Source organism: Phalacrocorax aristotelis, chromosome 9 (genome assembly GCF_949628215.1).
Source record: "Phalacrocorax aristotelis chromosome 9, bGulAri2.1, whole genome shotgun sequence".
NCBI classification, from domain to species: Eukaryota; Metazoa; Chordata; class Aves; order Suliformes; family Phalacrocoracidae; genus Phalacrocorax; species Phalacrocorax aristotelis.
In genome coordinates this window covers 32,914,928-33,058,217 of record NC_134284.1, presented here as the reverse complement: position 1 = coordinate 33,058,217, position 143,290 = coordinate 32,914,928, and the positions used below count along the sequence as shown (strand labels likewise).

The window sequence follows — 143,290 nt, the reverse complement described above, 5'->3', positions numbered from 1 at the left end:
AGCTGTATAACCCCTAAAAACTCCCACTGAGGCATAATGTATTACCTAAGCAGCAGCTGTCCAGTCTATCCTCAACTTTTCCTTCCCACACTTCTCCCTGCCTACATCAAATCAATTCCTTTAGGGTGCTCCACACTCTGGCCAGTTAAACCAAGGAGAAAGATCTCCTCCTCTACCTCCTTTCTTTTGACATTTCTTGTGCTGGAGATCACTTTGGAGACAGTGATATCCTCTCCAGACTCACTCCCAAAAGCATGGAGATTAAAAGAAGCAATGTGACTTAGCCCCAGCAATAAAATTAGTCCTGCCCCTGGCCTTCACATGTATTTAGATCAATACACTATAGAAGGATAGAGGCTCCTTCTGATGTCCTAGACTGAATCTGTACCTGAGGCCTAAAGAGAAGAGTAGCCTTGCTGATCGTCTCCTGCTCAGGAATGAGCAGCTGGATGATACAGATGAGCATGCCCCTAGGACTCCCCAGTCCTAGCTCTCAAAAGAAGAGCTCGCAGCTACTCCCCAAGGATGCTTCGTGCCCTGTCTCCCATCACACAGGTTGCACTTTTGCTCCAGAAAGCTTCGTAATACGAGTCCTTCTTAATGTGAGTCAGGGCTCAATTCATTGACCTGAACATCATCATCTGGTGTCATTTAGGATGCCATGGGGCATCTGAGAAAACTGCAGAGCACTGTCAGGTACAAGAGAGGATCTAAGGGGATGGTACGTTTTTGCGCTGGCAGCTGGAGGCCATGAAGTGTTTCACAGCACATCCCAAATGGCTCTGAAGTTTAGTGTGAATCAAGTCCTGAGTGTCACCACTAAATAATTGTGTGACTTGACTTGGAAAATAAAAAGTAATCCTGATGCTTCTAAAAGCAGGGATGTTTCATCCTGAGCCATGTATACTTCCAGGAGGCAGAAGAGCAGGCTGTTGCGTTGTCCCAAGGCTGACAGATTTGCTGACTGCATGCTTTGAGTTATCTGAACTGCACCTGGGAGGGTGTAGGGCAGCACAACTCAACAGAGGCCAATGGCAAGCGCTCAGATCAGCTGAGTGAGTGTGTGCATGTGTGTGTGTGTATGTGCCTTCTCCCTTCAAAACATGCTGGCCAGTCAGAAGGATAAATTATGTGGAGAAAGCAAGGCCTCCCAGGCTTGGGACAGTACTTTTAGCTGTGCTCTGCTTTCCCTGCTAGCCTCAGGAGGCTGGGTACATCACCCTTTGGAGGAGTACAGCTGCAAGCTGAGCCTTTTTCCTTTTGGGAATGAGGTTTTTATGGCGTGAACTGCCTGTGAAGGTGAAGTTGATTTTTATCCTTTTCTTTCCATCTGTTTACCACGCTGGGCTAAGTCAAGCAGGTTGCGATTGGTCTTCGCTGCCCAGCCTCAGCATGCTGACTTTGTTATATCGCCAAGCAGCGTTGACATCCCTGACCCCTCTCCAGAAGGACCTCATGAATTCAGATTCCCTGGATTTCCTCCAGTCGGATTTGTCACGTTTCTGCACCTTCATTGTGTGACAGATCTGGCTGGAGCTCCACGCATCCCGCCTCTTTGGGCTCATACCTGCCACATTTGTAGCCCAGCGCTGTGAACTCTTTTCTGCCCCACAAGTGGATGCACAGGACTTGTGATCTGCTGCCGGTGCTGCATATGTGGTCCCAAAGAGCCTGCTGAAGGAGCCCAGGCGCCTTCCCCCAACGAAGGCAATGAACTTGACCCAGCCTCCTTATCCAGGTCTCATCACGTATTGCTGCCCCATTACCCAGGGTGTTCGGCCCTGTTTCTGTCATATGCCTCAAATCTGGGATCTCTTGTGACAAGACATTCCAAACAAAACTGAAAGGGTCTGGCCAGTACCCTAAAAACATTGTAAGCTTTTTCCATAATATTTGCTGCAATGCATATTTGGAGACTTTATTTTTCTGTCTTTGCAGCTACTTCATAGCCATGAGAGAAAACTTATATCAACTAAATCTTTATCTAAAGGCTCAGTGGGTGAAGTCTGGTTTTTAACATCTGGTTTCTCTCTGGAATCTCCATGGGTTAGATACATATGTAGGAAAAAGAAATCTGGTGTCCCGCTCCCTCTGCTGGTACAATTTTCAGCCATTACTTTGTACCAAAGGCAAAGCTGTTCAAGTGCTCTGTTTTCCAACACATAACCTGGTTCTGCTACTTGGAGATCTATCACTGTGTCCAAGGAGAAACCTTGGGAGGGACAGCAGATCTCTTTTGCAAACAGTTTTCTGATTAAATCCAGGTCGTTCCCAGATGGTACTGCAGGTTTTCTGGCTGCCACTGAACTTTCTGCTTGAGCTCTGCTATTTGGAGATTTATTTCTGTGTCCATAGAGAGACCTGCTGCTACCCAAACTTTTCTGCTGATATTTTTTTCCTACTTTCATAAGCATTTCAAAATTCACATGTATCTCTTCCTTCAAGATCACCTAGCCTGCTGCTTGTTTTAGTGCTTCAGCCATTAGAGGTAGGATCCCAGGGTACACATCTCATTCTCCCCTTCTCATTGACATCATATTTAAAGAGCTTTCCAGATTGCTAACAAGCACTGGGCAATTATTTCAGTCTGATATTCTTATTTATAATAAAGCCTCTTATCCCATGGTTGTCAAATGCCGCACATCTGTTTAAAATTGGGTGGAAAATGAGGTATGTTGCCTGTTACCACTAAGCACAATTGGGATGTCTCTTACAGAGACGTGGACCAGGTATGCATCTCCAGATACTAGTGTGCCAGAAGGTTACTCCTGTCCTCAAGAGCCCCAGGGATCACAAAACCGTTGAAAGCTCCACCTGAAACAGCGTTTCAAGAGGTCATCGCAGCCAGGTCTTCCTCCCGCGTTGGACAATCATCTCTAACTGTAGTCACTCTGTACCTAAAAAGACTCCCACAACAGAGAGTCCATCCAAGCTGAGAGCACCAGGGAATCAGTTCTAGGTGCTGTGTTGTTAAAAAATAATTTCCTTTCTCCCTCTTTATCACAATACCCCCTTTCAATTCTAGTTACTTCAGGTTTATTATGCAGATATAATCAAATGTGACCTATAGGGCCAGAAGGAAAACGGCAATATGGTTCTTCCTTTAACAATCCCACATATCGCATTGAAGTAATTTAAATATGGTCTTTGGTGTTTACATGATCAGAGTTTGGCTTGTGTATTTAATGGGGCTTGTCAAATATCAGCACAGACCAACATATTCTGCAGCCAGAGCAAGCTGTCATATTGAAATACTGACCCAGATAACATCAAAACTATTTGCTATTCATCACATAAATTATTAAATCTTTCATCAGGAACAGAGCCAGCTGTTAATATCTTTAGCTAAATATATTCTTTTTAAGTTGTAGTACTTCTTTCTGTTTTCCAAAGTACAGCAACTTCCCATGAACGACGTTTTCAGTGTCTGGTGGTGATTAATTTTCTGCTGCTCCCACTTGCACTATGTGAAGCTTTATCTTTATGAGGTGCCAGTATTTTTCTTTACTCAAAGAAAATATGCTCAATTCATATCAAACACTGCTGGCAGCATCAGTTTTTAATGACAAAAATGGTACTTGGTGTGGCACTGAGATCTACTTGAAAGAGTGCCACAGAGCACTGGCTCTGTAGAAGGAGGTCTTTTTATTTTTATTTTTTTTTAATATGATAGCCCAATGGTATTTGGCAGAAGTCATCCTACAGGGCAGAAAACCTTCACCTCTCAAAGCCAAGGTGGTGCTGGGTTTCTGTTTGAAGTGTAACGTAGAACCAACACATTCGCTAGCATAATCTCTAAAAGAAATACATTTACTAATCCCAGGGCTGTGCCTATTATATTATAGAAATTTAGAGCAGTAATAACAATTTCCTACCATTTGGTGTAAAGAATAAGGCGTTCCAGTAATTTTCCTTTGTTTGTAATAAATTACCTCCCTGCTAGCTATTTGATTATGGTATAAATCAAATGTTTCCAATTCAAGGAGATGTGATGTGCATCTGAAACTTCTGTAGCTACCTCTCAATTTATTATGCTGAGAACAGAGACCATTAATATTAAGGTTACAAAGTCAAGCACTGAAATGTTTAGAAATGCCAGACTAAACGGTGTCTATGCCATCAGGGCTATGCTGGATGGGTTTTAACCATCTGTTATAATCATGCCCCATACCCAAACTGGCTGTTGCAAAGTGGCTCTGGCAAGCCCCCTTGTCCCCTTCTCTGTACAGCTGCTCCGCTTCCAAAAGCAATATTATTTATGCCTAGTTCAAAGGTTGGCTTTTCCTCCTCCTCCTCTCCTTACCCCTTGATGTGGACACAGAGCCAGCCCCATTCCTGGTCTTACCACACACATCCCCTCTCACATCTCTAGGACTTAGTAAGTAGCACACCTCAGAGCTAACTTCTCCCGCCCTGAATTTAAGTCCATATTCCATGACACTATTTTTCCTGCAAGACTCTTACCTCCTGGAGGTGCTGACACAGTGGGGACAAGACACCAAGTCACTACTTTTCCACACTCATTAGCCTGTGTGAGATCTGAGCCCCTGTTTTCCGCACAGCACCAAACCTCTGCGCTGAATAGGGCATGAATAATTCCCTGTTGGACTTTTCTGGGACACTCGTCACAGGAGAAACTGGGAGTTTTGAAAACAAAGTGCAAAAGTCACTTTTTTGACTTCATCTTCACAACACACTGCTAACATCAAAAGGCCTCGCTGCCCTCATTTTACACACAGGGAAGTAGGTGCAGAGAAAAAGGCACCAATTTTCCAGTTATTTAACTGTGTTTTAGCACTTTATGTGTTCAATGTACAGCTCCCAGTGGCTTCAGTTGTAGCTTGGAGAGCTCAAGCCACCTCCAAATCAGGCCCAGCAGATGAAGAGTGGAGTCACAATATAAATCACTGATAATCGCTAACCACATGGAAAACGTGAGATAAACTTGCCCATCATTCCTCCACGTCCTTTGGTTGCCTTGCCATGGCACACTTGGCAATGAAACACTAACAAAGGTTTTGCTTTCTTAGAGCAAATCTCAATCTCCTTAACAGAATTGCAGCCCACTGCTTAGTGCACATATTCACCTGAGAGAGAGCATTTGCTCCCCGGCAGCATTGCTCAGTGAGATCCAGGAGGAAAACCAGAGGCAAAATGTTGTACTACAGGCAAAGACACATCCTGACTGTGTTTAAAAAAAAAAAAAAGCCACAAATCAGGCAACCACTTTGGCAAGAAGCCTCCAAACGTGACTTTTGTAATCAAGAGATTACAAAAGCATCAAAACGAACCCAGTTGAACCAGTAATACACAGAATTACAGCTGAGGGAACACTCATGGCTTTCAGCACTTATAGCTCCCTTTCAGCATAAGCTATGACAGATGCCGGTTGCTGAGGTCTTGCCAGCTGTGTACCAAAGGCCTGGGCCGTCTCTCCTCCTCTCCCCTTGTGCACTCTGAGCCACCCTGTCTTGCTCCAGTCCCTTCCGGGTCCGCTTCGTTTCAGGACGCTGACTGCTGTTCCTGTGCTTTTCCAGCACTGAGCCAGAGAAGTTGGCTTTTTGCTGACTTGATCACAAGTTGGGGTCATCGCCTTGTACCTGAAAGAATTTATCTTCCTACAAGTTTTGTGCAAGTCAGTTCCAAGGAGAACTTGTCAGAAAGGGTGAGAAGAATTATCACACCTTGCTTTAGCTGTCCAAAATGAACACATCTAGCATAAACTGAACCTTTACGTTCCTGCTGTAATCAATGGAGAAAGATAACCAGTTCCAGAGGCTGCTTCATCCTATCCTAGTCCAAATGCCTCAGGCAGGTGGCATGATATTTTTCCATGAGATTGCTAAGCTGTGTCTAAAAGGACTTTTTTCCCCTGATTTTTCTGAATGTAGGCTTTTCTCTAAACAATGTCTTACAACAAGTTCCTCCCATTAAATTGCATATTGTGAAAGGAAATATGTTATGTTAAAACCTCCCACTTGACCACTCGTTAGTGCCCCGTAGTCTCTTCGTTATGAGAAACAACGTTTAACTGCTCCCTTAAATCTTCACCCTACTTCTGCTTTTACAAACCTCCATCATATTCTCTCCCTGTTAATCTCTGTTCCAAGCTGAAGAGTCTTATTTATTTCACTTTTCCTTGTACAAAAGTCGTTCCATACCACTGGCCATCTCTGGTGTCCTTCACTGAGCCTTTCTGTAGTTCTGCCTGTCCTTTTTAAGATGGGGGAGCAGCACCGCACACAACATAACCGCAGACACACTGCGGATCTGCAGAAAAAGCCAAGTGATCCTTTCTGATTAGTTATTTATTCCTGCCTCATAATCCCTCCCATGCTGTTTTTCTTTTTGAGCACTGCTGAGTCTGGAAGTGTTTTCAAAGATGTTGCCACAGTTTGAAGATCTCTTTTCTGCATGACAGCAGCTAACTTAGAGCTTGTCTTTATGAATGTTTTGTAACAACATATTCCTCCATATTTGCTGCTTTTGAATGTCTTCTAACATTTTACCACCTCATTAGTATCTAAAGATCCTTTATTTACCATTTGTACTTGCTGTGCATTTTTACCACCCCAAAGAGAAGGAGCCTTGATGACACCCTTAATAGATGCCTACCTTTTAGGACCATATCTTAATAGGCACTTGAAGGAAGATCAAACAAAAAACTTTCCAAACAAAAATCTCTGAAAATAACACAACAATTTCCATGACTCATCACTCAGGGGAAACATCTTGCTGCCAGCATGACTCTGGGCCAAATTTCAACTCCTTTTCACAGAATCACAGAATCACAGAATGGCAGGGGTTGGAAGGGACCTCCTGTGATCACCTCATCCATCCCCAAACCCCACGTCCAGGCAGGGTGTGAATGTCTCCAGGGAAGGGACCCCACAGCCTCTCTGGGCAGCCTGTACCCCTGCTCGGGCACCCGCACAGGGAAGGGGTTTGTCCTCATGTTCAGGTGGAAATTCCCGTGTTCCAGCTTGTGTCCTTTGCCCCTTGTCCTGTCATTGGGGACCACTGAAAGGAGTCTGGTCCCATCCTCTTGACACCCACCCTTTAGATATTTATAAGCATTGATGAGATCCCCCTCAGTCGTCTCTTCTCCAGGCTGAACAAACCCAGGCCTCTTAGCCTTTCCTCCTAAAATAGATGCTGCTTTCCCCTGATCATCTTCATAGCTCTCTGCCAGACTCTTTCTAGTAGTTCCTCATATTTCTTGAACTGGGGAGCCCAGAACTGGACGCAGCACTCCAGATGTGGCCTCACTGGGGCAGAGCAGAGGGGGAGGAGAACCTCCCTCGCCCTGCTGGCCACACGCCTTTTCATGCACCCCAGGACACCGCTGGCCTCCTTGGCCCCAAGGGCCCAGTGCTGGCTCAGGGTCACCTCGCTGCCCCCCAGCACCCCCAGGGCCTTCTCAGCAGAGCAGCTCTCCAGCAGGTCAAACCCCAACCTGCACTGGTGCATGGGGTTGTTCCTCCCCAGGTGCACTTGCTTTTGTTGAATTTTGTGAGGTTCCCCTCGGCCCAGCTCTCCAGCCTTCTGGTGTATCAGCCACTCCTCCCAGCTATGTACCATCAGCGAACTTGCCTCAGGCTTCCTCAGCTGTAGAACAAAGATGCATTGATAATCCGTGGCAGAGGCCAGAAAACTCCCCCTCGCCATTTCCACCTTCAGCCTCACAGGCTGCCAGAGCTCATGCATGTTCTGAGGACAATACCCTGTCTCCCTAAGATGTCTCCTGATACGGAATACCAGAGTGACTTGTCCAGACAGGTACTCCCACTGTGAAAAAAATAATATCTTTATATAAAGTCTGAGTTTATTAAACTCCCTTAAAAGTTTATTCTCCTTTGTAAGTAGCTCGTAGGTCTGCAAATCCTTTTAAATGGTCAGCAGCATGGCACAGCAAAGGTTAATCAGCTTTCGTTGTAGGCAAATACTCCCTCCAGCCTGATCCCCAATGTGTTACAGGTAATACAAGTACAAGGCATCACAGCTACCTACCTGTAAAAAAGACATTCTGCATTTCCTCTATAAACATGTCTAGTATTTTTTATCCAGAGCCTCTTCAAGAGGCATCCCAACATTTGTGAACCTTCTGTTCATAGCCCAGTCCTAAATAAAGGGAGGCAGACACTCCAGCCCACTACATTCAGAAGTGTTTAGTTTGGGCTGTGTAGAAGGCAGATACTGCCAGCAGCATGGGCAGAGAATGATTTATATTCATTATAGGTTTTAATTTCAGACCTCCAAGGAATAAGCTATCTACTCCAGCAGCCTGGGCAGCAAAGAGAGATGCTACACAAACAGGGGATGTGAAGGCAGGAGAGACCACTGGATCTCCAGGCCAGCTCCAGCAAGGATCCTTGCCTAGCTGACACTTCGTATTGTCCAAGAAGAAATTTGCCTGTGCCAGCCACCACCGAGGCTCCTAGCAGCCGACCCATGAAGCAGCATTAACATCAGCAGCCAGTGACTGTCAGTTCCAGTCTGCTGGCCACAGGATGTGCCCCGCGAGCGGTAGATGAACAGCAGCATAAGGTGATCAAAACCAACAGCCGAAGGCAAAACAGCCTCAGCTACTAGACAGCCACAGCCCTGGTGAAGACAGCACCTCTGCACAAGGGGAGGAGAAGGGGCCTTTGAGCTCCATTTTAACCCTGATTTTGTCTGAGTGATCAAAGCTTCCTTGTCATACTGCAAGCAGAAGCTGCTCTCTGTTTTGTCAGGTGATACACAGACAGCGAGGCATGGATGTGAGGCTGTGCTTCTTACCTGAAAGATGGCGTGACAAGAAGAGGGAAGATCACAGGATCATGCCAGAGAATGGCACCCAGAGAGCTGTGACACAGCCAGACAGTTTTCTTTGCTACAGCCAGCAAGTCTTGCCTCTGCTTCAGCAGCTCCCTGGACTGACTGTGGGGGCTGGATCCTCAAAGACTCATTGGTACCTCACTCCTAGCCACACTGCCACCACACAAAATCCTCTTTACAGTGCAGAGCTCCAAGGGTCACCACACAGTGTATAGGGAGAGCTGATGCTGAGAGGTGGGATGCTCAGAACTGGATGTACGATGCAAGGCTGTGCAGAGTTGGAGTGATCTTGGGTCTCGGAAGCAGGACAGACACATTAGTTCAGTACTTTGCCCACCCTGATTAGCCCAACATCATACAGCTGCATCCATGATCTGAGCATGCCTCTGCAGTACACTTCATGTATGGTCAAATCAAAGGTCCTCCACTGGTCAGAAGAGAAAAGGGAAAGAAGGGGTTGAATTAAAGGGATTAAGCAACTGGTCTGGTCAAAGACAAACCACAGTCCATGTAGGACATTAGGACATGACCTTTCTCTGCCTGGGTTTTATCTGTTGCTCCCAGCATAGAATAAACTCCATACCAAAAGTAGGCAACAGGCTAGTTAATTGGGCTTGGACATGGAAATCACCTCCCTGATGTGGTGTGGGGACTTACGCTTCCATGTCCCCTGTCCAAAGCAGTGCACCCTGGCCACCAGGACAGTGATATGACTCTTGGCCAGCCTCTTCTCTTGGAGCTCTTAGGTACAAATTAGTAAATCTTTACAGGACCCCAGCTTTGGTGTGTTTCTGATCTGAACAAAAATACTTTATCTAGAAACTGTTTATGAATAGATGTAAAAATGGCAACTACTTCTTTTAAGGGCAGGGAAGAGTAATTCCATACAGAGGGTGGCCAGCACCAGTTTACTGCTCCTCTTGCTTCTCTCACAGTGGCTGTGCCAAATGAAATCCACCACAGAGACTGTCTGTGCAGAGTTAAAGAATTTAGTGTATAACCAAAAGAAAACATCCCAGCACTGTTTGGGGAATGATGGAAAACTTAAGTAATAAGAAAGGAAAGAGCCATATTATAGCAAAGTGTGTGGAGGGAGCTTGTGAGTCTTCCTGCGCTCAGCATCAAAATTTCTACTGGCACAAGAAAACAAACTTACACTGAAACCATTAGTCATAGTTGAATGCAGTACTTAAGGTGGCAGCCTGGGCACCTCAGACAGGACCCCAACACGCTCTTCTTACCCAGCAATTGTGCACTCTTCGCTATGCCAGGGAGCGGCGTAGGTACGCCTTCATCAGAGCAAATGGGTCACAGCATACGTACTGGGTGTTGCTTGTGTACCAGGAGCGCTTGGTATAAATATGCCATTGATGTTGCGAATAATATGCTCAGACATTCTGAAACGTGAAAAAAAAAAAGCATTGCAGACAGTAATAGAGGCCTAAAAATAAAAATTAAAAAAAAATTCAAGAAGTCTCACACTTATTCCTATGCCATGCATCGCAGTTCGACAAAGCCAATCTTTCTAAGCCTTTGTTTCAAGATTCACTTGCACCAAGGGAGCTTTGGGACCAATTAGAGTGGCTTTCCCAAACTAGTAATTTTTATATTTACAGTTCAGATACTGATAGTAAATATGACAAAAGGGCACTAAACTTTTAAGTAACTCAGAATATTGCTGTGCTCAGAGTAAGGCAAACTGAAAGAGAAGCCAGAAGAATACTTAATGCAGACCATGTTATCAAACATTTAAGGAGACTGCATTTGTAAAGAAAATTCTTACAGTCAGTTATTAGCCAATAAGTGGAGCAGTTCATTGGCAAAGACACAGTAATACACAGCAGGCAGCTGGAGCTCTTAGGGAAAATACAATTAACTTGGTAACAAAATTAAATATAGTAGATCTATAATAAGTGTGAACAGCTTATAGTAAACCCAAAGGGAGTATTAAGAATTCAATCCATCAATCATCACAGCACGTAGCCACCCCTGTACGATGTTTCTAAAAACCTGTTTGTAATTTTATGTCTGTTCCAGTTACTGTATGAATAAAGTTGGTCTTTGACTGATTTTAACTGCTATGGCTCCTTGAATTCCAGTACAGAAATACCACTTCACATTAGTTTGTCGTTCTGATATTCTTGATCTTTATAAAGTAATTAACTGTTGCAGTGTTGTAGCTAGACCACTGGACTATTTCCATGTCTGCCAAATCATCTTTGACAAGATTTTCACCAAAATGTGACTCACTTTCTCCATCTATAAAATGTGGATAATGACATTACTTTCCATTATGAATTGACTGGAGACCTAAGGCTGCCTAATGGAAACGTGTTGGTAATGCTGCAGCCAACTCTGCTTTTACCTAACCTAAAGTCATCGTAAGTAATGCTACAAACTTGGTGAAGTTATTACGGTAAAATTCCAGCACAAGAAAAAGCTGCATCTCCAATCATTTTAAAGAAAAAAGCATCAAGAATATTGTTGCAGCTTACAGAAAACAATCCTGCTTAAAAAATTGCTGCCTGCTCTGTCTTACCATGATAATCAAGTTTAGGCTCCGGAGTGGTGATTTGAAATAACGACACATTCACGCAATAACTTGTCATTCTTTGCAGCCTCCCTTCTCCATCACAGGGACAGAAAAGCACGCCCTGTCTCGGCCCCGCCAGGAGGACCCTGCTCCCGGCACACCTCCAACCATGACAGCAACCTCAAGGCAATCTCAAAATACAGTTCAACTAATTTAACTGCTCTCACAGCCACGGCCCAATTTGCTTGTCTCACCCTGGATGAAGCTCAACACTGGCAAGGGTGCTGGTACACAACCACTCTGGTACTCCTGCCAGCCCAACCATTCACAACCCTGGCTAAACTGAATTTTTCCATAAGTTCCTCTGGAAAAAATAAACCTCTCTTCTTTCTGTTCAGGATCACATTATCCCAGGTAGTCAGAAGTGTCTTTAAGTGGAAATCTCAAACTCTATTTCCCAAAAATACTGAGACACTGGCAATTATTCATAAGATCACCTTGCACACAGTGGCACAGGCTGCCCAGGGAGGGTGTGGAGACATTCCCTGCAGACATTCACACTCCGCCTGGACGCGGTCCTGTGCCCCTGCTCTGGGTGTGCCTGCTCACGCAGCGGGTTGGATGGGATGAGCTCCAGAGGGCCCTTCCAACCCCCACCATTCTGTGATTCTGTACTTCCAAAGCCCTCCTGGGGTGTGTAGCTCTGGCATGTGCCGGCTCCTTTGCCCCAAAGAAACCTGGAGAAACTGCAGCTCCCAGGAATTCACACAAGGGCAGGGAGACTTGTTATGAGCCAGGAGCTGCAAAACTGCAGAACACAAGAGTCTACACTGAAAGCTGAGGAGCACTGGTTTAAGGGACCAGCCAGTGAAACACCTGGTGCAAGCCTTGTCTGAAAAACTGCCACTGTCTGCCTCCCCAGCAAAAATAAATGCTACCTCCAGCTGGAGTGAAATCAGTGCTGGTGGATGCAGGAAGGGCGGGCAAGGACTATCTGTCACATGTAGGTCTTTGAAGCAGCTCATTGTTCCCCATGAAAGGTAGACAAGCAGCAGCCCTTGTTATGGGCTGAAGCCAAGAGAGTGTATGCTGAGGGCAACACTGCCGTCTCCCTGGCAGCTTCCTAGGTCCTCTCTGCGAGCTGCCTCTCTGTCGCAGGGAGCAGCGATCTGTCTGACACGGAGCGAGAGGAGACTCTGAGGACAAGGATGCAGCAGCCTCTCGCTATGCCCAGGGCAGGGCTGGTGAGGGCTGGGATGAGCCCCTGCCACACAGCCACCCCTGCGAGGCAGCTGCAGTCTGAGAGAGCGGGTTTGGACATTTTTTCAGACCCATCTCCATTCATAAATCAGGGAAAAGGTGAAAATTCCCACAGTAGGAGCATTTTAAACTCAGACAGTCTCCACGCAAGGCAATTACAGAGAGGAGCTGTTAATCACCGAGCAGACAGGGTAACCTTTGAGAACTGTGTGATGAGAATTTGAGGAGCTGGAGTGAAAGTGTTTGCCTGAGATGTTTAGATTCCAGCACTGCATTTTCTTTGGAAGTATCGATCAAAGGTCCACCTCCTCTCAGTTTCCTCTCTAGGTCTATTCAGCAATCATCCAGATAAAAAAGAAAAAACAATCGCCACAGCCCACTAACCATTGGCACTGTGAAACCTTATTCAGAGAGAAAGTCTGCACCGGTTGCTTTTCTAGAGATGAACAAAATGGTTCCAGACTCCATGCCCGGTGCGTTTGGAAAACGCGCACGTTGAGGGAGCTCTCAGTGCAAAACAGAGCTATCGTTTCGCCCACGGAGAGCAGGGGCTGCTCGTGCCCCGGACCAGGGCACACAGGGCGCAGAGCTGCTATGGGTGACCCTCCAACAAACACTCCCAGCACCAGGAGCATAGCGCAGACCAGTGGTGAGAGCAATAGGGGAAGGTGTGGACCTCAAATAAGAAGTATGTTTACAGTCCACCGGACAGTGATCCAACCTGGGCAATGCAGAGCATCCTTCAGGACAGCCCAGAGTAGTTCTTATTCACCTGAATTGTCCTGTGGAATTACTCTAAGGGCTTGAGCAGACCCTCCACCTTTTCTCTCTCCATTTATACTGCTCAAGGTGCCATGAGCTTGCTTCCCTTAGCAGAACCAAACCTTATCTTCCTATTTTTTACCCCCTTTCCTCCTGTCATCAGCATTAACACTCTATCCAAGGATTAGCAATAGATCCAAGGGAAGGGAAAAATGTACAAGCCCAGTTCTCCCAGGTTGGTTGATGGCTTATTTCATATGCAGATAATTCCCTAATCCAAACGCACAGCAGGGGAGGGTCCATTGCCGCCATTTGAGGCACTCCAACAGAGACTGGAGGTGGTGTTGGAAATGCTCCTCTGTAACCGGGAGAAAACAGACCCTGGAGGCTGTGCAGATGATATAAAACCTGGACCAAAATGGGTTGATTCATTCCCAAGGACGACAGACCTTCCTTGATCCCAGGCTGTCCATTGCAGCGATGACCATGGAGACGTTCACTAGGGGATTGATCACACCAAGGAAGGTCTATGTCAAAGGCACTATTAACTTCAGAAAACAGGGAATCGACTTTGTTTTGCTGCCACTCTATTCAAAGGGGCAGGCAGGGTGGATTGGCACATTTGCCATGAACAGCAATGGCAAGAGGATGGCTAATAATGCAGATCCTACTTACACCAAGTGAAACAGAAGTTTGTCAACTGAGACTGTTTTTCATAGTGCAGCTCAGGAAAAATCTTTAGGTAGTGCAGTCTTTAATGTTTAATAGCAATAGTATCTTAATCACCAAGGAGCCTCTGGGCCTTACACGAGACATTCTGATTTAAGCTGCATTAAGTGAGTGTTGTATCCAGCTACCGAGATTTATAGATGACTTTCTCTTGCTGCTGGTCATAAACGCTTGAATCAACAGCCACTTGGAAGAGATAACAGGGATGACTCGTGTCCATGTGAGAGTGGGGTTACACTGATTCAAATAGTTGTTGTATCATCCCTTAAACACACCTACTTAAGCTAGCTATTTTATTAGATCACTGTGCCAGCACATGCATGTATGGATCTTGACAGCTTAGGAGAAGGATATTAATTTTTGATGCAGAGCTGCAGCTTCATTGATGGAGTGCCATCTGTAATATTTAGCAGTGCTGCCATGCCACAATTCCCCCAGTAACATATCACCAGCTACCACCTCTCAGATTAGGAACTGACTACATGTTCAGTGAATTATTCATTTCACTGCAGAGCAGCGCCAGCAGCCTGGGAAGCGGCAGCCAAGGGCTTTGAGTAAATATGGAAGGAGCTGAGACCAACAACAACTTGCCTTCTCATGTGTTATTGCTCTTTCCATTGTTCATTGCTGGCAAGTTTGCATGTGCCTAGTGCAAAATTCTCAGTCCTATACTGGTTTAGGGGACATGGTAGTGTTGGGTTGATCGATGGACTTGATGATCTTATAGGTCTTTTCCAGCCTTAATGATTCTATGAAATGAAAATTAAAAGGAGGGAGGAAAGATTTTTATTAATTACTACTAAGCCAGGGAGTCCTTTCATAGCCTGGCAATTGTTGCCTTCAATGTTTGTCCCACTTATCATCTAGCGGCTGCCCCAGGATTCCCTGAAAATTATGGAAAGCTGCGTGGATCCTCTTTGGCACAAAGATGTTTCATAGACACATCTAAATAAAGTAATGAAACATTGCTACTTACTGGCTTCAGAGGAAGCCTGCGCCACTGCTCCGAGTATTGCGGTGACTCTCCCGATACTTGGCAGGCTTCTGAGAGCAGCCGCTCCTGCCGTCCTGAGGACTTTGTCTGGTTTCGGTGTCTTCTCAGAGACGTCTCTTGTGTTTGCTGAAGAGCTTGAACTTACGACAGGAGGGAGCACAAGCTCAAAAGATGCTCTGCTGCGTTTATCAACAGAGCGGTGCCATAGCTCAAGGCATCGCCACCACTTACTCACGTGTGGCTGTTGCGTGAGCTGCGCAATGCAGCCTCCTTCGCCCAGGTGCTGCGTGTGCTGCTCTGCCACGGTGCGGATCCAGAGGCGCGTAGGGTTCGTACACACCACACGCAGCATGGAGCACCTCCAGGCTCCCGGCCAACAGCAAGGCTTTTGTGAGGCAGCGTTTGTATTTTAAATACAAAGGCAAGCTCCCGTTACAACCCGTCCCTCACCCAGGATGCAGTGGAGTTGCTGCTAGGACAGGTCTCCTCTCAGGGCACAGCTGCCATCACATCTTTGTTTTCTTTTTTCCCCCTTCGGTTCCAGCCCTGCTCTGTAACCAAGATGGAACAGAGCTGTATTTATTTTTTGCCAGGCTTGAGATAAAGAGATTGGTTTGTGAAGAGCTTACCACAGGCTTACAAAAGGGACTTAATAAAAATCTCCCTCTATTTTTTTCTGGAAACTAAGAGTTCAGCTATACTCCTCTTCATGGAGGAACACACACTGGCTGTGTTAGCCAGGAATTCATGCACTTTAAGCACCCTTTCACTTAACCAAGCACTGTTGGGACTCTACTATAGGAAGCTCTCACCATCCATGAACCCATCTGTGGCAGAAGAGATCGGTAGCGGTATATGGACCAACTTGTGCTCCTCTAACCCAACCCAGACACCACCTTCCTGCACAAATAGCTCAGCTGAAAGTAAATAAAGTACTCAGAGGGTAGTGGGCCTGCTGGCATGAAGGCAGAACAGTCTGCCCATAAGGCAGTTGGGACAATAATACCTACCTCAATCTTTGCTAGTGTGAAATGGGTCAGCTCCATCGCAGCTGTGCTGTTTAATAAGGTGTGAAGGTATTGAGAAGTCTTAGTTGTGAACTTTGTGGTTTTTTTTCTAAGGGACAATGCCTCTGGGATTGGCTGCAGCTAGACATGTGTGCTGGAGGGTACCAAAGCTGCCATCAGCTCGTGTCCATTTGACTTTTCATAGCCAGACATGGAAATGACCTGAGGGTATGGGAAAAGGCCGTGCACTGCCACTGCTGCGAGTGCTCTCTTGGGAAGTGGGAATGGGCAGGACAGGAGGGCCCTACGGTAAATCCATGCATTCTTCTGGCTGGGTTGCTGTCAGCATCTCCCCCAGCTAAAGCCGTGATGCCAGGAATCAGAGGGGACACCAGTGACAGCCCAGCACTTGGGAATCATGGACAAGAACCTAGGGCTGCTGGATAAATGGCAACAGATTCATGGTCATGGAGCAAACAGCTAATGTGCAAATCATCCTTCATCCTGCTCAGGCTGCAGGCAACATACAGCCCTGTCTCTGGCTCACGCCACTGCTGGCAGCCAGTTCTGCAAAGTGCATCATCCCTACCATCCACATGGCGCCTCATAGGTTACACACATCCTGCAAGGAGTTACAGGCGCAGAACATCTTACTTGTGTCAAAGCCAATGGCAAAAAATCCAATCACTTCAGAGAAGGCACAACCATATTTATTTTTAAAAATTAATATGCATGTTCTACGGGGAATGTTCAGCTGCCAGAGCAGAGTAGGTCACAGCAGCATTTGATCTATAGACTCTAAAGCTACTGGTGAACGTCATGTTCTTTATGGGCAGTTATGTGCCTCTCTTCATCTGTATCAAGCAGATTATTACACTTGCAGCCGTTTTTTTTTTTAAGGACTCTATGCTTTTAAATAAACCATTAAAATAATGATTCAGGCTCCAGCCTCACCAAGAGCTGCCACAAATGGACAGATGTGGCTGCAAGGACAGTGTGAACGGGGTCTGTGGTTGCCCAGAGCCACAACAGCATTTGGTGACCTCCTGCTGCAGCGTCCCCATCCCAAATCAGAGCCTCTCTGGGAGAGCAACAAGAGCATTGCTCATTTAGACAAGCTGCCCCCAGCTCCTCAGTGGCATTTTCTGATCTGTATTTAGAACCAGGGTGTTTTCTGTGCCCTGAAACATGCTGGGATCCAGCAATCATGGCCTCAATAACATTAAAGGTCTCCAAGTCCACAGCTGAAGCTCGTGTGTGCTGTCATAGCATCATACTGTAGAGAAGAAAAAACAATTTTGGGAGGGTTTTGAGCACTGAGTAATGCTGATTTAGGGCACATTTGTTTATGTACCATCCAGGAGCAGAGGGGAGCTGAGGCAAAAGCAGAAAATGCCCTGGGACACGTACCAGCAGCTGCAGGAGACAGGAGATGTGGGCTACACCTGGACACAAAATGCTGTTGATCTATGTATGTAAGGAGTTAAGGGAACAGTATATTTATCCCAGTCCCCGAATGAAGTTCTTCCATTCAGCCATCTTTAAGAGATGAATTAAATTATTTGGAGGCAAAATTGCTCAAAGAAACTCAAATACATTTTTTTCTTCTACCAAAGAGGGGGACATCCCCTTATAATTGATATGCCAAATGCGTTAGACCAGACTGGGCCTACCCCCTTTTCTCTGGGGACCTTTCTCCTTCCCTGCATCCTCCAGATGGTCTCAAGCCTCACTCAAGGCGAAACCATCACATTCTAGTTATGATCGTCAATTGAACATGTTGGAGTGACTAGAGCGCCCATCCTCCTTTGAAGGCCAATGGCTGCAGCAGATGCTGGCCTGAGCAGTTTGGCCCTTGGTAGTTTTGAGCCTGAGAAGGCTTTTGAAGGAGGATGGAAATCAATTGACTGACCAGCTCCCATGTGCTGGCCAAAGGACCTGATTTCAGGGGTGCCTCCCTGTTGGGTGGTGGTTACCAGCCAAATGGTCCAAAACGGGTGGCAGCTGATGGGCTGCAACCGAATGGTGGAACTGAGCCAACTGAGGCTTAATTAGTCTTCTGAGTCTGGTGGATTTATCCACCAATTTACCCACCCAAATCTAGATGGTTTTCCCCTGCATTCAGCCAAGACCTCTTCAGTTTCTCCTCCCCCACGATGTGCCCCGGGGGATACCACGTCACCACCCAAAGCTGTCATGAAGGGAATCTACCAAGCAGCTGTGGCTACACCACCACTGCCTCGACACCACAGTGGATCCCAGATCGGCCACATGAGCCAGGTGGCAAAGCAAGAGGCAGATCTGCTCTCCCCGCTCTGTACGTGAGATTTGGCAAGTCTGTGACTTGCACTTCCAAGACGCTGCTGAGCAAAGAAAGGGGTCTTGCTTGCCTTGAAGCGGTGGGAGTTTGGGTTACATATAGCCTCTCTTTTTCTCTTGAAAAGCATCTGTTAATAGAGAGGAGTTGGAGGGGAGCATCAGACAAAGAGACATCACAAGCACGATCCTCCCTGTCAGTGGAACTGCCGCTTACCAGGAGGGTTTCTCATGCAGCCTACGTCTGTGATGTGCTATTATGTTTTATGAAAAGAAGTGAGAATGTCAAGTTTAGAACGGCTTGGCTATTTCCAGAGGCTTAATGCTATTATGGCTCTGAGATGACAGGCAGTGGAGACCACTGCCTGCTCCCAAGCAGCAATTTGGGGGCCAGCTCTTTGAGAAGGCATCTGAGCCAAAACGAAACTGATCCCAGACTACGGCAGAAGCTCCCCACTGGGCTCATTTTGTCCATCAGGACTCCTCAGATCTCACTTTGAAATGCCAGTTGTTGATCAGGGCACACACTGGGCTGTATGGACCAGGAGGGGATGGTGAAGGGCTCTGATCTCATGTGATAGTTCCCAACCTCCGGCATCCCAAACACAATATGCCACAGGGCAGCCTCCTCCTCTGTGACCCGAGCAGCTCCCGCTGAAATCCCAGGGAGCCCTTTCAGCAAGAGGATTCTGACAGCAGGCTCTGCTCGCCCAGGCTGCCTGTACGGTGCCGTATCTTGGGTGAGTGCATTTGATCATCGAGCTGCTGTGCATGCAGCCCCTTCCCTGGGTGGTTGCTCCCATGGCTTCACTGCAACTCAACACAGGCTACTGAATTTGTTCTCCTTTATTGAACCTTTCATTTTTCTGTTGCAGCTGCAGCAACACAAAGAACTGAAGCCTCATCTCCTGTGTCCCAGGTCAGTCCTCAGCTACTGAATCATTATCCCTCCTTTAAAGGAGCTTTAAAAAGATCCATTAAACCGTTTGCTTTGTGGTCCTTTATTAGACACTCCAAGTTTACAGTTCAGCATCCAATTTCTCAGGACACCAGCACTGCAATGACTCCCTTCTCATTGGGGATATTATTTTAAAGGGCAGAATAATCTAATGTCACACACAGTTTTCCTTGCAGCATTTGAAAAGAAAGGCCCTTTAATCTGAGATATGACACATCCTGATCGGGTATGGGGAGGGGGAAAACCCAGATGAGAGAGATTTTTCTTTTATGTGGCTACAAGATAAATCATTGTCCAGTGCAATGTGTAGTAATTGTAACTCCCCTTTGAGTTTTACAGTACATCAGAGGCCTGTGAGGGCTGAGATTGCTCGATGGCTACCGTGCCTTCCAGGTTCCAATTACCCTCCTCGCTGCTTTCAGTATTGGTTTCTTCACGCTAAACACTCCACCGAGTGCAGCCAGATGGGCAAAGGAACGTGGAGAAATTATTGCAGGCTCTGCTGTGCCCAGGTCTCATCTATTTCTTTTAGCTCCTTCCAGAGGAGGAAGCGCTGTACGGAACGTGTGGGACTGACGGTGCTGCTTTCTGCACCTCGCGCTCTCCTTGATGAGCTGGCTATTAGCTTTAGGCAAAAAAAAAAAAATAAAATTAATCTGTGCTCAATTTGTTGATTGGACACTTCAATATATCAGAGAGGAAGAACCAAACTGCAGAGAAAAACCTTTTTGTCTTCTGACACTGCACTTCCACTTAGGAAAAACACTTGGCCCTGCAACAGCGACTGTCATCGGCAGATGGCCATGCACATTTCAGTGGAGCCATTTGTTCTCTTAGAAAGGGGAAAACAAAGCTGATAAAATTAACTTGGTAGTGGATTACCCAGCAACCTTGCGGCATGTGAACTTCAGTCACTGGTGTCCCAGCTTGGCCTCGGTCTGCCACACCCTGATGCTCTCCCAGAAGCAGAAACATCCCTTTGCCAACTCTCCACCCTGCAATGGGCTTCTCTCCTCCCGTGCAGCACAGCGCCTGCCAGGATGCTCAGCCATCAAGAGAATCACTGTCAGGTGCTTGTACTATCAAGGATGTGCCCTTCTTATCTATTAAATCAACACACAATGAATTTGGGCACAAGCTAAGTGTCAGCTCCACCACACACTTGTGGCCATGCAATAGCAGGCTGCTACGTTGTGTTGGGCTTCAAGCACCTCAAACCTGTAGTGCCCCTTGTAGTTACGTGGTCATGCAAATGTTTCCTCTATCACTGTTTCCTTCATCACTGCCTAAAATGCTGCAGGTCCAGCCAGCATCATTACGATGTCCTGGGTTTTTCTGGATGCAACTTGAATTAATCAGTGGGATTGGCAGTATTACTTTCCAGTGCTTAGGTACACTTGCAAAATCTAGGCTGTCTACTGCACTTCTCCACTGTACCAACCCTTGATAACATATATACTTATTTACTGTTTACTAGACCCAAATTTTTATATATATATACATCTATTGCTTCAAGTTTGTCTTACAAGCAGTGGCCATAGTTGTGTCACCTCAAGAAGAGTCAGGCAAGCAAGCAAGAGCCCTTCCTTCAACCTCACCGTTCTTCAGATCAAACATTCAGTCCATCCAATAGCACTAACATTTTACTTTCATAATCCTGGCTGAGATCCCTTTTCTGCAGCAAATTCCACAATGGTGGTTCTCCCATGTGCCGCTCTGTGAGCACCAGTGTAAGGGCTCGGGGTTTGCTATGGCAGTGGAGCTCACAAGCAATTCCCTCTAGGATTTTAGCTCCACATTTCTGCCAGACTGGGGTATCTAGAAGACCATCTCTGTGCAGAATCTCAGGCTCTAATAATACTTGACCCATAAGAATTTCCCGAACCACACATGCTTAAAGGCCGCTCTGGACCATGGCACATTTGCAGATTTGGCCCTACACTTTAAGGGGCCTGAGCCATTGCATGCCTCTGGATGTCATCCTGCAAGGAAGCCCCAGCACGGCACTTTGCTTTGTTATAAGGTAAATGTTAAATAATAAGATGTTTTTCTTGTTTCCTGTCTCCTCAAAGTCTGTACTCTGCCATCCAAAAAAAGAAAAAAAGGCTTATTTTCTGGATTAGTGTTTCCATAGCCTTGACTCCTTTCTACACCCAGGTGTGATCATCTAAAGGTTTCAGGGCAATAGCATGCATTTTTAAGCCCAGAAGGATGACTGAAAAACAAATATCCAATTAAATACTCATTTTAATAGATGCTGTACAGCTTGCATGCAGCCAAATCCCTTTATTAGCCTGTTATTTTTCATGCTATTAAACCATATTCTTTAGTTTCAATTTTAAAGGAATGTCTTCTCTAGCATGTACTTGCCAGTTCATTCACTGCTATTGCGCCTTTAACAATTCACTGCCCTCTCCCCTGCTTTGCTGGAAATAAGGATGGACTTGGGTTATTTCTGTTAGCTTTTTTTACAGATGACAAATTCAATTATAAATTATAAAAGTCACCTTTGTCTTAGAGCTAGACGTGCAAAGTCACCCCTGCACATCCCAGAGTTATATTATCAAACCATCTGGAGAAGTTGAAAGCACAGCAACCTCTGTGCCGCTAAGAAGACGTGGTCTCCACGCATGAGCCAGCCTCCGTCCACGCAGCATCAGGGCCACCACCAGGTCCCCCACTCAAAGACCTCACTGATGCTTCACTGCCAATTTTATGAAGGTCACAGGGATGATGAAGGTGATGCTCGTGTGATGACGCCTCCCAGGGCCTCGCCATAGACAAATCCAGCTTTCTCCTCTACCCCATGAGCTCAGCCCAAAGGTCCCTGTGCAGAGATCAGGTAGTCGGTGCATCGCCCCAGCGTTATGTGGGGAGCACATCTCATTCACCAACCTACCGAAGTGTCTGACACGAAAGCATATGGATGTGTCATCCCTGTAATTTCTTCTCACTTACGGCACCCTGGAGCTGTAAAGCAGCCACGTCCAGGAACTCATTTAGCACCGAAGTACATTACCCCCTGTGGAGGAGATTAAATGTCATCCTTTGGATTAAGTTTGACATTAAGAACAATTACTTTTGGCACCGCAGGTTAAGAAGTGCTTTTGTCCCGCACTGACACACAGCTGATAAAACCACGCAGGGAGTTTGGTGAGCGATGGGCATTGCCATCAGCCGGCGGCTACCTTTGGTACCTTCACCTCCCCACGCTCAGAGACAGATGGCCCCAGCACTCCAGGGGGACGAGGTCCCATGGGACCTACTTAGCATTTGCTGAGCTCAGTGTCAAATATAACAGACGTATTTCCCAGCAAGGGCTGCTTTGTGTGATCCGTGGAAACTTGACAGAACAGGTGCTTCCCAATCAGACCGGGATGCTCAGCAGCATCAGATATTAGGGGGGAGATCCATCAGCAAAGCTTCTCTTGCCTCTTATGAATAGAAGTGTCTTCCATAAAGACACTGCCAAATAGCAGCAGCAAAGGCCATATGAGATTGGGGTGAGCAGACCCAACTGTGTCAAAAACCCAGCCAAAATGTGTGCAATAAATCAGGGCTCCTTGTGGCTGGTGCTGGCCCCAGGCTGCTGAGTGGCAGCAGAGCTGGCAGGGGGGAGACACCACAGCCGGGGGCAGGTCACTGGCGAAGGGGTGCACAGCATCCCCTTCCTCCAGCCCCATGGCAGCGACCTCCTGCCTAATGGCCAGATCCTGTAAGTGACGGTAGTTTTGGAAACTCTTTTGTCACTTACAGCAAGAACAAAACACCTCAACAAATCTTCGCCACCATTTCTGATGCAATCCACCTACAGGCACGGTCCAGAGAAGCCAGAGACCGGACACCCTCCTGCCCATAAATAACTTCCACGTGCCCAGCACTAACGAACACTGCAGCTTTCTCTCATTCCAGCCCTGATTCAATGATGCATTTTACTACCTCCCTTCTTTTCATTTTAAACCCAAGACCAGATTATTTTTTATGTAGGTCTCCTTGGCCATGGTTGTGCCTTGGACACAATATCGATCTTCTCCCTAGTTAGCTCTTCATGCCCGACTGTGCTAAAGTGCTGGCAGCTCTGGTCTCCCCTGGGACGCAGGGACCAAGGTTGCCGGTGTGTTATTTAGTCTCACAGACCATGACCCCACAGCCCCTTGTGCCTGTAGACAAGGGTTTGTCACCACAAACAGGTCCTGAATGTTTTTGTACAGTGGCAAAGCTCCCACCCGCAGCGGCCCCGCTTCTGCTCTTGTAACAAAAATCCAATTTCCAGGTATTTCAGTTGAATTTCAGACTGCATCCAAGTGAGATTTAACCAGGCTGCAGTGTAATGCAAAAACCAATCAGCCAGTGGATTGGAAGGATGTTACTTGCTATTTTTTAATATTAAAAATGCAAAATGCAAATAATTGGGAACAAATATATCAGAAGGCCTGAAGTTGCTTAAATAAGTGCATGTAAATGCAAAGTAAGTTATGACAAGAAAAAAGCACAACTCTATGGGCAGACAGTCTCCAGAGGCAAAGCAATAAGTTTTAAAGGGTATATTGACCAGTAAGAATGAACCTTGGGGAAACAGCTAAAAATGAAAAAATAGCTAGTCAATCAATTACTTAAAATAAGGATTTTCAGCTTCCTGATATAAAGTATGAGTAAACCCAGTGATTTAAATATTTTGACTGCAAAACCCCAGGTCAAATTACAGCCTGATGCTGGCAAATGGTTTCATTATCTAGACCTCAGTTGTGTAAGAGCAGACGCTTTAATTTTCCTGTAGAAATTCTTTCTTTATTTCTGAATATCCTTTTATATGAGTACAGTTGCATTTTTGCAGGGATTTTCTTTTCTCTTTTTTTACATTACCATTTTATTCCCCATTGAAAAAAAAAAAGATTAAAACTGAAGTGCAGTGAACCTCTGTTAACATCAGCCTTTTCCTCGTCACCCAGTTCCATTTCCTCTGCTTCAGATGAAAATTAATTCATTAGTGAAGAACCTTGATGACTGCAGTTTATCCTTTGGGTCATTTCATATGTACAATTTGGAGAATTCATCTTGCTTGAGCGAACTCCTGCTGGTCCGTGTGCTGCTTGCTCATGCCCTGCAGCAGTAGCACCTTGCCAGGCACTGCTGGTCCCATCCCAACCCACTGCTGCAGATTTATTTCCTGCCAAACCCCTGGGCTTCACGATGAGGATGCTGTGAGCAAGAGCTGGAAACACCCGTGCAACAGAGCTTGTCACACCAGGCTGGATGTGGCATCCTTCCCCAGGAGTCAGGTTTGGCCCCCGAGCACTGAATTTGGAGCAAAACTTTTACCGCTTTCCCTCCAGTGCCTTCATTATCCATCATGCTGAAATAAATACTTTGCCAGGAGCCCCTGGAAACCTCCAGGAAGGGTGGGTAAGCCTCCACTCCCAAATGCTGGCCCCAACACAGAGGTTAACTTTTGTTGTATATTGTGCAAGACCCAGGACCTTTCTGGGGACATTTTTGGAAAGGGACACTCAAGAGCTGCTATTCAACTCCATCCATGTCCCTCCACAGACTCCTGTGTTGAAGCTGCATCAGTGACTGGGCAATGCCAGCGGTTGCTTAGGTGTCTGGCAACCTTTTAGTCTCAGAGTCATTTCATCTGGGCATGGATTTGGCCAAAACGCACTTGCCAACACAAGGTATGGACCTGCCCATGAATATTCCTGCCTGGACATCAAGGATCTGCCGAATGTGGCCTTTCAGCCCAGGAATGAAATTACAGGTGTCAGCCAAAGGCAGCACCTGGGTCCACCAACTCCTACCAAGATGTGGAGCAGGTCTCACACCTTGTCTCTTCCAGGGCTGTCCCCAACAAGGACTAACGCACCTGTGAGCCATGCAGAACTCCCCCACCTCCCACACCCATGCCGCTGGCCCCCTCCCCTCCAGGCAGGAGCCCGGCTCGGTGCTGCAGGGAAGCCTCACGGCTCCATATGTGAAGGCAGTGCTGAAGCATCCTACAGGTGATGCAGGCAGGAACAGCTGAGCCGTCACGGCTAACCTGCCAAGAGGGTTTGTGTGTACCTCTTACTGTATTGATGGTAAAAGCAGGAACACCAAAACTGTAACTCAGCCTATTCCTACAAGAAGCCTGGGGAAATTTTCCTCACCATGCAGATGCTAAGAAGCCTTTTGCTGGACAGGAAGCGAGCATGGCACATCTCCACCACTCTGGGAAGAGATCTTCAATGTTTAGCATCCTCCCTTTGGCTTCTGCTTTGGAGGTGTTGCCCCCGGAGCCCTGTCAAGAGCCAGTCACAGCCTCCCCTTCCTTCTCCAGCACTTTATCTTCTCCTCTAATTGCAAATTTCAGCCAGTGCCTGTTTTGGATCCCTCTTGTATCTCCTTCAGCAGATTTCTGCAGGCAATAAGCTTTACATTAGACACGGGGTAAATCTGCAAGAAATCAGGCTGAGAAAAGACACAAAGTCGAAGAGACTTAGAGTAAATCAGAAGAAACCACTGTGCCTGGCAGGTGGAAAATCTGTGTTGCAAATACCATGCAGTTCTGTGTACACATAACCCACTGGTTAAACTTCTATGTGTGCATATATCTTAGTATACATGCATGCCAGTAATGTCATGTGCTCACATATAGATGTTTGGTCATCAATACAGTGGAGCAAAGCGCGCCTGGCATTTTCGGTTAAGAAGGGAGTCACTGGTGAAAACGTTTCTGCTGGGAAATGCCACCATCACCTCTACTGACTCTGTGCTCCTGGCTGAGACCCAGACCCTTTCCTTGCAGGCAGGGGCTGTCCTGCTCCTAAGCCCTCAGGAGAGCATCACTGTTGGGGGAAAAAAGAGGGAAAAATGCTGTGTGCATTGCTGCAAGCCTTGAGAAGCCGAGAGTCAACGTCCTTGTGCACTGATTTTTTGCCCTTTGAGGTCCAACTTTAAAGCACTTACGAGCCCCATATGCTCTGGGGGTTGCACAGGTGGAGGGTGAGACTTGCCCCAAAGTAAAGGAGCTTTTTGTGCCTGGCCCCAGGCCCTCAACCAGAGCACAGACCCTGGTGGGCTCAGGCGTAGCAGCAGCGACCACCCACAGGCAGCTTTACCACCAGAGCAAGCAGGGAATGTTTTTTGGTTTGTCCTTCCAAAATACATTGACAAAAACAAGCCCAAGCTGGGCTGTCTGCGCTGCTCTGCACGGCTCCGTGCCTCGCGGCTGATGGCGTGCTTGTAACTGAATTAGGCTGAGCCTTGTGCCAGAGTGACCTCGTGCTTTGCTCACCCCCAGGGAACCGGCACAGGGCAGCGACCCCGAAGGGAGCCTGGGACATCCAGTTCATCCTCTCCATCAGGGCACATATAACCTTCTTTGCTTGTGCAGGTTTTCTGCGGCCTCAGAATGGCTCCACACATGCTTTTCTTGTGGGGGTTTTAATATGATCTCTCTCCTCTCCCATTTTCACAAACCCACGGCTTGGCTGGCAGTCAGGGGCACTGGGAGGAGAGAGGCTGATGGACAGAGGCTCACAGCTAGTCAGAGTGATCACAAAGAGTTATTTCCTTAGGAAAGAAACCGATGGGGAAAAAAACACGTTATCGTTGTTTATCTTCCTTCAGCAGGTTTTGTTTTTTCACTGGAAAAAGTCAGCAATGCAGCAAATAGCTTCATGAATATACAGATTGGTTTTGGCAACTACCAATTAGCAAAGAATGTGTTTGTGCAATCCCCAAACAGCTATTTCCCAGGGAATTTCTTGTTTTGAACAAGCCATTTTTCATTAGAGAAGATCCACACACTTGGACAAGCAGTTCTTGCTGGCTCTTATTCCTAGAGGGTGCCTGGAGAGGGGCAGGCAGCCACGGGCACGGGCCGGCTCTGTGTCCCGCCGGCTCACATTCCCACCCTGTGGCCTCCACCTACACACAATACAGCAAAAGGACGCATACGCTTCAAGCTGTGTCAGGGGAGGTTTAGATTCGATATTAGGAAAAATTTCTTTACTGCAAGAGTGGTCCGGCATTGGAACAGGCTGCCCGGAGGGGTGGGGGAGTCCCCACCCCTGGGGGTATTTAAAAGAGATGTAGACGTGGCACTTCAGGGCATGGTTTAGGAGACATGGTAGTGTTGGGCTGACGGTTGGACTTGATCCTCGAGGTCTTTTCCAACCTTAATGATTCTATGATTCTATTCTGTGAATCTATACCCAGCCCATGTACTTGCACGCAATAACACAATGCATGCAAGGACATCTGCAAACAGGACTGGGGAGGCAATTACAAACCCAGCCTGTACACCCCTTACTCACTCTCAAGTCTTTCTGATTCTTCTGCTTGAATCACAGGCCCATCGAGGTGTGTGCGATGATATTCACCTGCAATAAGGCTGCCCTTTGATGAAATATTTGCAGCCCCTACAGCTGAGACTAAAGGTTCACCAGTGCCATATTACTGGGGTCTTGAAAGATTTGGGTGCCGATCCTTGCTGAGGGGGCAAAACGGAAAGGACAAATGTCCTGGTATGCACAAAGAGACACCTGGCTATACGTAAAGATCATGGTGTAAACATATCAGTGTTGGGGCTCATTACAACTACTGGAAACCCAGCTGAGGGAATTTGGGGTGTTCCTCATCACAGCCCATGGCTGACACCTACCTCCGGCTAAATCCTACCCAAAAAGTCCCAAGCCGAGGCTCCCCACTGCTTCCATCACCCCTGCAAGCCCAGCATGAGCCTTGTACCGATCATGCAGCACAGAGAAAGAAATGCAACATTTGAGCCTTCCAAGCAATCATTTCACAGCTTTACCTGAGAGACAGCGAATGCCATGAACCACAGATGAGGGAGACGAGGCGCTTGAAGTAAGATATGATGGACAGCTTTTTATTTCCCAATGTTTTAATTTAACAAAGTGCTACATTCCATAGTTACAGTATGAGGAGTTGTTCTTGTCTGAAATAGAAAACCACAAGAAAACACAAGGACTGCTAATATCACTCTATGGAAGCAGTGCAGTCCAGAGAAACCTCACCTAGGGTGAACATCTGGCATAGGAGACACCTTAAAAAATCAGCAGCTGTAGAGTACAGGTGCATTTCAGAAGGGCAAGGGCTGCACATCAGGCAGGCTGGTTCCTCTCGTTGGAAATGGGGCTGTAGATGCTGAAGTGGTTGTGTGATGCCTACGATAAACTCTGGCTTGTGCTATCAGGAAAGCCCAAAAACAGAGGCGAACGACTCATCTTGTGCTGAGTCAAGAGATTATTATTGCTGCAGCGAAGTCGCCATCGCAGCTGTGCCTTTGCATGGGGCCAAGGCTGCGTTAGCAGTGTCACAACAACTCACCTTTACATTCAGCGCCTTGCAATTCACCTAGCATGGAGGACGAGCAGGGCACTTCTTGGCTGCTTTTCGTGTCCTGTCTCTTTGAAAAGAATCTGCTTGTTTGGCAACGCAGAGGTATAGATTAAATGAGTAGAGTGTTGGGAGACTGGAGGCTTCAGCTCCCACCTGAAACCCTCCTCCCTCCCTGAAATCTGATAATTTCAAGCAAATGAATCAAACTCCAGGAGCTGTATAGAGAATACTTTTAAGAGCCCAATCCAAAGTCTACTGGCCTTGGATGAGAAGGGAAAGAGCCGAAGGATGCTTGTGCTTTAAGGACCTGCAGAAATTGCACTGACATCAGGGGCACTGCAGAAAACCCTGTCTGTGCTCGAAATGCTCCTACACCCTTCACTGGGACCCGAGGCTGGTTTTGACTCCCCCTTGCCTCCACCCCAAGAAGAATTAAGCTGAAGACATGGGGAGCCTCCAGGCTCTGAGGCAGGTGCCTAACCAAAACCAACTAGTCAACAAACATCTCCACTTCAAATGGACATCACTTGGGATCTCTCTGCACTGCTGAGTGGCTCAGAAAGTTGGCCAACAGTAGTCTTCTGCCAACCACCAGCTTCCAGCCAAGACACCTTGGTTGGTGGTGTTGAGAGCCAGAGACAGGCCTGGGAGTGAAGCTGGACCACAAACAAAATCTTTGGGCAGCCCTGCTCACCCACAAGTCTGGCTCCAGCACAGACCAGAGAGCCAACACTGAACTGTGCACTCAGCTGGGCCTCCCTTTTAGCTACAACCCTCCTGCTTGCCCAGTTTGTCCCACCATTCTTGCTGTGTAACGGCTCTGATATTGCAACCATTTGTCAGCCCCACTTTCAGCATCGCTGGTTTCCAGCATCCCAGCTGCCCACGCCATGTCCTCACCGAGTGAAGCCTGGTTCTTGAGGACACCAGGGCACCCAGCCGATGCACTAAAACACCGCCTTCATCATTCTGACTGGTGGCATTGCCTTTAAGTTCATTATGTTGGGGAGGGAGAAAAGAGACAGTGAAGCTGATTGCCACTGTAGAAAGTCAGTGCTTCCCAAACTGTGGATTTATTAGCACAAGGGAAGGCCACAGCACCTCCCCACCAGCCTTTCCAATCCAAGAAATTGACAACCCATCCATAAAGCTCTTTCCGCGCTGCTGGAGCCAAGGTACTTGCACTCAGACCAGCAGCCTCGCCCAGCCATCCCTCCACCTCCCGACTGGCCAGGAGCTCTGCGTTTTATCGGTTACTTAACGCAACTTGTGCCGTTGCCACACACGGCACAGGCACAGTACCATTCACAGGAAAGCAAGAGGAGCCTGTCCTTCGCAGGCTGTTATTGCACAAAACCCTGCTGATCCCCAGCTGTTTGGGTCTTGCTGGTACATCTGCTCTGTTCTGCAGCATCACTGACAGCTCCTCTTTTCCAGTGTTATCTCGGGTCTCTCTTTCAGGCTACAGTTGCGTGCAAAGGACCCAGTCAGCCCAGCTACTGTCCTTTCTGCTCCAGCACAGACTCCCTCTTGCAGAGAGGCCAATGCCATGCCTCCCTGGCTGGATCAGGGTAAAGCATTTCAAGAACATCTTGCACCTGCCTATGTAGTCTTGTTCCCAGCCTGTCTGGTGCTGTACTTAACAAGACAAGCCTTTCTGGAGATGATCTCAAGCAAACTGGAATGGAGGAGAGAAGTCATTCAACCTTGCAACCCTCATCAAGCCTTGCCAGGAACAAATTATCAACAAGCCCAAGGGACAAAATTTCCTGATTCCCAAAACTGCAAGACAGCCAATAACGCTCAACTGGACTGTTAACACCTCCCGACCGCCTCCAAGCTCCAAGAGACTTAGGAATGAGATGGAAATAGGGAGAGATCAGTGCAGGAGGAAAAGTTCTTCTTAGCTTGGACTGATCATTTGTTATGGAAGAAAGAGGCTTTTATTTGGGGTAGGGGCACCTGGACTTAACAGTGAGCTGCCAGTCAGTGCCTGTTAAAGATGTGGGTCTGCTTTTAGCAAGGCAGAATTCCCCTGGTCAGCGTTTCAGGAGTGAAAAGGGAGGGATGCAAGCACTGTGGAGCCCTGGCTGGGAAAGCCTGTCCTAGAAGGATTAGGGTATGAAGACTCCCTAATATGTTGATGGACCAGGTTTTACTGTGCCTCCCCCAACCTGCTTCCCACGCACTCAGTGGGATGAATGTGTGAGGGACCATGCACAGCTTTTCGGCTGGAAGACTAGCATCAGTAGCAGCATTTTGAATACAGGTCGTCCCACCTGTCCTTCTCTAGGTGACTTGGTAGGTGTGTGGGTAAGGCCTACAAGAAAGCACTTGGGCTCTGAAGAACACTGCTTGTTCAGAGCTGAACATCACATCTGATGACTTAATGTCCGGAGGAGGCCCTGACCCTCTCAAGAGAGAACTGAGCTTCAGGCAGGTCTTCCGAATGTTGCAAACTCACTCACATGCCCATGAGACATTTGCTTACCATCATCTACATCTACACGTCACAACCTGAGAGGCCTTTTCACCTTTACAAGGTGAAGGAATGAAATCCTGCATCTGCCCCTCCTCAAACTCTCCTCCTACTTCTTCACAGACTCAGTGGGATTTAATCTCAGTAGATATGTGGTCTGGCCTTACTTGTCTAATCAGGTCTCCTCCAGCAAGAGTTGCTGTTGCTTGAATGAAGGATGAGTCCCCACAGAACAGTGATTCCCACCTCAGAAACATGGATATTTTGCATAAATGTCAGATTGAAGTAATTTCACAACCGGAAGAAGAGATAAAGTAATGCAGCCCTTTTTCTAGATATTTTGACAGCACTTCTGTGCAAAGCAACATTAATTTCCCTTGCTCAGTTCCAGTAACATCTCAGACACTGGCTGTCTCCCTCTGCAACCTGGTGCTAGCAGCCCAGGCAGCATGGCAGCTTGCCCTCACCCATTGTCACCCTTGGGCTTCACCGCCGCAACCCTTGCAGCCATCTGTCACAGCTTCAGATTTTCCCCCATGGCCAAGGGCTCCCCAGCACGACCATTTCACCTCCCCATAGCAGATATCTCTACAGCTGTGGCTGTTGCTGCTTTCCAACTATTACCCACAAATCCCTCAACACCGACAGCCACCTGCTCCGCAAACTGTGGTGCCTTCCTGCATTCAGCAGTGTGGAGACAAGACCCATCCAGATCCCCCAAAGGTGCTGCCATTCACGCAGCTTTCTGGGAGTGGCAAATGTAGTTTCCAGGGCATAGAGGAGACAGATGCTCTGCTTTCATCTCTATATGAACACAGCCTTGTGAAACAGATAAACTAGTGTCCTTCAAACACAGGCAGAAGCTGAAGAAACCCCTGACTTGCCTCTTCTCTTACCTACTTGCACCCTGAACAAAAGCTGAGAGATCCATGCAAGACTATCCATCAGTAGGTGAGCGCTGGTATTTATTGTGCTGTAACAGGCAGTGCTGGTTGAAAATGGGACTATGATTTCTGCTGTGAAGCAAGTGTTGAGCCCATTCCCATGTGTCTCTAAGAAGAGTGGAGCAGAGCTGAAGGAAGAAAAAAGGGCTGAGAGTTGGGGAACCGAGTGCAGAAATGTGCTTCAAACTGTATCAACAACACTGTACTTGGGCACTTCTCAGGTGGCAAGGGATACACTTCAAGTGTATAACTCATTAATTAAGCAGAGCAGCTAATATTAGCACTAATGAACTCTAGCTCAGGTAATGTAACATTTAAAATTAACAAGTTGGACAGAAGTCCCATTCCCGGGTTAGGTGAGATCTATTGTTATGATTAGATTACTGCCAGCCAGGACCAAAACAGTACAACAGTATAATAGGAAAATAATCATCCATATGTATCAGCTCCAGCTGTAACAAGACGCGCTGTGGATCTGAATGAGGCGCCGGGTGCGAATGTGGAATCTCACTACTGTATCAAAACAAACATCACCGCATGGTACACGTAGAGCATAGCATGCCGTTTCGCCCGAGTGGTACCAACCACTGCTCGGTGGCTCTGGGCGGCGGAGAGCAGCGATGCAGCAGAAAGCCACTTGTTCTTTTTCTCCCCCTCCCTCCTTTAAAAGTCACAGGCTATCACAAGGGCACTGCAGTTCAATTCAATTCAAAATTCATCTTCGGAGCTGTCAGCTAAGAGCATGACTCGGTCTTGCATGCTGTTAAATTCCCTCTGCTAGGGGAAGAAAAGGAATATTGAAGAGCTCCACATGCAAAAAGGAAGTGATGAGCATTTGGATCCCCCCCATATGCTAACCAAGAGGTCCCGGGCACTTCAACCCAGGCAAACCGTAACCATAACCAGGCTGCACTTGCTTTACAGCCAAAATGGTTACAGGAGAGTGGGTGGGAACAGAGGAGTGGTTTTCCTTTGCAGTTGCCATACCTTTCTTTTATGTCTCTTTGAGCCATTTCTCCTTCGGCGATTCATAATCTTAATGCTGTAGAGTGCTCCGAGGATAAAGAGGGCGCCGGCTATTCCAACTCCTACAGGAACCAGCATCCCTGACATGTATCCTGCCTATGCAGAAAAGAGAGAAGCAGAGCAGCACTCACAAAACCATCCTTTCAGAGTCATCTCCCACCAGTCTAGGACTGTGACATATCCCCACACTGCTTTTATCAGAGTTTATTGCATTTGAGTCTCTATCACCTGCCTGCATACGATGAGCCTGGCATCCAGGATCACCAAGCAAGCCCCCAACCAGCCCCACTCCAGGACCAAGCTGGTAACCACCACGGCTCACTCACCATCAGCTTTTGCTAACAGATACTGCCTTGTGACAGCTGAGACACTGCAATATTTGCCTGTCTTTAGGAGAAGAAACAACTTCAGTGCAGGGTTGCAAGTGCTGGTGTCAAGTGTCTGTTAATCCGGGTGCACGTGTGAATGAAAACCCCGACCTCCAAGGGCAGGCAATCTCAAGCCACAACAAAGACCTGTAACCACCCAAACAGCTTCACTACATGCTGTGTAAAGTAGGCTGAGTGCTGCTCCGAGCTCCCCAGGTACCGCCAGCATAAAGCAAGGCACAGGTGTATGTCTGGCCGTGCTCAACAGAGCTCATGCGGAGAGTCGAGAGCTGCCGCTACTCTTTTGGCATGACTCTGGCATGGCACTGAGTGGAGTGGTGACAGGTGCCTCGGCACCGTGCTGCCCACAGCTCTCTGCACCGCCCCGCAGCCCTCGGGGCGGCAGGAGCCGGCGGAGGAGAGCACGGCCCAGGCAGAGGAGCCAGGGTGTACGAGCCATCAGGCAAGGTGGCAGGCACCAGCCGGGGAGTGGGCAGAAGGGGCGAGGAGCTGTTCTGGGAGAAAGGCTGCACTGCGAAGCAGGGGTGCTGACCTCCGTCATGGGATGTGGATGGGAAAGGGACTCAACATCCTCCTGGCCAGCTCTGGTTGCTGGGGTGTGTCTTGCTATGGCCAAACTGCTAAATACACCTCCAGTAAAGAGTATTCCACAGCTCCCACGCTTCCCCGAGACACACTGGCATGGGAAAGCAAGTGTCCCGGGACACTAGTTTCATATCTCAGCATGGGGACAGCAGAAGCTGCCCTCAACACCCGCAGCTGGTTCTCTGAAGGTGCTGAAGTGCAAAGCCAGGCTGTGCTCACATCTCGCAGGAAGAAGAACCAGTTTGCCCTCGCCCTGCCCAGCCCAGCCTGAGCATCCTCAGCTTTGTACTCAAAATCTTTGAAGGAAATGCTTTTGCCTTGCATGGGAAGGGGCCACTTGCATGAGCATGACGGTGATGTAGAGGGAGGGCCTGCACACCTTCAGCTGGCCTTAAGGGTAGCATAGCAAATGTAAATCAGCTCTAATTCAATTGCTATCATCCATATGTTTGCATTGCCCATTAAAAAAAAATCTGACTGATTTAAAATTACGGTTTTAAACATGTAAAATCCTTTGGAAAATACTCCCAATTGCTTGTTATTTTATATGTTTGAAATGAAAATTAACCCAAATTTTAAAGTGGCAAACTGCTTCAGCATCCTCTTCAGCATCCTCACCTAATTCAGGCTGGGGGCGTCAATGGAGTGAGCCTGGAGTACAGCCTGGCTCCCTCCCTCATTAGCGCTGCCTTCTTTCACACTACAGCAACAGTGTCTGCTGTACCTTTCACCACCCACACTCCCCAAATTGGATTTTACACCTGCCAAGGGACACATGCATGATTCAGAGGACTATCAGACACCTCTTCGCAAGCCTCAGTCCATTGCTTACAACCATTCATCTTCATCTGCATTCCCAAACTGCAACCCAACTTACAACACATGCTTACGACGTTATTGCTTCTCCTCCATAATCCACTGGGGGGTGGGGGGGAAGCTATTCAGTGTGCACTGCCCTGGCTTCGTACGCTTACCTGGACAATGAAAATAACTGCTTTCATCCAGGGCAGATACAATGCTCACAAGAGCTGTTTTGCTCTCCCAGGTCCTGCTCAGTGCTTTAAACAGTAACAACTTTGTGTCTGGATCCTAAGGCTTGAGGCATCTTCAGCTGCATCGTGCAGTTCCCTGAATGCCCTCCCAGAAAACCCAGGCCGCTCAGCACATGTGCTTGGAGGGGGGCTGCGTGCCTGCATCCCAGTTCTCAAAAAAGGAGGTTAGTGAGAACACAGCCAAAAGACGATCTCTGCGAGGCAATTAAGGTGCCTTAATTGGGTGACCTAATTAGTGCAACATGGGTTTTTCTATTTATAGAACTTTGCTCCTGGCATGGGTGGTGGCAGGAGACTTGAAAAGGTTTTGTAGCTGCTGCCCAGATAAGTTTCCATGTCAGAAATCACTGTTTTTAATACTGTGAACTCTAGCCAGTCTGCGAGCCTTTACCATGCCTGGCCAGCCCATGCCCTTTTACAGGCTTCCCCCAACAGCTGCGCCAACAGTTTCTACCCCAAAAGCCCGCAGTGTGAAGCAGATCCAGGACCTGTTCTCCCAGTCCTTCTGTGTCACACAGCCCAGCTCCTGAGGGTTTCTGCACTTCCCCGATAGGCAACCCCATTTCACAGGCAACTCCGAAGCCAGTTTTCTACCCTTTGCCCATGGGGAAGATGCAGCTTCTTTACCGATCTGATGGATGCTTTTAATACACCCAATCCATGACCATGACCTTCTTGGCTCCACCGGACTTTGAGATAACAGCAACAGAGGACTTCAGAGGAACCTCATGTCAATTATTCAGCATACCAAATGCAACATTTGCACAGTGTTTGCAGGAGACTGTACGCTGACCCGTGCTCCTGGTCCCATGCTCCCCACACCATTCCCTCTCCCAGCAGGGCAGCCCTGACGGACACAGGAGGACACAACTGTCAGGAATGGGGCTGTCATGTGCCAGGACACTCTTTTGGATGGCAGGATTGTAAAATAGAGAGGACAGGGCTCTGCCAACAGCAAATGAGAGGGGCACATATTAAGACTGGTGCTGATAAACTCAACAAGGAAGAGGAGGCAACCGGGTGACCAGGTTTATTTGGGAGTGATTTGCTTCACCAGCATTTAGTTGGGGGTGGGGGAGTGGTTTTTGTTGGGCTTTTCTAAGGTAAAATGCAAGCAAGGTGGTGAAAGATCTGCCTCTACAAATCTGCCGTTCCCCAAAGGAGGGAGACAGCTCAGGGCGGAGTCTCTCTTTTAAGTGGACACTAGCAGACCCCCAGTTACGCCAATGCTTGTGCTGGGCATTGCCATGCAGTCCAACATCTACCTGCAAGAGATTCAGACCCTAAACAGTAACCCTCTTGGAGACCGGACCATGCACCCTTCGGCCCTGCAATGGGGAAGGACAGAGGCACCAACAAGGTACCAAGAGGAAAGAAGTGAAAGCTACGGCTTCAGTGAGAAGACACCTGGATGTCCCCGAGCTTGTGTTGTGCGGCTGGGGTAGGTCTGGCATGAGCCGGTGACCCCTGCATGCTACATTCACTCCAGGCACTCAACCAGTCTTGGTGTCTGCTTTTTACCTTCGTCGGGAAAACCATTCTCTGTCCTTTCAGCATTCGCTCTGGCTGAATCCCAGGCCAAGGTGCTCTGCTATGAGCATAGATCACACTAGACATGCCTCCTTCCTATTGTAGGCAGAAAAGCAACTCAGCAAGGGCTGGGCAAGAACCCACCTTAACCCTTCCACTCCCCAGCGCTGGAAAACAGATACCCAGACCCTGTCTCTCTGTTCAGACTTGATGGTAAGGTGCTGCTGAAATTTGGTGGGGATCATGTGGGAAGGCTGGGCTCGTTCGGTGACAGTCTGCTCAAGCTTAGAGATGTATTTTCAGGGGCTGGAGCTTGGTCTCTAACTGTCATCCTGTTCAAGAATTTCCAAGCCCTATTGAGTCACAAAATGTTCTTGTCTTAAAACACTACTCATCTTAAAACACTACCTCATTTCTAGCTTCATGGCTTTGCTGTCATCAACATATTTGGAAGGTTTCACAACCATTTCAAGATGTTAATATTTGCCCTATGGCAATAGAGCCTAAAAAGCTATCACTGCCTGTGGCTGCCACAACTCTTGATTTCAGGTACCACCACCCTGTAACACCAGGGAGAAAGAATCAGGGTCTGTTATCTTTTCAGTCTTCCTGTGTTTGTTCTTCTTCCTTCCAGGAATTTGCAGCTCTTCTTGCATGTGGAGGCAGGAAAGGCCTCGTGCAGAGGCAGTGGCGTGGCACACAGCCTCTCACCGGGGAGGATCACCAGATCCTCTTGGCTTGGATGTAGAACCAATCATAGGACTTCGAGAAAAGGAATGGATGTAAGTTACAGGGCAATACAAAAAAGCAACTCGGGTAGTCTGAAGAGAAGGTGATCTTCTAGTGCAGGGAAGTCTCTCAAATGCCCCTGTTCCTCCTTCTGCTCTTAGTTACTGCTTATCAGGGATGTACTATGGATTTACACCACTATATACAACAGCAGCATCTGGTTCATTTGCCTCCCAAAGAAAAATTTAAGTCCTTTCTCCATTGTCTTTGTAAAGATAATGAACTGTACTGACAAGCATTTATTTATTCCTGCAAGTAAAACTGTTTTCCCTTTTAAAGTAATTGAAACACTGAGCCTCCTACCTTATCTTTCAGTTTCTCCATCCAGCTTCTCACTGTAAAATAAGACAAAAAAGCTGTAATCATGTTACTTATGTTATATTAATTAGTAATTAATGATAATGACAGTATTAAAATAGATACTAATTAACTTGACAAGCTGATAACAATTTTCATTAGATTTCCTCTCATCCCATTCACGAAAAAGAGCAAATGTAGCAAATCAACACGAGAAACTCTTCAAGCGAGTTGGCAGGCAAGAAGCTTGCTTTTGCCTGTGCAATTCACATCTTCAGAGTGATTAAAAAAGGAAGATGAAAAGCAGTATTTCAGGTTCTGGGTTTTTAACCAGCACTTCTCATACACACAGTCGGATGAAAACCTTACAGCATGGCTATCCCCTTCCACTGGCCTCCTCCACATAGACATTCTTCCCTCTATTTGGCATAGCCTGTAACAATGCCTAAAAAAGTATTATTCCCTGTCTTTTATTCCCCTGATTTTCTGGAAGCAGCCACTGCCTGCTCTGGGAAGTCACCAGATAATATCTGAGGATTGGGATAACACTGGAAGTGCTAAATTACTAAACCAAGTAAATTTGTACTGCCATCACAGAGACTTTAATTTCCTAACAGTTAATATAAGTCCTATGAAATATGATACCCGAGAATTAAAAGTCTTTAATGGCATGTACTTTGGGATGAAATATTCAGCTAATCTCAAAGAACTGCAAGCGCTTAGCAGCGGGTGCACAACTCATTAACTCCACCGGCGACTGGATTTGTCTACACTGCACCGCAGACAAAACGCTCCGCCTTTGAGAGATCAGCTAATACTTTAACGAATTCCTACCCGTAGGTAAGAGGCAAGAAAACAGTTAAATGTTGGGTTTTTTCAGGGTTCTGCAACTGTGTTTTAAGCCCTGGTCAAGGATCCCCATTTCTCCAGAAGGACAATGCTCCGGGCACAAGGGGACTCTAGGATGTGCCAACGTCCTTCTGAGGGATATTTCTCCCAGGATGCATTAGATCGCAAATGTTACGCACCATTTATGGAGTGAGACCCTATTTCCAAGCCTGCTTTCTTATAGAAGCTCCCTTCAAAGCTTGCATGAGCAGCATTAGAGCCTGCCTGTTGGGCACATGCATGCACACCACTCAGGGTAACCGTCCTACTGAAACGAGAGCCTTACTGTGAGTGGGGAGGGTGCAGCAGTAGGGGCATCAGTTAATGGCCTTTTTATGTCTCAGATACGATACGGAGAAGCACAGCAGCTAGGAAGTAATAAGACTCAGCCCAGACATCAGCATCGCTGAATTGAACTGCATCATTTTAACAAGTTTGAAGTGATTTGGCAGTGATAGGTTAGCGGTTGGACTTGATGATCTTAAGGGTCTTTTCCAAACTTAACGATTCTATGATTCTATGATTTGAATACTCCCTTTTTAACTATTAGTAATACAACACTTTCCAAATGTAAGGATCCCGAATTGCCTAGAGGTGAAAAAAGTGTGAAGCAGGCACAGTAACGTACATGCAAACTCACCTATCTCTGACAGGTAGCTAAGAAAAAAAATCAGTTATCCAGGAGACGTACTCAGACACCCACAGCACTAGGAGATGACAAGGTGTCTACTTTTATCAACTTTTCCTGCCATTAGTCCTGACCTGCATGGACTAAGCCATAGTAAACTCAGTTGATGAAGGTGCCATCACCATCATCCTCTGCTAGTCTGCATACCTCGAATTTCTAGTATTTCACTCCCAGGGGAACACCAGCGAGGAAGGAAACACATGACTCCCCTGGGGCTAGGCTTCTTGGCTGGGTTTCTAGGTGTACCACAAAAACACTGGGTGTAAACACAGACTTTCAGGGAGACCCTACACCACTGCCTGGCTGACAGGCACGGGAGAGACCAAACACCCGGAAAGTTCTGCTTAAAACCACAAATATTGCAAACCAAAGGAATTAATCCCAAAATTCTTGCCAAAGACCCTTCTCATGACTCTCATGTTTAACGATGCTATTGTGTTTTACTCCAGGCTGCCAGGAGGAGCGGCGATGGTGACTCACAGTCACACAGTAACAGCCACAGCTTCAAACCACAGTGCACGCCTTGAAGCTTTGGACTGATGTCCTCCATGGACATCCAGACAGCTACACGCATACACACAGCGCGTGTGCACAGCCAGCTAAAGCCCCTCTGATGCTCGGTTGGCCCCAACTCAAGCTAAGCACAAAGCCTGTTTTTACATGTCTTTCACAATAATTATATGGGATTGGTGATCTCGTCAATAGTCAACCCACTTTCTTGTAGCTGGATAACAGTGGTGCCTCTAAAGCAGCAACTAACAACTCCAGAGTATTTCTGACAAGTCGTAGGCAGGGGCTGATCTAATAATATTCTACTACACGCTTCCAACAAACACAAATTCTGGCTTCGTTCCCCTCTGCTCCACAAAACGACAGCAGCACGTCCGTTGGGACCCCAAGCACTACCATATAAATCTTTATTTGCTAATTATACAATTGCTTATTATTAAACCAGACCTTGTTTTCAGCCATGTAAAGCACATGTCAGACACCTTCATAAATCAGCCCAAGCCACAGGAGAAACAACACAGCATGATTTCTCCCAGACTGGGCGCCTCTCCGAGAGACGCTCTAATGCACCCACAAGCTGGCTGGCGGGGTGAAAGCCTCTGACCTGTGCTAGGGGAAAATAATGGTCCCAAATTCAGCATCATTACACATCATTATCCATAATTAATATTCTGCACTTGGTCTTGGAAGAGGAACATTGTGGATGGCACCTACTCATAAAAATACAATGCTCTGCGAGAACACTAGGTGACTCGCCCATGAGGCCAAGCAAATAATTAGTAACAAATACCCTAGTCCATGTATTTTTCATCATCCCCTTTTGTTTTCCTTCCCTGATCACTGAACGTCCTGAACAAACGGGAACAGTCTCTGGGTGTGAAATTACTAACAAGGGTCTGCAGTGCTGGCTCCCCTTCCGTGGCATTTTAAGGGTGGTGACTAGTCCAAACTCTCTGCTTCGGCTTAATTTTGATCACCTGGTTTCATGGGGAGCTGAGTTAGGTGAGTGTGGAGCACTTCTGAAAATTACATACATAAGCTGACATTTCCTCAGTGATTTATATAATGCCTGCATCTCTGCAAATTGATTTTAAATAACATATAGCTTAAGATTAAGCAGTCCAGGAGCACAGAGGAGGAGCACGCTTATCTGGCATTGGCGTCAGGGCAGCCCAGGATGAATTCAGACAGTTACAAATGCACTGTGCTATTTTTAGTCATTTTCAGCCAGCTTTCCCCTCGAAAATGTGCAGCCAGCTATCAAGAAGCCATGGGGCCAGTTAAAGAAGTTAGGCTAATTTGCAGAGGTAAGCAGCAAGGGACAGCCAAAAAGCCCCACAAGCAAAAGCTTTCTGAAGTTTGGGTTTTGCCAGATGGAGGCTGAAGGCTCAGGAGTGGGGCAATAGGTGACATTTGAGGGTCTGCAGTATATGGCACTGGATGGCCCAGCATCTCCTTTCACCACGGAACTCTTCAATGCTATAAATCCAAACAAACCCTCATGGGAGATGGCTCTTGTGTTCTCTTCCCTCTCCTTTCCACTATGTCCTATGGCTTTGCATCCCCTACAAGAACAGATTCAGCCAGCTCACCCACGCTGCTCATCTGTTTTTTGCGGAGCTCCTCTGTACAAAGCGGGTGATCAGATATAATTTACAACAGAGGATCGAAGCGGAAGAGGTTTGGAAGCTGCCTCCAAGTTCAGCTGGAAAGATCTGCTGACAATGAAGTGCTTGCATGATTTACATCAGGGGAAAATCCATTATTTGTCACGTCTGACCAAAGAAAGTAAAATTAAGGTACCGTAACAGACCATATTCACTGCAAGTCTAAACCACAGTCTGACGCTTTCCTCCTAGGGAAGAGTCTCACCTCTTGGTGCTCTGCTCAGGGATCTTGCAGCACCCTCAGCTTACGGCCCTGCAAAGCCTCGCTACAAACACTCACCCGAAAGGAGAGGGGTTGTTAACCGAGGGTAAAGATCTGGAAAAAGTACACAAAACATTTACTGCACAGTAACTCCCATGGCTCCTGTGCATCCCCACCACGGGAAGAAGTGGGTCCACATGTACTGTTATTAGAATCACAGATTATAGAACATCTTGAGTTGGAAGGGACCCATAAGGATGATTGAGTCTAGCTCCCTGTGCTCTCCTTCCCTGCAGCCCTATCAGTGGCATTCACTCATGACCTCACTTGTCACTGTTCTGAGGACTGTCCATCTTCAAATAAGTTCTTTTTTAGCAGTCAGGTCTCTTGATCCCCTTTTTGTTCTGGAAGCTGCAGGGTACTGGGTGCCAGAGCCAGGCTCTGCCTTTAAGCCTCACCATAACGCACCATCAAATCTCTTGACAAAGGCTTTTCCCCACTTCCCTCACCAACCCCTCTGAAATCAGAAGCACAAATCCTCTGGGTTTCATGCTTTGCCAACTTTTAGTAATCTTAATTGCCTAATTACCCCCTCCGATGCAATGATAAAGCTGCTTAATAATTCTCTTAACTTCTCATTCATTCTCTCCCTTCCCAGATAAGAAAATGCAAAGACTTTACCTTCTGGTGGAGATTTCAATCAATAATTCATGCCCTCCTGCCATCAGTTTCGACTCCCCCTTCCCCTCCTGGATGCCCTGCTGCTATATCTTGTCACTGTAGTTTCACCTTATCAGCTTGTTTTAATCATATTCCCTTTTTTAATCACCATCTAAAGCAATTCTGGTTTCCCATGGCAAAACCGGCACATTACCCCTCTGCCCTGTGCATCTCGCTGTATTTTCAAATCCAGCGTTTACATCTTCATTCCAGAACTTTATCTTGATACTGATGAAGGTACATCCATCACTTTCTATTTCAATAATTCTCCACCGTGACCAACTGACCAGCGGTGAAAATGTGGCACCCAAGCTCCTGTACACTCCCCAAAGGGCAGAGAAAAGGGCTGAAGGATGGTTTTACAGTTAAGCCGGAGCTCAGGTAACCTGACCCGACCATTACATCTGTAATTCCTTAAATGCAATAGGGCTGAGAGAGCTGCACCAAGCTTCATTCTGAAAACCCAGAAAATGTCAGTCACCCCAATATGCTCAGGGAATGAAAAGATTTTGACCTAACAGCGACTGTTAATTGCTTTCAACTCCGTCTGAAATCAGAGACATCCCTATCTCAGGAACCAGAGAAGCTGCTGAAGGACAAGGTCCCCACTGCAGCAGCTGACAGTCCCCACTGTGAGCGATCTGTGCCTCAGACAAGATGCAGGAGGCGAAGACAGATAGAGCCAAGGAGCAAAGGGAGCAGCACTTTCTGAGCACCGGCAGTGCCTGCAGTGGATGTTGCGTTTGCCCTGCCTTGCTCCGGCCCAGACAAGGTTGTCATCCCACCCACCGCTTCGGTTGTTGTAAGGCAGGAAAAGGCCAGCTTGGCATATTTGCAAGAGTGTGGAAATTGTAAATACGCGGTGAGGAGGCTCTGTGTAGGTCACGGTACAGTGAAACCTAACTGCGCCTTGCCGCCGATGCAGCTCAGCACAGCGCTGCCGTCGCCTTTTTCCCTAGGACAAATTCATTCACCTCTTCCACGCCTGGCTGCTATCCTGCTCTTCCCATTCCCCGTCATGAAATGGCTGGGGTTTGGTGTTGCTTCTGGTTGGGGCTAACAACTGGTGGTAGTCAGGAGGAATAAACTTCACTCCTGATGGCTAGACTTTGCTAGAGACCCCACTGCCACAGCACCTCCCTGTGTAAGCCACACTACGTTACTGTCCTCTACAGCGCCTGTTCAACCTCCGTTACATACATCTGAGCAAGGGATTTGCTATAGTTAGTCCTCCTCTTCCCTCACTTACACACACAATTTCCAAGCTGAATTCCTTGTTCCAGCAGAGGAGAGCTGGTTAAAGTCTAAAAAATAAAGAAAAGATCAATTACTTCAAATCAGTCTAGCTACACCAAGCAATCTGCCCTGTAACATTACAGATTTCATCCCTTTCCCTTGCAGGTAAGACTTTCTCTTAAATGAGACTAGTGAGAACAGTTTTGCAGAAATGCTCCGTGCTTCATCTGCTCAGCTCTGACGAGTTAATGCCACAAGGCTGCAGTCGCCTCCTTTCCCTTAAAAACACAATTGCCAATTTACTTACTAGCACAAATAAATCATAGAGAAAATGGATTTTGGCTGGAAGGCAGTGTGTTTTTAATTCCAGAAGAAAAGCTATACTTATTTGATGGGAATTTTGATGAATGCATTTCCCCCCACACCCAATTCAAGAAGACTTGAACGGCTGGATAATCAAACAAACGTCAAACTGACAATTACCGTTTCGTTTTCAGAAAAAAAATTTTGGTTGGGTGAACTTTGAATTAACAAAGCGAACTCTAATAGTTACTATGCAACTGTCTGTTTTATTAACTGCACCAACTACAACCTCCTCCCCATCTGCCCAGCTACAGCCCACGCCTGGCTGCACGCTGCCGCCTGCCACAACCCACTAAGCCTCTTCAGAGAGGAAGGGAGATGGGGAGGACAACTCGCCACGCTCACCCAGAAAGCAGAAACTCAAATGGGCATCCTAACTCCTTCCCTGACCTTACCAATCCTTCTGGCACTGCCTTCCCCGTGCCATTAGGCCAGGTTTCTCCTTTTCCTTTTCCCTTGCACTTTTTCAGCTGATTTCCACTTTGAACTGCCCACACCGAGTAGCCACTTGCTGAGCTTCTGCCTTTGCATTTCTCTGTAAACCCAGTTCTTTTGCCTTGAAAACACTTGTTGGCATAGACAAATTATTTGTTTCTCCCCAGGTGATCCCAGACAGGTGCAAAATGTTACAACAAAGCCAAGGCTGAAAACCTCTCAGTATCCTAAGAGTTAAAGGCATCAGCAGGACATTGCTGTGAATTGGCTGTCACGATCTGTAGTATGATTAAACACTTACTGGATCGCACCGTGTCCAAAAGCTGCGCACGCTCTGGGAGAGGAAATGCAAACCTTGCTTATGGAAACGGCAACGCCTGCGCCGGAGCACACGCTGGACCAGGTCCTCCACCGCTCTGCCCTGGCACAGCTCCTACAGCAACACACGGACTTACCACCCTGCTTTAGCTAATGGGTTTTCTTGCGTGCTTAAAATGTTCATATGCACCAGCTTTCATTCATTACATAGTTACAGTGTCCATACTAGGAATATAAAGCATTCCTAAAAATCTAATTGGGATGCTTTAGCCACCAACTGGCTCTGCCACTTGTAGCTACCCCTCCTCCTCTGTAAAATGCATGTCTTCACCTGAAAGGGAAAAAACCGTTTCCAAGACTTAAGGTATATCCCATCAAATTTCAGGTACTTAACTGAGATGCCCAAATGAAAAGTCTATCTACCTTCAACTCTGAGTCACCGCAAGAGAGACTGCCACCTGCACGATCTCATCCACCCCGCTCCAGGTCTGATTTTCCCTCTGAAGAAGCCCTCCTCCCTGCTGGATACAGACATATGAGCAACTCTGACGCTTCACTTGGAGGGGAGGCTCCTGCACCAAACTGCCTGGATGTTTTCAAACAGCAAGTTTCATTTGGAGCAAGTGCAAAGCATAGAGACAAGATGGGTGAGGGTGAAGGAAGAAGCACAAAGGCGATGAAGCCAGAGGACCTGGAACGGAGCCCACACAATACTACTATTGACACATATTGTGAGTTATTGCACACAGAAGCTGCCTGATTCCTGCTCCGACTGTGATGCTATCTTCTGTCCCTCCCTCTGTAGTCCAGCCTCCATACCATTAGTCTTACTGAACAAAGGAGAGAAAGAGAAACACCTTAAAAACTCCTAAAAAGACTTCAAATGCAACAGCTGCTCTACAAGGTAAATGTACCACAACTGCAAGATCTAATATCCTGAGGCTAAAAGCAAATACAGCGGGGTCCAATAGGCAACGGTGAAAATTTCCATTCAGAACTCCAGCCCTGGGTTCCCTTGGCTGAGACGCCACAAACAGCAAATGCTGATTTGGGTCTCAAGGGCTTCCAGGCCTGCCAGCAGGTCTTCACGCTGCATTTCTGCTTCAGCTCCTCTCCAAAGGAAGCAGCGTACCCAAAGCGGGGTAGTGCTTTCACGGAAGTTGTGGGTTCATCTTGTTGCTCTTTGGAAATTTTTAATCCGTTCTTTGGGTTACGGGAGTCCAGGTTAATACCACTCGCCTGGTCCTTGCAGCAAGCAATGAGGGCGCTTGCACACGTCCATCCCAGCCCAGTGTGATCTGGGCTAGGGGAGGGGGAGCCGCAGAGGGAATTCCGCTGGGCAGCAGAGTTAAACATCTGTACAGCAAAATTTTACAAGAATTCAGAGTGCAGAGATTAGCACAAACTCTGGAAGAGATATATTAGTGCCCTGAAAAAGCACTGAAAAAGCCCGTGAGGGCGTTCTTTCCTAGGACACGTGGCTCTTCAATTGCTGCTTTTATGTAGTAATATTTGGAGAGTGGTACGTAAATAAACGAAACACAAGAGCTATCTTAAAAAGGGTATTAAAGCTGCAAAGTCAAGACTCATGAGTAAAGAAACACTCCGTTTTGTATATTCAGCAGGATACCACATCTAATTGCCCAATATGTTTTCTCAGAGGTTTCCAATTTAAAAAAAATTATTGATGGTTTATTTTTTTCCCCTCCCTTCATCCACTGGAGCAGGTGAACTCCTCAAGCCGAAAGTTTCTCAAAAAGTCTGGGGCAAGCAGCTTGGAAAATTTTGGTCAAAACAGTTAAAATTTGGCACAGTTATCAGGAACTAGAATATAACAGGAAACATCTGACAAGTTTTATGATTGGCATGGCTGTTATTGCCAGGCAAGTCACACATGTGCAGATTTACACAGCAATGCCTTATGAGGGAAGCGCTATCCTTCCATAGTAAGCGCATCTCAACCTCAATGACAGGTTTTTTAAAAAAGCTTTAAGGTATGTTGAGTTCCTCAGTTGCCTGTTTCCTGGTCTGCAGCAGCTGAGGACGCGGCCCTAGAACATAAATTCTTCCTGTTGTGTCTGCAATCTGCCCAAGTCATCTTGGGATTAGAGAAAACAAAGCGCGATAAATAACGGCGCGGAGCCGCTCTGCGGCTGTTGGGAAGCTGTGCCATCTGACGCCACCGACGCCTAGAGCCAAGCTGCAGAAATGGTTTGGGGATCTTTGTGCTTACGTTAAGCCAATCTCATAGCTCTTTTTGGCACCAAGTCGCCCTGAAATCGCCAGTGGTTTTGCCTGAGCTACGGCTGTAGGATTTGGCCCTGTATATCTGTAGAAAAAGTACATGGAATGGAAATCAGCCCCATGCTACCTTTTAATGCCCATTTTTCAACAAATCTATTTTCTGCTCCATAACACAGCATCCTTTCCCATAATCTGGGAAAGACAGGTACGTTTTTGTGAATTAAAATTAAACGTCAAGTCATGGTGATGGGGGGAGTGAAAAAGCTGGAGAGGCTGCAGATGGAGAGCGCCTCACGCATCCCCCTGCTCTAACAGCATCTCATTTCTGCTGCAGGACGGCAGCAAAACAACGGCCGCTGTTATTTGACTAAATACCTTCTAAACCTCCAGCTGAAGCCACGTGATTTTCCCCGCTACAGAGAGGAGAGGCCATGTCTCCATGCGGGTACTCAACCCACTCATTCAGCCCTCTCTAAATGCAAGCCGCATAGATCTTCGTGTCCTCCTGACAGAGCCCACATCCTTACCTACTTTAAAGGATCAGCAACTAAACTGCAAAATTTCTTTCTGTACTTCAGTTTATATCTGATATTAATCAGGCTCTGAAAAGATTCTTAGTTTGCCTTTTTCCCTCCATAAAGAGCAAATGTAATTTTCAGAATCATTTTTCCTGGGGACGCTGTATGAAGGATTTGATTGCAGCAAGCGAGGCTGAAATAGGGTATTTTCCATTTTTGTATTTAAGAAAAATAATGTATTTTTTCTTATTTCAATTTTTGGCCTTTATTTCAGCTGGCAAGATGCAGCACTTGTTATGAAATGACATAAAGATCAATAAAGTGCTAAATGGTTGGAAATTAAAATGATGGAGTTGACCTCTAAAGGAAAAAACAGATACTGAACTGTGTTTTCAGCAAACAATTATTCTAGTAATTAAACCACAAAGCCCTGAGTATCGATTAGATGCTAGAAATAAAATCTGATTATCTCAGAGACTCATTTTCATGCAAATACTTAGGAACACGAGCAGGCTGAGCTCTGTCCAGTGTTAGTCACAGAAGGAAAATGCACTTGCTTATATTTGCTAACAGAAAAAGTCTGATCCCACATTCCTCTTGCATCAAGAACTGAACGTTGACTCCCACTGTGATTCGACGCTCTTGTGATGAAACACCAAATGGGGACTTAAGGTTCCTGAGGCTGGTTTGATAGCCTTGCAATTGACTTCTTGTATAACCACAGGCAAGTAAATCAATCTCTGTTATTCCATTTCCCATCCTTACCATGGGAATATTAAGGGTCTAATACATAACATTTACTCTGTCTTTTCTGTTTCTCTTGTGAGTTGCTTCTGTCAGAGCCTCTTCCTACATATTTTAATAGCCCCTACTGTAACATCTCCATCTGGATGTGATGTTCTAGAAGCTAATACAGTACATATATTAAATCACAGTAAAATGGTCTTATTCAGAAACAAATGGTCTTTAGGAAGCCATTATCTTAAGTATCAAAGTATCTAGGGTGCTAAGGAAAAAACAAATATTTTTTCCTTTCCCTACCCTCATTAGCATCCACTCAGACTGTATTACCTGCTCTTGAAGACATGACATGCAGAGAAGTTTTTAACAAATGCTTGCAGGGAGAAGCAAATTGTCAGATAAATATAGGACCAAAGAGGGAAGAACTCTGCTGCTCAGAAAGCTGATCTGGGCCTGTATTTGTGACAGAAATTGAACCTGATCTTACCCCTGCTCCAGGAAGGAAGATGAAACGTGGGACAGGTGCCTTTCCCTATTTGGTGAAACTCCACTAACTTCAGCCGAGCTGCACCGTTTCCACCAGAGGACGTACCCTGCCCAGGTATGCTGCCACATGATACGCCTGTAGTGTCCACTGATACCTTCAACATCATGAGGAAAATCATGCATGCTGCCAGAAGAAGCCCAGCTCCAGGGAGGAGGTGATACCCGACTGCTACTTGTAAATCTGTGCCAGCCTGGACTTCATGCTTGGTGCTAACAAAGGTCCACGAAAAGATGCTGTTTCATTTGATTCACGCAGTCCCTTACCAACTGTCAGCTAAGGACAACATGAACCTGACCGAAGACTCAAATACAGTATATATTAAGCCCCAAATGGTCAATACCCATCTCCACTTATGGTAAAATTCACAACTGTGAAGCAAAGCATCCTTACCCTGAAGCACTGGAACAAGCTGCCCAGAGAGGTGGCAGATGCCTCATCCCTGGAAAGATCCAAGGCCAGGCAGGACGGGGCTCCGAGCAACCTGATCTAGTTGAAGATGTCGCTGCTCATGGCAGAGGGGTTGGACTAGATGCCCTCTAATGGTCCCTTCCGACCCAAACCATTCTACAATTCTATGATTCTATGATCCAGTGAAGAAGGGAAGAAAAAATGTACTGGTTTCATTAGGCAGGTGAAAGAAGTAAATGAATTTTCCCCAGAACTCTCCCAGCTACCTGCAATGTTCACAGCAGACCTATGGGGATGGGCCCCAGGGAAAGTACAAAGAGGGGAAAGGGAAGAAGCAAAGCGCAAACCAGTGCAGAGAGAACATGGAAACGGTAGGACCTTACTAGTAGTACAGTGATTTTCCCGTGTGCTTACATCTCCCAGTGATGTATTTCTGCTGTCTACAAATGGCCTCTGTCACTGCAGATTTTATCCCCTAAAAACCGGACAAACTTCAGAAATTACGGCACTTGAGAGAGGGCAGGTCACTGAGGTCGCAGGAAAGGCGGGTACCGGGAGACTGCTGATTAGACCCCAAGCTCCAGGAAAGTGATGACAAAAATACTTCATGCCTGGAAGTGAGGCAGACAGGGAGGTAATGACACTGAACATCATGCCAAGGCAGCATGAGTGATGGCTCCTACTTGCTGTAATGCATTTTGAATGAACACTACCACCCTAAATTTATAGTGTATAAAGTGGTGGGGGGGAGTCCTCTCTGTACATCCCGTGAAGACCTGTAAGACCAGGCTAAACTAGAAGCCAAGCGACAGGATCTGATGCGTCAGAAAGTGTTACAGCACTGACCAAAATGAAATGTAAGTCAGAAATGTAATTCTCATCGTACCAGGATGCTTGGTGCCTACAGGAACCAGTGTGACTGTGGGAAATCATCCAGCCACAGGAACCAGGGGGATGGATCCACTCGCGGCAGAAACCAGCCCCTCCAGTGGGAACATGCTCCGCTCCCCGGTGCGGGCAAGCCCCACACGCAGTCTGGCAGCTGTCTTAAAATGGGAAGAGGCTCAGGTTAAGGAACATTTTGTAGCAATTTCAGACTTGAACAGTCACCTCCCGGGTGAAGGCTTTGTGCCTCTTCGTATGATGTGTCCAACACTGCAGCAGCCTGAACGCCAGAGGAGCAGCGTGCCTGGGATGGGATGAAGGTCAGCACTACAAGTCCCAAGGCTGGAATTAAATATAAAGGATTTGTAGTGAAGTGAGAGCAAATCCTGATTTGATCCATCACCTACTTTCCCCTGAGACCTACAAGTTCTAGACGAGCAGCAGGTACACCCCCTGCTCCTCAGCAGTAAGCTTGCAAGCTGCTTGGCTCATCCTACCAGCCAAACAGTCCAGGAACAGTGAAGCAATGGCATGTTGTGAGGTGGTGGTGAGGTGGCAGTGTCTAGTTTTGTTTCTTCTGCACAACAATAAAAAATTGTTGCCCTTTGACAGAGTGCTTGAGAACATGCTGCATTGCTAGAGGCTTAAGAATCTGGACTTCCCTCCCATTTCTCAGGCCTGCAAGACTCATGGCCAGCAGTGGAGTGAGCACAAGGAAGCGCGGGCAGCACTTCTCCACCAAGGCTCTTGACCATGCTGTGGTTTGCTGGTGAACGCAAACTCGCAGCTGTACCGAGGATGATGCAGTAAGGAAGAAGATCCTGCAATGGGGAGAAAAAGCTGTCAGTGACAGCACGGGAGGGCAATGGGGACATGGTGAGGGAGGGAAGAGGCTGCTCTGATTGTCCCCGAGCACTCATATGGTGAGGTCCCTCTCTCAGCTAGCTCCTAGGTGCTACCGCACCGCCAGAGAGTAAAGAAGATGACTTATTCCTGTTCTCCTCCAGGCTGGGCTGGCCATAGGACAGGTCTTTTCAGTGGTCAAGTCCGCCGAGGTGCTTAGGAATGTTCCCATCCAACACTAGGTGATGTAAGGAAAGATCTGGTCCCAGAAAAGCTGAAAAAGGAGATAAGCCCTAAATACAGTCTTTCTAAGCTCATTTCTGAGACAAGCTGCAATTGTTCGTATGATGTGTCCAACACTGCAGCAGCCTGAACGCCAGAGGAGCAGCGTGCCTGGGATGGGATGAAGGTCAGCACTACAAGTCCCAAAGGCATCTCATTATCAGAGCAACAAGGCTCCTCTCATAACATTGGCCAAACCTCAAAGTAGCTCTGAGATGGAGCTTGCTGCTGGAAGAGATGGGATGGTACAGCTGCCCATCAGAGAAGCATTCACCAGCACCTCCAGCCAATGTGCTGGGGCCTCCCTCTCCTACTGCTATGCATCAAAGCTTGGGCTGCCCCCGTCATTGGACGGGACAGGACAACAAGAAAGGATGTAGCTAAAACACAGGATAAGGAACTATCACATCTATCAATGCAATGAAAATCCACAATCACAGCGGGATTGTGGGATAGGGGAACTCACAAATATTACACTGCTTTGTTCCAAAACAGCGGTTATGGTCTTCCAATCATACCAGGACTTTCCAGGCCTTCGATGAGATACTCTTAGAAACCCAGGAAACTCTCCCTTCACCACCAAGGGGAGTCAAACCCAGCCTTGATCAAGCAAAATCTCTGCAATATGTCAGTGACTGGAGCTTGGGGACCATCTCCCTAACTATGATAACTAGGACAAACCAGGAAACTTAGTGCCAACCAAAATGGTGGTTCTGGCTGTCTTTTGTGTTGTGAGAGTGATGAAGAGAAGATGCAGTCCAGAAGGGATCCGGGTTCCAGGAGCCCTGCCGAAGTTACTTCATGTCTCTGAGTCTCAGCTCCCCAAATGCAGAAGAGGATTAATGAGATCAGCTGCCTTTGAGAAACATCTTGCACAAGACCTGTTCTGCAGAGGGAGCTGGACACTATTATTTGTAGAACCAACCCTGGAGCTGCACAACGAGGATAATTATTCAGCTCTTCTATTTCTAAAGAAGCCGATGTTTTGCAAGCATTGGAAAAATTTTATAATGTGTTGTTTGCCATAAATGCAGTAATTATATCTAAAACTCTTCATTAACATGGAAATGACAAATAACAAATTAAAATCAAGCATCTACAATTAGGCTAAAATGCCATGGTAATTTATTATTCTTTGCAAGAAATCATTTTTCACATAATTTACTGTGAATGAGGTCTCATTATGTAACGATATTCAGCTCTTCCACTACTTTTCAGCTTTATTAATTGCATTCACAACAGTTCTCTGATATAAGCAAGCAGCGTTATCTTAATCTACTGACTGGGAATCCAAACCTGAAAGCATCGACGGGACGTACTTACAGCCAAATGGAGGCAGGAAGACCCAAAGCCAGTGGAGAAAGCAGGGGCAAAATCTGCAAATATATTCAGCACAGATACGATTCTGTTCCAGCTGAGAAAAGGAATTTGCATTTCATCACAAAGAGGTTCAGACCAGCACTGAGTTCTGCCAATCTCACCCAAAGTCCTATTTCACTGCCATAACAAAAATTATCTAGATGACACTTCCTTCTCAGTTAATAGCAAAGCTTCTTATTGAAAGTTGGGCCATGAGGCAATGAGTGTTCAAAGGCAGTGGGTATTTCTCAGTAGTGATGACTCAGACACCTGACAGCAATCAAACCAAAATGGTTTTACTGAGTCTGTACTGGCTGAGGAGAAGGAGTTTGACAGAAAAAAAACTCTCCTAGGAGGCAGAATGTGACAGTCTGATGCTGGGCTGTTCAAATGAAGGAGCCACAAATATATTTGGTAGATGAATAGAGAAGGCAGCTCCCTTCTTAGCCTGCATAGGGGGACAAGGCTGATCTCAAACAATTTAACACTGAAAAGTCTCTGACGGGAAATGCTTTGAAGGAGAGGAGCAATTTTGGTTACCTCCAGACTGGCAACTTCAGTGTACATGCCATGGTAGGATCTGGCTTTTTTGTCTTCTGCATGAGGCCAAATTCAACCCCCCAACAAGCAGACCTGGGTCCATGGTGTACAACTGTACTGGCAGGACTCAGCACTGCACAGCACACTGGTACAGTGCCTGGCCATCACCTGGACCCTGCAACCCCTGGCTCGCCCTTAGATTTCATCTACAGCCTGGAGAGGTGGCCTGGTTTGAGAGAATAAACCCAAACCGAGCTCCAGCCCTACCTCCATGTCCCTCTGGCCTTGCACTTTCAACCTAGGTCCTCGTATATGAAGTTTAATTGCTGTGGAGTGGCTATTCCAGGGGCTGCAGAGAAGCAAAACCTCTCCTTCCTCTGCAGAGCCTATTGACAGTTACGGGTGAGACTTTGCAGACAAACCAATATCCCAAAATCTTGTTTGCTGCCACCCCCTGAACCTTGTGAAATCATCATTACCTCCCACACAGCTCTGCACGGTGCTGCAAGTGAAAGGGTTAATTTATCCTCAGATCATCCATTAACTGCATTTTCCTTTTATTTCATATATGGCACAGAGCACCGTTCCTGCAAGATTAATGTCTGTGTGACTTCAGTCTCCATGGGGTTTGCTGCTGCCCTCAAGCACCCACACTCAGTGCTGTGGCATTCTGCATCCCAACCCTTCCAATCAGGAATTAATGGATCTGGTGTTTCTCCAAGCAGATTAAGATAATCTGTAACAATTTACTTACACTGAAAGGGCATTACCCTGATTGGAACTGGTCAGAGACCACTCTCTGATTAGGATAGTGATATGATGTGGCTCTAAGATGATGTTTTGGAACACGAACATCTCCGAATGAACTCCTGGTTTTGCTGCCATCATCTGTTCAAATAATGAAGAAATGATTTGACATGTGAGAATCTTCACAAAATTATCTGGATAAAGCTTCAGAGCTTAATCAGCTTTCAAAGTAGCAGCAAATGTTTATTATCTAAATCCTGATGGCCACTCCCTACTGCTTAGCTTCCAAAGCCCACGAAATGGGCCAGAAAGCTTTCTGTTGACAAGTGCTGTATCAGGTCCTCTAGGAGGACAAACTCTACAGAGGCAGACATATAAAGAAGGCACTGACAAGCCCCAAGGAAGGAATAAACAGAGGACACTTCTTAAGCTTATTTTTGTAGTGGCCTGACTGCACTGTGGTTTTAAAAGAGATTAGACACACTGAAGAAATTAATTCACACATGTATTGGGTTTGCATAGCAAGGTTTTGGTAGCGGTGGGGCTACACGGGTGGCTTCTGTGAGAAGATGCCAGAAGTTTCCCCCATTTCTGACAGAGCCAATGCCAGGTGGCTCCAAGTTGGACCCGCTGCTGGCCGAGGCTGAGCCCACCAGTGATGGTGGTAGCACCTCTGGGATGACATATTTAAGAAGGGGGGAAAAAAAAAATCCCTGTACAGCAGCAACTTCAGCCTGAGAGAGGAATGAGAATATATGTGAGAGGACCAACTCTGCAGACACCAAGGTCACTGAAGGAGGAGGTGGAGGAGGTGCTCCAGGCACTGGAGCAGATTCCTCTGCAGCCTGTGTTGAAGACTATGGTGAGGCAGGCTGTCCCCCTGCAGCCCATGGAGGTCCACGGTGGAGCAGAGATCCACCTGCAGCCCGTGCAGGGCCCCACGCCAGAGCAGGTGGATGTGCCTGACGGAGGCTGTGACCCCGTGGAGAGCCCGCACTGGAGCGGGCTGCTGGCAGGACCTGCCCTGGGGGCACCCACGCTGGAGCGGTCTGCTCCTGAAGGAGTGCCCTGTGGAAGGGACCCACGCTGGAGCAGTTCATAAAGAACTGTGGGCCATGGGAAGGCCCATGTTGGAGAAGTTTGTGGAAGACTGTCTCTTGTGGGTGGGCCCCCACGCTGGAGCAAGCGAAGAGCATGAGGAGGGAGGAGCGACAGAGACAACACATGACGAACTGATCGCAACCCCCATTCCCCGTCCCGCTGCGCTGCTTGCAGGGCAGATTTCTCTACAGAAATCAGGAGAGAAGTTGAGCCCAGGAAGAAGGGAGGGGTGAGGGGAAGGATTTTCAAGATTTGGTTTTATTTCTCATTATCTTACTCTGATTTGACTGGTAATAAATTAACTTCCCCAAGTCAAGTCAAGCTGCTGAGTGATATCCCTGTCCTTATCTCAACCCATAGCCTTTTGTGCTATCTTCTCTCCCCAGTCTAGCTGAGGAGAGGGAGCAATAGAGCAGCTTGGTGGGCACTTGGCGTCCAGCCCAGGTCAACCCACTGCAACGTGTAAAGGTTTTCCCAACCATACACAACCTGCTTTCATCTTGATGACCACCTCCCCAACACGACTTGACGCTTATGTGTCAGCAGAACAATGCTACAGGCTCTCTCCTCCATGGCCCCACGCACCAGGAAGGAGTCGTTCACCCCACGCTGACCAGCTGCTTCATGCCCACCAGGTAAGACATGCAACAGGGTCAGAGCTCAAAGGGAGACTCCCTCAAGGCCCATGCCCAGCTGTAGGGCAGCCACTCCTCCCGAGACCTCCAGGTTCTTGTCAGATGATGGGATGCATCAGGCTACATACTCCATCACACAGAGACTCGTTCACACCCCGAAAAAATGGCGAGGTGGGAGACCCTTGTCCAAACTCACCGCAGGCAACTCTCACTCCCAGTCTGGAAGGATTGTAAGATACGGCATCACCCATGAGGTAAGGGGATGCAACCAAGGTCAAAAAAGACAAGAAGCAGCAGGAGAAGGCACGATGAAATATTTAGAGACCTTTGCCAGGATTTTGTATCTCCCGGTGTGCTGATAAATCTCCACGTTACATGCTAAAAGTAATCAGCCTGGAGAAAGACACAGGCATTTCATCAGACTTCAAGCAGGGGGCTGGTCACTTATCTTTCAACAAGTCTTGCAAAATCCTGCAAAGAAGTCAGTGAGCAAGCTCTAATCTCAAAGGCAATGTTAATAGTCTTCCCTGAGGAGGAAATTGTTATCCAACAGCATATTTCAGAAATACACAAAGCCAAGAAAAGGTTGGGAACCAGAAGTTTCTTTCGGCTGTTTCGAAAGTATCACAGTCCATCAGACAGGAGAGTGCTGTGTCTGATTAAGCTGCATTTTTTTGTTAGTTTATAACTGCAAGTATTCTGCCTAGAGAATTCCCTGGGGAAAGGCTGCCTTTTCCACAGCACAAACAAAACCTCTACGGGCCACCTAAAATCTGCAATTCTTTGTAGGTACAGAAAACAGTGAAACTGCAGAGTACCTCCAAAATTTAGTCCTAAACATGAAAGAAAATTACTGGCCTTATCCTATACAGTTGTGAATTGGTTGACAGATTTAGGCAATTACTCATTAAGCCTAGTTAGGAGTTTGGTCGATGGACAAGATGAAGTGTTGACTCAAACCAGTTCATCAAAACATCCTGATTTATATCCTGATTTATAAATCTGTTCCTTGACTTAGAAATGCTATTTGTCCACATTTACTTTAACTCGAAGAGACACAAGAGCTTAAGTTTCATTTTCAAAGTCCATTTCTAAGATATAACAAACAGATCTACCAAAGCCAAAGGAGTAACAAACCACACATTTCCGTATGAGCTCTTGGACCCATAACCCATGTGCCTTTGGGAATCCACAGCCAATTTGTGCATACAAGAAAATCTCCATTCCAATATCTGTGAATAGCAAATGAGACCCTGCGAAACAGAGCAGGGCAAACATATCTGGTGCTTGCTGAAAATGCTATTACTTTCTATGCTATTGCACCAGCTTTTCTGCATTGAGGACGTGAGAAAAGATCCTGCCTGTGCTGCAAGCAGGAAATTCACTCAGCCCAACAGCGACAACAACTGCAGGGCAAACGAGCCGCAAAAGAAAATGTGCAGAGTCCCCAGCAAGGGAAGGGGATGACATGGGCTTACACTGATGTCCGTACTCAGCTGCACGTCTTTGGTCTCTGATTTCAGCATCAAAACGTTTTATGTGGAACCTGGTGAACCTGAAAGACACTGCTCAGATAAGCACCTTGGAAGGTACCCTGACTTACTGAGTCACATCTCCCGGTCGGTGCGCAAACCCAGACGGTTTCTGGGGTTCCTGCCCTGGCACATAGTTAAGGGCTTTAGCGGGAAGCTTGTGCTGAAGGAAGAGAATATAAGAATGGCTGTACTGGATCAGCTCAGCGCCGCATTCCATCTCTGAAAGCAGATGCTCACAGAAAAGCCTAAACGCAGGGCAAACACACAGTTGATACTTCCCTGCCTCATTCTCCAGCCTGCAGAAATTTACTGCTGATCCAGGGGTCACAGTTTTCCTCTTTCGCAGGCTTCAACAGATATTTTTGTCTCAGAAACTGTTAACATTTATAATACAGGGAGGAAGAAAAGGAATTTCTTGTTAATTATTTCTATTACTGCAACAGCTGAAATCCCATCTGAGATGACACACTCATGATAAATGCTCTACGAACATGTAAAGGGAGACTGTATCTGCCCAAAAGAACCTAAACAAATAAGCCACCACAAAAGCATTGATGTTGTCCTGTGTATGAACACCAGGAGTCAGGCACAGGATGGGTACTTGATTTGCTCAAGGACACATAAGGAAAAAAGCAGCACTGCCAGTAATTAGAGAGATGAGGAGACGGGGCTCTGCTTACAGCCAGTCTAGATGAGACCAAAGGCCTGCCTGGCTTAGTAAGGCTGGCAGTGGCCAACAGCATCCATCTAGGAGCAGCTTACAAACAGGACAATCACACAGTCGCTCCCCTTACCCTCCGCACCTGGTGGTCTGTGGCTTAGAGACCCACAGAGCCAGAGGCAGGGTTTCTGCATTTCAAAGACTGGGATGGATTTTTCCTCTGTGAAATTGCCTACCCAAATGGAAAAGCAAATGTGCAAACTGTGGGCATCCTCAGCATCCTGTGGACAGGCGTTCTTCCATGGTTAGCAATGCACTGAGCACGTCTCCTGCAATTTGTTAGGAACCTGCCTCCTGCCTGTTTCACACGATGCTCCCCAGGTCTGGTATCAGGGGACAGTCACTCGCTGTTCCCCTGCTCAACGCTCCTGATTCTACCCACCTCGATCAAGGTCTGTGTAATCATACCTTGCACAGAACCCTATTTATCCTCTCATTATTTTTGTTATTTTATCCTTTTGGTTACCCTTCTTCTTCCATATACCTTTTCCTGCTCTGTTGTATTCTTCTCCAGATGGGCAGAACGGCACTGAGTATTTAGGGTCAGAATGATGGTTAATATTTTTTCTTTCTGTTGCTTTGTTCTCCCACATCCTGCCAGATTACTGTTTCTAATGTGTCAGCCTCCCCTTCCTCTCAGAAGGATTTGGCACAGAGGATTTGCTTTATTTTCTACTCTTTGCCATCCAACTCCCCGGATCACCATCCAAACTCACTCTATTATGGTGATAAGACTAACAATAAAAACAACTCTTAGCCTAAATTTCCCCCCGGAACTTGACTGTCCCTAGGATTTTCTCCAGAATCTCTTTCAGAAACATTATCTATGCTTTCCTACCCACCCAGGCATAAATAAGTCCTATTTTCTTCCATGACTCAGCAGGGCTATTTACTCTGAGTCTTACACCCACCCATCCCAAGCTCAGGGTGACTGTAGAGAAAACCTCTACATCACTAGTTGGGGCCTGGGACAGGGTAGGATGGGTCCAGTACTCACACCTAGGAACCCTATTAGTAAAGGCTAGTTTTAGGCAGTGCAGAACAGAGGAGGGAAACACGAAAGCAGCGGAGCCAGCAGGCCACAAGGAGAGTCTCCACCACCCTCGGCAGGACTCTGGGTAGCTGCAGACCTCTCCCAGCTCATCCCTGGGGCGTGAGGACAAGGGGCCCTCCTGCCCACCCACGCTATGTAATATACCCAGTGTCACTGTTGGCAGGAACTTGAAGCAGATTCAGAATATATTAAGAATTAAGAGTCCCACTGATTTTTAAACTGTCATATTCATCTTCAGAGTCCACACAGTAGCGACTAATCAAACCTTAATAAGTAATCATTGCTGCTGTCAATTAGTACTGTTGACGCGTACTTTCCCTACAGCAGATGACTCAGATTTGGGGATGCCAGCTCTGTTTTGGAGGGATGTCATCACAGTGCCTGTGCTGGCCCATGTTCATGTACTGTCCCAGGAGCTCCCACTAGCTTCACTGATGGCACCAGGAGACATCCTCAGGGACAGGATTCCCTGCAGCGCCCTGGGAAGGAGCCGTGCAGATGCATCCCAAATCCCACTCTGCCCCGAAGGCATTTCTGTGTGCTGAGTGCTGTCAGGGCCCACCTGCAGCCAGGCCAGTACCTCGTCTTGCACAGAGCTAATCTAGCACGGTTTGATATTTAACCATGGGCCAAATTTAACCACAGTGGCTTTTGCTCTAAGCTTGTCAGGATGCAAAGTTTGAAGTCAAACATAAGGGGCCAGTGACGCAGCCGTGCTCCGCATGAAGCAAAATGGTACACAGTCCTGGGGAAGGGTCTTCACAGTCGTAGCCCCTCCAAGGCTGCGAGACAAGAGCCTCCACTGGAGGAGCACTCACAGAAATGACGCTCAGTTTTGCTAGCTGGGATTCTGACTTTATCTGCTCCATTAAGATATGCACCTTAGCAAAAAACGCTCCTAGCTTGCCTCCATCTAGTAGAAGTTAAATTAACTCTCTGCCTCTCCTGGTCCATGCTGCAATTGTACTGGAGCACGCAACATGTGGCTGAACAGAGTTGATTCACCATGGAGTCACTGCAAAATGTGATTTAAGAGGTCGTCACAAAATACCTGAGCCACACAGACCAGCCACAGGCACATTTCCAACCAACAGAAAACATAAGGTGCTCAGCTCATCTCTCTGGGGCCAGCTGATGGCATGTCACCTTGAGGTTGCTGCACACTAAGCCCACATGCACAAGCAGCTACCGTGCTTCAGCTGATGCTCTGTAACTTGACATAAGCCTGAGGCACAAGACCGCACGAGTCTCCCAGGAAGGGTGCAATCAGGAACATATTTGCTGCCTACAGTAAAGAGAGCAAAGGGTACAGAAGTATGCACTTGCATTTTGTCTGGCAAAGAAACCCACCTCCAGCCTAGATATTACACAGCTGTACACACTTACAGGCTATATCCTTGCCCACTAAACCCCACACCATCTTCTAAATCAATAGCATACTATTTGCACTTAATAAAATCTAGCCTTCATAAACAGCACTCACAGGAACACATTCTGGCTACAGGACAGCAAATATAACCAGAAAGCATTGCTTCATCGAGGCTATTCATTCAGTCTAATACTACACTCAACCCTCTACCCAACACTCCCTACAACTGAAAAATGGGAAGAGACTGTATTTAACCAGTTCTTATAGATACAGAAGAAGGTATTTTCCTGACAGGATATTTATACTCAATCCTATCTTATAATTTTCTAAAACTTGCTTATAGACAGTTGCAAGGAAAGCCAGAACTGAGCAGGGCAAAGCAACCACCCCCCAAGGCTTACTCACAGGAAGAAACAGCTTCTGCCTAGACTGGATGGGCAGATGCCGAGACCTCTCCTCAATCCTGAATGAAAGCAAGTGCTCAGGTCTGGGTTTTGGGACAACTGTGTTGAAAGGAAACAAAATCAGGGCAATTCAAGGGGGGTGATCCTATGCCAGGTTGATGGGGTGTTATGGGGAGAGAGCGGCCATTGAGGGCCCTTTGAAATTCTCCACTGGCGTTAGACCTGTCCTCAGACGTGCAAAGAGAAATGCCAGCTCAACTTCCATGTGTAGCAAAAGCGCAGAAAGGCCATCACGATGTCGCATGTGCCAGGACACGAGGTCTGACAGGCACCTCGGAGCAGCATCCAGCTCGCCTTGGCATGGGCATCCATAAGCCAGTATGATGGATGCAACAGCATGTTCAGCTTACGGGGGCAGCGACAGGAACGCAGCACGTGACACTGTGAAACAAAACAGGGCGTCCCCTGGGGACACACACTGCGGCTGCAGAACGGGTGGCGAGGAGGACAGAGCTCAGCCCCAGTGACTCTATCGAGCTCCTTGCTAAAAACAAGCACAAGCCTCAGCATCCACTACTGCAAAACTAGATTGTGCAAAAGCCTGGGTGAGAAAGTCAGCCCGAGCAGTCAGAGGGAAATGGGGGGATGTGGGGAAAGCGACGTAGAACAGGAAAAAAACTGGAGAAACTCTTGGCCTTGCTTCACATTAATAAAGCCTGAAGTGCAGATGGTGTTGCCGGTACATTAAAATAAATGATAGGCTATTGGGGAATAGCCTTGCTGAAAACCTTTATTATATCCCAGGCTTGGATGAGACTGTGATTAGAGTTATTAAAAAACAAGTGGGGGGAAGCACAAAAGCCTCTAGTAATTCTCACTGTATCAAAACCCCTCTCTGTGATTAATGCTGATATCCAGCATTTTTGCAAAACAGTTGCTTGAGGTTTGAGGTAATTATTTTATTGTGAGTCAAAATCTAAGCAATTTACTTACTTCCTATGCATGTTCCTAACTCACTGTCCGGCAGGGCAGGATTTATGTGTGTATCAAGAGAGCATCCTCCCAGGAAGGAACCTGGATCTCCTTTGATCCTCAAGTCACCTTAATTTGAGTAAACACCAGAGGGGAGGTAGGTTTAGCATCAGTCATTCGTGGTTTGCACTGCCCAAGCATAGAGAAAGCGTATCTACAGTCTCATTAGAAAGGTATATTTTAAAACCATCTTCTCAATAAATTACCTCTCTCTCCCTGCTTCTTGTCGCAATGAGCTCTTCTCCTCTGTTTTTCTCTTATCGGCTCTGCAATGGAGCCAACTTTTTAACCCAAAAGATCAGCCTCTGACGCAAATCCCCAGAAGGACAGAGGCAATTCAAGGCCAATGAACCTTCCCATTCCCTCTCTCCATTTTTTTATTCTTTTGGAGGGCTGAAATGCCATGAAAACAGACAGATCTTTTGCACTGTAGTATAGATCACTATTAGAAAATAAATGTGATTTCTCCAACATAAGGACAAGTCTCTTTTTACAAGGCAAAGGCCACCCAGACTAGCACATATAGGAAAAATTAATAACTCTCACCCAGGGAAAGCTACTGCCCTGCATGTGTTCTTCAATCAGCTAAGTGATTACTAAAATCCAGAGGGCAAGAGGGCTAAAAACCATCTCCTCTGTCTAAATGGAGCCAAGTTTTCTGACACACATAAACTGAAGGATAGAAGAAGAGGCAAAGCACACTGAGATGTGATACACGCATACACTGAAATTGCAGACATGAGGAAAAAAAGGATTACTGCAGATTAAAAAGACAGCATAGACACTATGATTATATTACAGTAGGGCCAACAGACAAGGAGACAGACAGAGCCAGGGCAGCTGACAGTATGGAAGGATGCGTGTCTCACCACGCTGTGCGGAAACCCAGATGGTGCTTGGTTAGCAGATGCAGTCCAGCCTTCGCAGCACAGAGCTCTGTGCAGGCTAATGGGCCCTATCCTTCAATCCAGGCAAAAAAAACCAAGATAAATTACTTGGAGCAGCAAATGCCAAGCCATGCTCCAAGGTAGACACATCTTAACTCTAAAGGCTGTAGCAAATGGATAGATGGAGCCAAACAGCTGGAGAAGGTCAAAAACACCAGCCATGTGCTTGAGTTTTCCAGCTTTGCTTTCTTGGGCCAACAAAGGCAACCGGAGGTGCAGGCAGAAAGCCTGTTAGAAGGAGTCTTCCTGTGCTGGGAAAGCCCAGGAGCTTGGTGCTGCTGCAGGTTGCCTTTCCATGCTCCCCAGAAAGCCGAGAAGGGTGAATTTGCTCAGCTATGCTCTCCAGGCAAATTGTAGGTGACCAGTGGCCCAGACTTCAGTTCCTTTCAGCAAAGCTCCCCTAACACTCTCCGCACACAAACATCACCCAAGGCTCCCCTGCCCCACGCTGGGGTGACAGCAGTTACCACCACAGAATCTGTTGCTGTGGATATTTCTGGAGATTTTTGCATGGCACGGTAGCGAGGACGAGGGCCTGCAGGAGTGACAGCAGCCCTCAGGCTTGGATTCATCCATGCCTCCCACCATCCATTAGAAATTTCCCATGATCAGCCAGACCTCAGCTGGGACCTCTCATACTGACCAGATCAGCTATGGTGACCAAAGTCCCCTCACTCCTCCCATGAATCAGCAGACGATTTCTCCGTGGCTTCATACCGCCTCACTCCAGGACTGAAGGAGGCAGAAAAGCTGTGGATGGACAGGATCTCTTCATTCCCCCTAGCAATAGCCAGTATTTCCAGTTTAACACCTTGTCTGATGGGATCCCATCTTCTTCACAGGCAGGGAGGGGGAAGGCAGAGCCAAACCCAAGCAAATGCCTCTAAATCCACCCCCAGCTCCTGGAGGCAGCACTTAAAGGCTGGTAACAAATGGGCTTAGCCAGTCTTCCACCGACACAGGTTTAACTTGATGCATAAATCTTGTGGAAGGGCTGCTATTTCAAAGCAATGTATCTGAGGATCTTATAGTGCTGTTGTTTCTCAATATACTCCACCAAAAATGTCAGGCTAAAATATCTGCCCTGGTTTCCTGCTGGAGGTTTCAATTTTTTTATCAGCTTTATTTCACCTGTTTCTGATAGATGCTTGCTTTCATTGCTGGGAATCACCAAAACACCTTCCAATCTTCTGTTTTACACATCTCTATTCCCTACTCTTGGTCTTGATTTCTGCTTCAAGGACAAGAGTTGAGTTGCTTCCAAGTGGAAGGACGTGGCTCCAACCCATTAGTGGTTCATGCTCCATGGCTGGAAACTCCCCATCCCAGTTCACAGCAGAACAGACAAGCTGTCAGCTTCTCCCATTTAAAATGCACGGGCCTCATTCACAAGGGCACAGGAGTCTTTTGCTGGATGGAAAAATGGAAGATCAGGGTGGCAGGTCAGGACCACAGGGCTCAGATTTGTCCAAGTTTTGCGTCTCCTGGAAGGTCCCGTTGTCCAAAGTCTCCGCGTGAGGCATAAGGCTGCTTCTCAGCACACCACTGAGCACCACGCTGCAAAGCCTCTGCAGGACTGGTCTGCAAGGCTCGTTAGCTGGCTTCAGAGCAGAATTAGCAGCAAGTCAGGTCAAAGAAAGAAGCAATATTAAGGAGGGGAAAGTGTTTGATCCCAAAACACCTTGTGATAAAATCTGACAACAAGAAAAAGGTATCTCCAGTGTGAGTTGTTCCCTCCTGGGAGCTGCTCTGCCGTTAACAACAGTGTATGTCACACCGAGCTGGCAGAGAGGATCATTACTGTTTACAGGTATGTGGATGCAAAATTTCCTTCGACAAGGCAAACCTGATTAAATATGAGTCTGCTCCAGGATTAAGATGCAACCATGAACTATCTCTTAAACGAGTAAAAAAAGAAGTCATTCCAAACAGAATACACATCGCTCGTGAGGAACAGAAACTTGATGTAGGCACAGATTGATGATGGGAGCTTTATTACTGCTTGGGAGAGGAAACGGGAACTAGCAAGAAACATATGGAACTGTATAAATTATTTGGAGCACCAAGAAAGGAAGAATAATCATCTATATTTCTGAGACTGCTCATTTCAGTCTGGAGCCGTCTGGAACATAGACCTCGCATGGCCAACGCTTTGTGCAACAAAACTCCCATAAACACATACGAGGCAAAGCTACAGAGGGCAGGACTGCTGCAGGCAACTGGGCTTTGAACATGTCAGGAAGAAAAATCTGCTGGCTCTGCTCCTGACCCTGGCTCCTGCCAGCCTCTCTCACCTGGGATTTCTATGGACTCAGTCCCTTCAATTGGGATGGTGACTTTTTGTGTCAAAGTGCCCAAGCACTGATTTAATTCACCTCATTTAAATCTCTACACTGCTAAAGGCTCCCTCATGAAACCGGTGGGGTCACTTGGCCTCTCTGCGTTTTTGCTTACCACCTGTAAAACATGGATACCCTTTCCAGGGTAATTAAGAAGATTAAAAGGCACTCTGATGTTCCAATAACACGAGCTGTAAGATTACTTAAAATAGATCCATTCTGGGCAGCAATTAAAGAACATATTACTAACTTCTGAGTCTCAGCTTCTGCCTTCCTAATGCTGGCTATTTTTGCCCATAAAAGCATTAATCCTAGCTTCCTGTAAAAATGACATTTCAAATATTCATCATCCTCCACTACTCTGCCTTACCATCATTAACCAGTGACATCCATTATATGGTTTATGCAGTATAATTTGTGAACATGGATCTGCAATACAGCTAGAGCTATTTTCTCTGTAACTACTCAGAGCTGCACATATTTTTTATCCATTAAAAAAAGATTACATTCCAAAAGTGTTTATTATGCAAGTGCCTTGTCATTACCTAAGTGAGAGAGTTGCATGACCTTCCATTACTGTAAGAACTAAGATCCTACACACAAAAATACATGTAATGCAGACATGGTATATATCTTGGAAACTACGTGTTGAAAATTACATTGTCACACTTCATAACTTCTTTCTAAACTGCCATTTTATTTTTTTATATCTTTAATTTCCATCAACAGCCGTGGTCCTAAATCCTCTGTGTACTAGATCTCCACAGGCAGATGGAAACCAATAATGGATGCTGGGGAACCAGGGAACTCAGGTGACTTCTTACAAGCTACAGCACACTCATGTAGCCCTGTAAGACAGTATTGCCAGTGCCACAAGCAGGTGGATATAACCAACAAACCAGTGGTCAGTTAAAGAAATGCAGACCTGGACAAAAATGGGTTTAAGGTAAAGGAGAACAGAAAATAGTATCTAACATACATAAAAGCCACCATATATATTAAACTCACATGTAACTGTAACATGGAACTGCAGATCAATGAAGAAAGAGCAAGGTGCAAAAGCATGCTAGCAAACATACAAAAATGACTTCAAGTGGACCCTAAAGTGAGGAAGAAGAAACTGTCAGTGTGAACACTGCTCCTCCTGGCAAAGGACTCCAGATGTTGATGACCCACCCTAATAAACTCACCACAAACCCCTGAACAAAACCACCACCGTAAGGACCCACAGAAGCAAGGGAAGGACAAGCATAACACCAGAATAAAGCACAGAAACCAACAAGTGTGTGTGTAAAATACTATCTGCATTATTTTTTTTTCCTGTAATAATCAGATCCAGATTAATAATGATTAGACTCTTAAGATTTCAATTATATTACCAATAAATTCTTGGGTTTATATATATATATGAGGTGTGCCTCCCCTTTGCCGATAAAACAAGATTTTGAGCATAACAATGGAGTTTCCTCCGTTCCGGTTTCTGGTTCAAAGCAGTCTCTCCTCTGTTTATTAGTGGTAGCCTAGGATAAGCAACTGGTTTCAGTCAACATCTTAACCAAAGTCCACTATAACCACCTCTGCGTAGGGAATTTGAGCCATACATTCAAAACATCACAACCCTATATGCCTCAAGAAGCCAATGCCATTGCCACTCTGAACAACTCCCTACATTTTGAATGCACAAAGCGAACTACTGCATGAGCCAAAACAGCAATATTAAAGGCTTAGTAAATTGCCCTGGACCTCCAGTTGCTACCTTACTATGGATAGCAGGAGGTCCCAGTTAAGAACTTCACCTTGGAATGTGGATGATAGGCAAACACTATGGCATTAATAAATAGCTTGGGAGCCTGGGGACATTTTCGTGCTCTACCACAATGTTCCCATAACAGTTCAGGCTAAGCTGCTATGACTTGGCACATGGTCTGTAAAATAAGGAGTCTCTCAGACACTGGGAGAATAAATACTCTTGAGAAGAACACAGTCACAGTAGCCACCACCAAAGCAGAGGGCCTTTATCTCCATGGAGGTGTACAACAAAGACCATCATGAGGAATAACTAAAGCAGGACCCAGAAAATGTTCACTAGGTTTGAACTAATCTAAACCAACTGCAGTTCTCCTTGTAACACATAAACACTTAATCACAAAAGAGGTAGCAGGGAAAAATGACGTATTTTTATTCATTCCTAGAAAGCCCAAGCTTTCTGCCCAACTCATGCTCTCCAAAAAGTTAGTATTCACCTACCACACGACACCTGCGTACAAACCAAGGAACAGGGAGAGAAAGGTCAAAGACATCTTGCACGCATTGTAGAAAGGTCTCAAAATACTGCCGTGTCCTTTGTTGGCAACCTCTGGAGACAAAGCATTTGAACAGGACAGCAAAAGAGATCCCAAAGCACATCAAACCTTCCTTCTCCATAGCTGCAGGCTGTTAGAACAGTTTTTGGAGGATTGTTTTCTATTTTACAAAGACACAGATCACGTGCTTTACTTTTTATATAAATATTGCTGGTGTAACGGGTGCACTTGCCTTGACCGAACTGGTGGTGGTTTGGTGCAGCTCTGGAAGAGGTAAAGGGCTGAGCCGTAGCCAGGCCGTGAACTCCTTGTGTTTCAATCTGTTCTTTGAAAACCCAAAAAGGAGCAGAGTGGCACTGTGAGCATCAACGCATATGAGCTTGGAACACTAATCATGTGATTAACACGCTGGTGGCTTTTCCAAGACTCATTTATCAAGGAATAAAGAAAGTTGTGGTTACAAGTAGTCTCCTGCATACCTTTTCCATCACATGTAATTTGACTACAAGCCAACCACTTTATCCCAGAAAATTGACACCCTAAGTGAGCCTTCTTTGAGCTCTCCCTGCTAGGCAGCACTACACCTCTTAAGGTGTCCGCACCTCGAGGCAGAGAGACCTTTTACCAACAGCAGATCTTTGGTAAGCGACTGATATCGCGCAAAACCTTGTAGTACGGTAACTTTGATTTTCTCTTGGTAACTTTGATTGCATGCTGAATTGATGCTAATGAAACATTACATAAATTTCGCACATATAATCCCTAAGACGTAAACCATTGACCAAGTCCAAGGCTAAGTTTGGACCTAGCTGCACCCGGACTCCTCTCTGAGGAAAGAGTTTAGGAAGCAAAGGGGTCCGCTCTGAACGTTGTGACTCAAGAGGAGGGTCCTCCTTATGCTTCTGCATCCCCGGCCTCTCTGTGCATCATTCTAACTCAAATGTAACTCCATTTTCCTTTGCGTGTTTCTTCCACACAGTAATTAATAGCGAAGCTTGCCATCAAACTTCGTATGTTGCACTTTTACAACATCATATTAAAACCACTTTTGCTAATACCTTTGCCGGTGATTCTTTAGGCAATCTAAATCACCCATCACAACAGCTGGTTAGAGAATCAGCTGATGGACTGTAAAACTGACAGCCTCATTACTGGCATTTATAAATTGCTTTTGCTCAGCTGCAGTTAACGTAGGACCATCTGACTTCCCAGAATTGACATTTTTTAATGATTGTTTCTCCAGCACTTTCTCACTGACCACTACAAAAATCCAAACCATCTCTTGCTCTGCCAAGCTGTTTGTGGATCAAGTTATTTGTTCTCTAGGGATTTGCAGTGTGTCAGCCATCAGACTAAGCAAACTCGATAATAACTGACCTGAGAATAGCTACTCAAATACTTCTGGACTCTTCTGTACTATAGATTTTAGCGCTAAATGTCAAAATTCTGAAAGCCAGAGGACAGACGCATCCCCAGGAGAAGGACCTACGTGCAAAGTATTTGAAAGATGGAAAATGCAAAGTGTAAAAGTTTGGTGCTTAGACAGTGTGCCCTTGTTTTGTACTGCATTGGGTACTGTTACCTTTCTGCAGGTCTTCCTTTCCTATGCCACATCCCAGGCCAAGCAGAACAACAGGAAGTTTTTCTCTCTAAACCACATTTCACTTGCACAAGATGAGAAGTTCTTCACATCTCAGCACTGTTTGGCAAAAGAAGGGAGGTGCAGAGTCGTTCCCCGGGATGCACAAAGATGCACGCCACGGGCTGAGCACAGCGCCCCTGACCCGGCTGCATTCAGAGCTGCAGCTCCCCCCTCCAGGGACTGCATCTGGGGACGTCCAGCGGTGATGAAGCTGTCTTAAAATTAAAGTCAAGTTAATTTTAGCTTTAGAAGAAAAAGCACTTAAAGGAAATGGATTTCAAAGAGGTAGCTTTAGATGAAAGTATTTAGAGAAAAAGTGTTTCAAAGAGAAATAGTCTGTGCACACATCCAGCAGATCTAAAGCTTTACAAGTCCTTCACAGCAAGTCTCGTCTCTCCAGGTGCTCCAACAGAACATTGTGGGCACCTCTTCTGGCCTCTTGTCAGATTTGGGGGATTTCTTAACAATCCACCTCCTGCTGACACAAACTATATGGGGTTTTTTTCCACCCTTCCTGTTCTCCTAATACACCCCATAAAGAAACAAGTAACTAGGACCAGGTATGGACACAGCAGTAGTCCAGCACATGCCTACACACCCAAGGCCAGAGAACCAGAGCAGAAACTCCCACCTGGCACAAACTGGGAAGAGGGGAAGGGCTGCACTACTGCAGCAGCATCTCAGGAAAAAGAAGCCCAGCAGCGCCATGGAGATGCTACAGAATCTCCCATTCCCCATGCAACCCCAGCAAACGAGGCCTTTGAACACCTCTGTTCAGCTCCCTGCATGGCCTCAGATTTTCAGCGTGAGCTCATGCAAATCGTTGGTTTTCTTTGTGCCTCTAAACCATAAATAATTTCCCTTCCTCTTTGCACCACTGTGGACAGCAGCACATTGTAGATGGGGAAGGAAGCAATACTGAAGAGCCATTAAGGTCATCTAGACAGAAAAAGAATAAACGGGTCTTTACAAAAGTGCTTACCTGGTGGAATAAGAGGGGTGAGTCACAAGCAGAAAGACTGATCCCACTGCGTCCCCTCTTTTGCCACCCATGACACCACTGCACACAAGTCCCATCTAACTCCTAAAGATGAACTCAGTTCAGACAGCCTCATCCTCTCCCCCATGGCTGCTTGCACAGACCGCAACAGCTTAAAAATAAAAGAAAACCCAAACCATTTGGATCTGGTGACACATAACCCAGGCAGGCACTTCCAGAGAACACAGAAATTCGCGTCTGCCCAGTCCTCCAGGTGCCCAGACTTGGTGCTCTGCAGCTGACCCAACTTGACAAGGGCTCCTCCAATTTGCATGCAGGTCAATAAAACCTAAGTTAGGGAGAAAAATCCTGCCTTTTGCCACACAGTCATTTTATTCCATGACTGAAATTTTTGGAAAGACAGCCTTTCCAAGGTCTAAAATAGAGAGAAGGTGGTGGAGGACGAAGGGTGCAGGATGATGCAATATTAAACATCAGAAACTGAACCAGATGCCGATGTCCAGAAGCAGGTCTCCAGAAGAGATAGTGAAAAGTGCATCCTCCAGCATGGCTCTGTGCTAGGACAAGGACCCCTCCTAGTCGATGCTATTACACCAGGACTGTTACAGCTACATACTGTTTCATAGCCCAGGCCTGCTTATTTTTTGTGCACAATTATTACAGTCTCTCCAACCACAGAAGTTTACTGCACACCAGGGACAGCTTCAGCCTGTGGTCACTGCTTTCCCACCTGCCTCATTTACCAGCACATCTGACAGGCATCTCCTACCCTGAGTCTCTTCCTCCAGCAGTGAAGGTGGTCGGGCTGGAAACACAGCCATGGCTCCAGTTCAGACCTGCATCAGCTGTGAACAGAGCTGTGCCTGATGACTTACAGCAGAACAACCTCCTCTGTAGCCCCAAAGTTCATGGCAACAGCCTATGCCATATACAACAGCATCTTCAGTAGTCTCTAGACACCCTTCCAAACTAACCACTGCCCTGCGCCCTGTTCTGGGAACAGGACTCCCATCAGAGCCCTCCAGGGACCCAAGCCAGATGACATTTCATCAGCCACCCTAGCTGGGATGGTTAAATGTTCCAAGATCCCTGAAGAGATATCAGTGCCATCTTCCTCCATGACACCCAACATGATGCCTGGTGTGCAGGGACACACCTTAGAGTTTGGAAAACGCTGCCTCTCTTGAGCACATTACAAAGCACTGTCACCCTTAGCCAGGATTGACTGATTCAGAGGCAAAGCTCTGCCAAGCTACCCGTCCTCGTACTTACGGCCTTGAACCAGGCGAATAGCTTTAGATGGTTCATAACTTAATGCTACCTTCTCACTATTGCTAGCAGTTGTACAGAGCTCACCACGCCAGCCCACTGCACCCGAGTGCAGAAAACATGCTGCTCCTCCTGCGTTTTCTCTCAAGACACCACAAATATCCTGCACCAGGATGAGAACACAACGCTGCTGATGTGACTCCCATCATAACCCTACGTTTCTTACACACTTTTCCTCTAAGCACTGCCACGTAACTCTTTAGTCTGGCTTACCAAAACCAACCAGAAAGCCTTAAAGACTTAGAATTATTCCCTCAAACAGCTCCTGTCCAGACTAATAGAATAACAGGACACATGAAACAGATCTGATGTGGCAACCATCCAGTACAATGTTTTTCAAGCAAGAGTTAGTGGGACAGGGAGATATCAGACCTGATGCAAACTCAAACTGTCCTCAAAGAGCAACCCTCCCAGGGAGTTCTTGAAATATGCTCTTTGATTCAATTCAAAGGAAGCTAACAGTGCTAAAACAGGCTAGAAACAGCATTGCAGGGGGAGAATCTCTGGGTTAAATAAAAATTAAACATTCAGGGGAAGTGATAGTTCTTCTAACTCAACATATAAGAGTTGTGCAGTTTCTTTATTCGATGAGCTTCTCAAAACAGCTAGTTCCCTAGTAGTAGAACACAGAGATTTTCTGTATAGATGTGGTTCAGCTCCACCAATGAACATGAAACGTTCCCATTGCTTTTGATGCAGCTTGACTTGGAAATCTAGTATGCTGGGAAATAATCCCAGTGCCCTTAGCTAAGCTGGGCAAGTTCCCTTCTAAACTCTACCTTGTCCCACACCAGCTTTAACCTGAATTAGATGGATTTCACACATATAAACACTGATAAGCTATTCCTAGGTGGAATAAATTAGTCCAGTCGTAAAACACAGCACCTATATGAAAGACAGGAATAAACTGTATAAAGCTTTATAGAGGTGTTGCAGGATTTTCTTGCTTAATACTGCCACCATAGGGTCCCATGGCTAGAACATACACCCCTTAAAAATCCCAGAAAAGTGGCACTTACAAGAATGCTGCTGAAGTAGCAAATGGGCTGATAAACAACTCATCAACTACCCTACTCAGTTTGTCCCCACAGGACGTATATCCCTGCACCAATCCATGTCAGGCAAAGGGCACTGAAATTTCCCCTCACCTGAGAAGTATTTATCTGTCCACCCTCAGAGCAAGACAACACTAAGCTCTGGGAATGAAGGAGCAAGTCTGGAGTATTTAGAGCAGCTCTCCCCAAAATCAAAACTCAGGTCACACTGCCTGGGACCCATCCCAGTTCAACCAGTTGTTACTGGGGGATGGAGTTTCCTCAGAAATGAACCTGCTCTGTGTTTAGCTTGAGAGCCAACCCATGAGACTCCCCGGCATGAGGGGCTGTCCCACGCAAAGGGAAGAGCGGGACACATCCTCTGTAAGGGTAAAGGAAGAAGTGGCTTTTTCCCTTACCCAAACCCTGGTTCTGTTGCTCCCATTCGATGGTGTCGGGAACCTGGTAGGACACCCCAGCCAGCTGGGCCACAGGGTTTTCCAGGCCAGCTATGGGCTCCTGAGAGGTTTCTCCTGGAAGCGTGAAGCCTGGCAGCTCAGTGTCACCCTCCATGCTTTCATCCATTGAATCTATGTCTTTGTCCTCCTCATCTTCCTCTTCCTCCTCTTCTTCCTCCTCTTCCTCCTCTTCCTCACCCTCTGGCCAGGGAGACATAAAAGCAACATTAGAAAAGATCCCACAACACAGAATATTTATACATCTCTACAGGTGAGCACCAAGACAGCCAGCTGATATCACTTCTCCAAAGGCAGGCCAGCTGAATGAACTGCTGCCTGTTTTCTAACAGGAAAGACACCCAAAGGGGTTAATTTGGAAGAGCTCACCAGCATTTGAAGTTGCTAAGTAACAAGGAGATGTTGACTTCGACTGTCAAATGCATTAGTGGCAAATACTGTTATTTTGCTTCCTAAGAGCAGAGTACAAACAAGCATGTGCATGTGTACAAATAACTAAGTATATATAATTATATTGCTCTCTGCTCAACTAACTTCAGCTCAGGTAAGAATTATTTCCCTGATTTCCAGTCTTGGAGGCAGCAATAAGCTGGTTCTATTTTTAATTTTTATTAAGCTCTGGAAAGGATGCTGCTTTCCAGCCCAATTAGACTGACATGGCCCCTCCTCCAGAAAACACATCTTGCTCTGTTGCACACTGGCAGATCAGCTCTTGGGTGCGGGAGAGCAGCGGAGATGGCAGTGATCCTCAGCAGGCTTGTACCGGCTCTCCTGTCACAACAGATTTCCACCAAAGGTATGACCAAGGAAGGCTTAACTCCGTATTGGAAAGAAGGCAACACAGCCAACGCTTCAGAAGAAAGCAGATAAATGTGACACTGAGGAAATCCCTGTGGATTCTCCACCAGAGCAGATACCCATCTTATTCCAAAGTTGACTGTACTCAACATATGGAGAGATAAATATTCAAGCCATATTTCATTGCTAGTCTAAAACGGCAACACAAGAATGACCATACTGGATCGAACCAGAGGCCCTTCCTGCCCACATCCTATTTCTGACCACAGCTAGACGCAGGTGCTAAAGAAAGACTAGAGCAAGGCACACCAGAGCCAGTCTTCCCACAGTCTCTCTTCCCAGCTTTTAGTTATCAAAGACTCAAGGACTTCCTGAGCCAGAATTTTCATCCGAGCTATTTAATAGCTCCTAATGGAGCTACCCACCATGAGAAGATAGTATCTGGAATAATGACATGCTTTCAATTTCTGATGGTTAATTTTTTTAAAGACAAACACTAAAGCATAATATTTATGCACTCTATCTAATTTACATGAAGCTCTGCTCAGTCCAGTAGAAAAACTCCCTCCTGATGTACTCAGACTGGGAGAGCCCATCACCCTGCATCTGAGCAGCTGGCTTAGATACAGGGCCTAAGACCATGTTAAAAACTAACAATCCAGCCAACCCTTTATTTCTGTTGGAGTTGTGCCTCATGTAGGTTACAGACACTGCAGTAAGATGGAGCAGCTGAGGTAGGACACCTGAGGGGCTGCACATATCATACTAGCTGTAAAGCAGGTGATGCTTCACTCTCCTTTCTGCTGTGAGATGCAATGGCACTCCAGCACAGCTGTTTCACAAAACACCTGAGAAACTAACTGGGGAACTTTGGGGAAGCTATTTAGTTGGTGGATATCCGACTTAAAATAACTGTGGGGAGTTGGCCTCCTTCCTTTGGCCCCTACTTCACACACTGGAATACCTAGAGAAGTCTGTGCACTATTATAAAACCACAGCATTCACTGTGCTGTTACATGGCATCTCCTTTCCTTCTAATTCAAGGATTTGCTTTAAAACACTGCATGTTTTTTCTAGCTCACCAGACAAGACAATCCTGCTCGACACCTTTCAATTCTAGCCCTGCATTTCATACAAATGAGCTGCTGTTTGAATTTAGCTGCATCATCCTGCTATAGCATGGCTTTCAGTACCTGGAAAGGAATGATCACTCTTGCAAACAATTATACCACACAGAGCATCTAATGGAGCTTACAGGGATGTAGTTAGCCCCTTAAATTCCCATTACATTTTATAGGCAGTTTCTGTCTTATAATGTGCCCGTCATTTCAAATCAACATAAAAATTTTCTCTATCAACCCGCATGTTATCATACAAAACACACAGCTTCTGTAAACCTGAGAATGGCACCTGGAGAGTGCTTGCGGGAAACCTGCAAAGACAAGTTAATGTAGGTCTTTTACCACTGCTGAGAAGCAGCACAGCTATAAACGTTTTCAAACTTTAATAGCTGAACAGTTAGCACACCAGAGAGGAGGAACACGAACAGAGGCTTTTCCCTAGATGGACTGGGTGAAAAAGCAGCCAAGAAAAACCAGCGATCAGATATTTCTCTCAGAAAAACTAATACAGGACAAGGTTTTTAGAAGCTTCGTGCAATTTTAGCAAGCCAAATCAGAGACACCTGCCAGGACCTACGTTTGAAGCAGCAGATAGCCATCTCTGTACCTCCAAAGTCTTGCAGGCAGCTGAGCTGAACACCCAAATGGAAAGCGCCAAGACTACTTATCATGTCTGATCATCACCAAGCTACATCAATCATCACGCAGCCACAGCACAAAGATGTGAATAATGTAGTCCTTGTAGCATAACCACTGCGAGGGAAAAAGAAAGGGCTCTTAACTTGTTTTCTCTTCCTCTGTAGCCCACTCCTACTCTGAAAACAGCTTTTTAACCCCCCATCCCAAAATGCCAGCAGCTTGCCTTGCTGCAGCACAGAGCACCACTTGGTGGTCACAAGGAGGAAACTACACTTCTAAAAATATGACAAACTTTACAAGTGCTGTATTTCAGGAGCAGAGGTGCAACAAGAGCCCGGCAGCCGTGGGCAGGATGCACAGAACACTTGGCAGTCTCATAAGATAGAAAATGGAAGCAAGCATCACACAGCTGAACCTCAAGCTGGAGGTCTGTGCTTCACACAAGAGCATTTTGCAAAACTCACATTTTCCCTCCTAAATTGGCACTTTTTAGCCTTCCAGAGGCCTCAGCAGCAGCTTGAAAGAAAAGAAACAGAAAAGAATGGAGGTAGCAAGGACTAAAAGCGCAAAGCTGAGCAGATTCAGAAGGCATTCGGATCTTCATGTGCATTTGCAGCCCATTGTGAACTATTTTGTGTACCACACTTGCATATACTCTTCAGTTTTGGCTAAGGTTCATCTTACAAAAGAAGCAAGATAAACATGTAATGAAATGCTAGTGTCTCACAGTGAAGGCACTAGTCTCCAACCAAAAAACTGCAAGTATTAAGTTTTCTTGGCCACAGACAAATCTATCCAAATCAGGCATTCACCTACAGCCCAGCTGTAAGAGCACTTCTAAACATCTGACAGTCGTCACAAGTGCCCCTTGCTTGCTGACGCAGGCAGGTACACAGCACCTACAGCAGTTTCTGCTGTGAACCATCCTTCTATAGCTCTTCCTACGTGACATATAAGCTGATCCCGTTGCTCTGCTTGCATGCACCGAAGCCTAGCTCTTGCTGTGATGTGCCACGGGGCCCTGTCAAGGAGGGGCGGTACCCTGTCTCCTCTCCTGGTGACACCAGGAGACTTTGGCACCAAAACACTTGTAGTCCAAGCAGATGTTCATATTCACACTACCTTACCTGCAGTAGAGAGAGTAGTCTAGGGCAGAGTTAAAGACTCATCTCCAAGAGTAAAGGAATCCAAAATCTGCCACTTTTTGACAGCCTAAATAAGAACTGTATTTTGTAAAGTAGGCTCTGCTTTGCCTTCGTTGAAACAGGAAAGGAAAAAAAAAAATCAAGACACTTAACAACTCACTGCTGTGACAACAGTACAATTTAAGAAAGATGCAAGCAGCAGGAATCTCCTGGAAAATGAGATTCCCAATTCATATATCAAAGGCTTTCGTTTTGAAGGACTTGATAACCTTGTAACAGGTGTTCAAACTTTCAGGTTTAGAGAAGCTACAGGAAAGCACCAAGAAAACAAATCTGAGACAAAATAACAAATTTTTAGTGGAGTTTTTGGGGGTTCCCAGATTTATTAATGTCACCAGAGATGGCAATGGTTGGGCTTTACCATGGGGCTCTGGACCGATCCATTAGTGATATCCATAGGGTGGGATTTGCTATTTCAGGGTGGGAAAGCTCCCTATGCTTTTCTCAAAACAAGGTTTTTCACTACAAAAATGTACATATCCACGATGACTTTTGTGGCTCAGCAGAGAGAAATGAGACCACCTCACATCTCCTTCCAGAAACATCTCCCTGACCCAGCATAAACCCATGTTCAGTAGTTTCTGAAGCAGCTGGGCAACAGCCAATGTCCCACAAGTAGAAGCCTCAGCCCGTGATGGCAGCAAGGCCCTCGCAAATCAACTGCAGAGAGGGAGCTTGGTCTCTCCAGACCATCCTGAGCTGCAGGGAAGGGGATCACAGGCCCAGCTCTTCCTCCTGGCAACTCAAAGCACCAAAAACCCCATTCCTCATAGATGGCTTCAGCCAGGCTTCACACTTCTCAGACTCCACACCGCTGCAGAAGTCCATGCAGAAGGAAATCCGAATTACTCACAGCACTGCTATTAGCACGGGGCAGCGGCTGTAAGCCCACACCATGGGGGAGCAGCACTCAGTGCAGCACTTGGGGCAAACACCGCTGTCAGGAACGCGCTATAACCGGGCTGTAACGGCAGTGAAGAAAGCTGTTTTGTTATAATGGCATGTAACGAGCCGGAGCCAAAGCTACTGTTGTCACAACCTTGCTGAAGGCAACAGGGTTAGATTAGGGCCTCTGTTTTCAGTTGAAGAAACCTTCACTGATGTGGGATGTTTGTGTCTTTAGATATTTTCCATTAATATTTGCAAACACTTTTTACTCCTCAGAAGATTTGAGAAACCCTCATTTGTCAGGTTTAGTGCACACGAGAAATAGCTTGCTGTGCCCTGAGCTGCAAAAGTCCCTCATTAGAAGGTGATAGATTCACTCACACTCACAAACTGAATTAAAACAACAAAAAAAAAAAAAAAGGAGTTTGCAGGACAAAACCTGGAGTTTTCATTTTCTCTGTCCTTCCCCTTCCCAGCCTCCCTCACACCAAACTCAGAGGACAACAATGCCCAGACGGTAACGCAGAGCATCGTTCTGCTTCACGATAGCCTAAGCTGTCATTTCATACGTACCCAGCACTGTAGGGTCCAAATGCCTAGGAGCACCTGATGAGCGCCAAGTTGTGCTTGACCAGCAACCAATGCTAACTAGTTTTCAATGACAAGCCCACTCTTTGCTTGGCTTTAGGGAGATGCAGTATGCTAAGACCTCTCCTACAAGCACTTAGCAAAGACTCCCATGAGCTGAAACACAGCTCCAGAGTGTGCAGATCTAGAACCTACCTGCATAACGTGCCATGAAGGAAAGGAGAGCTTTATGGAGCACAATGACACCCCGCTGTGCTGTGACTGGGGAAGGTTGGATTCACTTGCTATTGAGCAAAATTCTACTTTTCAAGAAGCTTTGGCTGTCAAAACACAGCAGAGGACTCCGGGTCTGCTTTAATCTCCGCAACAGCCCCACAGACACCAAACTAGCCACCTAAGAGGTATCATGACACTGCCTCTTAGGGCAACATTTTGGACAAAGCTACCTCTCCTCCCTCCACCTACAGCTCTTGTCATGCAACACAGCAAGGGGATTTGCAAGTGTTAAATGACAGACTTCAGAAGGCTGGATACAGCAAGCTACATGAGCAGTCGTGTAGCAATTTGTGCCCCTGCTATAATTCTTCTGCAGTATGAAATCAGGAATGATGTGAAATCAGTCCCACCCTCTCCAAGGGATGCTGCACCAGGGTGAGAATAACACCCATTTCACAGATGGGCCACGCATCTAACTAAGGAGGCAATTTCTTTTCCTCCTGTATGTACTAGAGCCACTCAGAGAAGAAAAGGGCAACAGGCACATACTGAAGCATCTTGTCCACCCTACACCCCATAGATTATATTTTCCCACTTTGCACTTATATGGCAGCACTGGGCCTTGGTCACCCATGTGCACGCACAGCATAGGAAGCAGAGGAGTGTAACCAATAACAGGATTAGGGATGAGGGTCTATCACTACGTTCTCTTGCCAGAACAAGAAGAGGAGGCATTAAGAAGTCTCTACTAAATGCTTTCTTCCAGTAAGGTTCATTTTCTGCACTGCTTTTACAATCACAGCTGACTATCAAGGCAGGAAGGCCTTTCTAGGACAACTCTTATTATTAATCTGTTACTTTCACACGATCAGTAATAACGTCACCTTCCATCATCTCAAAAATGCTGCCAAGAACAATAGCTTGTGACAGCTTGGAAGGAGATGGCTGGGAGGAGCATAGATGGGTTGTTATCATGCATAGACAGCTTTCTGGGCACAGTACTGTACCACGGTGGGTCAAGACACTCAAACAAGCAGTAGGTACAGAAGCTATGCAAAATCATCAGGGTAAAACCCCGGTACTGATGAGTTCAGCTAAGCTCAGGTATGTTCACTGCAAAGCTATCTTTGCAGACTGTGTTGCATGAACATAGTCTTAAATGCTTTGATCTGGAAGGGGAGCAAACTCAAGCACAGTACCTCATGGGAAGTATCAGCATGTGGCCTATTCCACAGAACCAAGGAAAGGGAGTATTGGGAAGAACACATCCTTTGGGTGGGATCCTACTGCATAAAGGAAGATAGCCTAACCCTAACTCACAAGTTTCAAGTGAGAGAAATTACATGTCCAAAGCTTTTCTCTAAGACAGGACAATCCTTGCCCTATCTAGGAGAGGGAACACAGCCCTCGCAGCTGAGCTTATGCTTGAGCAGCAGAGTCTTCAGCCTCTGCTTGCCAAAGCCCAAGTGCTGCAGAAGCTGCTTCCCACCAGAGGGCTCTTAGTCATTGCAAAGGCAGTACAAGGAGAGATTTGGATTCTGATCCTAACCTACTTCCCCCACAAATCTGAGGGGATTCACGTTTGCTTTTTCAGTCTTGGTGCATTGCTCACCACAGGGGATCAGAGGCACTCAAGAGCTCAAAGAGGAGCTGGGGGGGGAAGAAGAGGCAAAAGTATTCCAATAGGGACCATGGGCTTGCTTCTGTATTAAGATCAGAAATAATCATTCCCAAAAGCTGCATTCCAGTAGTATTCACTACAAAATTGCTTTCACACTGTGCCAGGCTAGAGAGTCAGTTTAGCAACACAAGGCTATTTTAAAGGGGAAAAAACCCCAGAATGCTGCAGAATCATAACATATATAACAAGTTTGCTCTAGAATTACTCTTCTAACCTGAGGTATGCAGTTTTTGAACTAACCAGTGTAGAAATCAAGAAAAGAAAGAGGTGATTTATCAAGTGAGGGCATTCAGATCAGTCCAGATTTAATGACTCTGACATGTAAGTAGACAGGGTAGGACAAGACAGATGAAGGCAGATACGGAGTTTACTCTCAACAAAATGCTTTGAACATGAGAAGGGCTGTGGGCATGGTACTTTTGTTCCAATCACAAAAAAAAATAAGACCCAGCAGAGATGCTAATTTTATTTTCTCTTGCAAAAAGGTGTTTGATGATGTCTCTTCAGAAGTATCCAATTCAATCAGAGTGCCTGGGAAAGGACCGGCCAACAGCCCAAGAATTAAGAAAACATTTTATTTAAGCTTCATTTTCCAGCCAAACCCAGCATGGATCCATTATAAATGATCTAGATTACAGGGTGGATCTGTTATTATGGGCAACAGTCTCCAGGGTACCAAGGTTTTAGTTCAAGTCCTATCGGGTGCCAGAAGGGATGATAACTGCAAGCCCACTCAGCTCACTTCTAGGCAGAACTCGTTTAAGATCTTGATCACCCTTCTGCAGCCTTCACTGGCCTTCGTCAAGGACAGTCCTCCCCACCATATTTTCATGAAGAGGTTTAAAACAGTGCTGGCCTGTCCTTGCACCCGTGTGGCCTCAAGTGTTGGTGTCAGCCAGGAGGAAACACACCACAAAATCTACCCCCATTTAAAGAAAGCTTGATATTAACTAAAAAAGCCTATGACTTTTCCCAGAAGATGAGGTAAAAAAAATCCAGTGATCTAGTCACTGCAGCCGGTGTCAGATCGACAAGAGGGACAGCATCCCACCTGCACACGGCAGGAAGCAGAACTGAAAGAGCTAAACCAATTTGCAGAGTGGTTTGCCCTGGTCCCAACACCCAGAGCTCCACAGAGAAGCCCCATAAGCATCACTCCTCTACATGGACCCCAGCCATCAGCAGCTCTGGATAAAAACACTCCCTGCAGAGCCTTCAGGAAAAACTGCCACATACCTGCTTATCTGAATCCACCTCCCTAGACCTGCAAGGGTGAACTGCTTAATCCTCAGATTAAAACAAAAACTCATTAAACTCTCTCTCACACACAATTACCTTTCAAGAACAACTTTAGGGGGCTTCTGCTGTTTTTGTTTAAGCTTGAAGATAAGCATGGGAAAGCTACAACATTAAGGTAATATTTAAGTGAACTCTAATTTTTTTTGGACAAAAAAAAGTCTGATACAGTTAGGAAAAAAATCAAGCACAGCCTGGCCAGAACAGCAACCAGAGTGGGTCAAACTAAGAAATATCATCTAAACTGCTGAGGCAGAACAGTACCAGAATATCACAAAGAACAAGGTTACTTAGAGAAGTTTCCTTCCCCTCCAAAGAAAAAAAAAAATCAAGAATAAACCAGCTGTGCAGCTCACCTCCACCCAGAGAGCAGCTGGACAGGCACATGCCACTTCTCAGGCATCTGGGAAAGACAATGCAATGATGCTTTAACCCATTCCTAGAGATTCTGGCAGGACTTGCTGTTGGAGACCATAAAGCACAGCAGATATGGTATTTGAGATAACGCCCTCTCTCATTTGTCATGCTCAGCCCTTTGAGAGATCATGTGGGTTTAGTTTCATCAGAGCTGCCAGCGCATCTGTAGCGGAGCTAGGTGGCCAGGCCACCTTCTGCCTCCCTTCACAGAAGCACAGACAAGGCTGAGCTCAGCACACTGGCTGCACACAGCAGGAGTTTCTTCACTCCTCTTCTTAGCAAGCCTTTAATTAGCCTAACACTCTCCTAGCTGTTCACCCACAAGCTCCCAACTCATTAAGGGCTTGATCACCCTTCCCCACCCCACCTTCCTCAACTCTCAGATGGATTTCACAGAGCAAAACAAGCCACCACCAGATTTAGCAGCAGAGGTGTTGTATTTGGTCAAATACTTTCAGGAAAAGAAAGAAGCTTGGGTTCGATGCAAAATTCTGTCACACCTTTTTTTCTTTTTACAGTTTTCTGCTACAAAAGAGAATCAGGGATGAACTACCATTTACTGTGAAGAACATGGAGGTCAACCTGCACCAGAGGGAGAGCAGTTCCCATTTCAGTGGCAGCAATAAACTGGAAGCAAGACAAAAGTGTGTACCAAAAACAATTATTAATTCATTTTACTTGCACTTTGTTTTAAAACTTCTGTTCCTTGCCAGTTTAGCTGATATCCAAAGAGCTGGTGAGGAACTATAGTATCAGGCTAATTAACCATGCTGGGCTAAGAGCCCGTCTTATTTACAACCCTGCAACCTCATTTAAATTTTTAATGGGGTTGCAGAGATTTAATGAGGCAGGTCTTAATTCATACAGTCAGGGTCCAAACAGCAGTCCCAGTCGGAGACTTTATTTCCAGCAAAAATACTCTTCATATCCAAAAAAAGAAGGCTCCTTGTACTGTGACACAGCTCAGGAGAAAAATGTAAGAAGTTGACAGGTCTTTTATAAAATTATGTAAATGGCTACAAGTTCTGAATTATTTTCTAAAAACAATGTGACCACTGCCTTCACCTCTGAAGTATGACACACAGCTTAGGTGGCTGTCTACAAGAACAAGATGCAGGGGAAGCAGGCAGAGAACAGGGAAGAGGACTAGGAGAGCTCTTCTCACTGAAATTAGTTAAGCTACAGTTTCCTTGAAAGGGTAAGCTTGAGTACGCAAGTCAAAGGAAAACAGGAACTGTTTAAACCCAGACATAAGTAGGTATTAAAATATCACTAATACGTTAAGGTCAGAAAGCCTAAAACTTCATACTGGCACTGTTCTGGAACAGCCTTTAATGCAGTAGACAGAGAAAACACAGTGAAGCCCAGAGCCGACGTTCAGAGCAGAGCTGCCTTGTGACTGCAGGACACTGGGTTTGCTGATCCCAAGGATACTGCCGGCCATGTTTCAGCATCAAGGGGCTTCTCCACAGCCAAATGCTGCCTTAGGCGGGGACACACCAGCTCACCAGGCAGAGTACTGAAGCACCACTGTGCTGTCCTAGGCAAGAAACATCCGACACTGTCTTACCAACCCACCCACCCTAAAGACCAGGACTCCACCAGCTGCATGTTGAGAACCAGCCTGATTAACAAGGAACACTTCACATTCAAGAGCTACATGGCTCAGACCTCCTCTGTCTACAGTAGCTGAGTTTAAGTTGCTCATTTTCACAGAGCTATTGGCTGTTCCTGAGAACATACAACAGGTAGAGCATCTCCTGCTTTTATAAAGCTCTAAGCGCCCTCCATATCCAGCAGCCTACATGAGAGCCAAACTGTGTAAGCAGCTCACCCTCAACAACAGCTTGAGGCAAGCTTAAATGACTGAACAGGACCAGTCTTAGGGCTTACATTGTTGCAGAGCAGTTTTGGATTTTTTTGGTGGATGGGGTACACACAAAATAGGATGGGCAAATCAGAAACACAAACAGATACCTTTTTTAGTTATCTTCAAAAACCCTACAGCAGAGTAGCAAGATCCAGATTTGTTCCCCCCTCCATCCCAAAAAGTAGCACCACAAGTAAACAGTCTCTAAATCCCAAGTTAATGCTGAAGTGGGCCAAGCAGGAGCTTGCTCAGCTGCAGGGAGCGCGTACCACTGAGCTTAAGCTGTTTTCCTGATGAGTCTGGATGCAGCAAGGGCCATATGTGGGGGTTTAACAGCTGAAGGGCTTCTATGTGGGTTGAAACACAGGTACATCAAGAGGCAGCTGTTACTGCTGCATCTGGGCAGCCTTAGAAGGTTAAAAGGTTAACAGTAACCTCTGCCCTACATGTCAGAAGAGGTTAATCGTAGCATAGTTTGATAAATGCTGAGACATCTTACTGTTCTTTATCCCATGTGCCTTGCTCCACAATCAATACCCCCAGCCATTTCAGCTGGATTTTTGCTGTCCAGGCAGGGTGGTAGCACACAAGAACACCAACCCTTGGGTCTGCACTGACACATACAGACTCACCATCACTGACAGCCACAGGCAATGATGCTGTAAGCTGTTCACACTGAACTGGCCTGTGAACCAGGCTGTGATGGGTGAGGCACTCTTGGCAGCAGCCTAGTTCTGTAGTAACTGCTGGTTTAAAATTAGCACGTAAGGAAGGCAACCTTCAAAGCCCGCACAGGAAGTGCGTTGACCTACCTCCTGCTTAACATCAATGCATCCCTGGATCACATCCCATAGGAAACAGTGACAGGAGCTGGTTGAGGAACAGCCAAGAGGACAGAGTGCAATAGCAGCTGGCTCCACCAGCTTTCAACTAAACACTGCAAGGATCTCAAAGAGGGAACATGGCCTGCTGCTTTGGAGAGTTCTACCCACCAGATGCTGCCATGCTGAAGGAGTGCAGCAATCACTACCTATACCTACCGTGGCAGATGTTATGGCAAAGGAATCTAGTCAGAAAGGAAAGAGCTACTTCTCAAAAAACATGTTGGGAGGCTTACACAGTGGTCCCAAGTAGGCAAATGGAACTAGGTTCTCTCTTCAGACCCTAGAAGCCCTACAGAGAAAGGTACAGTGTTCAGCTTGCTAGAGACACCCACATTCTGGGTACGGGAACAAAATATATAATTAAGTCTCCCAGACAAGTAAGCCTCACCCTCTGCCATGTCCCGTCCCCATATCCTATAATCCCTTTATAGGATTTCTTTGGCTAGGAAGGGCAAGTAGAACTAGTATCGCCACAGAGTCAAGGTAGGAGGATATTCATTACTCAGTTATTCTTTCCAGAGTTCACTACAGAGGAGGATAAGCTCATCTAGAGACATATTAAAGCACTTCATGTTTGTCTGTGCAATTTGATTTTTAAAATAGTTTTCCATCCAAGCCAGGCAGGTGAATATACTGATGCAATTAGCTGCAGGCAGTTTGGCACAGATGGTCCCCAAGAAACAGAGCTAGCTGAACAGCAGGGGTTTATATTTAATGATGAGCCAGGCTCTCGGTGAGAGAAGCAAGACCTACCGAAGGCAGTGGAGGCCAGCTGAGCTCACTCAGCTCCTTGAACTTCTTCCACTGGTGAAGAAGGCACAGCATCCCTGCAAAGGGCCAGGATCCTCCTTAGGGACTCCAGCATATGCCTGCAACAGCAGTGATGTCTGACCTTGCATCCCCCAGGAGCTTGAGCACCCTGGGCTGGAGCTCAGTGTAGAGGAAAGCACTCCCTAACATCTTGGGTCTGGCACCATCTAGATATTCTGAAAGTAAGTACTAGGAGCTGTAATTTTGGGGGAACAGAAACCAACCTTCCAAATGCCACTCTGCCATGAGGATGTGGTACCCCCTAAATGCCATTACACAGGAAAAGAGATATTAGAAAGCAGATCTGCAGCTCAAAAGCTTCCTTTGTACTTAATTGGGACAGTAGCATCCCCAGCTAGAAAGCCTATCCAAGTGGTGTTTGTCCCATTTTACAAGATGTGGACTGGTGATCCCTAACACCAGGAAGAAGTCTGGCTCACCACACTAATGTCTAGGTTGATCAGAAGAGATTCAGACCACAAAAGATGTGCCAGTTGTCAAAACCACACAGCGCACCAGAGCGCGCCATGTCCCTTGGATGATGGGCACCTGCAGAGTCCTACCAAAGCCAGGAATCCCACAGCCTTCTAGTTGAGTCATCATTTAAGCAAGCTGGACCTAGCTAAACCCACATTTGCCCTTAGAGGAGCACAGAGCATATTTGAGAGTAGAGAAAACAGACCTGCGGTTGCATAACAGAGCTCAGTAGGAACCCAGGAAAGTTGCTTTCCTATGTTAGAGCAGATTTTTTTTTTTAAATGCCTATGCAGAAAGTCTCATTAAACAGGGAGAGACCAATGCTCAGTTGAAACTGAAATCCCTCTTATCTTCCTGTGCAGAAAACCAGGCTTCTAAAGGAGATCCCAGAGGGCTCAGGAACAGTTTAGCCTCCTGAATCATATTGCTTTTGCTAAGCAGAGACCTTATTTCCCAGCCTGAAAGATCAGTTCCACCCCCCACATGCCCTTCCCCTGCTGCCACTCTCCCATCATCAGCACCACATCATTACATTGCCAGATACATGCAACATTCATCCTGGCAAGGGGTGAGGGCTGTCACTGGAGGCCCAGAGAGCTCATGACAGGCTTCAAAGCAAGCAGCAAGCCTGACAGAGGGCAGGAGCTGCAGCACCTCACACATGCAGTGGGGAGGGATCCCAGCTTCTGCTGCCCTCTAAACTTAACAGGAGTGAGAGTTATTGCTTCATGCAGAGAAAAGATGCTGATTAGCTGTTGTCTATGGCACCCCACCTCTAATCAGAAGAAAAATACCATCTGGCATACCACCCCTGGAGAGCTGCCAACCTTTGCAGTAAACTACGAAGGCAAGAGAAGGTCAAGATAAAGGAAGGGGAGCAGAACAGGCAGAAAGATTAATCCCTGCCAGGTGGTGTCAGTCCAGACACTGGAGTACAAAACTGGATGGATGAGCAAGCAGAGAAGAGTTTAAGTAGGAGAAAGAGCAAGAAATGAAACAATTCTCTGCAGGAAAATCACAGATGAAGAGATATCAGATCTGAGCTGCAGACCAACTCCAGAGTAGGATCCACTTCACCTAAACCTCTCTTGGTGGGTGTTTGCCCAGGCAGAATTTGTGCTACTGGGTTTCAACTGTCTGAAGACAATCAGGGAGCAGAGACTCCAAGACCAGCAGTGGGCAAAAGCAGTTTAAGAAGAGGGAGCCCAGGGGGTGAGGCGTGGCTGGAGGAGCCAGTGATGGGAAAACAGCTTAGCAGGTAGCATTGAGGTGGAAGACTATCTCAAGAGGGATACATCCTTTGCCTCTCCCAGCAGTGTCACATGTGGAGTGAAGATAGGGCATCACTTGTCCCGGCAAGGCTTCCGTCAGCTGGACACAGAGGTAGCCATCTCAGGCTGAACAGCCCCCTGCATTGCATGTGGTGAGGATTTCAGCAGTAGGGTGGCAAGGACACTCCAGCTGTCTAAACATGTTCCCCATGAGTGTTACCTGGTACAGAGGCTCTGCAATCAACGCACACAACAGCGGTTACAGGTGCTCAGAGCCAGGCTCTGCTGCAACAGCAATACCACTGCTGCTCCCTCTCCAAGGGAAAAACCCCACCCTTCCCACCACAGCCACTTGAATTTCAAGCATCCTCCACACTGTTCACTGCTTGCTTCCTGTACCTCCTGGAAGGGGACAGGTTGTTCAACAACTTTATTAGCAACAACACATGCACATAGCTGTGTGCCAAACAGACAAACTGGAAAGCTCAGCATCAAGGCAAGTGTGCCACCCCACATGGAACTGCCCGCCTCTTAGCCTTGGGATCACCGGTACCTTCTGACTCCAAGCGGTCCAGCCCATAGGTCACAGCTGTACTGATCTTCCTCACAGATGGAAGAGCTGTCCTCCTGACAGAAGATGCCATTGATGCTGGAGTTACCAGGACCACAGTTCTGCTGTATGTCTCTTCTGTCTGTTCAGACTGGGTAGCAGACAATCCACTAGGAGCTGCAACAGCTTTCTCACTGGTGACCAGGACCGCATCTGTGAGATCTACAGAAGATAGGAAGCAGCAGCAGTTTAGCACAACAATATTTAAAAACCCCACCATTTAAGAACAAACTCCTTAATGAAAACTTTGAGCAGAAGAAGTTTAAACTCTTGCCTCTTTCAAGATGTGTGACTGCTGTAATGAAAGCTTCTCCTCCAGGACAGCCAGCACAATAGGTACCCCCTTAATGAGAACTTAGCTAGGTTTTGCTTCCATTGCTTTGAGGACTGCTAGTCACCACCCCATAACAAGATCAGAGCACTGAGACACTGAGACCTGAACAGAGTGAGAGATCTAATTGTTTACTGCAAAGAAAAATTAGTTGAATAACTAGATCCCAGAAGCAAATTAGTGGAAACTGCCAGAAGAGCCCATTCTCCTTTACAAAGGGACCTTAATTTAAGCAATACAATGCAAATAGGTTTTTCTCTTTTGATGCCCTGCATGTAAGGCCAGAAAAGCTGCCCAGCAGCAGTTTCATTACAGTGGAACCTACTACTACAGAAATACACTTCACCTCAAAGTCATCTCCGTGCTAAGGGAACCCTTGCTACACTCCTGTCAAGGCAACAGGCTCCTACATGTTCCTGCCAAGGTGACATCAAACAAGTAGGCAGTAACTGGATGAACACGACTGCTTAAAGCATTTCTGTATGAGCTGCATCAACCCAAGAAGCAAGAACTTGCCATTCCTCAATGGAAGTGAATATCAATGCAGGCTTCCACACAAGAGATTGCCAGACTCTTGCAAGAGGGTCACGCAGACCACACAATCCGTCCCCAGCTTACATTGCTCCCATGCTACCCCAGTGAAACTTTTGGTCCTTTGCAATATCAGCAAACTGTGACTGCCCTTGGCTCCAGCAGCAAAAGCTCCCCCTCTATAAATAGGAGCCAACTTAAATGTCTAAAGCTAAAAGTCAACTTGCTAGCAAGGATGATGTGGGGTGCTTGTTTGGTTTGCAGTGGTTTGGGTTTTAAAATAACTAGTCCACTGTTAGCTGGGGCAAAAAACATACCACATTGAAATATGCCAGCATATGTTTACCTGGTAGCATGGGCAGAAAGCAGTGAAAATCCAGGGCTAGAGGTCCCCTGCAGAAGGCTAGAATAAAAAGTCACTTAGAATATGGATGCTGTGTTAAGACTTCAGTGTCCAAGCATTGATATTGGTTTCAGATGTACTGTCTCATCCTGTATGGAAATGAACCTGCAGTCCTTGAAGCAGAACCCTACCTTCTACATCTGGAGTGTTCACCATAGAGGAAGCACCAGTTGCCACCAGCATCTGGGTGGCACTAGGAGCAGTTGGCACCTGGGTGTCCTCCCCACTGTTCTCCTGCAGAAGGCTTGCAGCTCCTGTTCCCTGGGTAGCAGCAGGCACCAGTGTCACAACTGATAGAGCAGCATCAGCCTCCTGGGCAACTGTTTTCACCTCCTGAGTAACACCTACAGCAAGAACACTTATCAGTACGAACCCATAGAACAGCTGACAGCAACAGAGCAGGCATTTGAAGTAATATAACTCAAATAGTATATAATAATTAGTATAACTAACATAACATTAGCATTTCCAGAGCTGCAGTGCAAACAGCAGGTCCAGCCAAGTATCATCAGGGCAGTGCAAAAAGAGATATAAGAATATGCATAATAGGAATGAAAGCAACAGAATCAGCCCTCATTTTTATAATTGCCCCTTGGGGACAAGTGGAACCATGGGGGAGCAACGCCATGGGAGCACAGCACTTCAGGCCCGTGGTGCAAAATACCATTCAAAGCAAGTGATGCTGCCAGCACAGTGCTTTTAGTGACCGGCTCTCACGGCTACAAGACATCAGCTTTGTAGAAGGCTTTATTTTTATTGCACAAGTCTTATCGATAGCATTGTTTCCCCAACATCTGGGAAACAGCAGAGAGGGAACCTGCTGACAAGTTAAGTGCTTATAAACTAATCTAGAAATTAATCAGTCAGGTTTCAGCACCAGCATGCAATTAGCTTTCCTTCTTTCACAGCAAAAGCTAGATCTTTTGGATACAGTGAGGGGAAGTCATCCTCTTGGCCCCTGCAGCCTAAGAGGGAAAGATTAATAATGACCAGCAGCTAAAACAAAATCCTAAACCCCAGCTCGTGCTCTTCATCAGCCTGGGAACATGTCATTGCCCAACACCCGACCAGAACATTTTTTTCCCCCCACATTTCTAGCAGTTCTATTAAATACTGAGTGGAAACTGTCAGTGGGCTGAAGGTACAATCTCCGCAGGCAAGTACAGTACAGGGTGACACTGTGAGCCTGTGGCAGGCTCTCTAGGAAGATTTCTGCCTGCTGGTAACACAGCTGGCACAGACACTGGACAGTGAGAGCCTGGCCTCAACTTCACTCTAGGGTGGGGAGACAACACCAGGAGCTTTTATTACAAAGGACACCACAGAGCTCTGGACAGATCTTTTGATCCAAGCATCTTTGTAACACCATGGAAGATGTCAGCTACTCACAAGCTATGGGGACAGCTCACCTGTTCCTGGATTTCAGAAGCATTTACAGCCATCAACTCTGCATCTTCTGCACTGACTACACATGTCCATAGCTAGCAGTTGAGAGCCAGGTGATCCCAGATTCTAATTAAACCTCCGGGAATTATTCCCCACTCTGTTTTGCACTAGCTCACTCTGAAGCCCTGCAAGGACCACCTTTGGGTCCTTGCATTTGCTATGTCAAAGGGATACTTGGGGGAGCATTATCCTCCTTGAAATAAAGTGTTTAACCAGTAGGTCAGAAGCTGGACTCCCTTCCCCAGTCACAGGAGAGGCATACCAGAGGGTTATTCAAAACATCTCTGGTCAAGGCAAGGTGCCTATAACCAGACTACAGCTGTCCCCCTCAACCGCTTTGTGAGCACCAAAACTGAAGCTCTGCTTTGGTAGTACACCACACATGAACATTAACAAAGCAATTTTTTTAACTAGAACCAGGTCTCTGCTGATGAGACTCCATTTCTCTACAGAGACCTCCATACCCAAGTACACCCTTCAACCCCAGGCTCAGCTGCCACAGCCTTTCCATTTGATACTGTAGCCACCTTCTCTCAGCTTGAGGAACAGAAGCAGCAGCTCAATACAGTTGCTTCATATAACAGTCAGACTGGGTACCACTCAGCAGACTGTGCCTACCTGTACGATGGACATCATGTACAGGAACAGCCAAGGCTAGGCATTACATTATGAATGTGAATTACCAGTTTAGGCTGTCACCTCTCCATAAAGGTCCATAGCCTTTCCGGGGGGGGGGGGGGGGGGGGGGGGCGGGGGGGAAGAGGTGTCTTACCTCTATTGCAGGTATGAAGATCACACCTTTCTCCACTTTATCTCCCTGAAAGGAAGCAGATTCCCAAAAGCATCCCTCCTAAACCTACACTTAGAGGCCAGTTTCTAACACACACACATTTTACCTTTCGATGAGCTTTCCAGAGTAGGAGAGATATCAGACTGTGTATCTGTCACCACAGCAGCCTCTGGCTGTGATGGCAGGATGCTTTTCCCCTCCTCTGCTGTGACTGCATCTATGTTTTCCAGTGAGTTGAGATCAGCTGTGCTTACACCTGTCACATTTGCAGTGTGGAGAGCATCACCACTGCCTGTGGGAGCTGCTGGCATCTCCTCCCCTTGCACTGGCACTGTGCAGTTGGTCTCCTTGGCAAGCTCTGGAGTTGGCGGAGGGGATGCTGGGGATGGCAGCACTCTTGTTGCATCTTCTTCCTCCCCCACACCTCCCTGTGTGGTCTGGGATGGTTCTGTTGCCCCCAGATCCTCTGTTACCTCCTCATGTGACATGCTTCCCCCTCGACTTATGTCCCCTAGTTTTGTGTCATCCCAGTCAGGCGGCACAGTGTCCATATGGTGGATGGTGACAGTGCCAGCTGTGGCAGGCAGCTCTCCTTGCCTGACACCCGTCCCTGCTTCCAGGAAGAGGGAGGCCTCAGTCACCATGAGGGGATGTTTTGCAGCCACAGATACTTGCACAGCCTGGGACTTCAGAGGGCTCCCTGTGCGGGCTTTTGGAGTTTCCACCTCAGAGATCAGGCCACGAGCCTGTGGAGTTGGGGTGACAGGACGGTCACTTGCTGTTTCCCAGCTGGGAGAGCTGAAGTACAGAGTGGCCTGGGGTGCAGCCGAGGGGTGCAAGTTGCTCTCTACCACCTCCTCAGCTGTCCCAGAAAGGGGGTTTGCGGTGAGGCTGGCAGTGCTGTGCTCCACTTCAACATCACCCTCTGTGGTGGTCTCACCAATGGAGCCACCGACAGACTCCTCCTGGACAGTAGGGCTCAGCATGGTCACAGCTGTGGTCAGCATGGCCTTGAATACATCATCTTCATCCAGCTCTGACTTTGTGGGACCAAGCTCCTCCTCATCTAGGGCAGCCACTGCCCCAGCAGAGCTGTGAGCACCTGGGCCCTGGCTGCCCAGGATGACATGGCTTGGGCTTACAGGCAGAATTTCCCCTTCTGCAGTGAAAGCATCATTTAAGGGCATCCCAGATGGTTTTGCTGACACTCCACATGGCTCTTCAGAGACAGTCTGCTCAGAAGGACCAAGGTTATTTTTCAAGTTCAGCATGCTTGTCCTTTCATCATCCACCCCATTCCCTGCCCAGGGGCCATGTTGGACCTTTGTCATGTCCCTGTTCTCCAGTGACTGAGATGCAAGGCATGGTGGACCAGAGGACAAGAGCAGGATGCTGCAGGTGACTATGCAGATGTTAAATCCTATTGATCTACTCATAGCTGAGAAGAGATGTGCCCAGAAGCCTGGAAGGCTGACAAGTCTGGAGTGCAAGACCTGGAAAGGGAAAAAGGAAAAGAGATTACACAGACCCATAACCACCTACTGACCCAGGGCATTAAATAACTGGTGACAAGTTCTGAGCATGCTAGTCTATGGCCAGTTCTGAGCAGAATTCTCTTACACATCCCAAGCAATGATCTCTCTATCTTTTACTGTTCCTAGCCTACTCAATCTGAAGTCTCATGCCAGACAAAGCCAAATCTTGATCTGAAGCCAAAGACAGACCTTGCCAAGCTCTTACCCCAGCAGTAGAGTGCTATGGTCTACCCAGCAGGCATCAGACTTACAAGCATATGATGAGGCTCAACCTGTTTGTCCTTTACCAAGTCCAGGACTGATGCCTGACAGGGCAAGACTGAAATCTCAGGCCCATTATGGCAAGCCCTGTTCTGTGCATTGACACAGAAGGAAAACAAGGAACTTGCAGAGGACAAGGTGGGTCTATAGGGTGCAACACAAGACCAGAGCCTAAACAGGAGGCTTTAAGGCTGCATTAGGGTCACAGCCTGTATGAGCTCCTTAGCCCCACAGAGAAAGGCCACAGCCCAGCCAGCAGCACTGCTGCATTAGCGGTGTTTATGCTGCACTGCACCATGGAGGCACTTCCAGTTTCATGTATACAATCATTGTGTGCTTCAAGAGTTTCCAGGAGAGCTGAACCAGTAGCCCAGCAGTGATCCAGCCAGCCAACAGCCTGCTCTCAGCAGGCTCTGTTGCCTCCAGCAACACACCTCAGGCTGCCAGACAGATGGAGGACCTCACAGCAGCCTGCTCTCAGCCACCTCCCTCCAGGCCAGTGCCTCTCAGTCCTGGGCTTGCCACACCATCACTCAACAGAAGACCACCCCATCCAAGGCCCTGCTTATCACATGCAGGGCAGCTGGTCACACAAGTCTCATGCACACTGCAGATCTGGTAAGGTCATCCTCCTCCCAGTTCCAGGAGGCAGCTTGTCAGGGGCACAGTCAAGCCCTACTGCAAGAAGTCTCCAACCATCAACAGCTTCACTTGGTTTGGCTGGTATGTTCTCAGTTTCACAAGTGAGCTGCTCTTGCCTTTGAGGCACAGGACTAATAAATATTACTAAGGAAAAAAGCTGCAGTTGTTAGAACCACCCCTCAGTCGTCTGACGAGCAGCAAATATCACCTTCTGCAGTCTTGCTCATGAGCACCAGGATGAGTCCCCCAACTTGATAGACTCTTTGTTTACCCACCCAAACAGCTTTAGATAACTATTCTTGCCTTTGGTCACACACAGTGCAGCAGCAAGCCACCTCGCACTGCTTTATTATACAAGGGTGAATGAGAAGACATGGAGGGGTGAACACTCACATGTTGCTGTGCAAGAGGTACCTGCTGTCACGGGGAGAAGGATCTCAGTAACACCACATTTGTGCTAGCCCATCCAACTCAAAGGTCCTCTGTGTCCTCCTGCTCATGTACCTTTGTCTCCTTTTGGAAAGCATTATTGGGTGTGTCCAGTGGGCTAAACACAACCAAGACATCAGAAATCTTAAATATATCTGTCTTGTCACACAGAGCTATGCGCACTTTACAATGGAAATACCTCTTATTCCACACAGGACAGGAAGACTTCTCTAGCTGAAGACCCTTAAGATGTGCAGGGCTGTCTGTAGCACCAAAGACAACCTCAGCATTACCAGTTTAGAGTGACACAGGTCAGAGTCACCTACTGCAGGCTCCATTATCTGGTTGAGCCTTCAGGGCACACCGAGTCGCTTTTTCCACTCTCCCTGCAGCGCTCTGGCCCTCAGCAGTTTGAGCTGCTGGAATAATTCTGTCACAGGCCACACACGTGCACCAGGTGCTCAGGGACAAACAGAAGCCACCAAGAAGCTGTTCACCAGCAACAGCATAGATACCTTCCACTTTATTTTTAGCATCTCCTTTCTCTGGAGGATGGGTGGCCACCTGTTTCTCTCCTCTACCCTCCCTACCAAAAGAAGAGTTGAAACCAGAGTATTCAGCAATTCTTCCAGGCTAATCCTTAGTGCTTTAATTACAAAAGTGCATAAAGTGTATATAATGCAAGTTAAATTGATAGTGCCCAGTGATATGCATCTGCCTTGCCACACTGAAATATAAACTACGTTTACCTCACACCCCTTCAGCAAGTGCTAGTTAAGATCAGACATATTGAAACATCAAGGTTTTTTCTAAATGAAGAACAGTTGGGATCTAAATACAGTTTCACTAGGAGTCAGAAGTCTTTTTAGGCTACACAAGTAGTTAAACCTAAACAGAACTCCAGCTGCACTTGAAAGACAGCCATAGCATTTCTCTTGCAGTCATATACATTATGCATATACACACATATACACACATTTGTAGGTTTCTAGCTCTACATTCCCAAATAGCCTAAGACATTCAATCATTCTGCTAACCACCTCTTGAAACATTAATCTCTCCTCAACAAGATTACTCCATCTTTACTAGGATCAGGAGTGTCAGTGAGTAAGAGGGAAAGCTGTTCCCTAAAAGGCTGGCTTTCAGAGATCCATTAATTAAAACGTAAAAAGAGATGAGTGTTAAGAGCCTTTCCTCCTTCTGGCTAGTAGATAATGTGAGCAATCAGTACTAGCCAGATACAAGAGCTCCTGGGGTACTTTGGGTGGCCTCATACCATTCCCCCAGTCTGAAAAACAGTGTTAGCCATAGTCCTACATTTTTAAAGGGTTAAAATAACATTGAAGAGGTTTTTTTTTTTTGCTCAGGAAATGCACAACAACTAGATCTAAGCTAACCTAGACCTTTATGTTCAATGAAAGCTGGAGATAGAGGCATGAAGCTTGCTGCAGGATAATGGCACAAGTTCACGCTTCAAAGAAGATTAGTCAGAGCTTAAGGTCTACTTAGCTTTAGGAAGAGGCTGGATTAGACAGTGTATGAACATCAGTGACCTGGCTATCTTCTTAAGCAGAGTTTGACACCTTGATGTAGCACTTCCACTTACTGCAAAAGCGATCTGGGTTTTAGCAGGTTGCTGGCTGCAGAGCAGTTTGTTATTCAAGCTGCAGTGGGCTATACATTTAACCTCCCATCTGGCTATTTTTATGATCAGTCTGCTCTACAGCCTCAGCCAAGCAATAAAAGTAAGCTGGAGCATGCTGTTCTGCCCAAGCACCTCCTCTGTAGTAAGATTAAGCTTTTTTGTTGCTTGCTTGAACCTGTGGAGTAACTCGGTATTTCATGCTACAGAAACTCCTTGTCCCCAGCTTTCACCTGGCATTCTCCAAGCTGAAGCCCTGGAGGACAGCTGCCAAGCACCAGCCAGGCTCTCGGTGGAAAACTAATCCTTGCTTCAAATAGGAAGCACACACAGAGGGCAAGAGACAACACCAGCTCCTTCCCCTGCACTTAACAACAACAAATCCCGAGAGATGCAGTTCCCCTAGCCGCAAAGGCAGCACAACTGCAGACAGCCAGGGAGCTTTGTCTTTAGCATAGGAAAAAAGTTTTCTTTTAACACCTGGTAGGCTGGAAAGAAACACGAAGAACTAGTAGGCTAAAACACAGTGCCAAAACCAGGCATCTCCAGAAGCTGCCTGTCAGAATAACCATCATCTACTACAGCGGGCAAGTCTGCAAGCTGAGGAACAATAAAAGCAAGTTGGAGCAGCCCTGTAGACCCAGTTAGATCTTTCTGAACCAAGCCACTTCCTTGCTCTATACAATTAGCACTTACAAATAGCAATAGCTATTAAACCATTAACACCCTTTATGAATTTGAGAGACCCATTTGAAGAGGCAGCTCTCAGGAAGTCTGATGAAGGGAATCCCATCCTGTTAGGGGCGATCCAACAGAGCAGGCGTGAAGGGGACAGGCACAGAGCAGACCAGATTTCTCTCATTCAGTAGCTGCTCCTTACACAGACTGCCGGTTGGCAGACACATGCTGCAAAGGGTGAAACTCCTCCTCCGCCCCGGTTGGATGCGGCTACTCCCTAGGATGGCTTTTTAAGTAAACTGGCTGGGTAAATCTCTCAAAATTCCCAAGAAACCCCTTTGCTGTTATTTTCTGCATTTGGCAAGTTCTGGCTGTGTTTTTCCTGAACTGTTGAAACAGCAAGAAAAAAGCATCGAGCTTTTAACTCACTGTTCTAACAATCCCTCTCCCACACAGGGAGGACATTTGTACTCTGAAACTGAAGTGGCTGCATGCATCATATAGCAGAGAACACAGGAGATTAACAGGTCAGCTTCAGACAAATCACTGTCTAGCCTTTGCAGAGCACAGCTTTTTGCACCTCCAAGTACAAACTCAATTATGGCAGCTTCGACCAGCTGAACAGTCCTGGAGGTGCTCAGCTCTGCAATTCACCAGCTGATTGATAAGGGAAGCTGACAAAAACACTGCAAATCTTTTAATGTGAGATTTAGCCAAAACATACAAGTCAAGCAACCGCCAGCAATCAAATGCTATGTTACCAGAGTGCTAATGTATGCTGTCCAAGCCTTATTACTCATGCTGAATACAAAAGCCAGCAGATAATGCACTGCAGAGCTCCAACTCCTACTTTTGCACACTAGCTGAGAAAAATGCCTTCATCTCATATTACATTCTTGCCCAGTTCAATCAAGTGAATTGTAGAGTTGATGCTCTTACAGCACATACTTCAGAGAAACAGACCTCAACCAGTTAAGCTGTCTCCAACAGCTCACAGTGAAATACCAACAGTGACACGACTCCACACCAGCCACCAATACAGCTCAAGCCAGATGAGCAAAACTATGGAGACACAACCACACACCTACCTTGGAGGACAGATCCTTACAAGCAAACAAATGACATAATATTCCATAAGGACAGCTTCCTACCAGTCTTCGTGAGACACCTTAACACATAATACATCACCTCCACCACCAGCACTGGTGTTCCAGCAGTAGTTCTTTGAGAAGCGAGAGACACGACATGTTTTAGGCATTATTCCCCCAACCGCTAAGCGAGTGCTTGCTTTGTTCAGAACAGCACAGACCACCTACGGAAATCCCTACTCAGACTTGCAAGTAAAAGCCGCATAGTTCATAGCTTCTTCCCTGGCACCACAGAAGTCAGAGGTCTACCAAATTCCTGAAGGATTAAAAAGGCGGGGGGGAGAACGAGGCCAAAGGGTGCAGCAGTTTTCAAACACCAGAAGGATGGAAATGCTGCTCTCCAGCCTGGCTGGGAGCAGACAGGTAGCATTCACATTCCAGTCAGCAAGAAACACTCAGAAATTTCAGCGCCTCACCTAACACAGCCAGCAACACAGCACAGTAGATCTCCTAGAAGATCCTGAGTCTCTGCAGGTGAAGGTTTAAGGTCAGATTAAATACACCTTGCCAGGCCCTTTTATCTTGGGCAGAACCCACTTCTCAGCAAGGGAATAGGATTAGGGATGGCTCGAGGCTTGATCACACCCAGCGCATCTGCTCGAGGGGCTCAGATCCATCCCCCTCCCCTCCTTAGTCATATTTACAGGTGAGCTTCAAGACCCAGAAGCGCATCCTTTCCCCTACAGCCGCCCACCACGCCAGCCGGCTCAAGTGCAAACCACCACCGGGGATTTCTCCAGCCCAGGCCCGCAACAGGACAGAGGGACAGCGGTGGTCGGTCTCACACCACCACTCCCCCCCAAAAAGGGGTTTACCGAGAGGCCATCCCGACCCCCCCCCGGGACGGCATCCCCCATCCCCCGGAGCCGCGGGGACCAGCCCCGCTCTCCGGGAACAAAGAGCCGCGCCGCGGAGGCGCTGCCCCGCGGGCAGCCGCGCATCAGCAACGGGGAAAAAAAATCAATAAAAAGGATTAAACGCGCACGGGGCAAATTCAGCTGGTGGGGGTGGGGTGCTGGGCATGCCCCCCCCCCCCCCCCAGCCGGGGTCGGAGGAGCCCCCCGGCCTCACCTGCCTCCCGCCGCCGCCGCCCGGCACCTCGGCGGCGCGCCGTGCTCGCCCCCCGCGCCCCACGGCCGGGGCGGAGCGGGGCGGCGGGGTCCGGCCCCCGACACCGCCCCGGTGGGCCGGCCCGCCCGCTTCCCGGACGGGGGGGCACACCCAACGCCGCCCGCCCCCCTGCCAGGGGTCCCCCCAGGGTTTTCCCCCCCCCTAAATTTTCTCCCCCAAAGGAAGCATCAGCGCCCAAGTCAGAGCCGCAGCCCACGCACCCAACTCCTCCTCGGGAGCCAGGGTCAGAGCCTAACCCAGCAGGCTCCCCCTCTTTCCATACAAGAGGATGCACAAAGCAAGGCCTACAGCACTATAGTAGTTCTCCAGCTGTTACAGATTCTCCTCCAGTGTTTTCAGCTGTAGAGGTCACCTTCTGCTAACTCTCTCTACAAAGGAGGACTTCTTAAGTAGTACTCCACACACATGTATTGGAGAGCTTATTTCAGCTTTTATTTTTAGCACTTTGCTTTAAGCACCTATTTGGCTAGGGAGAAAGAAAAGTAAACAATTTTACTCCTAGTTTCCTTCTCCCACTTGCTTTTTCCATCAGAAGCCCCACAGCTAATCAAACAGAAAATATTTACACCAGCAGGTCCTGGAATACACAACACCTTACTTTATGTCAAATAGCAGCTCAGAAGCCCATACCTTGCCTCCAAAAACCAAAAGAAGAGACCAATTTATCTTCCTCCCACCTCAGCCTGGCATCATGAGCACCACAAGCTCTCAGCTGCGCACACAGGACTTTATACCCCCTCGTGGGTGATGACTCATTCAGAGCCCTGCTGCAGCAGGTGCAAAGCCTTCACGGTGGGCAGGGACAGGTGAGAAGAGACCAGAAATAATGGTTTTTCCGAGGAGGAGATGGTTGGGGAGGAGAGGTTTGGGTGGGAGGGAATAGAGGAATGATATGGGGGAGAAGAGTCAAAGTTTTGACTTTGCTATGTGTGTGCTCTATCACATCAAGCAAATCAATGAATCCCTCTGTGCTTCTAGTTATAATAATCTATCAAATTAGGGTGTGTTTTTTTTCATGAGAGGGTGTGATTTAACCTGCTCATACCTGTTAAGCTCTGGGCTCTCTAAATAAACAACATCCATTTGATATAGGACAAGGGGTAATGGTTTTAAAGTAAAAAAGGGTAGATTCAGACTAGATATAAGGAAGAAATGTTTTATGATGAGGCTGGTGAGACAGTGGCCCAGGTTGCCCAGAGAGGTGGTTGGTGCCCCATCCCTGGAAACATTCAGGGTCAGGCAGGACGGGGCTCTGAGCAACCTGATCTAGTTGAAGATGTCCCTGCTCACGGCAGGGGCTTGGGCTAGATGGCCTCTGAAGGTCCCTCCCAACCCAAACCGTTCTGTGATGCTATGAACACAAAAGAACTGATTGAGAACTAAGATATTCCTCATCAAGAAATTGTTCTCTTTTTTTTTTTCCCGTTTGTTGTGCTACTGGAAATAGCATTGATATTAGTGGCTTGTTCGCTTTGCTAGACTCACCCCAATGTTTTACCTATGTAATTCTAGAGAAACAGAGCATTTTCTACTGGATTTCAACCAAGCTGGAATGAACCCAATTCATCTGGGTGGCATTCTGCATCCAATATTAAAACTTTTAAAAGACAGATTTGTTGTAGGTCAGGGTAATTTCTTTCAGGGTAATATTGCTAACCTCTGCATAAGTTGAAAATAAAGTGTAAAAATGCCTGTATCAGCAATAAAGACAGTCGTTGGCAAAAGACCTCAGAAAGAACTTCAGAGTTAGCCTTGGTGGAGCAAACGGTCAGACAAAACGATGGGAATAGTCATAGTCGCTTCTGGCTTCGCATCTATAAATTGTAAAATCTGGGAAATTTTTCATGAATCAATATCTCCAGTGCTGCAACATCTTTCTAAAAAAATACAAATAGGTGAAAAGAAAGGGTGTTTACTCTTTTGTGTAAGGGAGGCAAAGCGGGGGGGGGGGGGGAAGGAAGGGATGAGAGCTGCATTTTTGTGGCCGTTTTAAACACCACTAACTCTCAGATTATGGACCCAAAACTGGCCACAGGTTCACCTTCTGTTCCACCGTTTCATTTTGGCCGAGGGCTCTGACTGAGAAGAGGGGATGGCTTGGCTGTGGAGGAGGTGCCACCTCTGAAGTTAACGGCATAGCCAGGTTTTACGGCACAAAAAAAAAATCAATGAGGGCTTAATTTCCAATGCAGCACTGCACATCGTGGCGGGTCAGGGATTGATTCCTAAGCCGCTCAGTCATCCGTGTGCAGAGAGAGGGGCAGAACAACAGAGACTCTCCCCCCCCCCACCTCCCTGATATCAGAGCTCTCAGCGACGAGTCTGCCAGGCTCGAGCCAGGGGCTTGGCTTCAGCAGCTACAAAATTCACCCCTAACAGCTGACCTGGGATTTGAAATGAGAGTTATTGGTTTCAACCCCTTTTCTATCTAACCTTTAAAATTATCAGGAAAGTTATTTAAAATGTAAAGCATGTATGACTGATGCTCTGCTGTTCTCTAAGGCATGCAGAGCACTTAATAGATTGGAGAGGTTTTCACTTCCCCCTTGTCATTGACTGACTCTGAACCCAGGGTTGGCACTGTACACTCTCAAGGTAAAATATTTCACTGAGAATCACTGTAACCAAAATAGCTGGTTATCTATAGGTTTTTAGCCTGTCTGAAATTGCAAATTTCCCATACCCTGCAAGTTTCTTTACCCTGAATAACCTGCCAAAATCATGGGCTTCTGCATTATCAACAAAAGAAATCTGCAGACTGAAAGAAGGAGGCATGATGAAAGAGGCAGAAATCAGAAATCACTGGAGAGCACCATTTTGTTATTCATTTCTATGGTTGATTAATTGGTATCATAATTTTTAACTCGGTTCAGCACACCACAGAGTATATACCAAGCAAAACCAGCCCCACTTCCACAGCAAGTAAAGAAACATCCATTCCTTTCCCTTCTTACCAGTGCCCTGACTCGAAACATTTCAGTGCAATCCTCTATTGGTCTTGTCCTTCAAAGACTTCTCACCCCTCAGGTGAAATTCAGAGATTAAATTCAGAGGTAAGCTGGTTTATTCTTCCATGCGGGTAGCGTAGCTGGTAAAGAGAACGGGACTCACGTCCCGTTCCCAGCTCTGACTTGTTAGATGACTTTCAAAACTGAACTTTACCACCCTCTGCCCTCATGTCGCCTTCTGTAAAATGGAAATAACACCTAATTTTTGTAAGAGTCCCTTATAAGATCTGTGTATTGTTATAACAGCAAACTGTTGTATAAAGTAGCGATACAATAGAGTGGATTTCTTTAAAAGGTGATATTTCTGTTGCAGCCTTATTGTGTATACCAAAAAGTACAAATAACATGTCCTAATTAAGAGACTGGGTCACTTAAAAATTTACATGAAGACACATTTTGTATGTATAAAAGGAACTAAAAAATCATTGTCCTGACATCAGAATACTGCACCTGACGATGCTACTCCCGGCATCATTGATGACACAATATCAGCTATCCTAAGTATGTCAGGACACGCCACAGAAGGTAAAGGCAATTTTAAAATAGCTACCATTAACTTCTCTGCTGAATGACTTTCCGAGACTGCATATCGGGGACATCCAGTGCACAAATCAGTGCACAGCTCCATCACACGATTCACCTTTAGAGCAGCTGGTAGCATCTGTTTGAAGGGGACCTGCTCTTCCCATTAAACAGCAGTCACTGGAATGGAGCAGCGATGAGTATAAATCAGGGGAAGTGAGAGCAGCATCCCCTGTGAGGGAGGGAAGCATGTTTAAAATGAGTCCACTTTGAAAAGGGTAGCAGGAAGTTTATGGCCAATCAATTATTTAAAATGTAATCATCTTGCAGATGAACAGATTTCTTTTTCCTCCAACTGCAAGGGCGATAAATGCCATTAAAATTCAACCAAAAGAACTAACCTGGATTCCTTTCTTCCATGTTCCTCACCACTAGGACTAACAGAAAAGCGGCGCAAGGCCAAGTGATGCCAGTGCAGCCCCACTGCCGGCTGTAATTTATAGCAATTCGTCCTACAAGGAGGCACCAGATCCAGCTTCTGCTTCCGCAGCTCTTGTGGTTCTGCAGTGCTCACAGAGCAGGAAAGCCATAAAAACTTATTTTTGTCACTAAAGTCAGCAGATGTGACTTGGAGAGCACACAGCAACCAGATCTGCTGAGTAGGAAAGTGCCATTTTTACACAGTCACTTTTCAGAGTAGAACCAGGCTTTTGCTGACTGGTCCAAGGTCACAGGAGCCAGTTGCTCTGGGAATGCAGCCCAGGGGGATCAATGCTCAGCTCCGTAACTGGATCACGGTACAGCCCTCGCTCTTCTTCATATCCTTTGACAAAATCAATGCAGTTAATACCAAGGCGCACCACATATTACAAATTTCCCAGAAATAAAGTGCTGAGGAAGTCATCCCCATGCATATTGGAGCCTCAGCTAAAACGTGAACCATCTGCCAATTCCCTGTAGCGCTTGGATATTTTTTCCCCCTGTCCTACATACTCCACTACAAAATTAGGCTGACAATAAAAAAAGCACTCCACACGCCACCCCAAAGCCCGCAAACCCTAAGCACTGTTCTGACACTAAACCCTCTGCTTCTCCACTGTCTTAAATATAGTTGTTCAGGTAATACCCAGAGGGACTTTGAAAACTCCAGCTTTCGTCTGCTTCTCAAAGCTTGAGGTTAAACCCCTGAATCCACAGGTTTTGAAGAAATGCCGTTTTGGTACTGCCGCTCCATTGCTCACAGTACAGCCCTCACTAAACAAACACAGAGGGGCTGAAAGGTCCCAACCACAGAGTCAAAAGCAGTCTTTGCCATGGGTAACATGTGGTATCCAGACACCTGGGGGGGAGGCGGACACATTTTTGTGTTGGAAATATTCAAATCAATGAATCTGAAATCCTATAGCAGGAACCAGGCCCAGCTGTTAAGAGAACCCCAAGCAGTAGAAAAGACTATGGGCTTTCTTCCTCTTTCTCCTTTTGGAGAGCTGATAAGTGGATCCCCTTGAATCCATGTGCTGGGAAAAGGCGAGGAGACACTCTGTGAGCTCCAGAAGGTACCACGGAGCACTGAGCAACTGCTCTTTTGTTGTCTGAAGCTGGCCCTAAGTATGCAACTATCTGATTTTGTGAGAAGAAATGGGGACGTGCCTCAGTTAGCCTGTATATAGGGATTAAGGAGGCTTAAAAGCGAGTACACAGACAAAGGCATCCAATGCAGGGACACAAAAGACTCTTTATTTTATGACCAAGAAAAATAATAATGCTTCACTGTTGAAATATGCATAGGGTTCAGCTGAAATCCGAGTCTCTGCAGGGGTCCAGATAGGCATTTTGGCATTAAAGGGACGAGAATATTAGCTGGGCACGATGCCTCCTTGCCGTACCCATTCGGGCCTGCAGTGTTTATGCTGCAGGACACATTCTTTTATGTTTTCAATGTTCGCAAACGAACTGTGGGGATTAATTCAACCAAGAGCTGCCGTATTTCAGGACTCGTACAGAAAAGTAATTTTCTTTATGAAAAAACATTCCCTTTTAACCCTCCAGGGCAGTTCTGTAGCTGCCACCTCGAGGCACCAGCATGGCTTTCACTGCCGCTCCTTGCAGACGAGTGCATGGTGCTGCTCTGGGACAATAACGCGTCTGCGTGAGATTCAAAAAGATTTTTTGCTGCCAGTGGCTTGAACACCAACAGGGCCTTGAAAAAAAAAAAAAGAAAAAAGAAAAGGACTGCATTAGCCAAAAGGAACTGTCTTACAAATTTGATATAAATCAGAGAGTTTTCACTGATTTCAGTGGGCTGCTGTTAATTTCTTGTATTTTTATACACTTGGGCAACCTCTTCCTTGCTTGTCAGAGGATACCACCGCTTCCAAGAGTTGCAGGAACTGGCTGCATTCAGGGAATAATTTTTTATTGTGTTAGGGAGATCCTGCTTTTTACTCACCTTGACCTTCTGCCTAGTAGCTGGCTTAATTTTCCTATCAGCTCCTTAGACTGTAAATAATTATCTTCATTTATATTGTTATCTTGAATGTATTTATAGGCTGATTCTTACGGGTTAGCATCACCATCTGTTTCTTCAACAGTTACATATTCGGGAGAGCTAGAGCGCTTTCCACATTATGCAAGCAGCTTCCTTGATTAAACCAGCACGGCATGGATGGATTTTGTTATGAAACCCTGGAACATTTCTAAGTCTCTGGCTTCTATTATCAATAACTGCCAGGCTCTGGAAAGACCATCCATTAAATTAAGCCACTTTTAAGCTGCAGCTTGCAATTCAGAACTCATGTTAATTGTGATTGATTAATGTAATTTAAGAAAAGATTTCCAATGGACTATAAAGACGGTGATATGATTAGCAGTAAACTCTGATCTTTCCTAACCCAGCGATAATATGTTGAGGAGGAAGCGATAGGCTGTGTAGTTCAAGTAGGGACCATCATTTTTGGAAAACATGTCTAAGTAAATATTTTTACCTATAACATTGAATTTAAAACATAAGCATAGTGTTGTAAACATGTAATTATGGCACAGTAAGATATCATAAACAGGTGAGGTTAGGAGATGAAACAGGTGATGAAAACATCGTGCTTAGGCTGTAAATGAATCACACATTAGCTAAACTTTTACTCCAATTTTTAGACTTCAAGTATTTCAAGAGCAACAACATTAGGTATATTATATTATGCCTTTATAAGGCCCCTATCACAGAGATATTCAGGACCATTTTACAGAATTTAAAAGAATGAAAATTCACATGCCAGTGAAAGCATATTCTCACCAGGCACAGTAACCACGCGGCTTTCCTCCTGCTGTCCTTGAAAGAACCAGCGATGGCAGGCAGCACCCCAGGTAGTAACTTGGGGAATTCTGGGATCGCTTCCCCAACAGAAGGCCCAGAGAAAAGCTTCTTGAATATAATTCCCAGCTCAGTCAGGCGTAATTCTAACTGAGCAAGTGTATTCTTGGTACTCCGGGGTATTGCTCAAGCATGGCAGAGTTAAGGCTGTGTTGTGAGAACGGCATTTAAACATATCTTCGGGCGTTGTTGTTTTCATATGCTTTAAAGTTCAGCTGCATTTCCATATTCTGGAAGGGCATAAAATACTAATCATAAAAAAATAATTTAAAAAAACATTTAAAACATAAAACCACACAAAATCGTAAGGCAATCTGAACTCTGTGTTGGAGCATTTAACTGCTACAGGCTTTTGTTTGTTTATTTTTTCATGTGTCAGCATCCTCTGCTGCTGCCTTGGCAATGATTCCTCCTCCTCCAGAATCCACTGGGTGGGTGCTGGTCCTGTCGCTGTTTCTGCATCTCACATCACCACTATAGCCTTGTTCTTTCTCCTTGGTTTTCCTCTTCAAGGAGAGGTAGCTGACAGGATGGGAAGCTGGCGATGGGTCGTATGAAGAGTGCACAGGCTCATACTGAGTCATGGGAGAGTATCTGAAGGAGGGCTGTAAGGGCTCTGTGAGGATTCTCTCCTGAGTTTGTCACTGCGGAGTTCCTCTCCTTCACACCCTTCTTGCATTCCCTCTGCACTGCCTGGATTCCTGGGAAGAAGGATTCCTGTCGGGGAAGGCAACAAGGCTGTGACAGAAGCAGAAGAGAAAGGGGTTATGTAGAGTTGCTAGTCCCAATGATGGGCTAGTGCAGGGGTTTGCTCTGGTGACAGAGCAGGTGGTGGCAGTGACAGCTTTTGGTGTCTCACATCACTCCCACTCATTGTCCAACTCTCCCACACACCTCCACCTTCACAGACCTTAAATAGAAAGTGTGGATGTAGGACAAACAGCTCTGCTGCAGAGTATGTGAGAAGCACAGCATCTACAAACTGCTACAGCGGCTCACAGCTCAGGGAGTTTGGGTTCAGTGGCAACAGAGCACATCCCTGTCACGACAGCCTACCTTGAAATCCTCTTGCTTCGTTAGTGCCCTCGCCCTCCTGTGCGTATGCACTGAGGCTCCCCAGCTTGCCTGTCTGGCAATGAGCAAATGTCTAGACCCGAGTCACCAGTTAGGAGCTTTTTCAATATTTATTTTGCTTCCCTGAAGAAGAAATGGGTCCTGCGCACTGAGCTGGTATAAATACCCTGTGACAGATCTCCTGGAGACATGATCAGGGCTGTAGTGACACTCCTGGGCTCGCGTAAAAAATGCCTGAAGAGCTGCTGATTTTACATGTGTGATTACTGTGGGGAAAGGAGAAGGGGAAGATTGGTAGGGGAAAGGAGGTGGTTGTTGGGAGTTGGATAAGCATTTCCTTAGGAACCTCTTCCTCAAGCGATCCCAAATTTTCATTACATTTGCTATAATCTCCCTTTTCCCAGCTAGGGGATCAAGTCACAGGGGTCTCCTGTCTACCACATCCTACATACCACAAACAATATTCATTAGAACACCTTTTATTGACCAAGCTCTTACTAGTAAGAGTCCAGCTGTTATTACTAATAGCAGATAACTAATTACACACTTCACTTGTACTCATGCTCTCTCTGAGTTTTCCAGCTGGAGCAACAGTTAGAAGGCCAACCCCTGCTCTTTACTCAGAAAGAGAGGCTCGTAATGATGAACCAACAGCTTCTAGGTGGGTGTTCACAAAGCCCCGCAGAGTGCCTTGTTCCATCAGGTGTCTAGATAATCCTGTTGTCCCTCTCTGCATACAGCAGCCACCATCTTTGTGGATGCGGCAAGTGTTAGACAGCCCATTGCTGGCGCTGGGGGACTTTCACATACTGCCTTCTGGCACATACTTTTCCTCTCTTTGGTCTGTTTTTGGGTTAACTGTCTCCCATCCATGTCCTGAGGTACTTACAGAACCCATTCCCACAAACTCACGCTAAGGGGATTTCATGACACGGCTGTTACAGACCAGAAATACCAAGACCATCTAAGCAGGGCTGCATATTTAAGACACTTTGAATAACTTATAAACAAGTGGTGACTGACCTCACCTGTAGCAGAGCTGACATTTAGCTATAATGCAGAGGTGAAGATTATTTAGAAAAACTTAATATTTCCTAACCTTGATGGGGTTAAAACCTCAACATGGGGTCAAAGTCTTTCACTGTAATATGTGGGCATGTACACACTTGCACACAAACGCAGCTTTTTCTTTGCTGCAAAACTGAGTAAGATCTTGGTTTTGACAGCCTGTCATTTCATGGGGGTTTGACATAATACAGCATTCCCACAACTTTGCAAAATGTGTCTTGTGGAGTGGCTCTGTTATTACGGAAGTCCAAACAGCAAGAAATTCCCCGCTTCAAAAAAAAAAAAAGACAGATGAAGGCAAAGCCCAGTTGTATTGACACAACAATACACTTTCATGAAAATGACTAAAATTTAACTCATTCAAGTTACATTTTTAGCCCTTGCGTCCTACCGGTTGACTCCCACAACAGCCAATTTTCTACTGCCTACCAGACACAGGTGGCCCAGTTGTGAAAGCACAGGTTACCACAGTGCGTTTATTTATTATTCCCATCCCCACTGTATTTGCAAACTCCTGTCTTTGCTCCTAATCACCATTGTCTTGGAGCCATGTGGGGACTGGGCTTTTTTGCCCCTTGAGACATTTCTGTTTGAGAGGAAGGATACCTGGACAAGCTGGAGAGGTGGGCCTGCAAGGACCTAATGAGGTTCAACAAGGCCAAGTGCAAGGTCCTGCACCTGGGTCGGGGCAATCCCCGGTATCAATACAGGCTGGGGGATGAAGAGATTGAGAGCAGCCCTGTGGAGAAGGATTTGGGGGTACCGATGGACGAAAAGCTGGACATGAGCCAGCAATGTGTGCTCGCAGCCCAGAAAGCCAACCGTCCCCTGGGCTGCATCCCCAGCAGCGTGGGCAGCAGGGCGAGGGAGGGGGTTCTGCCCCTCTGCTCTGCTCTCGTGAGACCCCCCTGCAGCGCTGCGTCCAGCTCTGGGGCCCCCAACACAAGAAGGACATGGACCTGTTGGAGCGGGTCCAGAGGAGGCCACAAAGATGCTCCGAGGGCTGGAGCCCCTCTGCTGTGAAGAAAGGCTGAGAGTTGGGGTTGTTCAGCCTGGAGAAGAGAAGGCTGCGGGGAGACCTTATTGCTGCCTTCCAGTACTTAAAATGGTACTATACGAAAGATAGGGGCAACCTCTTTAGCAAGGCCTGTTGTGACAGGACAAGGGGTGATGTTTTAAACTAAATGAGGGTCTATTTAGACTAGATATAAGGAAAAAACTTTTTACTGAGGGTGGTGAGACCCTGGCACAGGTTGCCCGGAGAGGTGGTCGATGCCCCATCCCTGGAAACATCCAGTGTCAGGCAGGACGGGGCTCTGAGCAACCTGATCTAGTTGAAGATGTCCCTGCTCACGGCAGGGGGGGTTGGACTAGATGACCCCTAAAGGTCCTCCAAACACTTGGCTGGGGCGGGAGAAGCCCCGGGGCTGGGTCTCCTCAGAGGAGCGAGGCTGCCCTCACAGCCGACCCCGCCCCGCCTCATCCGGCGGGAATCCCCTCTGCTCCCTCGGGGAGCCCAGCCCGCCGCCGGGCCGCAGCTGAGTGAATGCGGCGCCGGACCGCGCACACCGCCGCCGCCGGGGCGCTTCCGACCCCCTGGAATGGCTGCAGAAGGGGAGGCGGGCGGCATCGCGACCGCGGGGAGGGCAGCGGGGCGGCGGGGGTGCGGGCAGGCGCCGGGGGCAGCCCGCCGCGCCGGGCGGGAGGAAGGCCCCGGCCGCGCCGTGCCGCGCCGGGCGGAAGGAAGGAGGACGCCGTCGCGCCGCCGGCTGAGGTGACGGGAGACCGCGATGCCGCTGTACGAGGGCCTGGGCAGCGGCGGGGAGAAAACCGCCGTGGTGATAGACCTGGGCGAGGCCTTCACCAAGTGAGTGGCGCCGCGCTCCCCGCCCCGCCTCTGACGTCTGTCTATCGCGACAGGCTTTGCCGTGGAGCCTGTGTCGCGGCTGCGGGGCGGGCCTGCCCTCGGGATAAATAATTGTGGGGGTTTCCCTGGGTGACCTGCTGGAAAGCGGCTCCTCTGAGAAGGCCCTGGAGATGCTGGGGGGCAGCGAGGTGACCCTGAGCCCAGCACCGGGCCTTGGTGGCCAAGAAGGCCAACGGTGTCCTGGGGTGCATGAAAAGGAGTGTGGCCAGCAGGGCGAGGGAGGTTCTCCTCCCCCTCTGCTCTGCCCTAGTGAGGCCTCATCTGGAGTGCTGCGTCCAGTTCTGGGCTCCCCAGTTCAAGAAAGATGGGGAACTACTGGGGAGTCCAGTGGGGCACTACAAAAATGATATGGGGACTGGAGCATTTCTCTTATGAGGAAAGGCTGAGAGACCTGGGTTTGTTCAGCCTGGAGAAGGGAAGACTGAGGGGGGATCTCAACAATGCTTATAAATGTCTGAAGGGTGGGTGTCAAGAGGGTGGGGCTGGAGTATTTTCAGTGGTGCCCAACAACAGGCCAAGGGGCAACGGGCACAAGTTGGAACACGGGAAGTTCCACCTGAACATGAGGAAAAAATCTTTTTCTGTGCGGGTGCCAGAGCAGGGGCACAGGCTGCCCAGAGAGGCTGTGGGGTCCCTTCCCTGGAGACATTCACACCCCGCCTGGATGCAGTCCTGTGCCCCCTGCTCTGGGGGTGCCTGCTCAAGCAGGGGGTGGGACAGGATGGTCTTCAGAGGTCCCTTCCAACCCCTAACATTCTCTGAAAAAAAAAAAAAGAAAAAATTAACCCAAATATCAGTGCAACTCGAGGTGGAAAGAGAAGCACCCCATATGTAGTATTTATGTTGTGGGGTAAAAACGTAGCAGTGCTTCTGCCCACGCCGTGTCAAAGTAGCCCCTTGTGTTAGAAATCCTGACTTATCGCCATCCATTCATGCCCCAGGTACACGTAGACCCTGCAAAAAAGGGATCATTTAAGTGATCCAGGGTTTAAACACTCTGGAAATGCTCCCTGGGTTTCAGTGGCCTGTTTAGAAAGGTGGCCTGCACACAGGGAAAAAGATTATCTTGCAACAAAAGCACCTCATCAAACATATGTAACTCTTATTAGGCTGGGCCTGGGTCTGTGGGGTTGCGTTTACCTGCTTGAAGCCCTGAGGATGTCTCTGCTTGTAAGAATAGGGAGGAGTCAGAGGGATGGGGTTTCTTGTCCAAACTTGGTTTTATTTTAAGTTGTACTTGCTTTTTTTTTTTCAAGTGACTGTGTAATTGCAGACCTGCAGGTGGGCTTCGTTACATGGTAATCGCTGCAGTGTGGTTAGGGAGAGGGTTTAACAAATCCTTCACGGATGGAAACAAGTGATTCCACAAGTGGCTTCTTGTGGGTTCATGTCATGTCACCGACGGCAAGCTTTTCCCAAACCTGGGGCGCTTGTAAGGCTTTATCCCATGGGCGTTATTTACCTAATAAAATGCTCTCATGGGAAAGGATTGCCCCTAAATAGTGTGTTTTTAGGGCCTCTTTCCAACCTTCCCTCTTGTAGAAGAGGTGGCAATTTAATTACAGCAGGGCCTATTGCAATAGGACAAGGGGTAATGTTTTAAACTAAAAGAGGGTAGATTCAGACTGGGTATAAGGAAGAATTCTATGATGAGGCTGGTGAGACACTGGCCCAGGTTGCCCAGAGAGGTGGCAGATGCCCCTCCCCTGGAAACATTCAGGGTCAGGCAGGATGGGGCTCTGAGCAACCTGATCTAGTTGAAGATGTCCCTGCTCATGGCAGAGGGGTTGGACTAGATGGCCTCTGAAGGTCCCTTCCAACCCAAACCATTCTGTGATTCTGTGATATCAGTCCTTTTCCACACAAGGCTGAAATTAACAAAAAGTTTGAAAGCTGTCAGGATGAGAGGTGAGGACAACTGTGTGTACACCCTGGGACCGCCCAAGTCTTTGGTCTCAACCAAAGAAAAAAAATTTAATTTTAAATTATTTATATTTTAAGGTTTTTTTCCTGAAATGATCTGAAGAAACAGTTGCCAAATATCAAAATAAAGTATTAATTCACCTTTTGCATTAAAAGTACTCAAAGTCCAGCAGCTTTATAGGTTTCTACTAGTGTTTTTTTCCTGTCGTTTTCTTCTGACATTTGTACTTAATGGGGGTGGCAGTGGTGAAAGAAGTGTCAAGCACTGAGTTTCTTAAAATCAAATCTTGAATTTCTTTTTTTTTTTTAATTTGCCGCCTTCAGTCAGATGCTCCTTGCATCTTTTAAGGTGCAATCTCTATGAAAACCAGATGGGTTTCCAAAAAGTTTGTTTTTGGGTTGCTACAGTTTTTATTATGTTGTGTCTAAGTTGGATGCAGAACTCCCACGTTTTGTCAGGAGTCCTGGAGTAGTAACCAGTCATCTTGAGGCAGTAATACCTTAAATCACCCAGGCTGCTTGCGAAGGGAATGCATTTCGAAGTATTAAACAAGCTGGAGATAGGAAGAGAGTGTCAATGCAACAGTGCTGGCCAGCAGTGAAATGGGCCATGGTCATTAAGCCTTTGTCTTTTATTTCTCCTAAATAAACATCACAGGAAACGAGGATTTAAAGAGGACACAATAACTTCATCCTGCCTATGTTTACTGAGAGCTTCAGTAAAACTCTGGGCCTGTATGGAGGACACAGGGAGGTATTTCTTTGGAATTGTGATAAGCAAAAAGGAAGGCTGCAGGTGGAAGACTGTGAACAGAAAACTGTGCTCAGTGGAAAGCAGGAGGCACGTCACAGTCAGTTGTGACAGTCCTTACGGAAGTGAAAAACGTGTTTAACGCAGCTGACAGGGAGTCAATAAAAAGATATAAAATCTTTCTCATTAAAAATGGCTAGATAGAAAGCTATATGCAAAACACCTGTTTGCAGTCACAGAAATCCCTGGTTAATTACTCTGATGATTCCTAGGCCCACTGTGTTAAATAGTGACTTCGAATGATAAGGTTTTCAACACTTTCCTTTAGGTGTGGTTTTGCAGGAGAGACGGGCCCAAGATGCATAATTCCTAGCGAGATAAAGAAACCTGATGTTGCTAAGGTAAACTATTTTACCTGAACTGTTTTACCTTTACAATGTTTGCTGTGTTATGGTATAGAAAGAATTTATCTTATAACTGCTGCTATTAAAAGGTTGTAACTAGATACAGGTAGGTGTAATACTAACACTGATATTAATTGGTGCTCATCAGCCATACGGCTTATGTTTGGGGCATTTACTGAGAGATTTCTTTGCCTAGCTACGGTTTGGGTTTGGTTTTTTTTTTTTGGCAAAGGATGGCAGCTTTGTAAAACTGATGTTAAGTTACCAGTACAAAAAGTTAGCATTAATAAACTCTGGGGTTTAGTTATAGGGTGAGTTTATGAGGTGCATTTTTAAGGACATAGAGCAAATCAGGCAAGAGTGAGTATTTCTTTATATATGTCAGATTATATATGTTCAGATATATCATCTATATATAATAAATGTATTTATATATAAACACTGCCTAGTATTTAGGCTGACTGGATATTTTTACTTTTGCAGCCTGTCAAAGTTGTTCAGTATAATATTAATACAGAAGAGCTGTATTCGTATCTGAAGGAGTTTATCCATATGCTGTATTTCAGGTAAGAGGTACTTGGACGTTAGTTATTCAAGCCTTCTGCGGCTCTTTTCTGAGTACATTGTGGTGTTCAGAGCATGGCTGGAGACTGCTGGCTAGCTGAGGAAGAGAACAGAAACAAGATTCTGCAGGTGGCTGCCTGGCTGTGTTATTGCAGGAGGAATTCAGTGGCACTGGGATTCAGGTTATATTACGAAGAGTTAGTGTCCTGCAGCATCAGTCGCTCTCTAGAATTAAGAAGGATTTGATAAGTTGCCTTTTAACTGTGGCACTCATGAAGGGCTTTATAGGGGGCAGTCACTACCTAAGGAGTTGTACTGCTTTTCGTAGGGCTGAAGCTCGTCTTGCATCAGTGCAGAACTCTGTCCATGTGACACTGGTTTGGAAGGAGGAATCTTAACCTGTGGAATATTTTTACCTCTGTAATATTGTTGTACTTTTAGTGAATTTTAGTGGATTTCATTAGTGAATAATGAAGTTGGACTTAGACTTTTCTCTTTACTCCCAATCCTTATTTTTACACAGTAAAAATCATCGCTTGATGCAGGGAGACAAGTACTTAATTTCTGTGCCTCAGATCTTCTGGTGTGGGTTGTTTGGTCCTTTTCCCTGTCCTTGATCATCACTTTGTGATTGAAATCAGGACAATTCCATCCTCTTCCACTGAAATCAGGACAACTGTATCGTCATTATTCCTCTTTTATGGCACACTGTATGACAATGGACAAGCCGTTAATGGCTGTTATGCATGCCTCTTTTTGCATTTCTTTATATTGATTTTTTGTATTGAAATGTGTAACAGATATTCAGAACTACAGCCTGCTGGCAGGTAGCTCTGTAACTTGTTTTCTGTGACTCAATTTCCTAACTTTCTTTTAGGAAAGTGTTTGTTTTCTTAAATTTGGGAAAAAGACTTTGGGATCTGCTGTAGAAAATGATATTTAAATGCAGATTTTTAGGATTATTGGGGAGAATGGAATATGAAAATGAGGTAGATCCCATAATAAGTGCTTAAACTTAACCAGTTTTGCTTTACACGTCTTGCCTTTTTTAGACATCTGTTGGTGAATCCCAGAGACCGTCGTGTTGTGATCATAGAATCTGTCTTGTGCCCTTCTCACTTCAGAGACACACTCACAAGAGTCCTTTTCAAGCATTTTGAGGTACGTGTTTTACATAACTACTGTGTGTGCTCAGCATAGCACTTGCTGGTAGTACTTATTGTACTTACAGTCACTAACAGATGTGGACAAAGAAATGAAAATAACGTGAAAAGAATGAGAGGCAGAAAGAAGATGAAAAAAGCTGATGGTCATCGGGGGAAGTAGGGCGTGGAGGCTGGACTAAAGGCCATTTTTGTTCCATTCTGACTCTTCATGAGGCCAGAAAACAGGAGCTATTGACAAGAATCCAAAATGTTTCTCTGGCTCGTATGAAAATACAGCTCACAACTCACTGTTCCAGACAGATCCAATAATCCCCATTGAGCACTGCCTGAAGCCAGAATTTATATTTAAACAGTTGTTAGTGCTCTGTCAGCAAATCTCATGACTTCTGCCAGAGTCAATATCTTTGCCTAGCACATGATCTAACCTCTGGCTGTGCTTGTTTAGATAAGAGCTTACCTGAAATTTATTATCTTCTCTGCTTAATCAGTCTTTTTGAGGAAAAGTCTGAACCGAATTCTTACTTAGTTGTAACAGAGAATGTTCCTCAGTTCAGACAGAAAAAAGCGTAGGTTCTTCTATAAAAAGTGGTGACACTAGTTTGTCTCCGGTATTCTTCACTGTGCTTCCACAACACAGTTTACCAAATAATCTTAAACTCCTGCTATTGACAAAATTTTCTGATGACTTGAAATTGCTGCAAGACTTGAGTGATTTGGGGTTTTTTTTCCTAATCTCCTTACAGGAAAAAAATACATCTCAAATTAAGCATTCCCATGCAAAATTGGTTGTCGAAAATAACTCGTGACTTGGAAAGTCATATATTGATGGAGAGACTTTGTAGCTTGTTAAGAAGCCAGCTAATATTGATGTGAGGTTAATTCTCTCCGGTAGTATTTCCATTAGGTGCGAAGACTAAGAGTAGCGTATTAATACAGGGTCAGTATTATAACTTGTGTCTCTGGGCTAAGTATGAGTAATGTTGCCCTTAATGCAGGATTTGTTGAAATTGCTCAGTTAATTCACACTTCAAGGTGTTCCATTAAAGGAACTGTTGCTATCTAGGAAACTTGATTTATGGAATTCTGGGAGAAGGAAGTAATTCTCGTGTAATTTTGACTTGAGTTTCCAAATTACTTTGAGGAGGTTGTTTCAAATAGTCTCTGCTGTGAGGTTGTGTGCAACAGTGTGTTGTCATAAGGCACACTGCCATATGACTTGGGTTTTCTGGCACCTTTGTTTACCTCTCAATTTATACAACATTTCAAGTAGCTGTGTTTGTTTCTTTAATTTCTTTTCAATGACAATGAGAAACCTGATCTATGACTTAAGATGAATTCTATAGTTAACACTTGCTTTTCTTACAAGCCCATTCCAAGATTTGTTATTACCAAAGTCACTGGTATGTACCACAGATAAGATGAACGTGGAATTTAGAATCCTGTGGTATTTTTGTTCATTACTACGCTACCTTAAAACTAAATTAAAAATGGATACCTCAAAATACAATTGTTTGGGTTTTGCTTTGTATATGACATTTGGGGAGCATCAGTGCTGCGGGTAGTTTGTTTCTTTCCCCCCCCCCCCCTTCTGTCAATTGTCCTTCTGGTTTCCATGTAGGTACCTTCCGTTTTGTTCGCTCCAAGTCATCTAATGTCTCTCCTGACACTTGGGATCAATTCTGCCATGGTGCTAGACTGTGGATATGCAGAAAGCTTGGTGCTGCCTGTATCCTTTAATAATACACAAATGAAATGCTCAGCAATAAGGCTGTCGTGACAAGATGATATTTTTATAGACTTTAAGTGTGCTAAAAAGTAATAGAACACATCGGCTAGTCCGGCTTTTGACTCTTAAGATATCCTGACTTGGGGAATGTCTTTCACAGCTGATGTGGTAGATCTGTGTTCCCTCGGAACTTGTGAAGGGTGGTTCATAACTCCAGCCTTTATATACTAGAAATTAGTTTTGGAAAAAAGCAGTTAGAAAGTGTTTCCAATAGCTAATGAAAGAGAGTGTTGAGGGGAAAAAAGCATTCAGTTCCAGCAGGCTGAAAACCCATAAGAAGAAAAGAGAATTTCCTGATCTTGATGTAGATATACGAGGGAATTCCGATACTGAGCTGCTGGGGTTCTCTTCCTCTGGGAGGAAAGGCTATCCACAAGTAAGTTCTCAGGTACACATTCCAGGTTACCGGTGATTGTTCATGAAAGTTCATCTTTGACTAAAGCCCAAAGATTCCTATTGGACATGACTTAAATCATACCTGTTGCTGTGACAGCATCCAATTTTTAAAGTTACCACTGTTTGGCTGTTGTTGACGTAGTAAAAGCTGTGGAAATCAGATCTGTTTCAGTTTATATTTAGAAGAATTTAACTGAAGGGAATAAATACTGAAGGGAATAAATACTGTCCCTTGAGCATAATGTAGCGAATCAGCCTGAGTTAATAGCTACCTTTAACTAACTTCATGTGCGATATTTTAGGGAGCTGGAATATCAGTTGTTGGAGCAGTGCACAGTTGATACAGGACTAGCCAAAGGACAAAGCCTTCCATCTGTGATGGGTAAGGTTGGTTTGATGTCGCATGTGCTGTGAACTTGTGCTGGGGAAAATGGATTAATGCTACCTGTGAATAAAATGAGTTTAGTATTCACCACATCTTATGTGATCTGCTTTCATGATTTCTTTCTCCGTATTTAACAAGTGTATTATTTTTATGGTGAGCCACTCAGAACAACAGGTTTGAATGAAGGCTTAGATAAAAGTTCCACAGTAATTTTCAGCATATTTTGAGAGAAGACAAACTTTTTATTTCTGTCCTTAATATTCTTTCTTCCTTAGAAATCTTTAAAAGCAGTTGTCAAAGTGAAACTTTAGTGTACTAAATGTAATTCAAACTTAGTTTCATTCTTAAATTCTCTTTCTACTTAAAAAGCTTTGTTCTAAATTATTTTTCTATTTCAGGCTCAGTTCCAGAAGACATAGTAGAGGATATAAAAGGTAAAATGTTTTGTGAAACATTAAATTGTGCAGTAGAGTATGATGATAGCAAGTATGCAATACTTTACATTTAGGACAGTATTTTATCTTCTGTTTATCATATTTCTTACCTTCTGGAAGAACCTGCAGTGCTCTTCCTCTGTGAAAGCAAAACAAAAACCACGTTGAATTCCTCTTCCAGGTTTAGCCTGTGTGTCGGTAAGACACAGCTCATAGATACACTTGGTAGACTAGTGCAGAAAGAGGACAACACTATTGTACCCGTCCTGTGATCAGCAGGTCTGGTTAACTTCGTTAAATGCATTTATTAACTACTGACATTTTGTTTGCTGCATATGAGCGTGTACAGTGTGTACTCTACATGGGACTTAGAGTTAGCAGATCTCATGTTCAAAACCCATTATCATAGATATGTTTTGATGCAAATGCAGCATTTAAGCAGTCTTAACGTCATGACATAAGAATATTTTAAGTTAGTTTTGTTTATAAATTAACAAGGAAGGCTTGCTTTGCCTTAAAGTCAATTTTGAAAAAAAAGTACGGTATGTATAGAAGACATTTTGGCGTGTTAATCAGGTAGGCAAGATGAGTCAAGGACTACATTTACACCAGAAAAAATAGTCTATCTTTGGGCAGAACTTGGATGAATTCCGATGTGATGTTTCATGCGCAACAGATATAAAAATATATATAATCGTAGAAAATAGTGACTAGTATATATCTCTTGGGCCAAATTAGGAAGAAATCCATCAGTCAAATGCAAAATAACTTAAATGCAGCTGGTGCTTTGTCAGATGGAAGTTGCTTTTCTAACTCCTCGACTTGAACACACTTTTCTGATCAGTTCTGGTTTTTATGCGGTCTTTTGGAACCAGATATAATATGCTAGGGTTGAAATTATGATTGCTTGTGTAGTGAAGGGTTGTTTCTTTGTGACAGCCATTTATGAAGAAGATACTCATTTGTGCCAGATAGAAATAAATAAGTATATAATAACGCTAACAACTGGGATAGAGATGAAATTGTGTGCTCTGGAATTCTTAGGGTGCTGAAGAGTTGCACTAGAAAAATATTACATGATTACAGCTTGTTTAGGAAATGAGCAACGTCTCATTTGAAGCCATGGTACCAGACCTGCAGTGCTTGAGAGTAGAATACAACCCCTGGCACCTTGTGGTAATCAAAGGCACGATTAGTAACATCCCTGTCTTTAAATCTTATGTAGCTTGTCTGAGAAAGAAATCTTGCCTGTCCTAGCATAGTTTCAGTGTCAGCTTCATTTAAACTCATGGTCTAGGTAGCATCTGAACTCTGCTGAAGTGTAGAGACTCTTTTTTTTCTTTGCATTTATTTGATAATGTCTTGGACCAGCAAGGGCCTAAGGCGTGCGTTCTTCTTTAAATTAATCAAAATTATTGTCTTTATTGGTGATGAAAGGATCCAACAAAGTCTCTCTTCTGCCCCTTTCTTTTCTTTGATGAAGTCCGCACTTGTTTTGTGAGTGATCTCCAACGTGGACTGAAAATCCAAGCAGCCAAGTTCAACATTGATGGCAGTGCTGAGGTGGGTGGAGAATGAAGCTTATACTGGTCTTTCGAAGTGGATGTAGCCTTTTTGGCCTGTAAAATAATGCATGTACGTTTTTATTTCTAGCGTCCGTCACCGCCTCCGGATGTGGACTATCCTTTAGATGGAGAAAAGATTCTCCATGTAGTTGGCCCCATCAGGTGAGAAATACTGTAGTTGAGTTTATCTTTAGGAGGATGTATTTTCAGCTCCAAAAGCATATAAATTTTAATCAAATTCAATTTTAATGGAACACTTGCATGTCCTTTTAATGTCTCTTAAATGAAGGCTTTGCACTGGGCACATAGTAAGAGGTGCCAGCTTCTCCAGAGACCTCACAGTTGAAGATGAGAGCAAATAGTTGGAGGAGTGGGGGAGACAGAAAGGGAGTACTAACACAGGATGATGCAACAGGCTGAGGGAAGGGAATGGGGCATCATCTCCTCCCAGTTGTCACCGCCTGGTGCATGGACTGTATGACAGAAGGAGTGATGATGTGTTGTCAGCAGGAAGTCTGTAGTTATTTCCAGCCCTGCTGTTGGTGAGCGTTGGCTCACAGTGTAGTATTGCTTCTCATTAACACTCATTTCCTGTCTTTTCAACAGAGATTCTGTTGTTGAAATACTGTTTGAACAGGATAATGAAGAGACATCTGTGGCCACTTTGATCTTAGATTCGCTCATTCAGGTATCTATATTCTAAACAATTTATTGAATGCCTCCAGCCTTGGAGAACCTGCTGTTATAAATTACTCCATCTAGAGGAACACCCGTCTGACTGCAGGTTGCCTTTGGTTCAAAAAGTTTAGCACAGCATGACTCCTGGGGTTCTGCCACGATGCGTGTCTGTGGGGTTGCAAGTCACCATGTGTCACCTGCTTTGTGACAGCTTTCTTACTCTTTCCTATACTGCAGAGTGTCTAGAGGAGGTGTCTGAGAACCGTAGTGCTCACCCGTCAGCAAAAGTAATAAACTACTTGTTACTTTATTACTAATAAACTGTGTTTGGGGTGAGGCTCCGCATATGTAATGACAAAGGAGTATTAAAGGAATTACACTGCTTGAACTGAAATGGCACAGGTATTCTGTTTCTTCTTAAAGGTGTTTTTGCTCAGAGTTGGACCTTATGCTTCCTGCAGATGGCTGGTTTACTTAAGATAGAATAAAATTAATGTGGACGTCTCTGTTACAGGCAGTATATTAGATATATTACACCAATTTTTCTTGGCATATGCAAATGCTTTGTTTCTTATTATATTCAGGAAAAAATGCATTAGAAAACCACTATAAATGGAAATTTTCATTATGTAGTGGTGTATGTATGTTAATTAAAGTTGACTTCCTGTAGTTATTGATGCCATTTAAATTTAGTTTGCTGAGACATAATTTATTGGAAAGCCATGGGCCTGGATGACATGACAAACTTTTCAATTAGAATTCCTTATCAAAACAAATTGTTTAACAAGATCTGTGCCTGGACCCCTCACCTCTGTACCTCTGGGCATTTACCTTGCACCACTCTTTGGCCAGAGGAAAGATAAATGTTAAATTTACATGTGTTAAATGGCGTCCGCTGGACCAGAGGAGCACAGTGGCCTCGAATTTTTTTTTTTGAAGGGGTAGCACAGATCTGCTTGTGAGGGGCAGAACTGACAAAGCTTGGTTTTCTCATGCCTTGGCACCTTCTGGTTGGGTTATCTGATGCCTGAGGTAAGCTCCAGCAGAAACCTTATCTGCCACTGAGACTTACTGAGACTTTTGTAGCACCTTTTGCCCACATGGAGCTAAAAAGAGTCGATCTCATGTTAACAGTTTTCCCTCTGTGAGAGCACTGGTTGAGGCTTCACCTCCCTGGCATATCTTCTCCCAGAACTCGTGGGAATCGCTGTCACTGATGCCTCTGCTGTCTTGGCCTGTCTGAGCTGAAGGGCTTTACAGGGACTCACAGCCTGCTCATGTAAGCCTCAGCTGGGCAGTTCCTCAAGCCTGGTTTTCATGGAAAGTCTAGGGAAAAAAATTATGTCAGTTATGTTTCAGCTAAGTATGAGAAAACCGCGACTGAAGTGCATAGACAGACAGACTGAATTTCCAGCAGGCCTTTGAATGCTTATTCATGCAACTGAAGCTATCAAGTGTGGTTTGGTTTTTTTTTACCTGTTTGCATTAGTGTCCCATAGACACCCGGAAGCAGCTGGCAGAGAACTTGGTAGTTATCGGTGGCACCGCTATGTTGCCAGGATTCCTCCACAGGCTTATGGCTGAAATCAGGTACCTGGTAGAGAAACCGAAATACAAAGAAGCGCTTGCTACTAAAACCTTCAGAATTCACACTCCACCCGCCAAACCCAACTGTGTGGCTTGGCTAGGAGGTAAGAATGAGAACAGCTGTTAAGCAAAGGTACAGAGTGGAAAAACAAACCTTCCAAGTGGGATTTGTAATGAATAAATAGCAGTAAAACTTAGGTGAACTATTGAAATCAAGCTGCATTGGAGCTCTTGTGGAATTGTTATGCTCTCCTGGAGGAAATCTCGCTGAGTAAAGCTCCCCCAGGGACATTTGGAGGGCTGAATGGCACTGCCGGCTGCGGGAGCTTTAAACACGTGCCGTTTGCACCAGCGGTGCGGAAGATGAGGTGTTGACTCAAGTGCAGTACAGGGCTCCCGCCGTGCGGTGGCACCAGAAAAGAGATTAGCCAGAGCTGGTCTTACCTGCTGAGTGTAGGAAGATCTGCTTATTGAAAAAACAAGTTTAATTACTGACTGAGGAGCTGTAAGGTTCGGAGAGGCCGGAGGCTGTGAACTCCCTGTGCTGTTCCCAACTGCCAGTAACAAATACAGCGACTCTGCAATGGATCCTGGCTGCTGTTGGGGAAAAAGAAAGGCTTGCCGTTGCTAGCAGCTCTTCTAAGGGAGGGTTCTGAGGTTGATAGTTCATGATTTTTTAAACGCTTTATTAATAATCTGAGCCATCTGGTATGTGTGTGGAACTAACGTGAACTGTAAAGGTAGATTTTATTTCCATATGCTTTGAAATGTAAAAGTGTATAAAATTTTAGTTTTGAGTCTACTTGTAGGATTAGCAAACAAGATTGATTTACCTGCACCAAGTTCTCTGATACTATTCTTCACTGGATAATCAGCTGCTGCGCTCTGAATGTTCTCACAGCTTCTGTAAATTTCTTATGGGTATTGTGTGACACCCTTTTTGGGGAGAGGAAATTTCCTTCAACACAAGGTGGCTTGTTTGAAGTGCTTAAAATAAAAACTTCCAGGAAAATTTGTTGTAAGCAGCAGATCAGCTAGGCTGGTTTTGTTCTCAGCAGAGACTAGATGACTCTTTGCTTTCAGGTACTTTCAAGGGACGTAAATGGAGGCAACTGGGGACTAGCTGGGCTACTGAAAAGGAAAGCGGCTAGATCTTCTCATTCCTATGACTTTTTTGAAACAGAGATGAAAAAATCCAGTTGAGATTCTTGATGGGGAATAAGTAGAAAAAGAAATGCAGTACATCAAATTAATGCAACATGTTTTGTGGGTTTTTTTTTCCCCTGTAATGTAGGAGCCATTTTTGGAGCACTTCAGGACATACTTGGGAGCCGGTCTGTGTCCAAAGAATATTACAGCCAGACGGGCCGCATACCTGACTGGTGCTGTCTTAACAATCCTCCACTGGAAATGATGTTTGATGTTGGAAAAGCACCCCCACCCTTGATGAAGAGGGCTTTTTCTACTGAGAAATAAGCACCTAAATGCTACACAAGGATTCTCCTAATCTGTTTCAAGTAGATATATATGCATTGCCTTTTTTTTTTTTTTTAGCAATTTCTGTGTAATACTATTAAATATGAGCAGTGTGAATGTTTTGGGGGAGTATGGGGGCAAGTACTAACACTGTATAAAACCACGTCCGGTTATAGTTTAAAAATTTAACTCTGGCAACTGTTATGCTATTTTGTCCTCTTCTGGAGAAATTCTGTACTGTCATGAGTTGTAGCCTACTGAGTTGTTTGTTATTTATCTGTACAGTAAATGACATAGTTGAGGATTTGTTTTAAGATGTTTTGATTTTAAATATGCTTAGAAGAATGAAGGACATTCTACTATGGGAATCACCTATGGAAGTTTTTCTGCCAAGTTCTGTATTAAAATATTCCACCCTTGAATGACATGTGGGGAAGTGGTTGGAGGCTGTTTAGCAAAGGTGCTGTGTTCCCTTGGACACAGTCCTGGTTTGAGAATTTTAGCAGAGAACTCTTCTGCCTGTACCTCTCACATAGTGCTGAGCTAAAACCTCTCCCAGTATCTCCCCATGGTTGAAGCAATTCACCCATGTAAGAATTATAAACGGGTGCAAGGAAATCTTGAATCTCTTATTGAAATGCGAACCTCAGAAGTCACTTCCTTGCCTTCCTTCCCACTGTCAGAAACATTACACGTCATTGTCCCGCAGCAATACCTATTAAATGAAAATGTGTTACAAAGTTCATTGCTTAAGGAAAAAAAAGTACATTTGGGCATTAACACTATATTTAGGAACTGTTGGCTAATTAATAGGCTCTTAGCAATGCTGTAACTTTACGTATTGAAGGAGAAGGAGCGTTCCTGTGGGACAAAAAACTGCTGTGACTTAGCTGCAGGCAGAGCTGTGGCTGCTGGTGAGCACTCTGGGCGGTGCTGCTGCATCTCTGCAGCGCCATGTCTGGGGAGAGGGGGCTTCCCCTGGTCTCAGACACTGCTAAAGTTGCTGCCAATGGGCTGAACTTGTCTCGCTGGTTAAGTGGTGACTCTGCTGGTATCTGTTGGTTACTGAGGTTTAAATCCTACTCTGAGGAGTAATGATTTATCTCAGATTTGGGGAGATACATATATATAAAATTCTTGGGGGTGGCAGAGTCTTTTATTGCCACAAACATGCTTTTTGTGACTGATTTCCCTGTGCTGTCTGCTAACTACCTGCTGTGGTTCCTGAAGCACGTTTCCTGAAGTTAAGCATCTATTTAAAGAAATGTTCCTGTGGTGAAACTTAATGCAGGGCGATGTGTTATGGCATTTTAAGTACACTTCTGCATGATTTTGTCATTCCATTTCATATATGCTTTACCTTAACATATGGTGTTATTTTACACATGGTAGGATATATTCCTTTCTATCTTAATGGGCTTAAAAAAAAAAGACAAACCAACAACCAAAAGTAAACCCAAAAAACCCAGGAATTGCTGCTTAAAGTGTTAGTCTGTCATAGGCAAGACTTTGCTGGTTGGTAACAGTGACCTGACTGCATTACCGTGGATGACTTCTCTCGAGGTGCTGGCAGGTGTATTTTTACATTGCCTTTTTCCTACTTCAGTGAGCTGTGTGGCTGTTACAGCACAGAAAAATGAACAGGCATGGTTGTGAGTAGTTGTTAGTGGTTGGTCTGTAGTTCTGAGATGAGGTTGGTCTTTCAGAGATCATTTCTTAGTCCTCAGAGCACAACGGGGCCTGGCCAGTGCCTCTTTGCACTGGTGTGAGAGTCTCCAGTCCAAATGCTTTCTGGGTTTCCAGGTGAAACGAGTTGTGGTTACCATGTGCAAGAGCTTTTCTGCAGCAGCCTGAGGATGAGAATGGTATGCCGTGACAGAGAAATGGGTTCTTCAAAATGTGCTATGTCCCATCTGTCAGACCTGGACTCGGAAAAATGGATTAAACACTGTAGCAAGATATGTGTCTTCCCATTGTGTTTGGTATTTAGCATTCTTTTACATCTTAGGGTTCTTCTCTTGCTTACTTCTATGAGTCTATGATCCTTGAATGGTTTAATATCCTTGGGGACGTTCATTCCCAGCAGATACCTCAAATACCAGGATTCCCCTTGTCTTCTTGAGCATTTGGGACCTTCACTCTGATTTGTTCCCCTTACGAAGCCCTTTTTATCTCCCCTGCAGCGAGACCAAGGACCACGGGCTCACGTGCAAGTCGGGAGCGTCGCCTCCAGCAGGGCCCTGCTCTGCAGCACATTGCTCAGCACGCTGCCCCACCATAGCCTTCCTCCCAAGGTGGAGACGTGAGGATCCATGGGGCAGGAAACCCCGTGGGTGAGGTCTGGTTCTCCCTACAGGGCTGAACAAGGGAGGAGCAACGGAGTCTGATACTTAGCGCATGAGGTTGATGCATGTGGAGCATCTTTGGCGAGGATTTGGGGAATTGGTAGTTTTCTGAGTGACTTCAGAAAGTATATATGATTGCCACAGTTATGCTTAATAAAACAAAATGGATGAAAATGCAGGGTTTGGAGACCGGGCTGCTACATCCCTGTTCTTAACTTACAAATTGCTCTTAACATTCTGTGATGCGATTACAGGCTTGATAAAGAGAGGCTGTTCCATTGTGAGGCACAGAGAGCCATCCTTAGGCCTGCGTAAAGAATGTTCAGACCCAAGCTCTGCTGCTCATTTTCATTTATAATTTGAATAATTGAGATGCAGCGCCGTGACCCAGATTGTGTCTTGCCTCAGTAAGAATGGAGCCAGAGCCTACCAAGGCTTGCTTCTGAGAGAAAAATTTGCCATCAGCACAAGTCCTGTGGAGCCGGGAGGAATTACTCATGCCCGTAAGTAGTTCTCAGTGGGAAGGATACGCCGGGGAGATTAAACTCCTACGGAGCGTGTGTTTGTGGTGGTGCAATGATGTAATTTTCCTGAACTGCAGCAGACTGCGGCTGAGGAAGTTCAGAATATTCTTAGCCCTTCCCTTTTCAGGGGTATTTCTGTACTGCTCTGCGCTTGTACTCTGGGACATTTCACAAGCCCGGCACGTTCTGCCACCTTGTCTTCATTCTGCCCGCTCTTCTCTTCTGCGGGGTTTCTGCATCACTGAACAGCTTCAACAGCTGCTGTTTCACACGGCATGACCAGAAATGCTAACTCCTGTGTTACTAGCAGGTTTAAGCACAAAGTCCCATGACCCATTAAGGACAGAAGCGGATTCTTCTTTCAACAAAGGGGTGAGGAAAGACTGTTATCTGCTTTTCAGAATGAATAAGCCTGGAAAGCCCTTAGAGGTCACACCTGAAATGTGCTTTCATGTAGAAAGGGATTTGGCTTTTTTTTTTCCCCTCACATGAATGTTGTAGTTCTTCCCTGCCTGGCATGGCAGGGATCTGTGGATCCTGGCAGCAGACAATTTCACAGTGAACTCAAATGTTTTGTCAGAAAGGACAGTGACAGACACAAACCTCTGTGATAACTGGAGGTTTTTCCTCTAAATTTCTCGATTCTGGACTGGATGCTGGTTGTGAAGGTCAGTGTTAGCCAAGCAAACCGCTCCAGCCAAGCTGAGTCCTGCTGATGGGAGGAATATTTCGGAATATTTGTGACCATGGCCTATTCTAGTCTGCCCAGTGTCTGTGCTGCGTCTGTGGGAGCCAGTCTCTGGGGAAAGGGGCTTTAACTCATTCCCCTCCCTTTTCAGAGAATCATAGAATAGCTCAAGTTGGAAGGGACCCATAAGGATCATTGTGTCCAACTCCCTGCTCCTTGCAGGGCTACCTAAAACTAAGTCATATGACTAAGAGCATCATCCAGACACCCCTTGAACTCTGGCAGGCTTGATGCCGTGACCGCTTCCCCGGGGAGCCTGTTCCAGCGACCAGCCACCCTCTTAGTGAAGAACCTTTTCCTAATGTCCAATCTGAAATTCCCCTGATGCAGCGTCAGTCCATTTCCTCGTGTCCTGTCGCTGGTCACCAGAGAGATGAGATCAGCACTTCACCCGCCACTGCCCCCCTTGAGGAAGCTGGAGACTGCAATGAGGTCACACCTCTGTGATGAGGTCACCCCTCAGTATTCTCCATGCTGAACAAGTCAAGTGACCTCAGGAACTCCTCCGAATTGTTGCCCTTGAGACCTTTCACCATGTTGGTTGCCCTCCTCTGGATACACTCCAATACTTTGATGTCCTTCTTATACTGAGGCACCCAAATCTGCACATGGAACTTGAGGTGGGGCTGCACCAAGTGCCGTGTTGAGTGGGACAATCACCTCCCTCGACTGGCCAGCGATGCTGCGCTTGATGCACCCCAGGACGTGGTTGGCCCTGTGGGCTGCCAGGGCACACTCTTGCCTCATGTTCAACTCACCATCAACCCAACCCCCCAGATCACTTTCCACGGGGCTGCTCTCCAGCCTCTTGGCCCCAATTTGTATGTATAACCAGGATTACCTCACCCCAGGTGGAGAATCCCACACTTGCTCGTGTTGAATTTCCTAGGGTTGGTGATTGCCCCGCTCTCTAGTCTATCCAGATCTCTCTGTAAGGCTTCTCTAGCCTCGAGGGTGTCCACAGCTACTCCCAGCTTATTAATGTACATTTGCTTCCTGCATCCAGCTAATTTATAAAAACTTTCCCTTTTTTTGCTGTAATACGGTGTTTCTTACAGTCACTGCCAAAATTATGCATGTTATTGCTGCACCAGGGGTGTTTCCTTCAGGAGCCCCACTGGTCCCTCTGGTGAAGGGGGTGAAATCTCCTCAGAGCGGCTGAGGTGGCGTTTTCCCGCGCAGAGCCCTTCAAGAGGGAAGGAGGGAAGGATGAAGGGAAGCCCTTCGGAAAGGAAGAAGGAAAGGAAGCCCTTCGAACGGGAGGTGGCGGGCGGGCACAAAAAGTAGTGCGCCCAACGTGGGGCTCGAACCCACGACCCTGGGATTAAGAGTCCCATGCTCTACCGACTGAGCTAGCCGGGCGCTACAGATTGGCTTATTGGCACGTGCTCTTCACCGCTCTGATGTCAGGGCCCCGCCCCGGGGAAGTGCCGTGCTCGCGCCCCGCTCAGGGCTGGCTGCCGGTTGGGCGGTGCGGTGTCCAATGGGAGCGCGCGTTGCTGGGCGGTGGGGAGCGTGCGGGAGGCCCGGTGGCGGGAGGGGAGGCTCCGTCGGGCCGTGGCTGAGGGTGCCGCTGCCGCCATGAGCTCCATCGGCACCGGGGTGAGTGAGTGAGGGAGCGCTGCGCGGAGCGGCGCGGCGCGGGATGGCGGCCGGTCAGCTCCGCCTCGCCTCAGCGCGGCGGGGCCCGGTCCGGAGCCGCTGCTGAGTCACTGCGGCCCGTTGGGAGAGCGGAGGCGGCGGCCGGGGATCTCTCGGGGTCGGGAGGGGCGGGAGCGATCGGGGGTGGCCCGGGGGGCTCTTTGTGCTGCGCTGGGCCGGGGGGCGGCGGCGCGGCCTCGCACAGGCCGTCCCAGGCCGGCGGCGGGCTCAGGCCGGGCCGCCCCGGCGGTCACCCGGGGCGTGGAGCCGCCGTCCGCCGCGGGTGGGGGCCGCGTCGGCGTGGGTCGCTGAGCGGGGCTGCTGCCATCGGGGCCGGGCCTGCGGCGGGCGGTCACGGAGCTCCCGCGGCCCCTGCCTGTGGTCCCACCCGCAGCTCCGCGCCCCTGCGGTGCTCAGCCGGCTGGGAGCGAGCCTGCCTGTGGCCACAGTGTCCCTCAAGCGTTTCAAGTACATACCTCTTAACAAATATCAATTAAAAAAATAAATTTAAAAGGCACCCAGAAAGCTCGCACCGGTGTTAAATATTGCCTAGCGCACATCGATTTCAGGCCCGTGCAACGCCTGGGCTGACGGGGCTCGAAGCGTGGGTATGTATGCCCAGCGCTGATGCAGTGACTTCTCGTGATGTTAGTGTGTGTTTGCTGCTGAACGTGTGCGGGCGGCCCGCTGCTGGTACTTTGTAGCCATCAATGTCATGCAGGTGACAGTCTTGCATTTTTAAGTAAATAAACTTCTGAAAATACTGGGATATAATTGTTGTTTTTTTTTTCCTGAGTGGTGTGTTTTTTTCTTCAGTATGACCTGTCAGCTTCCACATTTTCTCCAGACGGCAGAGTATTTCAAGTCGAGTATGCTATGAAAGCTGTGGAGAATAGTAGGTAAGATATAAATATCTGCTTCTCTGTCTGTTTGTTGGCCTTTTTCAAAGCAGGGTAATCGGACTAGACAAGCATGATGGCATTGCAGATAAAATTACATCGTTAAAATTAGTTTTGAGCAACCGTGTCTTTAAGTTGATTTTAGGAGGCTTCATATTAAGCACAAAAAATATTAGAATCACTTTTGCCACTTGCTAGGAATCACTTTTGCTTGCTAGAAACTGATATGTTGTGCAGAATGCAAACAAAGGTAGTGAACTTACTCGTGTGTGTTAAGGGCAATAAAAATTTAATGCTTTGGGGCAAAATCTGACTGCAGGTCTCATTAACATGTGTAAGGTGCTTAGCTGGTACAGTGGTAGAGCTGCTGTATCAGTATCTAAAAGCCTGTTTTATGGATGTGAATTGAGGCACTGAAAGACTGATGTGCTCGGGGCCTCGTAAATTTTAAAATTCTGATGCATTCCTCAAGAAACAGAGGACATCCAAGTTCTGCTAAAGCTATATCAGCTTTTGTGAGAGTCTCTCTCTTCCCTTGAGTGTGGGCAACAGGATGGTGTGAAGCGAAAATCCCAGCTGTGCTCTAGTGGCAGCGAGATGATTGATTAGCAAGGCATGGACTGGATCACCCAAGTGTCCGGTTCTAGCCACCGGCTGCCAGATGAGCGCTGGTGGAAGTATTTTGTGTAGCGGTTTGTGCCACGGTTGGCAATTTATGCCTGATGATGCCCTTTCAGAGGGTTAGAGAAAGAGCTGTCACATCTCCTAGATGAAGAGTGAATTCACCAAAAAGAGAGGTTAAACAATCCATGGTTTTCATATTAGCGCTGTTCAGCTCGGTGTCGGGGCAGCAGCTGCGCAGTCATTCCAAATGATGCTGCCGCTGCATGTAGCCTGGTCAGAACTACTGGGCAGGGACTTTTGGCAGCCCCCTCCTCCTCTGCTTAAGAAAAAGTTTGTGGGTGTAGTGAGCTTTGGCTTTGGCTTCCCCTTGTTGTCCTCAGTTGTAAGTGTAAGCTGTACGAAGCGGAGTTGTAACAAATCTACTTCTGGGGAAATTATGTAATTGTTTCTTGTATTTTTTTAATTCTCTGTTACATATTTTACACCACGGTTCTGTGTGAGAAACTTACATTTATCTTGTCTTTCAGTACAGCAATTGGGATAAGATGCAAAGATGGGGTTGTCTTCGGGGTAGAAAAACTAGTTCTGTCCAAGCTTTATGAAGAGGGTTCCAATAAACGTCTCTTTAATGTCGATCGACATGTTGGAATGGTAAGGTGCTGGTTTAGTTTTTCATTTTTTGAAGGGGACTCCCCTCAAAAGTAGAAATCTGTGTATCACAGGATTAATAATAAGTAGGTTAAGAGAGTAATGTTAATGCTTTTGTGTACATAGTTGGAAACGCCAGTGGATTTTTTGTTTACTGTTTTCTGCAATTTATTCTTGATCGCACACACACACAAGTTATGTCCAAATTTAAAATAGAAAATGTACATATTTTTAGCTTTTAAAAAGTGTTGTTCAAAGGTGAATGTAAATATAAGCAAAAGTGTTAAAGAAGTCCTTTTTTTATGCAGTTAACAGGTAAGATATGTTGAGGGGAAATGCGCTGCATATAAGATCATGGAGTCACAGAATATCTCAGGTCAGAAGGGACCGATGGGGATCATCGAGTCTAACTCCCAGAAGATTCTCTTCTTGACAGTGTGGGAGTCAGCTGAATTCTGTAAAGACTGGTATATAGGTCACTGGCTCACCTGTAATAGTGATGTCAGGGTGACAGCAGGTAGTTGTAACTGTGTGACAGAAATGCCTGAACCTGTCTGCTGTTAACATTGCGAGTATCGGGCAGAGAGTTGGATTTGCTTCTAATCCCAGTAGTCAAACAAAACAGGAAAGAAAAAGTATATTGCTATGGTTGTCTTTTTTGAGTATTAGATGAAGTTTTATGATAAACAATTTTTCATACATAATATGAAGTATCGTTCGGGTTAGTGAAGTGGTGGCAAATCGTAAGACACTATTTAACATGAAGATAATTTTGGTTGTTGACTTTTCCTAGAGAAATTCTATACTTATTAATATATAATCATATTGACACGTTTTGAGCTTGATAGCCGACGAATAGCTTGACTGAATTCACCTGTAGTCATGCATAGAATTTAGTAGAAATCACAGGTGACATCATTAGACTTTTGTACATTGATTTTATTAATAAGTTACTGCACGGTATGTTTGGCCTAGCTGATGGTGATTCTCATTTCAGGCAGTAGCGGGACTTCTGGCAGACGCTCGTTCTTTGGCGGACATAGCGAGAGAAGAGGCTTCTAACTTTAGATCTAACTATGGCTACGATATTCCACTGAAGGTAAGAAATTGGCACAACGTGCTCAAGTTTTCTGGACTTCTCAAGTCTTGACAGGACAAGCAGGGGATCAGGCCCAGCCAGCATGGGTTCATGAAAGGTCAGTCCTGCCTGACCAGTCTGATCTCCTATGACAAGTGAACCGTTTAGTGGATGAGGGAAAGGCTGTGGATGTTGTCTGCCTGGACTGTAGTAAAGCCTTTGACACAGTTTCCCTCAGCATCCTCCTGGAGAAATGGGCTGCTCGTGGCTTGGACAGGTGTACTCTTCGCTGGGTAAAAACTGGCTGGATGTCCAAGGCCAGAGAGCTGTGGTGAACGGAGCTAAATCCAGTTGGTGACTGGTCATGAGTGGGGTTCCCCACGGCTCAGTTTTGGGGCCTGTTCTGTTTAATATCTTTTGATTATCAATGATCTGGACAAGGGGATCAAGTGTACCCTCAGTAAGTTTGCAGATGACACCAAGCTGGGCAGGTGTGTCCATCTGCTCTAGGGTGGGAAGGCTCTGCAGAGGGACCTGGACAGGCTGGATCGATGGGCTGAGGCCAACTGTATGAGGTTCAACAAGGCCAAGTGCCGGGTCCTGCACTTGGGTCACACCAACCCCAGGCAACGGTCCAGGCTTGGGGCGGAGTGGCTGGAAAGCTGCTGGTGGAGAAGGCCCTGGGGGTGCTGGCTGACAGCCGGCTGGGCATGAGCCAGCAGTGCCCAGGTGGCCAAGGAGGCCACCAGCACCCGGGCTTGTGTCAGCACTAGTGTGGCCAGCAGGAGCAGGGCAGGGATGGGGCCCCTGTGCTTGGCACTGGCGAGGCCCCACCTCGAATGCTGGGCTCAGGTTTGGGCCCCTTGGGACAAGAAGGACCTTGAGGGGCTGGAACGTGTCCAGAGAAGGGCAGCGGGGCTGGGGCAGGGTCTGGAGCACAAGTGTGCTGGGGGGCGGCTGAGGGACCTGGGGGGGTTTAGCCTGGAGAAGAGGGGGCTGAGGGGAGCCCTTCTCGCTCTCTGCAGCTGCCTGAGAGGCGCTGGAGTGAGGTGGATGTTCGTCTCTTCTCCCAAGTAACAAATGATAGGACAAAAGGCAATGGTCTCAAGTTGTGCCAGGGTAGGTTTAGATTGGATATTAGGAAAAATTTCATCACCAAAAGGGTTGTCAAGCATTGGGACAGGCTGCCCAGGGAAATGGCTGAGTCACTGTGCCTGGAGATATTTAAAAGGCGTGTAGCTGTGGCACTTAGGGACATGGTTTAGTGGTGGGCCTGGAAGTGTTGGGTTAATGGTTGGACTTGATGATCTTAAAGGTCTTCTCCAACCTAAATGATTCTGTATGATACTATAACACTGAAAATTTAAATCTTACTACTTGAGGTTTACTAATTTCTGTAAATAAAGTTTTCTTCTTTTTTTTTTTCTTTTTCTGCTTAGCATCTTGCGGACAGAGTGGCTATGTATGTGCATGCATACACTCTATACAGTGCTGTCAGACCTTTTGGTTGCAGGTCAGTCTTTCAAACATACACTATTTGTAAGGATCCTTTGTTTCACAACTGCTGGAACTATTTAGGTTGTCTAAGGTCTTTTTTTTAAACTCGGAATTAGCAACCTACAGTTCATCTCATAAGCACATTCCCTTCCTCTTTCTTTGTGTGTGTAAAACCTTAGGTGAAGAATTCAGATTTCCATAAAGCATGCCAAGCTTCTACATAGATTGCCAGTTTGTTCCTGAATTTTAAAGGTGAAGAGTTGATGCTGTTAAGTCTTGTCACAGTAATGAAAGCAAAACTTTCCTCTAAAATCATGCTGCTTGCCCTAATACCCAAGGAGCAGATTGCAACTACTATGCAGTTCTAGTACAAAGGGACTAATAAACTGAGATCTGCTGCCTGGCTACAGACAGGTGCTGGGCTGTCACGGTACCACTGAACTGTTCAGGCAAATTGCTTAATGGAATGTAGTAGGATAGTGGGAGTTTTGCTGCAACAAGAATGTAGGAAACCTGAGCTGGTGTGTAGGCTCTGAAATTCTTTGTGGGTTGGTAGAAGAAATGTTTCTAATGTCACTTTTCCCCTCCAGTTTCATGTTGGGGTCCTATGATGATGATGATGGTGCACAACTATACATGATTGATCCATCAGGAGTTTCATACGTGAGTGTGTCAAAAATATTTCTATCTTGGCATAAGCACTCCTTTTAACAGTTCCTAGTTAGGAAAACAGTACGTTTGGAAGAGAGTAATTTTTTTTCTTGTTTTGTCTCGGAAGATCTCCGATGAATCGCTGCTTAAAATGAATAGAGCGGGTTTTTGCTCATTTGCATGTCCTTGTTAAATACGCGTGTGTATTTCTTAGAAGTACAGTCCCCATGAAACTAGTTTTAAAGCTTGTCTCTGAGAAATTTGGGAGTTCATTCCACCTGGCTATAGCCAATGAAACGTCCCGTGCACTGCCCAAAGGGGCAAGTACTGTAGTGACACCCTGTTCACAAAATACTTGAGGTAAGAGAGAGCTTCAGATAAGAGAGGGCTGCTGCTCTGACGCTGGCTGCGAACAGCAGCTCAAATCAAAATAGATACTTCTGTTAATTGTTGTTAGCGCAGCCTCTCCAGCTGTGTATTACACACGGGATGATACGCTCGTACCCTTCTGACTTTATAAAATTTTCTTTCAATATATGCAGTACTGTAGCTGTTGAGGAAACAAAGTGCTTCATTTTTATGTGCTAACACTTCAATATATTTTCGGGATAGGTGGGTTTGGGTGTTTTTTTTTTTTTTTTTTTTATCCTTTAGAACTTCCCTAATTTGAGTTTGCTCTTCCATTTACTGTAATAACAATAAAAAACCTACCTGTTGCAGCAAATTGAGCAGACATGTTTCTGTCCAGGAACTACTGAGCTCTCTGTTTTCTATCAAGAGCGGTAGTACTTAACCTAGGAATTGGTTTCTATTCAACAGCTCAGGAATGTGCCCTGAGCTAGAACAATACCGAGGATTACTGTTATTAGCCTCTCGATGTGTGAGTAGGGTGGGGGCTGTCATACACTAAGTGACAGTAAGAACTGTAGAGGGCTTAGTATTTCATTAAATGTGCATATTTTTTGTTTCCTTTTTTTTTTGTAGGGTTATTGGGGGTGTGCCATTGGTAAAGCCAGGCAGGCTGCCAAAACAGAGATAGAAAAACTTCAGGTATGGCATTTTTGTTGTGCTCTTTCAAGACAAATATTCCAAGCTTATTATGTTGCCTTTTTGGATGAGAAAATATATCAAATACAAGCGAAGCAGATGGAATATTTCCTTGTATGTTCTAGGAGATGTTTTAGCCCCTGTAATAGCAGTATGTCTCACGTCTTGCCCCTGGACAATTGGTAGTCCGGAGGGAGTGTATGTGTTTAAAACAGGAAGCATAAACATACACTCCCATGTGTGTCAGCGAATGAAGTAACTGAGTGAATATGAAAGTGTAACTAAGTTTTTAGTTGTGAATGAAAACCTTAGGGCAGCATTGTACAGGGTGGTATATCTATTTTTTAAACAAAAGGATCATCTAAAACCTTTGGGAAAAAGTTGGTCTTGTTAAGGACAGTGAGTGGAAGTGCAGAATACTGAATGACCACTGGAATATTATGACTCTGAAAATGTAACGGAGAAAGATAAAATCCTTGCCAGGTAAGATGGTGGTTCCCAGCTGGCCAGTGCTGAGGTACTGCCTTTTTTCAAAACATGTGTTCAAGTAGCTTGTTGTTGCTGACTGTAACACCTTTTGAAACAGCTTTACGTGTCTGATGGACAGGACTTTAGTGCTGTGAACTCTAGGAAGAGCACAACTGTATGGCACACCATCACTGATACCAAGAAGAGCTGTTTCTGTTCAGCATTTCCTGCTTGTACGATACCGTAACTTGTCAAGTGTTACAAGGAGGTTCTGCGAGTGCGTACTGAGAAGTTGTTTCGGGGCCTTCTGAATGAGCACGCAAACAGGTGGCTGTGGAAAACTAGTCTGTGGAGGGAGGGCTGCTGAAACGTACCCAAGTGTGCCTTAAGCTGACTTAGAACTGTGGTAGAACCCTAAAAGACTTCTGTCCTTCTCCTGTGTTTTAATATCTGACACCCTTGAAACTGGAGACAATTAACATGGGACAAAAATCCTACTCCTGGTCTGTCTCATGCAATTCTTACTTTCTACTCTGATTGCATCTTGTTTATGGTTTCAGTCTGCAGAAGCACATCACAGCTGCTCTTGGAATGGTTCAGAGCTCATAAGGCGGTTATACTTTTAAGAATGGTCTGTTTATGGTGCTGTGGCATCATAACTGAAAAATTATAGGGAAAATTACAATGTTCCTAGCATTGCTTCACCCAGTCTTGAATCTGGTCAGACGCTTGAATACCAAATTAAAACTCAGAAGCCTACAAGATCATCTGATCTTGATACTGGAATCATGGCACGTGGGAAATCATAATTTCAGTTTCCATGTGTGCAAATCGGCAGAAAGATAATGATATGTTGGGTAACATATAATCTACCCCCAAAAAAGTTCAGTCCAGTGCTGGGATTTTCAAAAACTTCTGGTTTATTGACCAGGCTTTTGTACAGCTGATAAGTGCGTCTATTGCTTGAACTTTACATAAGAGCCTGTAAAGTTTAGTACATGGGAACAGCGGTGTGCCATATGGCCTTAACTGCATTTATTTATTTAATGGCTTGTTTGCAGAATGTCTTCAGTAATGCGTATGATCTTGTCACAGCCATGTGAAGTGAGTCCAGTCTTGCGTGGCAGTGCTTTTTGTTAACTGTAGACTGGGCAGGTTTCCAGGTCAGAGTTAATTTTGACAAGATGAATTTGTCAAAACTGAAATGGGGAGAAGACAGAAGTACAAAAGCTTTGGTGGGGTAATACCCCCTACAGTAGCCTGTCAACTAAGGTTTGCTCCTGTGGAGGGAATTACTACGGTGGAAAGTAAGAGGCAAAGGAAAGCAGGTATTCAAAACTTTAAACCGGCCTTACAGGTCCTGCAGAGCAGATGCGGTATCTGGGAGGGGACAGAGTATGCGAAACCCTCGTATAGCTGAGGGCGCAAGCAGAAAACACTGCATTGATCACATCTGTTGCATCTTATGCAAATGTCTTGATATCTTCAGCTGCGGGAAAGCTTGTAGTCACGTGGAGAGTACTTGAATCTCTTGCTCTTCTGCAGCGCTTCTCATGCAGCTCCGATGCCATGTACAGCTTCTTGATATAGGGACATAATCGTAATTAACTCCTGTGCTGAACTGTTAACAGTGTTTACTCTTATTGCCTGCAGAATTAACATACCTGGGATGGGAAAAGGATAATGGCAAAAAATAAATTTACTCTAGTTTTCTCCGTCTTAAATACGTGTAATAGAAGCAGACCTTTGGGTTTTCCTCTTTCACTACTAAATTTATATGCATAAATACACATAGTAATTGAAGTATTTGTGTGACACAAGTTATATTTGTACATGGCAGCCAGTGCTGCGTGTGTTACACTTGTGACACTTGATCCCTAAGGGCTGGGGATGTGGGTCTCTCTCTGTTTAGGAAACTTCTTGGGATGGGACTGTGATGGCACGTCTGTCTAACCTGGCTTGGGCATTCCTTCTCTGGCCCGTTGCTTCTGTGGGTGCGCGCATCACCCCAGAAAGCGCTGTGACACTCAGCGTGAACGCAGGACCATTGACATCTTCATTCCTTTACTAATGTCTCAAAATGAGCTGCCATGCCACCGAATGAGATGGTAAAATATCTATAATGGGTTACATTCTGAGTTCAATGTAAATAGTGGGGAAAGAAATGATAACTTTTTTTGAACTTGAAAATCACTTTATGCTAGGGGAAGTGTCACTAAAATGTGAGCATTGGGAAAGGAGATAGGGCTAATCTTGTTTCAACCCTGAATTAATGAAATCTAGAAGAATTCTGGACTACGAAGCAGCAATATAGAGTTGACTAGCAAAAGATTTGACCTACAAAACATAAGTTTATTATGCCATGGAAATTGGCAGACCTTGTTTTGATTAACTGGGAAACTGTCAGAAGATTCTGATGTAACAGCAAGAAAATATAAAACGAGATGCTGATGCCTTGCTCAGACATGCAGTTGGTTGTTAACACTGGAACAACATTCTCCTCTTAGGGCATTACTTAAAAAGTCAAAATTGTTTGCACAAAATGTTGGTAAGACCGAAAGTATTACTATACTACCTAGAGAGAATATTATACATGAAAACATGGTGCCTCCCCCATATTGTACATGTGGCTACTTTATATCAGTTGATTGTAAAGCATCTAAGAAAAGTCAAGCTTTTACAAGGCTCAGGTTATCTGTCTGGCTTCTAAGCTTCTGGATGATCAGTGCTTTGAACTGGGGAAGTTTCCACGTAACGTTTTTTTCATAGAATCTTTCAGCTGTAAAATTCCTCACCAGAAGTATGACTTGCATGTAGCAGGCTGAAAGACTCATTGTAGAGAATAAATTTGACTCTAGTCTTTTGTCATGTTTATCACTGCTGAACAGTATGCTCATTAGGCATGTGCGCAGCCACTCATGTTCTGGCCTTGTGGAAATGGAAACCGGTATATTCTCTTAAGCTGTGTATTTTCTGTCTACAGATGAAGGAGATGACCTGCCGTGATGTTGTCAAAGAGGTTGCAAAAATGTAAGTCTCCAACCTGTTTTTCTAACTTGACAAAAATCTGTACTGCTGAGCCTGCAAAGGCTTCAGACTGAAGCTATTCCTTTTAAACTGGGTACCAGGTTTCATTTCTACTAGATGAGCGCTCATGCTGATTCTAGGATCTTCTGCTGTTAATATTTTTTCTCCTGTGAATTGGGTTATGCTACTCAGTACTGAAAAATGCTGAAGGATGTAACAAATAGGCCTTTTGATCTCATCTGCTACTTTTTACAGGTGCAACTTTTAGCAGCAGCGGGTTAAAGGTTAAACTGTCTTTATGTAGTCACTGGTTTTAAAATACATAAACCGGGTGACAGATGAGGGAAACTCCTTGGGGTCCTCATTCTGAAGAAGGAGCTGTACAGTTTGTTACACAGCCTGAAAAATGAAGTGATGCTTCAGACATGAAGGAGCAGTCCAGAAATGAAGCTGAGGTCCTTGACCCAGCCTTCCTATTTGCCTAAAAAAGACAAAAGTGCTTAGGAAAGAAGTGTAACTCCTTGTTTAAAGATGTATATAGGGTATAGCTGGTCTCATTTACAAGATAAAGCTTGATACCACATGAAAAGACTGGAAATATTTAATTTTCTATTTACTGAAGCACTTTGGAACAACACATCACTGATAGATTTGGCTGTAGTCCCTCATACTATCCCACAAACTCTGTATGAGGATAGTGCATTTACAAGGAAAAAAGGTACCATTCAGTAAGCCATGTACTAGTGAGGGGAAAAAAGATACCAGGAAGAGAGAGGACTTTCTGCTAGGTAGAGCGTGAATTGGCCCGTAGTAAACTGTCTTGAAAATACTTTGTGAATTAGTATCTCTTCAAAGAAATAAGAGTATCCTTTCAGGCATCTACAACACTTCATTTTAATGCTTCAGGGTCATGTTCTGTGCTTGTCATAAAGTTAATAAATCTGCAGCTGCAAAGCTGTAATCTCCAGGATTTTATGGCTATTGCTTAGAAGCTTAGAAAGAAGTAATAAATATGCTTCTATCAGTGATGTTGCAGCGTGTGAGCTTATTTCAGGGTTCGTGTCTGAGGCTGTCATGGCAGCAGCTAGAGGAAAGAATTTGTGGGATCTCTGTTCTTAAAACCTAGCAAGGACCTCAAAGCAGTTCTAGAATGGCAGAAATAAGGCACGGATTTTCAAATAATGAAGAGACTTCTGTTCTTTAATTCTGCCTCAGCTCAAAATTTAACAGCAGCTCGAGGTATAGTTTTGTTTTTCAGCTCAAATTCAGCTCCGCAGTAGCATTTAGCAAGATAGCAAAGGCTTTAATAATGTTTTTAACCCTAAAATACTAGCCAGCATCCAGACTAATGATTTCTTCAAGAGCTTGTAATGGTACACCTTATTACGAAAGGCTTGTAACCAGCTGAAGATGTAAGAAAAGCCTGTAGATGATCAATGATCTGTGAGTCCAGCCTAAAAGTGACAGAAGGGTGTCAGAAGAACATAAGCATATAGCGTTATTTCCCTGGACACCAATGTTAACTTTGCTCTTTATATTTGTTCCACAATACTTTATCAAACTGTAACTGGAAGATCTTAGTGTGATGCTGAAGGTACCCTTCCTCCACTGTCTCCAGGCTTTCTGTGTTGGCTAGAAATAGCTGGTATTTTTCAGCTTTTGACTTATTAATGCTTTCTGAAACAAACTAAGGAATACATCCTCCTCAACAAGTGTGAAGCCACAGGTTAAGTTCTGCTGTTGTTTTATGTCTCAACTCAGGATCGCTACAGTGTGTTCTGCCACTGAGGACCAAATACTTTGATGCAGTCAGATCAATGTTGCTGCTACAGTGTAACATTTTTATCCCACAGTCGAAGGAGTGATTTTACTAGTGTGGATGGTACTGCATATGCTGTAATACCCCTTGTAGATTAAATTCTGATTCCAGTCACGTTTGCTATAAGCACAGCAGTCTATATGGAGACCTATGTATGGCTTCTAGTTAGACACAAGATATTATGGTGTTGGGATTTAGTCTTAAGTGTAAACTGAAATCAGGTTGATAGGAAATACAGGATGCTCCTACCTGTATTGTAACAAATCCAGCAGAACCAGGCAATGATGACACAGCCTTAGTTCTGCAGTATTTGAATCTTAATGTTTGTTCCAAGGAGGATAATTTGAACATCTCAACCTACCTCTTAGCTGTAATCACATAATGTATTGTTATACTAGCAATTAAGCCCAAAAATTCGCTGATGGTTTGGATGGGTGGTGGGTTTGTTTTGGTTTGTTTTTTTTGGCGTGTGTGTGAGCGGGCTGGGGAGAAAGGATGGGGAGAGCTTCGGTTAACCATTAGTACTTCAACAGAAGAGATCTGTGAAAAAAAGGAAGTCTATTTAGCCTACTGATCAATCTGTCCTAATCTGTACTTTGTCTGTTCCTTCCAGAATCTACATAGTTCACGATGAAGTAAAGGATAAAGCTTTTGAGCTGGAACTCAGCTGGGTTGGAGAAAGTAATGCATTTCTGTAATTTCTATAAACACTATACAAAATTTATAATTTTCTGTAACTAAAGTAAAACATTGCATCTTAAATTAACTCTCTGTCAAGGTCTTTGTGTGGATTCTAGTTAAGATGTACTTTTCTTTATTGGCAGTAACCAATGGAAAACATGAAATTGTTCCCAAAGACATCAGGGAAGAGGCAGAAAAATATGCCAAGGTAAGGTCTGACTTTGGTGGTGTCTCAGTGCTTCACTTAACAAGTCCAGAGTAGGAAGAACTAACTGAAGGTTAGGCTTCTACTGTTGTGGTGGCTGGAGGATGTGTAGTCGCAACACGTGTCACTTCAGCATTAGCTGATGTTATTCGGAAGGCAGAACAGTGAAGTTTAAAGTAAGAACTACCCCCTGGATTACACTGTAAAGAACAGTGTAATTCAGCAGGCCTGCACAGGTGCTGTGTTTCTTCTTCAAAAGTAAATGCATTAACTCTTCAACAGTGGTATAAGTGAGTAGGAGAGGTAGTAAGTCATGTTGTGTAGAACAGTTTTTAAAGATAACAAGCTGGAGAAAGTTAGACTTCCAGCATTGCTTTTCTAAAATTAATGACAGTGCTCAGTATTACCTCCTAAGATAGGAACTAGAAAAGAAGGCTTTGGGCAGATTGAGAGGATCATGATGCTACAGCAAAACTTATTTTGCTTATTATAGGTTGATTTATAGAACCACTGTCAAAACTATTTTTTAACTAAAAACTTTTTTTTTAATAGGAATCTTTGAAAGAGGAAGATGAATCAGATGATGACAATATGTAACACATTGTTACTTCACGACAAGTTCAACTTTTCTTAACTTAGAACAGGTTCGTTTATAATGTATAAAGCATGGGACGCTATTATGTACTTGCTGGAAGAAACTGAGTGACCAACTTGCACTAATAAATTTTCCATTTTACTGTCTGTCAGCTTTTGTTTCAAGAGTATAGGCCAGCATCATCAAGAAGCAATTGTACTCTATCAAAACAGACATTAAGAAGGAAAGATATTGTCAGGCTCATGTTGCTTCCTCTTACTACAGTGCCCTATTTGAGATTCTTTTTAAACAGTTTCATTCAGCTGTAGTTTCTTATATCACTTTGGAATCAGCTTTATCAATTGTTGACCTTCCCAGAAGTTTTCTTGCTTTCCGGCTTTCATTTCCTGCTTCTTAGGGGAAAAAGACTGTCTATTCTGGTCACTTTGTTGCCTTGTCTGTCAAGACACTAAACAATTCTGTTCACCTTAAAACTCAGTTAAAAGTGAAGCTTGTTTGCACGTGCAGTTAAAATTCTAATGGTCATCTTAAACAAAAGCTTTCTGTCACAGGCTTGGGTTTTTTTTTCCCTTTCAAAAAACCACCTAGACTTAGCTATAGTGTCTTTTCTAACAGGATTACAAGGAAGAGGTTCTGCTTTTTTGTGACAAGGGAAATTCCATAGGGGTAGGTGGGTCTGTCTTGATACTTGGTGACTGTCTCAAGCTTAAGCCTTAGCTGGAGTCAGGCTACCTGAACTCTTGCCTCTCCAGCTGGGCACAGCTTCCAAAGGCTGCTAGAACTCTTGTTCAGGCCTGCCTAAGCCAACATTAATCATGACCATGACAGAGAGCGTCCTTTAGTGTCTCCTCCTGAGGCAGTGGTGTATAGCTGTTGCGCTGAGTCAGTCTTTAGTTCTGTGTTGCATTTCTTCAAGCTGCATTTACTACTGAAGTTTTACTGCTGATTCAGCTGTTTGATTCATTGGCGAGTGCCAATCGGGAAACTCAAATCGGCACTCTAAAGCATTAGCAGAGGGCTGATCTTCCATTCACTGTGTGTGACAGAATTACCTGATCCCCTTTACTTTGCTTTTATACCTAAAGCATTGCTGACAAACTGCTAAATGGAAGCTAAGCACCATCCTCATGTGTGGTTACATGCTCCCATACAATCCTTTCAGCAACTGCCCTTCAGAAGTAGAGACAGAAGTGTAACAACTGTTGCACAAGTCAGGTTTCAAGGTTAAGTGAGAAGAATGAGAGCTGTTGTATATGGTTACAAGATAAAGCAGAAGGAGGATGGTCTACAATATGTGAAAAGATATAGGTGGGAACAGAGCTGCCTACTCACTTATTCAGGATTTCTAAGTTGTCATGTTCTCTAATAAGGAGCTATTGAAAAACCTCCTTTGAAGAACCATGCTCTGATTCTTTGCTTGTTGTGGAAGGGTGTGTAGTAAAGTCCAATCAGAAGCAATTCAAGAGTACGTGCATTTTGCAGTGGTTAGTAGTACATACAGCGTGCTGCACAGCAGTCGTGCCTGTCCTGGGAACATTTAGTTAAACAATACCAAGGGTGATGATTACCATCATGTTCTCTTCCAAATTAAAATCACTAAGTTATCAGAGCATAGGCTCAGCCTGTTTATGAGAATTGATCTTTATCTATGGTAAGGAAAAAACTCTTACTACTTCCATTTCCATTGCCTGCAGATGGGGAAAGAGTAAAAAAGTGAGCATTAGGAGGTGGGGGAAAATATATTTGCATTTATTTTCGGGTGGTGGTGGGGTGGGGAGTGGCCCAGGGAGGAAAAAAGCAGGAAGACAGTAAACTATTCTAGTATTGAAATTTCCCTTAAGTTTAGAAACAGAAAGCTAGCAAGCTTCTACTTGATCTTACATGAACCACTGCTACCTTTTAACAATAAGGCCCATGGAACAGTAGAATAGATTTCTAGTCCAGGACTCTCATTTCTGCGGAAAAACTACTACAAACTCCTCATTACAGCTATTTCTGCAGCCTTCACCTAGTTGCAGTTCCAACTGGGATAACCAATGACACAGCCACATTGCATTTAACAAGTAACTAATTTGAAGCTAGTTACTTGATGCTTAG

General features: G+C 45.9%; 3 protein-coding genes and 1 non-coding gene across 6 annotated transcripts; 2 read left to right on the top strand and 2 right to left on the bottom strand.

The window, feature by feature from the left end:
* Nucleotides 1-28,230: 28,230 nt before the first annotated feature.
* On the bottom strand, nucleotides 28,231-98,627 carry ARMH4 (armadillo like helical domain containing 4). 2 transcript variants are annotated; one of them, XM_075104240.1, is made up of 8 exons: nucleotides 98,556-98,627; nucleotides 91,256-92,642; nucleotides 89,045-89,257; nucleotides 87,586-87,810; nucleotides 72,821-73,060; nucleotides 37,822-37,853; nucleotides 33,135-33,269; nucleotides 28,231-32,924 (listed from the first exon to the last, which is right to left on the bottom strand). In XM_075104240.1, exons 2-8 carry the CDS (start codon nucleotides 92,583-92,585, stop codon nucleotides 32,856-32,858), a joined length of 2,244 nt encoding a protein of 747 aa, XP_074960341.1. In that variant the 5' UTR covers nucleotides 92,586-92,642; nucleotides 98,556-98,627; the 3' UTR covers nucleotides 28,231-32,855. The 2 variants fall into 2 exon arrangements, with proteins under 2 accessions (XP_074960341.1, XP_074960342.1); XM_075104241.1 differs by having other exon boundaries at nucleotides 87,592-87,810.
* Nucleotides 98,628-109,366: 10,739 nt separating this feature from the next.
* On the top strand, nucleotides 109,367-122,998 carry ACTR10 (actin related protein 10). The gene is made up of 13 exons (XM_075104239.1): nucleotides 109,367-109,521; nucleotides 112,584-112,656; nucleotides 113,143-113,225; nucleotides 114,276-114,384; nucleotides 116,008-116,115; nucleotides 116,484-116,551; nucleotides 116,874-116,953; nucleotides 117,355-117,390; nucleotides 118,874-118,953; nucleotides 119,044-119,117; nucleotides 119,562-119,643; nucleotides 121,123-121,324; nucleotides 122,515-122,998. The coding sequence occupies exons 1-13, from the start codon at nucleotides 109,445-109,447 to the stop codon at nucleotides 122,694-122,696; spliced, it is 1,254 nt and encodes a 417-aa protein (XP_074960340.1). The 5' UTR covers nucleotides 109,367-109,444; the 3' UTR covers nucleotides 122,697-122,998.
* A 4,604-nt stretch (nucleotides 122,999-127,602) lies between these two features.
* Nucleotides 127,603-127,675, bottom strand: TRNAK-CUU (transfer RNA lysine (anticodon CUU)). The gene has a single exon. It is a non-coding gene; the product is annotated as a tRNA-Lys (tRNA).
* Nucleotides 127,676-127,721: 46 nt separating this feature from the next.
* Nucleotides 127,722-141,339, top strand: PSMA3 (proteasome 20S subunit alpha 3). 2 transcript variants are annotated; one of them, XM_075104234.1, is made up of 11 exons: nucleotides 127,722-127,915; nucleotides 128,771-128,853; nucleotides 130,005-130,128; nucleotides 131,123-131,224; nucleotides 132,643-132,716; nucleotides 133,291-133,363; nucleotides 134,336-134,401; nucleotides 137,850-137,896; nucleotides 140,326-140,393; nucleotides 140,537-140,601; nucleotides 141,151-141,339. In XM_075104234.1, exons 1-11 carry the CDS (start codon nucleotides 127,895-127,897, stop codon nucleotides 141,193-141,195), a joined length of 768 nt encoding a protein of 255 aa, XP_074960335.1. In that variant the 5' UTR covers nucleotides 127,722-127,894; the 3' UTR covers nucleotides 141,196-141,339. The 2 variants fall into 2 exon arrangements, 1 of the variants encoding a protein (XP_074960335.1); XR_012662389.1 differs by lacking the exons at nucleotides 137,850-137,896; nucleotides 140,326-140,393; nucleotides 140,537-140,601; nucleotides 141,151-141,339 and adding an exon at nucleotides 136,779-136,974 and having other exon boundaries at nucleotides 134,336-135,193.
* Nucleotides 141,340-143,290: the final 1,951 nt, after the last annotated feature.

Excerpts from the sequence above, each read along its gene's own strand:
- ARMH4 (XM_075104240.1), bottom strand. The coding sequence starts at position 92,585 with ATGAGTAGATCAATAGGATTTAACATCTGCATAGTCACCTGCAGCATC. Across the intron at positions 89,258-91,255 it reads TCTGGAAAGCTCATCGAAAG|GTGTTACTCAGGAGGTGAAA; the intron begins GTAAAATGTGTG and ends TTCTTGCTGTAG. Across the intron at positions 87,811-89,044 it reads GAACACTCCAGATGTAGAAG|ATCTCACAGATGCGGTCCTG; the intron begins GTAGGGTTCTGC and ends TATCTTCTGTAG.
- ACTR10 (XM_075104239.1), top strand. The coding sequence starts at position 109,445 with ATGCCGCTGTACGAGGGCCTGGGCAGCGGCGGGGAGAAAACCGCCGTG. Across the intron at positions 119,644-121,122 it reads TCTTAGATTCGCTCATTCAG|TGTCCCATAGACACCCGGAA; the intron begins GTATCTATATTC and ends TGTTTGCATTAG. Across the intron at positions 121,325-122,514 it reads CTGTGTGGCTTGGCTAGGAG|GAGCCATTTTTGGAGCACTT; the intron begins GTAAGAATGAGA and ends CCTGTAATGTAG.
- PSMA3 (XM_075104234.1), top strand. The coding sequence starts at position 127,895 with ATGAGCTCCATCGGCACCGGG. Across the intron at positions 127,916-128,770 it reads TGAGCTCCATCGGCACCGGG|TATGACCTGTCAGCTTCCAC; the intron begins GTGAGTGAGTGA and ends TTTTTTCTTCAG. Across the intron at positions 134,402-137,849 it reads CAGAGATAGAAAAACTTCAG|ATGAAGGAGATGACCTGCCG; the intron begins GTATGGCATTTT and ends TTCTGTCTACAG.